Source organism: Lathyrus oleraceus, chromosome 7 (assembly GCF_024323335.1).
Source record: "Lathyrus oleraceus cultivar Zhongwan6 chromosome 7, CAAS_Psat_ZW6_1.0, whole genome shotgun sequence".
In the NCBI taxonomy this organism is placed as follows: Eukaryota; Viridiplantae; Streptophyta; class Magnoliopsida; order Fabales; family Fabaceae; genus Lathyrus; species Lathyrus oleraceus.
This window is the reverse complement of record NC_066585.1, coordinates 165,505,193-165,649,371: the sequence shown is the minus strand read 5'-3', so window position 1 is coordinate 165,649,371 and position 144,179 is coordinate 165,505,193.

Sequence of the window (144,179 nt, the reverse complement as noted above, 5' to 3'; positions counted from 1 at the left end):
GAATTCATCAACAAAGATAAGACAAATATCTTTGATGGAGTTTGTAGTAACTGATCCACAACATTATACTCACTCCTCTTGATGAGCCTTAGCATCTCATCACCATCCTCTCTTAACAGCCAGACTGGCCAACCAGGATAGGAGCTTTCACTGATTTATCAACAACAGGGTCAACACCCTTCACAACAAGAGTAGAATGATTTGAAGAAGAAGTCCCCACAGGTCACTCCACTAACATCAGAAATGCTTACCACAGAGGTTGAGGGAAACAACAGCTCCTTCCCATCTTCCAGCATAACAGCGTTATAATGGTACGGGACCGCTTTGTCTGATACATACAGGACAAGAACCGCTGGCTTGATCACAAGAGTTGGCGATACTTTCTTCTTGCTGCCATCATACTTGATAACAACAGGATCAGGAATTTTGAACACTGGAGTGATAACATCAACTTCATCCTCATTACGATTATGAAGTATCTCAATCATCCCTTGATCTAGCATCTCTTAGATGTCCCTCCTCACCTTACGGCATCCTCTCTCATTAATAGTGCACACCTGTCACCTATCATGATTATGCTCATAATGACTGTGTTCACACAACAGCTTATGCATCTCTACCAAGGACTGCCTTATTCTAAGACCCCAATTTTGACCCTAAGATCCCTCATGGCATCGTAACATTGCATTTGCATAGCCTCAAGGATCATGAGCATCTTGGCTCCCTTTGCCTTTGGGTGGGACTCCTTGTGATTGGTTCGAGATCACCAAACATGCTTGAATTATACATCATTGTTTCTCTTACTTTTGTTTACTAAAAAAAAAGAGAAAAAAAAGATATAACAAAAAAAAACTTTTGGACTTGGGCCTCTCTCATTTGAGCCCACGGGTCCACAAAAACCAGGTTATCAATTCAGAGTTTCAGTGAAACAAAAGGATTCCATTCCTATTACCCTGGCAGGAAAAAGAAAGTGAGAGAAGAGCTAACAGAGAACTCAGAGCAGCCTCCAAACCCTGAAGGGAACTCAACTGCACATAATCACCTCTGCCTCACATAAACCTTCAGATTGCTCTGCAAACTTCACGGGTGCAACTCAATTTCAATCAAGCTCTCCAATCAGGTTTGCCTTATTCCCATAATTTTATGCTCTTAATTTGAATCATCTGAGGGTATAAGGTATTATGGGTGAATTTGATACCCTTTTGATGCATGTGTTTGACAGGAGGTTTAGGCCTCCTACCCTTGGTTGCTTTTTGTGAGCTTTTTTTGTGAATTTTAATGGCATGATTCATGTGGTTACATTTGGATTTGGGGGGAACTCTTGATTACCCTATTTTTTTTCTTTTTTTCTTTTTTTTCTCTCTAACATGTTTGTTGAGTTTTTTTGTGAGGGCTCACATGACTCTTGCAGAGATGGTTTGGTGTTCCACTTTATTTGTGGGATACCACCTGGAGGTTTATTTCGATTACCTGTGCTTAATGGCTTGAGATATTTGTTTGTGACTGCTTATTCCAAAGGATGGGAGCTACTTGGATCATCAATATGATCTCAAGAGGGGAACTCCTAATGTGGTTTTATTTTCTTTTCCCTTATCTCTTGTATGTTTAGGAATTTAACCCTTCTTTTTTTTCTTTTTCTCCCCATTCTAACCCAAGCCAAAACTTTTTGTACAAACAATAACTTTTATTTTCAACATTAGAAACCTAAGCCTTATGCTTTTGATTTTAAAACTTATTTTTCATAACACTTATTTTGAATTGAACCTTTTAATCCACTTTAACCATATTTTTGTAAATACTTTTAATTGGTAAATATAATCCATTCAAATACTTTTTGTGGTTTCAATGGCCACCTTTTTAATCAAACCTTTTTTTATAACCATTAGCTATTAGGTTTGAGTTATCCTTGAGGTAGATATAATACTCATCTTTATCCTTAGTGATGGACAATGAGTCTTCCATGCTTATTATAGGGTTAACCCCTCACTAGCATGTTGAAGCTATCCTCACATGGTGGCTTTGTGGTTTTAGGTTGAGTTTTCTCCCTTTGATAACAAAAGACCTTAAGGTTTTTGGACCAATCAATTCACCAACTTTTTTTTGAATTTTTTTACCCCGAACTATGAGGTTTTGATCCTAATCTTTTTTTAAGATGGTACGAAGGCAATGGGTTCATCTATTCAAACACAAAATGTAAATAAATTTGTATATTCTTTTCTCATCCCTTCAATCATGTTTGCAGAAATAAATTTTCACAAAAAAAAAATAACAACCTTACAACAAATGTGAAAAGGGCTCCCTAGGAGTACCTAGGATGCTTTGGGTGCCTAACACCTTCCCATTGCATAACCAACCCCCTTACCCAGATCTCTGACATTTTTACTAGTTTTTGATTCGATAAAACTTTTAGGTTTTTCTTCGCTTTCTAACTATTCCTTTGGATAAATATAAGTGCGGTGGCGACTCGACTTGTATGATTTACCTTGGATTTAGTCAATATCTCTAATGGTAACGAATACCCCGCTACAGAAAAATGGCGACTCTGCTGGGGATAATAATTTTCCTAGTGGGTTTTGCCTACTTTTCATATTTGTTGTATTGTATATTTTTCTTTGGGTGACATATTTTTGTGCAATTTGGGATTACTGTATTGTATGTAATGATTGAATTGTTTGAATATTAATTCCTTGTATGCTTAGTGATCTTTGTGAGATGAGTTCTATACTCGAACTCGAGTGCACTTAGGGTAGGAGAATGGCATAGTCTTGTCGACTTGTGTGGAGTTATTCCTTAGCAAGTTGACTTGCAAGCCCATTCACTTGGTGGAGGTCATGTGAGGATCAATAATGTCACACAAGTAGTTGTGGTTAGACATTACTCTTTCCAATATAGACCTTAGAAGCCAAGGACCTTAGTTTACCAAACCCATCTTGGCCTATTTGTAGGATGTAGTGCGAAAGTTGTTCAAGTGTAAGATTTGATACGATTGTTACGCGATACTACACTCATAAGAGTCTCTCTTGAGAATATTTTTGGAATACGAGTAGTCGTTTCTCCGATAATATTCAAAAGATGGGATGATGACTATGGGAACCTTTTGTAGAACATGTTTGGCAGGTTTAAACCTTAGCACACTCCCTTTGGGTGGTTCTTAACCTAAACTCCATGCTCGTGACTTGCAAGAAACCCTTGATTCATGGTTGATCCGTTCAGGTATCCTTAATATCAATGGAACTTGGGTGTTGATAAGGTGTAAACCATAATCCACCAAAATGGATGGTTGATATTAGGGATAACATGATCCATCCCATGACCTTTGTTTGGTGTGCTTTGCTTGATCCTTGAGTGTGATTGTTGCATTCATGTATTCATGCACCCATTTGCATTCATATCATCAAAATAATTAGAAAATTTTCAAGGAACTTAAGAGGTTTATTTGCAAAATTTTCAGACATGGAAAGACAAAGAAGGAATACAAAGAAGTACAACTTCAGACAACCAGATTTGAAAGAGTTAAGGAATTTGACACCTTATGTATTAGATCCTTTGGGTTTTAAGGCTCGTTCCAGGAAGCTTCTTCCTCTTCTGACCACTCAGGTGGATGAAGGGTTGATGAGTGTATTGGTGCAGTTTTACGATCCTTTGTACCGTTGCTTCACGTTTCCGGATTTTCAGCTTTTTCCTACACTTGAGGAGTATGCTTATCTTGTGGGTATACCTGTTCTGGATCAGTTGCCGTTTAGTGGCTTGGAAAGAGTTCCTACTTCTCAAGAGATAGCAGACATGTTACACATAGATGAATCTCTGGTTGGTGCTCATATGACTACCAAAGGTGGAATTCAAGGTCTCCCTTCTGAGTTCCTCATTGCTCAAGCCACTATATATGGGAAGGCCATGAGTGAGGATGCCTTTGAGGCCATATTTGTACTTCTCATCTATGGATTGGTATTGTTCCCCAACATCGACAAGTTTGTGGATGTGAACGCTATTAGGATCTTCTCTACTCTTAATCCCGTTCCAACTCTGTTAGGCGATACCTACTTCTCTTTGCATATGAGGAATGCAAAGGGTGGTGGCGCCATTGTGTGTTGTTTGCCTCTGTTGTATAAGTGGTTTATTTCTCACTTACCTTAGACGGTCGCTTTCAAGGAGAACAAGGAATGTCTACGGTGGTCTACGAGACTTATGTCTCTCACTAATGATGATATTGTAGCGGTGTATTCGTCACTTTATGATTTATTGATTAAATCAAAATCAAAGTATACAAAGAATCGAGTCGCCACCGCACTTTTATTTATCCAAAGGACTGGCTAAAAAGCGAACAAAAGCCTAAGAAGTTTTACACTTAGAAAACTAATGAAAAGATCAGAGATCTGGGTAAGGGGTAAATTACGCAATGGGAAGGTGTTAGGCACCCAAAATGTCCTAGGTACTCCTAGGGAGCCCTTTTCACACTTGTTGAATGAAATGTTATTTGTTATGAAAGTATTTATTGTGCAAACATGATTGGGAAGATGAGAAAAGAATATACAAGTTATTATTTTTGTGTTTGAACGGATGAACCCGTTGCCTACGTACCTCTCCATGGAAGGTAAGGATCAAAATGCCGTAGTTCGGCTAAAAGATTTCCAAATTATGAGTGGGTTAATTTTAAAACAAAAGCCTTAAGGTCTTTCGTTATCCACAGGAGAAAACTCAACCTGAAGAATCCACAGGTCCACCATATGATGACAACTTCAACATGCTAGTGAGGGGTTAACCCTATAATAAGCATGGAAGACTCACAATCAAATCACTAAGGACAAGGATGAGATTAACATCAACCAACTAGGAGAACTCAAACCTATGGCTAATGTATGAAAGACTTAACAAGAATGGACAAAGCCACAAAACAATTGAATGAGTTGGATTAACCAGTTAGAGTTTATTCACAAAAGATGGTCAAGGTATGATTAAAGTCAATTCAAAAGAAGTATTATGAAAATGGAGTTTGAAAATCAAAGGCTTAAGGCATAGGTTTCTAATTTGAAAAGAAGTGAAGATGTTTGCACAAAGGTTTTCAAGTTTGGATTAGCATGAAAATGGATGGTTCAAAGGAAACAAAAAGGTGGAGGGAGGAAGTAAAACTTCTCAGATGTTCACCTCTTGAGATCATATATAGATGATCCAAGTGTGTCATTTGGAAAAGGCAATGAGCAATAACAAATGAACAAGGTAACAGAAGAAAGTCAACAAAAGCGGATACCGGATGCGAATCCATGGTCTTATACCAGTCTCCTAAAATAAACAAGGATATCAGATGCCACTATATGGACTTATATCAATCTCCACAGAATGATCATAGGAAAACAAATGCTAATAACATGGACTTACAATTGTATCCTCACATACAACAAGCAAACAAATGCAAAAGCAAAAAGGAAACAAGGTGCCAATAAATGGGCTTACCCTCGACTCCAAGGAATTAAGATTCCAATAAATAGTCTTATACCAATCCTTACACATCATAAGAAACAAATGCCACTCAATGGACTTATAATTGTCTCCTCCATGGACAAACAAGGATGTCACAGAGATATGAACAATAAAGAATATGCAATGATGAACAATTAATGATGATAAATGCACAAAGGCAAACTCAAGCAATCATGCCCAGATGAATCAAGTAGTCAAACCAACAAGGCAAATAGCACACACTATACACAAGCAATTAGGCTCAAACAAGGTTAGGCTTTGAAGCCAACTGGAATGGGGTAATTTGCGCTCTTAACCCTAACATTGAGAGTTAGGGTGAAGCAGATGAAATGGAGATGAGGGGTGTGCCTCATAGCTCTTATCTCTGGCCTGGGAGAGCTTTGAATAATAGAAGGTGTGGGAGTCCAGAAAGTTGGAACTCTCTCCACAAATGAATGACTCTATAGATCTTGGGTTAATATCCACAATGCATCAACATGTTATGTGAGCAAAGGGATGACACACTGACTAGCAGGAGATGGATTACACATCTCTTTTATCTGCCAATTGCCTTATCAAAGGACTTTTCCTGCTTGGCACAACAAGTAAACAAACACAAGCATTGCCTCCTAAGGAGGACTTCAGACAGTTGCCTACCAAGTAACAGTAGGTCTTCCAGACTACATGAAGAAGAGAGGTTATACCTAAGTGGTTAAGCAACCAAGCAAAAGCAAGTTCAAAATGAACTTAAGCAACTAATGTACCTGAAAAAATCTAACCCAATCAGTACACAGTTCAATCTATCAAACAGACAGTCAATAGTCAACAGTCAACAGTGCACAGTCAAACAAACAATGCAACAAGGTGCAAGGCACAAGCTCAAATAACTTGGCATCAACCTACAAAACCAAACAAGATTAGTCAACATCAATCAACCAAATCAACTCAAGAGAGTGAATCAATCCAACCATGACAAGGTACTTCTTTAACCTGAAATCAAAGCTCAACTGTGAGTCACAAACCACTAGGACAAGGCCTAGGGTCAAAGAGGGAGAAAAAATCCAAAACAGAACATGGAATTTAACATGAATCAACCTCAATCAATTAAGAACACAATCCAAAAGGTCCCACATCAATATCATGCACTAAATTCATTTTATGAACCAAACATGGCAAGGTATGCAAGTTGTAACCACATTGTGACATCAGAATGAACAAATGCACATTAAATCAAAAATGTTTCAAATAATCTTGACAAAATTCATGAGTAACCAAAACATACAACATGACCATCAAACAAAAAATTAGGAGCATTGGACATCATTAGGCATAATAATCAAATTGCATAAGTCAAGTCAATCACAGACAAGCACATATGTGACACCAAAGGACACAACAACTTAGCACAAGCCTAAAACAGAAATGGTAATTTATAAAAACCTCAAACCAAAGCCAAAACAACCTTTAGCATGTCTAAAAAGAGTGTGCAAAATTTCACATCCATAGGATAAACCACAAGCATTTCACAAATGAATGAAGTTCAAGACAATCCAAAAGCTCACAAATGATCATTCAGCATGAACAATCTCAACCAAATCAGAAATCAATCCAAAAATTCCACAAAAAATCATGATCAATAACAACATCCATATTAATCCTCACACAAAAAGTTAGAGCATTTGGAATTCATTTGGCATGGCAAACAAATTAATCAAGTTGGACAAGTAAAGGTGTGACACACATTGTCACACCTACATTCACATGATCATAAATCAGCAATGGCACATGATAAAAATGCAAACTCAACACCAAAATGTCCAGCATGAAGTCTAGTTTAAGCATGTAAAATTTCATGAGCATTGGATAAACAACCATCATTTCACAAGTGAAATAGTAAGTCAAGGTCAAGAAAACATGCATGTGCACAAACCCTAGGCCAAACAAATTTCCAGCTGGGCACAATTTATGGAAAAATAATGAAAAAAAACTAGAAACAGAATGTGACCTAATGCAAAAATTCTCATATTTTTTGAAGCATTATTTAATCATCTATGAATTTTGAAAGTGAAAGAAAAAAATAAAAAAAAATGCATGAGGAAGCATGTGGAGAAGGCATGGAGGGAAAACAAATAAAATGAAATGTCATTTGAAAACATCCACCAGCCGGATTCGAACCGAGGTAAAGTTCAAAAGTGGCGTGCCTTGGCCAAAACTCTGCGTTTCATTAAACGCAGGTGGCAAGTCCAAGCAACCCTGGCCAATCGTTTCGCCACGCATACGCCAACTGGACCAGTACATGTTGAGCTTTTCATAAACACATGCAAACTCTGAAAACTCATGCTAAACGGATCAAACGCGCGCCTGGGACTGTTCTTCATCATATTCAAACACATTCATCATGAACAGTACACTCTCAAGAACAATTTTCTCAAATTTTCAAAACAAGCATATCAATGGATAGATCTTTCAACGCTCATCACGAATCCATGCACGGCTTAACCTAATTCTCACTAACATGAACAAATCGAAGCAATCAAGTTTCACATGTGAATCTTCAAATCAGCATAACTAACTCAATTTGGCATGGATTTTCATGAAATAAAGCTCAGTTTACTCAGCAGTGCAAGATCTACAACAATCACATAATAGTTTCAAGAATTAGAGAGGTCGATTTGGAACCTTGCTGAAGTGCAGCTTTGGAATTCAGTAGATCCAGGCCTTGCAATGCTCAAACAGATACTCCAAATCACTTGTATGGATGAATGGATGAAGACTTGAGGTTTAGATGCGCACGATTCTTCAAGAATCTTCACTTGCCATGGATGAACTTAAGCTTTGAGCTGCTTCAATCTTGCACCAATTCTGTTGGTTCTTGCTTCAACAATGCTCAATAATGCCTCCAGATGATGAATGGATCAAGAAATATGCAATGTGTTTGAAGAAAATTGAAGAAAGTTTGAGAGAATTTTTTTCAAGAAATGGATCTAGATCTGAAAAAGTGATTATCGTCCATGAAAAACAGTTATGCTTTGCCTTATATACTTGCTCCTAATCACTCTCCTAATCACACTTAGCCACATGGTAATTGGATTAGCAAAAATGATGGTGTAAGTGCAAATTAGCAAATTCACCTTATGCATGGTGTGCATGATGAACAGTGCACGGGTTTATGATTCAATTTCACTTAAAACATCATTTTGGAGCTATTGGTAATGGTAGAATGTTCCAACAATTGGCCAATTTTAAACTTTGAAAATTCCCTCCAAAAATCAAGTGAATTGGCACATGTTCATATGATCATAATTCATGAAATGCAGTGCATGATTTGGATAGTAGAGGTCAAGAGAAGAATTTAGCAAAAAGAACCACTTGAATTGGAGCTTTGGTTTGAAAGTTATGCACATTTGAATCTTCAAGTACACTTGGCCAAGTTTTGATCATATCTCCTTATCCACACATGAGAAATTGATGATCTTGGACTTTTTGGAAATGGGAGAGAAAGATCTACAACTTTCATGTTCCACAAAATTTAATTTGAAACTTTCTTGATGATGTAATTTGAAGTTGAAGTTAGGTTAAAACCTTTCCATTTTTGGCAAATTTGAATTATAGGTCACTTTCTATTTTTGGAAAATTTTGACCTGACTTTATTTTCTTCAATGTTGATGTTTGAAATGTCAAATGAGACTTGTTTGAACATGAATGAGGTATTTCTAATCACTTCCCACCTCCAAATCCACAGTTGACTTAGCAGTTGACTTTTCTAGGTCTTCAGATGACCTGACAATGATCAGATGAAATTCAAGCCTCTACCACTTGGGATTTTGATTCAAAATGATATCATGGCTCATATGAGCTCTTGTGAATGATCATGGGGTCCAAATTCTCAAGAATGGCCACCATCTATTGCTCAATGACTGCCTTTGACTGCTTTGACCTGTGGTTGCTTCATCTGCAAGGCAAAGGTTAGATGGCATATTTTTGTACTTTTGGTTAGTGATAAAAAGAAAAGCAATGATATACAAATGCAAAACATGCTTGGTGATCAAGAATCAAACTCAAAAGATAACCCACCCATAGGGAAGGAAGCAAGGTGTACCATGATCCTTGAGGCAATGATATGATATGATATGATGCCATGAGGGACCTTAGGGACAAAATTGGGGTCTTACAGATGCCCCTATTTAAGGTCATTCTAGTCGGAGAAGTGAAGTTTAGAAATCTTCATCTCGACGCAGTAGAATGGGCTTAAATAACAGTAATGAGACAAATTTTGGTCCCTAAGAGACCTCATGATGCGAATGTATGCATGCAAAAGACACAAACTCTGTGGGGAATATAGTTCACACAAAAGAAAAGACGATCCATCGGAGTAATGCACTCACCAGGAACAAAGACTCTAACAAGACTCTCACGGGGATAAGAAAGAGAAAAAGAATGCGTGAGCAGGACACGACTCTGAATTAGGGGAAAACAAAACTAGCCACAGCGTGAACAGGACACGACTGGACTAGAAACCTCACTGGGGAGATGTCTAACGAAGAGACTCTTCTGAGGAAGCAACAAAGAGATGAGGTGTTACCAGTATAAGGGTAACCAACTCAGGAAGAATGAATATCTAAGACCGGTATAAGGGTGAGAGATATCAATCAACCAACAATCTGAGAAAGACTTGAAACAGGTACATCAACTCAGGAAAATCTGACTCCACAGGGGACCAAGGTCATAATCGGGAGTGGACAGGAAGGAACACCAGGGATACCGAGGTATATAATAGGTGGCCAACCGAAGCGTGAATTGGTATATATGCCAAGACACTCATCATCCGAAAGGAGGGCTTGAAAAAGCAAATCGACTTATAGGATGGACATTCGAATCCGCAACGGGGAAACGAATCTTACTCAGCTGGGGACACAAACCCAAAGAGCGCATGAGATATAATATCCATTACCGTCAGAACGTGGATAAGATACTCGCATGAGATATATCATCTATTACTGTCAGAACGTAGACAATATACTCGAATGGAAGGAAACACCAGAGATACCGAGGTATATAATAGGTGACCAACCGAAACGTGAATTGGTATATATGCAAAAGACTCATCATCCAAAACACAAACTGGTTAAAGGATGGATATTCGATTCTACAAAGAATACGAACCTTACTCTACTGGGGAAAATCAACAAAGGACTCCAACCAAAGAGCGCATGAGACATATTATTCATTACCGTCAGAACGTGAATAATATACTCGAAAGGAAGAGACACCAGAGTTACCAAAACTAGGTATATAATAGGTGACCTACCGAAAAGAGAGACAATCGTCACCAACAACAACAAGGTAAACAAAAGACAACTCACAAGGGATAAATTGCAAGCACCCTTCAATCATCCAGAAGACAAAGAATATTCGATTCTGCAAAAGGAATAACGAATCTTACTCGACTAGGGAAACGCAAAAGGCTTCGACTGAAGAGTGCATGAGATATATTATCCATTACCGTCAGAACGTGGATAGTATACTCGCATGGAAGATTATCCACAACCGGTTACTGGGTTAAAAAAGGATAAATCGACCGAAAAGAAAGGCATCGGGATACCAAAACTAGGTATATAATGATGACCAATCAAAGGGACAACAACATTACCAACAAAAGGGTAAATGAAAGATGACCCGCTGGGATGAATTGCATAAACAGCAATTATCCACAAAACTTGCTGACGACTTCAAAGGGGATAACATTGCGAGCAAACAGCAATTATCCAGAAGACGATTTGTTGGGGATACTAGTGCTTACTCAAGAGCAACTACCTAGAGGCAAGGAGGGAACATCATCATCAAATATTGAATGAAGATAACCACAAAGAGTAACCATCATCGGTTAGGATGAACAGCAAGGTTAACTCTGCAAAAGGGAGAAATTAGGGTTTACAACTACCGAATACGGGGTAGAATACCAAAGATCTGCTGAGGAAACAAGAGGTTTACCATTACCGACCACACGGGTAGAAAACCAAAGACTCAGCTGAGGATAAAATTGCTAGCATACGGCAATCATCCCACTATCCCACAAGGAAACAAACTTCGCTGGGGAGAAAATCACAGCAAAAGGATTTACAACTACCGAATACGGGGTAGAATACCACAAAATCCACCATTAACCAGAACGAACCACAAAGGTTACCTCTGCTAGGGGAAAATAGATAGGACTTACAATTACCGAACACGGGGTAGTAGCCATCAACTCTGAGGAGGATAAAAAGATAGGGTTTACATCTACCGAATACGGGGTAGTAGCCAACAACTCCGCGTGGTGAATGAAAGAATCACAAATCCGCATGGGAGACAAAATAAGGTTTATAACAAACCACAAACTGCTGGAGAGCGGGACAATAGGATTTACGACTACCGACTACTGGGTAGAAGACCAACAACTCTTGCCGAGGAATAAAAGGTATATAACCACAAATTCCTCCAAGAAGGCAAGAAACATAGGACTTACAACTACCGGTATAAGGGTAGAGGCCCAAACTCCGCTGGGGATAAGATGAACTATTACCGGTTACTGGGCAATTCATTCATTTATTCCATAGGGAAGCACAAGAAACAACCGACGAATAGCCAATTCGGGAATAATTCGAAAAGACAGACTGAATCAAGACTCGTCCTAATGAGGATATAACTCACATAGGAAGATCCATCCCAATATATGGGTTGGGAGGAAACGGAAGAAACCGTCATCCACGAGGACATATCTCAATGGGGAAATGCAAAAGAAAAGACAAACAATTTCTGCTTATGGGGCTGACTCTATATGGAGAGATTAAACACCCGACATCTGCTTGGGGAGATCTATAAAGAAGATCTTATATCACCAATAGCAGGAACAACAAACAAGGGATATATGGCAAAAAATGCAACATGAATATCTGAATGTTTTTATGATTATGCATGAATATGCGTGATTTATGTTTGATGAATGCTGACAAAACAAACATATCTAACACAAACAGTCCCAGGAATCGAACGCCCGGTACTACACTTCCAGGGGAAAAGAACCAACTGGAAAGCCAATCAGCTGAAGATCCATATGCTAAAAAGCAAAGATCTGCGGAGAGCAAACAAAACCAGAGATGTCCAAAAAACGCAAAATCTATGAGTGATGGATCAACAAACATCCCAACTAGGGCACAGAAAGTCACAACAGGCGGGAACAGCCACAAAGACAAATCTGTTGGGGAAAAGGAGAAATCCCGAGATTTCTGCAGGGGTCCTCGGTATCAACTGAGAAACAAAAGCTCAAAGCTCAAGCAAGAACTGCCACGAAAGCAACTCCAAACAACTCCGCTGGGGAACAACCCACTAAGGGAGAACATATCATCCAAGTAAAATCCAGTTGCACAAGCAACTCTACTTGGGGAAAACAAGCAGCCACTCCAAAGGGATACACCCACTGAGGGAACAACAGATCACATAGGTAGATTCTGCAACAAACCACTCTACTGAGGATCAAAAGCATCAGGAAATCAACCAAATCTCTGGATGATAGATCACCAAACGACCCTACTGGGGAAAACAGAGATTTCAACAGGCAAAAACTGCCACGACAACAACTCTGTCAAGGATACCAACTCTGGTGGGGACTCTGGAGAAATCACACAGATACAATCCACCATACCACAAATCTACTGGCGAATCCACCGGGGATCTACTGGGGATTCCACACGGGGAGGAGGAAGAGAACTGGGGATCAACCACCAGATACCGAACCTTCCAAGAGAAACCCACAACAACTGAGGAGGAAAAACTCACTGATCTGCTGAAGGGATAAGAGGTGAAAACCTCAACAAGCACTCTGATGGAGACATAGCACAAATGCAGCCAGCGACTGTGCTGAGGAAAGCAGATGAAGTATCGGGATATCAACCCACCAACCACTGAATCTTCCAAACAGGAAAACACCCATGCTGAAGAGGGACTACTACTGGAGAAGACTGCGAAGTCTCAAACAACACTCTGCTTGGGGAACAACCCCAACAAAACTCTGCTTGGGGAACAACCCCAACAGCAACAATCTGGTGAAAAAGGATACAGCCATGCCAGGAACATAAACAAATGTCTTACCTGTTGGAAGTTATGCCATCCTTGGGAGAGCACTGAGAAATTCTTAAATATCCTTTCATCATTGTGAATGTTCACTTTGTTTAAAACAACAGTTTGAAAAATTTTATTTGTTTAAAACAATGCCATTTTATCAATTAAAACATGCAAAACATTTGTTGAATTGAAACAAATAAGAGTGCAAATAATTGTATAAAAAGCTCAAATTGATTTGATGGAATGGTAGCCTGCAAATGGCAAGACTCCATAGATCTGTACAAGTTTGAAATCAGTGATATATATTGGAAGAGGGCTACATTGAACATAATGATCCTTTCTCTACCAATTTGAATCTCGATATATTCGAAGCCTCAGTTGACGACGAATCGGGAATCCCTGACGAAATGACGGCTGTGGAACAAAAAGTCTTAAGTTCCTTGAAAATTTTCTTTTTCTGATGACATGAATGCAGATGAATGCATGAATGCATGAATGCAACAATCACACTCAAGGATCAAGCAAATCACACCAGACAAAGGTCATGGGAAAGCTCATAGTATCCTTAATATCAATCATCCATTTTGGGTGGATTATGGTTTACACCTTATCAACACCCAAGTTCCATTGATATTAACGGTACATGAACCGGCTCAATCATCCTTAATATCAATCATCCGTTTTGGTGGATTTAGGTTTACACCTTATCAACACCCAGGTTCCATTGATATTAAGGTTGTCTGAACGACTCAACCATGAATCATGGGTTTGCTGAGAGTCACGAGCATGGAGTTTCGGTTAAGAACCACCCAAAGGGAGTGTACTAGGGTTTAAACTTGCCGAGCATGTTCTAACAGAGGTTCCCATAATCATCGTCCCATCTTTCGGATATTATCGGAGGAACGAATACTCGTATTCCAAAAATATTCTCAAGAGAGACTCTTATGAGTGTAGTATCGCGTAACAATCGTATCAGATCTTACATCTGAACGACCTCCGCACTACGTCCTAACAATAGGCCAAGATGGGCTTGGTAAACTAAGGTCCTTGGCTTCTAAGGAACATGATTGAAAGAATAATGCCTAACCACAAATAACTTGTGTGACATTATTAATCCAACATGACCTCCACCAAGTGAATGGACTCGCAAGTCAACTGGCTAAGGAATACTCCACACCAGTCAACAAGACTATGCCATTCTCCTATCCTAAGGTGCACTCGAGTTCGGGTATAGAACTCATCTCACAGAGATCACCAAGCAAACAGCAGTTGTATATCAAGCAATTCAAACATTACAATCAATACAGTAATCCCAAATTGTACAAATATATGTCACATAACAAATAACAATATCACACAACAAGGGTGAAAAGTAGGCAATACCACCAAGGATTCTGTTCCCCAGCAGAGTCGCCACTTTTCTGTAGCGGTGTATTCGTCACTTTATGATTTATTGATTAAATCAAAAGCAAAGTATACAAAGAATCGAGTCGCCACCGCACTTTTATTTATCCAAAGGACTGGCTAAAAAGCGAACAAAAGCCTAAGAAGTTTTACACTTAGAAAACTAATGAAAAGATCAGAGATCTGGGTAAGGGGTAAATTACGCAATGGGAAGGTGTTAGGAACCCAAAACGTCCTAGGTACTCCTAGGGAGCCCTTTTCACACTTGTTGAATGAAATGTTATTTGTTATGAAAGTATTTATTGTGCAAACATGATTGGGAAGATGAGAAAAGAATATACAAGTTATTATTTTTGTGTTTGAACGGATGAACCCGTTGCCTACGTACCTCTCCATGGAAGGTAAGGATCAAAACGCCGTAGTTCGGCTAAAAGATTTCCAAATTATGAGTGGGTTAATTTTAAAACAAAAGCCTTAAGGTCTTTCGTTATCCACGGGAGAAAACTCAACCTGAAGAATCCACAGGTCCACCATATGATGACAGCTTCAACATGCTAGTGAGGGGTTAACCCTATAATAAGCATGGAAGACTCACAATCAAATCACTAAGGACAAGGATGAGATTAACATCAACCAACTAGGAGAACTCAAACCTATGGCTAATGTATGAAAGACTTAACAAGAATGGACAAAGCCACAAAACATTTGAATGAGTTGGATTAACCAGTTAGAGTTTATTCACAAAAGATGGTCAAGGTATGATTAAAGTCAATTCAAAAGAAGTATTATGAAAATGGAGTTTGAAAATCAAAGGCTTAAGGCCTAGGTTTCTAATTTGAAAAGAAGTGAAGATGTTTGCACAAAGGTTTTCAAGTTTGGATTAGCATGAAAATGGATGGTTCAAAGGAAACAAAAAGGTGGAGGGAGGAAGTAAAACTTCTCAGATTTTCACCTCTTGAGATCATATATAGATGATCCAAGTGTGTCCTTTGGAAAAGGCAATGAGCAATAACAAATGAACAAGGTAACAAAAGAAAGTCAACAAAAGCGGATACCGGATGCCAATCCATGGTCTTATACCAGTCTCCTAAAATAAACAAGGATATCAGATGCCACTATATGGACTTATATCAATCTCCACAGAATGATCATAGGAAAACAAATGCCAATAACATGGACTTACAATTGTATCCTCACATACAACAAGCAAACAAATGCAAAAGAAAAAAGGAAACAAGGTGCCAATAAATGGGCTTACCCTCGACTCCAAGGAATTAGGATGCCAATAAATGGTCTTATACCAATCCTTCCACATCATAAGAAACAAATGCCACTCAATGGACTTATAATTGTCTCCTCCATGGACAAACAAGGATGTCACAAAGATATGAACAACAAAGAATATGCAATGATGAACAATTAATGATGATAAATGCACAAAGGCAAACTCAAGCAATCATGCACAGATGAATCAAGTAGTCAAACCAACAAGGCAAATAGCACACACTATACACAAGCAATTAGGCTCAAACAAGGTTAGGCTTTGAAGCCAACTGGAATGGGGTAATTTGCGCTCTTAACCCTAACATTGAGAGTTAGGGTGAAGCAGATGAAATGGAGATGAGGGGTGTGCCTCATAGCTCTTATCCCTGGCCTGGGAGAGCTTTGAATAATAGAAGGTGTGGGAGTCCAGAAAGTTGGAACTCTCTCCACAAATGAATGACTCTATAGATCTTGGGTTAATATCCACAATGCATCAACATGTTATGTGAGCAAAGGGATAACACACTGACTAGCAGGAGATGGATTACACATCTCTTTTATCTGCCAATTGCCTTACCAAAGGACTTTTCCTGCTTGGCACAACAAGTAAACAAACACAAGCATTGCCTCTTAAGGAGGACTTCAGACAGTTGCCTACCAAGTAACAGTAGGTCTTCCAGACTACATGAAGAAGAGAGGTTATACCTAAGTGGTTAAGAAACCAAGCAAAAGCAAGTTCAAAATGAACTTAAGCAACTAATGTACCTGAAAAAATCTAACCCAATCAGTACACAGTTCAATCAATCAAACAGACAGTCAATAGTCAACAGTCAACAGTGCACAGTCAAACAAACAATGCAACAAGGTGCAAGGTGTAGTGGTGTATTCGTCACTTTATGATTTATTGATTAAACCAAAAGCAAAGTATACAAAGAATCGAGTCGCCACCGCACTTTTATTTATCCAAAGGACTGGCTAAAAAGCGAACAAAAGCCTAAGAAGTTTTACATCAAGAAAACTAATGAAAAGATCAGAGATCGGGGTAAGGGGTAAGTTACACAATGGGAAGGTGTTAGGCACCCAAAACGTCCTAGGTACTCCTAGGGAGCCCTTTTCACACTTGTTGAATGAAAATGTTATTTGTTATGAAATATTTATTGTGCAAACAAGAATGGGATGATGAGAAAAGAATATACAAGTTATTATTTTTGTGTTTGAACGGATGAACCCGTTGCCTACGTACCTTTCCATGAAAAGGTAAAGGATCAAAACGCCGTAGTTCGGCTAAAAACTTCCAAAAGTTAGTGGATTCAATTTTAAAACACAAGCACTAAGGCTTTTCATTACCAATGGGAGAAAACTCGACTTGAATCAACAATCCACCATGCGAGGACAGCTTGAACATACTAGTGAGGGGTTAACCCTATAATAAGTATGGAAGACTTACAATCAACTCACTAAGGATAAGGTAGGATTTACATCAACCACTATGGTAATTGAAACCTATGGCTAATGTGTGGAAAACTTAACAAGAATGGACAAAGCCACAAAACATTTGAATGGGTGAAGTTAATTGATTATGATTATTCACAAAAGATGGTCAAGGTATGATTAAAGTCAATTCAAAAGAAGTATTTACAAAAGTGATGTTTGGAAAATCAAGGACTTAAGGTCCAGGTTTCTAGTTTGAAAAGAAGTGAGAACGTTTGCACAATATTTATCTCAAGTTTTGAAAGCAATGTGTGAAAAGGTTTAGGACACAATGGGGTGAATGGATGGATGATGGAATGTAAAACTTCTCAGAAGGTTTCACCTCTTGAAATCATATAGAAGATGATTCAAGTGTGTCCTTTGGAATCAGGCAACAAACGAGCAATAACAAATGAATGGGGTAATGAAAGAAAGTCAGCAAAAAGCGGATACCGGATGCCACTCAATGGTCTCATACCAGTCTCCTAAAACAAACAAAGATATCAGAGGCCACTCTATGGACTTATACCAATCTCCATCAAAACACAACAAAAACAAAGCATGGATGTCAGCTGCCAATCTATCTGGACTTATACTAACCTCCACAGATGATCATAGGAAAACAAATGCCAACAACATGGACTTACAATTGGATCCTCACATACAACAAACGAGCTCAAGCAAAGAGCAAAGAAGATATGAGTGACCAATGAAATGGTCTTACACTCTATCCCTTCCATATCATAGGAACACTGGCCAATGAATGGACTTACAGTTGTCCTCAATGGGCAAACCAAAGATATGTCACAAAGACAAATGAAATGATGATCATGCACTAATGAACAATTAATGATGATAAATGCACAATGGCAAACTCAAGTAATCATGTACAAGATGAATGAACCAATAAGCAATCAATGATTCAGTTAGCACACACTATATACAAGCAATTAGGCTCACACAAGGTTAGGCATTGAAGCCAACTGGAATGGGGTAAATGGTGCTCTTAACCTTGACATTGAGGGTCAAGGTGAAGCAGATGAAAGGATATGAGGGGTGTGCCTCATTTCTCTTATCCCTGGTCAGGGAGAGCATCAAATGATAGAAGATGTGGGAGTTCAGAAAGTTGGAACTCTCTCCACAAGTCAATGACTCTATAGATCTTGGGATGATATCCACAATGCTTCAACATGTAATGTGATCAAAGGGATGACACATAGAATAGTAGGAGATGGACTATACATCTCTTTTATCTACCAATTGCCTTATCAAAGGACTTTTTCTGCTTGGGGACAAAAGTAAACAATCACAAGCATTGCCTCTTAAGGAGGTTCAGACAGTTGCCTGGCCAAGTAACAAGCCAGGTCTTCCAGACTACATGAAGAAGAGGATGTTATACCTAAATGCTAATGCTATCAAGCAAAGCAAAAGCAAGTTCACAAAGGAACTAAAGCAACTAATGTACCTGAAATCAATCAAATGTAATCAGTACACCAATCACAAAGTCAAAACAGACAAGATAAGAACCAACAGTCAACACAATCAATCACATGTGCAAAGCATAAGCTCAAATCAAATGATCTAGAAGCTTCCTACAAAACAAATCAAGTTAGTCAAGATCAATCAAATAAACCAACTCAATCAAGTGAATCAATCTCCCTAAGGCATTGTGCTTCTTTAACCTGAAAATCACATTCAAACATGAGAAGTAGACCACTAGGACAAGGCCTAGGGTCAAAAGAGGTGCAATAAACCAAAACAGAAAGTGAAACTCAACAAGAATCAAGATTAATCAATCAAGAATAATGTCCAAGTGGTCCCATATCAAAAACTTCAACCAATTTCATTTCATACACAAATCATGTCAAAGTGTGCAAGTGTGAATCACATTGGAGCAAACAGAATGAACACAAGCATATCAATACCAAAAGGACTCAATAAATTCCAAGAAAATTCAAGTCTAAACAGAACATACCAAATGAGCAACACACCAAAATTCATTTCATTTGGACAAGCATAGGTATGGAAATTAAATTCATCAAGTCATGGTATGCACAAGCAAGCTCATACAAGGCACCAAATCATGCATCAACTTCAAGCAAGTACAAAACAGAATTGGCACAAGATAAATGAACCAAACCAAATCCAAAATGAACTTCAACATGTTAACAATCAATGCACAAAATTTCAAGTCCATAGCATAAGGTATGAGAATTTCACAAATCATGGAAGTTGAACACTCCACAAAAGTCCAATTATGACCAACCAACAAAGAAAATATCAAACAAATTGGAAATGGATCCAAAAATTCTATTAAAAATCATGCTCAAACCTAACATCTAGAAGTAACAACATGCAAAAATCCAGAGCAATTGGCATTCAAATGGTATGGTAACAAAAATCTAGAAGTTGGACAAAAATTGGTGTGACACACATTGTCACACCTATAATGATCACATCATATCTCAACATCCAGACATGCAAAAATAGAAAACTCAAAGCCATAATGTCACTTAAGGTGTCTAGATCACACATGTAAAATTTCAGCGCCATATGATCAAACATCATGATTTCACAAACAAAATGGTAGGCAATGTGCAAGGCATGGTATACAAGAACAAACCCTAGGCCATTAAAAAATCCAACCGTGCACAAATCTTGAAAAAATGTCCATAAAAAAGTAGACAACATGATGAACAATTCACAAAAAATTGCATGTGATTTGGATTATTATTTTAGGAGTTATCAATTTTTTAATGTGATGAAAAAAATAGAAAAAAAGTGTAACAAGTATGTGAACATGTGAAGCACAATTGGAAATAAATGCCAAAAAGCCAAATGAAGAAATGCTGTGGGGCGGAATCGAACAGAGGAGCGTTTCAAATTGTGGCAAACGCGCCCAGACCAAACGCTGCGTTTCATTTAAATGAAACGCCAGCCAACCACATACCAACACCTGGCCCAATGCATGAAGGATAAACAACAAAACACATGCATATGGCGCGCTAGAGGATCAAACAAGCCTGGAAACTAAAAACCTAGCAAGTTCATCATGCCTTCATCGTGTTCATCCATGTCAAGAACAAAACCTCACAGAAATTTATGAACCGCATACCAATCGAATTAGCCTTCATCATAGATCACTAATCTACCATTGATTTGTCCTAATTCTAACCATGGCAAGAGAATCGATCCAAATAAGTTTTCACAACCAAACTTAAAATCATCCTAACTTGCTCAAAACTTAATGAAAATTTAAGATCTAAATTGCAGAATGCTCTACATGCTAAGATCTACAAGAACCACATGATAATTGCAAGAATTGGCTTGATTGATTTCTCACCTCTATGAAGATGCAGCAGCTGGTTTGTTCGATTCAAAGCTTGGAAGGCCAAAACAGATGTTCACTGATGATGAGGAAGATGAATGAAGGCAAGGCTTTAGCTCAACAATGCTCAGATTCGAGGAAATCTCCAACTGCCACGTGAATGCTCAAAGTTCAACAGCTGCAATTCTTCAAGAATTCTCCAATACTTGCTTCAACAGATCTTCAATAATTCCTGCAGATGATGAATAAACCAAGAACAAAGCAAAAGAACTCAAGAAATTCGATGGAGAAAGTTGAAAAAATTTGAGAGAATTTGAGAGAATTTTGAGTGTGGATCTGAAATTGTGAAGTGTTCCTGTGATTTTCTGTTATGATTAGGGTTTTATACTCTATGTTAATGATGCTGATTAATCGTAATTAAGCAAGGCAATTAGTTTAAGTCAAATGGAAGTGTTACATGCAAATGGCCAAAACACCCTTATGATCAAGTGCCAATGGAATAGTGCAAATTCCCTTTGAAGGAAGTCTAAAAATCTGTTTTAAGGCAATTGGAATTGGTTTGAAGTGAAAATAATGCATACTTTTCAAATTCACCTTTTCACACCAAAATTCAAAATGAATTCACTTGAAAAATGCCATTTTGGTATGATGATTTTTTATGGAATGTGATGCATGATTATGATAGTAGAGATCAAAAGAAAATAGTTCCAAAAAGAACCATATGAGTTGGCCTTTTGGTGCAAAAGTTATGCCTTGTTGAAGTTCAAAATCCATGGACAATGATTTGATCATATCTTGCCAACCACACATGAGAAATGGATGTTCTTGGACTTTTAGAAAAGGTGAGAGCAAGATCTTTAACTTTCATGTTGGAAAAAATTTCATTTGAAGCTTTTATGATGATGTAAATTTGAGGAGAAGGACTTTCCATTTTTGGCAGTTTGAAATTACAGGTCACTTTCTATTTTTGGAAAGTTTTCATCTGACCTCAAATCCTTCAATGTTGATGTTTGAAATGTCAAATGAGACTTGTATGGACATGAATGAGGTCTTTCTAACCATCTCCCACCTTCAAATCCATGATTAAATGCATAGTTGACCTGGTTTGACTTTTCTAGGGTTTCAGTTGACCTAGCTGGGCTCTGATGAAATTCAAGCCTCTTCCACTTGAGATCTTGATTCAAAATGATGTCACAACTCATATGAACTTCTCATGAATGATCATGGTGCCCAAATTCTTCAAGAATGGCCACCATCTATTGCTCAATGAAAGCCTTTGACTGTTTTGACCTAGTTTGCTTCATCTGCAAGTAACAAGGTTAGATGACATATTTTTGTACTTTTGGTTAGTAAACAAATGAAAAGCAATGATATACAAATGCAACACATGCTTGGTGATCAAAAATCACTCTCAAAAGGTATCCCACCCATAGGGAAGGAGACAAGGTGTCCAATGATCCTTGAGGCAATGACATGATATGATATGAGCCATGAGGGATCTTAGGGACAAAATTGGGGTCTTACAGATGCCCCTATTTAAGGTCATTCTAGCCGGAGAAGTGAAGTATAGAAATCTTCATCTCGACGCGGTAGAATGGGCTTAAATAACAGTAATGAGACAAATTTTGGTCCCTAAGAGACCTCATGATGCAGATGTATGCATGCAAAAGACAAAACTCTGTGGGGAATATGTTTCACACAGAAGAAAAGACGATCCATCGGAGTAATGCACTCACCAGGAACAGAGACTCTAACAAGACTCTCATGGGGACTCTAATTGGGGATAAAAAAAAAGAAAAGAATGCGTGAGCAAGACACGACTCTGAATTGGGAAAAACAAAACTGACACAGCGTGAACAAGACACAACTGGACTGGAGACCTCACTGGGAAATGAAGGACTCACACTGGGGAATAGAAGAATTCCAAAGGAAAACATATCCATTGGAAAGACACAAGCTGACTCAAATTATCCACAAAGGATACTTCGGATAAAAATACGGACTCGGACCAGGAACAGATTCACAACGAACCCTCCCTGCCGGGAAATCTGCATATATCGGGAAAAACACCAATACCGCAAAGGGTAAAATCACCAAAGGAAACTCCGCAGGGGAATGCCTAACAAAGAGACTCTCCTGGGGAAAAGCAACAAGATGAGGTGTTACCAGTATAAGGGTAACAAACTCAGGAAGAATGAATATCTAAGACCAGTATAAGGGTGAGAGATATCAATCAACCAAACATCTGAGAAAGACCTGAAAAAGGTACATAAACTCAGGAAAATCTGACTCCACAGGGGACCAAGGTCATAATAGGGAGCAGAAAGGAAGGAACACCAGGGATACCGGGGTATATAATAGGTGACCGACCAAAGCGTGAATTGGTATATATGCCAAGACACTCATCATCCGAAAGGAGGGCTTGAAAAAGCAAATCGACTTACAGGATGGACATTCGAATCCACAACGGGAAAACGAATCTTACTCAACTGGGGACACAAACCCAAAGAACGCATGAGATATAATATCCATTACCGTCAGAACGTGGATAAAATACTCGCATGAGATATATTATCTATTACCGTCAGAACGTAGATAATACACTCACATGAGAGGAAACACCAGGGATACCGAGGCATATAATAGGTGATCTACCGAAAACGTGAATTGGTATATATGCCAAAACACACATCATCCATAACACAAACTGGTTTAAAGGATGGATATTCGATTCTACAAAGAATACGAATCTTACTCTACTGGAGAAGATCAACAAAGGACTACAACCAAAGAGCGCATGAGATATATTATTCATTACCGTCAGAACGTGAATAATATACTCGAAAGGAAAAGACACCAGAGATACCGAGGTATATAATAGGTGACTAACCAAAAAAAGACAATCGATACCAAGCATTCGGGTAAATGACAAACAACTCAAAGGGATAAATTGCAAGCATCCGGAAATTATCCAACAGGAAGAATATTCGAAAGGAAAAGACACCAGAGATACCGAAGTATATAATAGGTGACTAACCAAAGAGAGAGACAATCGATACCAAGCATCCGGGTAAATGAAAGACAGCTCAAAGAGGATAAATTGCAAGCATCCGGCAATTATCCAACAACAAAGAATATTCGAACTCCGCAAAGGGAATTAACGAATCTTACTCGACCAAAGAAACACAAAAGGCTTCGACTGAAGAGTGCATGAGATATATTATCCATTACCGTCAGAACATGGATAACACACTCGCATGGAAGATTATCCACAACCGGTATAAAGGTTAATAAAGGATAAATCGACCGAAAAGAAAGGCATCGGGATACCAAAACTAGGTATATAATGATGACCAATCAAAGGGAGCAACAACATTACCAACAAACGGGTAAATGAAAGAAGACTCACTGGGGATGCATTGAGACAAAATCAATGACCCGGGGATGAATTGCGTAAACAGCAATTATCCACAAGACTAGCTGGGGATTCATTGATAACAATCAATGATCCGGGGAACAAATCACTAGCAAACGGTGAAAAGACCCACTGGAGACTTCAAAAGGATAACATTGCAAGCATACGGCAATGATCCAGAAGATTTGCTGGGGAAACAATTGCTAGCAACCGGCAATTACCTATAAGCAAGGAGGAATATCAACATCGAATATTGAATAAAGATAACCACAAAGAGTAACCATCATCGGTTAGGATGAACAACAAGGTTAACTCTGCAAAGGGAGAGATTAGGGTTTACAACTACCGAATACGGGGCAGAATACCAAAAATCTGGCTGAGAAAACAAGAGGTTTAACAATACCGACTACTGGGTAGAAAACCAAAGACTCAGCTGAGGATAAAATTGCTAGCAACTGGCAATTATCCACATGTATCATAAGATACAACTCCGCTGGAGAGAAAATCACAGCGACAAGGATTTACAACTACCGGTATGAGGGTAGAAGACCACAAACTCCACTGGGGATAGAACTCACCACAGGGAAATACAAATTCTGTTGGGGAACACCACAACAACAGAAAAATCCACCACTAACCAGAACGAACCACAAAGGTTACCACTGCTAGGGGAAAAGAGATAGGACTTACGACTACCGAATACGGGGTAGTGGCCAAAAACTCTGACGAGGATAAAAGGATTAGGGTTTACCACAAACCACTAACTCTGCGTGGGGATGGAAATATATCACAAATCCGCACGGGAAACAAAATAGGGTTTATACAAACCAATAACACTTGCCGAGGAATAAAAGGTATATAACCACCAATTCCGTTAAAAGGGCAAGGAAAATAGGACTTACAACTACCGGTATAAGGGTAGAGGCCAACAAACTCCGCTGGGGATAAAAATCACCACAGGGAAGCACCAGAAACAGTTGACAAAGGCCAATTCGGGAATGATCCGAAAAGACAGACTGAATCAAGACTCATCCTAATGAGGATATAACTCAAATAGGAGATCCGTCCCAACGTATATGTTGGGAGGATACGGAACAAACCGTCATCCACGAGGGCATATCTCAGTGGGGAACTGCAGAAGGACAGACAGACACTTTCTGCTTATGGGGCTGACTCTACATGGAGAGATTTAAACACCCGACATCTGCTTGGGAAGATCCATAAAGAGATCTATATCACCATAGCAGGGAACAACAAACAAAGGATATATGGCAAAAATATGCAACATGAATATCTGAATGTTTTATGAATATACATGGATATGCGTGATTTATGTTTGATGAATGCTGACAAAACAGACATATCTAACACAAACAAGTCCAGGAATCAACGCCCGGTATTATAATTCCAGGGGAACACCAACTGGAAAGCCAATCTGCTAGAGATCCACATGCTAAAAAGCAAAGATCTGCGGGGAGGCAAAAGATAAGAGATATCAAGAAAATACCAAATCTCTGAGTGATGGATCAACAATCATCCCAACTAGACACAGAAAGTCACAACAGGCAGAAAGCCACCAAGACAGATCTGCTGGGGAACAAGAGAAATCTCAAAGTTCTGCAGGGGATCCTAGCAAACACTGCTACGAAAACGGATCCAACATAACTCTGTTGGGGAACAACCCACTGAGGGAGCAAAGATCACACAAATAGAATCTGGCTGCATAAGCAACTCTACTGAGGATACTGTCAATCACTGTCGGAGATACATCCACTGAGGGAGAAAAATAGATCACATAAGTAGATTCTGCAACATAAGCCACTCTACTGAGGATCAACAGCATCAGGATATCAACCAAATCTCTGGATGATAGGTCACCAACGACCCTGCTGGGGAAAGACAAAGAGTTCAACAGGCAAAAACTGCCATAACAGCAACTCTGTCGAGAATACCAACTCTGGCGAGGACCTCGGGGAAATCACAGATACAAACCGTCATACCACAAATCTACTGACGGCTCCACTGGGGATCTACTGAGGATTCCACATGGAGGAAGAGGAATAACTGCTCTGCTGAAGAGAACAAGCACTCTGATGGAGAGAAAACAACAACTCCACTTGCAACTGTGTTGAGGAAAGCGGATGAAGTACTGGGATATCAACCCAACAACCACCACTCTGCAGACTAAGCTGGGGGAAAAATGGATGAAATACTGGGATATCAACCCAATCAACCATCAAATCTTCAAATAAGAAATCACCCATGCTGAGGAGAGACCACTGCTGGAGAAGAAACTGAGTCTTCAACAAACACTCTACTCGCGACTGTACTGGGGAAAATGACGAGGTATTGGGATATCAACCCGCTAACCACGAATCTTCTGAAAAACCGAGCACCCATGCTGAGGGGAGACTACTGCTGGAGAAGAAACTGAGTCTTCAACAAACACTCTGCTCTGGGAATCAAACTCTCAACAGAAGCTCTGCTTAGGGAACAACCCTAACAACAAATCTTTGCTTGGGGAACAACCCCAACAACAAAATGGAGAAGAAAGATACAAACCATGCCAGGCATATGAACAAATGTCTTACCTGTTGGAAGTCATGCCACCCTTGGGAGAGCACTGAGAAATTCTTCGAGTATCCTTTCATCATTGTGAATGTTCACTTTGTTTAAAACAACAATTTTGAAAAATTTTATTTGTTTTAAAACAATGACATTTTATCAATTAAAACATGCAAAACATTTGTTGAATTGAAACAAATAAGAGTGCAAATAATTGGATAAAAAGCTCAAATTTATTTGATGGAATGGTAGTCTGCAAATGGCAAAACTCCATAGATCTGTACAAATATGAAATCAGTGATATATATTGGAAGAGGGCTACATTGAACATAATGATCCTTTCTCTACCAATTTTAATCTCGGTGTATTCGAAGCTTCAGTTGACGACGAATCGAGAATCTCTGACGAAAAGACGACTGTAGAACAGAAAGTCTTGTCAGGATGCAGTTACTTGCCAAATCCCTAATTTTTTGCGTAGATTTCCCCAGGGTGAGGTACTCAATCTAGCGGGATACAAATATTCTTTTTTCAAGTCTCTAATTTTTTGCCTGGATTACCCTTGCGGGTTCTCCACCGAGACGCTCATTTTTGCCTAAGCCGCCCTTTCAGGTTTTCAACTTAGCGAGCTATTCTGTTTTTATATACTTTTTTTTAGGCAAAGTATTTCTTGACTGCATCTAAATTCACAGGACGAGTGAAATACTCCCCATCCATTGTTGTAAGCATCAAAGCTCCGCCTGAAAAGGCTCTCTTAACAACATATGGACCCTCGTAGTTTGGGGTCCACTTGCCCCTGGAATCGGGCACGAAAGACAAGACTTTCTTGAGCACAAGGTCACCTTCTCTGAACACACGAGGCTTGACCTTCTTATCGAATGCTTTCTTCATTCTCTGCTGATATAACTGACCATGACACATGGCAGTTAATCTCTTCTCTTCAATCAAATTCAGTTGGTCATAACGACTCTGAACCCATTCAGCATCAGTCAACTTGGGACTTGAGGGTATCATTTTTCCTTTTGTTTTTCCTCATCATCTTCTTTTTTATCTTGATGATTTTGATTTTATTTTATTTTTCACCCTCTCTTTTTTCTTTTTTTCTTTTTTTACATTACATTTGTAATGCTCCAGTTTGACTGTTTTGCTGATTCTCATGATACAGCTGAATGAGCTTCTTTTCGTGCTCAAGAAGGCGGGTAATCTCATCAGGAATCCCCTTCAACATCATCTTCCTCTGCCTCGAATACAGGGAATTCAAAATTGGGAGATGGTGTTGGATCATTATGTTCAGTGGGTTTAGAAATCCCTGCATAATGATTTTGGTTAATGAAAAACTTTAGAATTTAAACAAGCAAACCATTATGCAGATGAAAAATGATTGCTTTTATTCTTGTTTTCATGGGTTTTTTGTGATCACTGATTTCATGCAAAAGCAAAAAGTGAAAACAAATGGAAAAACAAATGTTTAACAATGCATTAATTGAATGAAAACATCATTGTATATATGCTTTGCCAACAATGTCATCACTTCTCCTTTTGGCATGGGAGAAGGGTTTTAAACAAAGCGAACATATTACTCTGACTTATGGATGACTGTGGGAACATCTACAGCGACCCAATTGCGGCAGACACCGCCAGGGATAACAAAGTTGCTCAGATCCTCTGTATCCTCTTCCAAGATAGCAGCAGCTTCTTCAGGTTGCTCAGCATGGATGAATCATCCACTCTTGAATAGACCTTGCTCATTATATGCCCCAGAACAGTAGCCAATGCCAGCCCGGGATTTGTTATCTTCAAGCTCAATCATCTTCCCTAAACCAGCGACTGCACCACATTCAATGGCCAGTTTTGCATCACGATAGGAAGCAAATGAAGGAGACTTCTTCTCAATTGGTTCATCAATAGATAAAGCTTGGAACGGAGTTCCAACTTCATCCTCAGCGTCAATGTATGAGAAAGAAGACAAATGGCTAATCAGGAGAGCCCTTTCTCCCCCTACCACAACCAGTTTCTTGTTCTTAACGAATTTCAGCTTCTGGTGTAGGGTGGATGTCACGGTGCCAGCCTCGTGAATCCATGGTCTACCAAGGAGACAGCTATAAGATGGGTGGATATCCATAACCTGGAAGGTAACCTGGAAATCACTTGGTCCAATCTTGATTGGGAGATCAACTTCCCCAATCACAGTCTTACGCGACCCATCATACGCTTTCACAACGACACCACTCTGCCTCATAGGAGGCCCTTGATATGACAATCTGGAGAGTGTGGTTTTTGGCAATACATTTAATGATGATCCAGTGTCCACCAACACGTTGGACATGGCATCAAATTTGCAATTCATGGAAATATGTAAAGCCATGTTGTGGTCTCTTCCCTCCTCAGGGAGATCAGCATCACTGAAACTCAAAGTGTTGCAAGCAGTGATGTTTACAACTATACTGTCAAATTGTTCTATTGTGACGTCATGATCGACATATGCCAGATCCAATACCTTCTATAGAGCCTCCCTATGGGGTTCTGAATTCAACAGCAAGGATAAGACAGAAATTTTGGATGGCGTTTGTAGAAGCTGGTCTACAACATTGTACTCACTATTCTTGATGAGCCTCAGCATCTCATCAGATTCTTCATTCACAATGCCATTTGGGCCAACTGAAGAAGTATGAGTCTTTTGTACAGAGGAGGGTTTGGCAACAGCAAGTGCCGGATTCTGAATATTGACAGCCGTCCCGACCGGACGCTCAACGGAATCAGAAGCAACAGGAGCCTTGGCAGGTGCAGAAAATACACGATCGCTACGGGTCAACCCGCTCACATCAGTGATATTAGTCACAGAGGTAGAAGGCAAAGGCACTTCCTTCCCATCTTCTACAGCAACTGGGTTATATCTGAAAGGCACAGCTTTATCAGACGAATAAGGCACAGGGCCTGCAGGTTTGATCACCAATGAAGGAGAAACCTTCGGCTTGCTGCTATCATAACGAATAACAACAGGCTCAGGCAACTTGAACATGGGGGAGATAACATTGACTTCCGGTTCGTCTTCATCAACATTGCGATTCTGAAGGATCTCAATGGTACCCTCATCTAGCAGCTCTTGCAATTCTCTTCGTACCTGATTGCAACCCAGGCGATTAACCGAACAGATGCGACACTTGTCGTGGTCATGCTCCATGTAGCTGTACTGACACAGCAACCGATGTAATTCGACCAACGACCATCGAATATGGCTAACATATTTGACCTTGTACTTCCTAGGGCAACCCTGGACCATATTCACAGACTTCCCATGCGCGGGCAATGGGTTCTTGGTGACATTCGGGCCTGAATCTTCAAAGCTCAAAATTCCACATCTCATAAGGTCTTGAACCTTAGTCTTAAGTGGGTAGCAGCTTTCAATGTTGTGACCCGGAGCACCGGAATGATAAACGCAGTGTTGGTCTGGTTCATACCACCATTGAGGATTTGCAGGAATAGCAGGAGGATCCTTGGGAGTTACCAACTTCCTTTCCAACAAGGAAGGATACAGCTCGGCATACGACATCGGAATCGGATCGAAACTGATCTTCTTCCTATCATAGTTCAGATTGGCTTGGTTGGTTGTACTGCCACGAGGCTGATAAGCCTGTTGCTGTGGACGCTGTTGTTGTTGATATTGAGGCTGCTGATATTGTTGTTGCTGATGCTGAGAATTTTCTCTGAATACAGGTGCTATATGAGCCACCTGGTGCTGATGACCGGCACGACGTGCGGGCTTCCTCCGAACAGAGGGTTTCCTCGGTTTAGCATGGGACTGCACAGCATGTGCTTCCCCATCCTTCTTCTTAAACGCCCCATAACGTTTAGAAGAGCCTTCATCTTTAGCCAATCGTCCTTCACGGACACCTTCTTCCAACCGCATCCCCATGTTCACCATCTCGGTGAAATCAGAGGGAGCACTAGCGACCATCCGCTCGTAATAAAAAGAACTAAGAGTCTTCAAAAAGATCTTAGTCATCTCTTTCTCTTCCAGCGGTGGAGTAATCTGAGCTGCCAGCTCTCGCCATCTCTGGGCATACTCCTTAAATGTCTCCTTGTCCTTCTGAGACATGGACCTGAGCTGATCACGGTTAGGCGCCATATCAACATTATATTTGTACTGCTTGACGAAGGCTTCGCCAAGATCGTTGAAGGATCGGATATTAGCACTGTCCAAACTCATGTACCATCTGAGCGCAGCACCGGACAGACTGTCCTGAAAAATAGTGGATCAGAAGCTGATCATTATCTGTTTGGGTAGACATTTTCCTGGCATACATGACCAGGTGAGCAAGAGGGCAGGTGTTCCCCTTATACTTTTCAAAGTCAGGTACTTTGAATTTAATCGGTATCTTGAAACCGGGAACAAGGCAAAGCTCAGCAGCAGACTTGCCGAATAAATCTTTCCCTCTAAGAGTTTTCAATTCCTTCCTCAGCTCAAGGAATTGATCATTCATAGCCTCCATCTTCTCATTAACATCCGGGCCCTCAGAAGACTCGGAATGATAGATGGTGTCGTCTACCCTCGGCATGGTATGCACGACAGGAAGTGCAGCAGCAATGACCGGGCTAGATGCCGGCATGGGAGCAAAAGTTGGAGCAGGGATATCAGGCATGAAACCTGGAGGCATACCCCAAGGAAATCCGGCTGGAATAGCATAGGGCATAAAATGAGCACTGGCTGGCACAGCCGGAGCGGCGACCTCTGAAATGACCGTCCTCTGGGTAGGAGTTGCAGGAGGTTGAGAAGGTTGATTCTGAGCAGACAGAAACTGCTCCATCAAAGCGCTCAGGCGAGCGACCTCTTCCTTCAATTCACGGTTCTCTTGTTCTAGATGATCCATAAATCTTGCAGAATTGGCTCGAGTATAATACCGGTGACTCAGCTTGTCTTCAAAATAAATGAAGAGCACAGAGTTAGGACAAGAAGACCAGAAACAAGGTACCTGCTTATGCAACATGATGCATGAAATGCTTGTGCAAATGCTTTATTTATTTTCAAGGAACCCTGAGGGTATTATTTGCAATTTTCTGAATATTAATCATTTTAATTTCTCATGGAAAATATCTCATCAAATATATTCGAGACAAAGAAGTACAACGTTTTTGATCATTACAAAGAGAAAAGGAAAATGAATATCCTATGGATCCCTAGAAGCTCGGGATGCCGGAAGACGAGAAACACAAAGCTTCTTGATCTCTCTCTCATAGGCAGCTTCCATATCTGCCTTCGCCTTAGCAAGCTGATCATACTTCCTCTTCCAGAACTTGGAAGACTGAGGAAGCAGAGAAGTCCAAGCGTCGTTCGAATCATCGATCACCTGATGCTCGAGAAACTCAATTAGAGCGTCCTTCTCCTTAATCTGTTGAAGCAATTCTTCTCTTTCACGGATCCAAGCACGTGAAAGGTCTTCTTCTCTCAACTCCTCTACACGTTGGATAGGGAGGGTTGAAGGTCCAGCCACATCCAAAGGTGTAGGTCTCGGATGATCGTATGGCATAAGGTATTCGACAGCTCTCTGTCTGACCCAAGAAGTATATGGCTTCAAAGCAATGCAATTCTTCGGACCCAACTCATTCCTACTCTTCTTGTGAATACTGCGCCAAGCACGGACAAATCTGGCTTTCAGGCCTTGGGGATCTTTACCCTCCTGAAAGAATACACCTTCTAACAGAATGTTATGAGGTTTATCCTTTAGGGGGAACCCAAGCTGACGACGTGCAAGAATAGGACTGTAGCTGATCCCACCACATGTACCAAGAAGAGGCACATTAGGGAATTCACCACAATAATCGATGATCTGAACGGTATCATACACGCGATCATACCAAGAGATATCGTCATTAGTGAGAGACATAAGTCTCTGAGACCACCGTAGACATCCCTTGTTCTCCTTGAAAGCAACTGTCTGCGGCAAGTGCGAAATAAACCACTTGTACAGCAAAGGAAAACAGCAGACAATGACTCCTCCACCTTTTGCATTCCTCAGATGCAAAGAGACATAGGCATCACCCAACAAAGTCGGAACGGGATTAAGAACCGAGAAGATCCTAATAGCGTTCATGTCTACAAACTTGTCAAAGTTGGGAAACAACACCAAACCATAGATGAGCAGCACGAATAAAGCCTCAAAGGCATCCTCACTCCTGGCTTTCCCATAAAAGGTAGCTTGAGCGATGAGGAACTCGGAAGGAAAACCCTGAATTCCACCTTTGGTAGTCATATTGGCTTTGATCAAAGCTTCATTTATGTGCAACAAACTTGCAATCTCTCGAGCAGTCGGAATACCCTCTAAGCCGCTGAACGACACCTGATCATAAAACTGAGCCAGAGTACTCATCAGTCCCTCATCAACCTGAGTAGTCAGCAGAGGCAGAAGCTTCCCATAACGAGCTTTGAAACCCAAGGGATCTAATACATAGGATGTCAGATTCCTTAACTCTTTCACATCGGGCTGTCTAAAGCTGTACTTCTTTGTATGCCTTTTCGGTCTTTCCATGTCTGAAAATTTTGCAAATAAACCCTTTTAAGTTCCTTGAATTTTTTTTTTTGATGACATGAATGCGGATGAATGCATGAATGCATGAATGCAACAATCACACTCAAGGATCAAGCAAAGCACACCAGACAAAGGTCATGGGAAAGCTCATTGTATCCCTAATATCAATCATCCATTTTGGTGGATTTAGGTTTTCACCTTATCGACACCCAAGTTCCATTGATATTAACGGTACATGAACCGACTCGAACATCCTTAATATCAATCATCCGTTTTGGTGGATTTAGGTTTACACCTTATCAACACCCAGGTTCCATTGATATTAAGGTTGTCTGAACGACTCAACCATGAATCACGGGTTTGCTGAGAGTCACGAGCATGGAGTCTCGGTTAACAACCACCCAAAGGGAGTGTACTAGGGTTTAAACCTGCCAGACATGTTTTACCAGATGTTCCCATAATCCTCGTCCCATCTCTCGGATATTATCGAAGGAACGAATACTCGTATTCCAAAAATATTCTCAAGAGAGACTCTTATGAGTGTAGTATCGCGTAACAATCGCATCAGAACTTACATCTGAACGACCTCCGCACTACGTCCTAAAATAGGCCAAGATGGGCTTGGTAAACTAAGGTCCTTGGCTTCTATGGCACATGATTGAAAGAATAATGCCTAACCACAAATAACTTGTGTGACATTATTAATCCAACATGACCTCCACCAAGTGAATGGACTCGCAAGTTAACTGGCTAAGGAATACTCCACACCAGTCAACAAGACTATGCCATTCTCCTATCTTAAGGAGTACTCGAGTTCGGGTATAGAACTCATCTCACAGAGATCACCAAAGCAAACAGCAATTGTATATCAAGCAATTCAAACATTAAAATCAATACAGTTATCCTAAGTTGTACAAAAATATGTCAAATAACAAATAACAATATATCACAACAAGGGTGAAGAGTAGGCAATACCACCAAGGAGAGATGTACTCCCCAGCAGAGTCGCCACTTTTCTGTAGCGGTGTATTCGTCACTTTATGATTTATTGATTAAACCAAAAGCAAAGTATACAAAGAATCGAGTCGCCACCGCACTTTTATTTATCCAAAGGACTGGCTAAAAAGCGAACAAAAGCCTAAGAAGTTTTACATCTAGAAAACTAATGAAAAGATCAGAGATCGGGGTAAGGGGTAAGTTACGCAATGGGAAGGTGTTAGGCACCCAAAACGTCTTAGGTACTCCTAGGGAGCCCTTTTCACACTTGTTGAATGAAAATGTTATTTGTTATGAAATATTTATTGTGCAAACAAGAATGGGATGATGAGAAAAGAATATACAAGTTATTATTTTTGTGTTTGAACGGATGAACCCGTTGCCTACGTACCTTTCCATGAAAAGGTAAAGGATCAAAACGCCGTAGTTCGGCTAAAAACTTCCAAAAGTTAGTGGATTCAATTTTAAAACACAAGCACTAAGGCTTTTCATTACCAATGGGAGAAAACTCGACCTGAATCAACAATCCACCATGCGAGGACAGCTTCAACATACTAGTGAGGGGTTAACCCTATAATAAGTATGGAAGACTTACAATCAACTCACTAAGGATAAGGTAGGATTTACATCAACCACTATGGTAATTGAAACCTATGGCTAATGTGTGGGAAACTTAACAAGAATGGACAAAGCCATAAAACATTTCAATGGGTGAAGTTAATTGATTATGATTATTCACAAAAGATGGTCAAGGTATGATTAAAGTCAATTCAAAAGAAGTATTTACAAAAGTGAAGTTTGGAAAATCAAGGACTTAAGGTCCAGGTTTCTAGTTTGAAAAGAAGTGAGAACGTTTGCACAATATTTATCTCAAGTTTTGAAAGCAATGTGTGAAAAGGTTTAGGACACAATGGGGTGAATGGATGGATGATGGAATGTAAAACTTCTCAGAAGGTTTCACCTCTTGAAATCATATAGAAGATGATTCAAGTGTGTCCTTTGGAATCAGGCAACAAACGAGCAATAACAAATGAATGGGGTAATGAAAGAAAGTCAGCAAAAAGCGGATACCGGATGCCACTCAATGGTCTCATACCAGTCTCCTAAAACAAACAAAGATATCAGAGGCCACTCTATGGACTTATACCAATCTCCATCAAAACACAACAAAAACAAAGCATGGATGTCAGCTGCCAATCTATCTGGACTTATACTAACCTCCACAGATGATCATAGGAAAACAAATGCCAACAACATGGACTTACAATTGGATCCTCACATACAACAAACGAGCTCAAGCAAAGAGCAAAGAAGATATGAGTGACCAATGAAATGGTCTTACACTCTATCCCTTCCATATCATAGGAACACTGGCCAATGAATGGACTTACAATTGTCCTCAATGGGCAAACCAAAGATATGTCACAAAGACAAATGAAATGATGATCATGCACTAATGAACAATTAATGATGATAAATGCACAATGGCAAACTCAAGTAATCATGTACAAGATGAATGAACCAATAAGCAATCAATGATTCAGTTAGCACACACTATATACAAGCAATTAGGCTCACACAAGGTTAGGCATTGAAGCCAACTGGATAAGAACCAACAGTCAACACAATCAATCACATGTGCAAAGCACAAGCTCAAATCAAATGATCTAGAAGCTTCCTACAAAACAAATCAAGTTAGTCAAGATCAATCAAATAATCCAACTCAATCAAGTGAATCAATCTCCCTAAGGCATTGTGCTTCTTTAACCTGAAAATCACATTCAAACATGAGAAGTAGACCATTAGGACAAGGCCTAGGGTCAAAAGAGGTGCAATAAACCAAAACAGAAAGTGAAACTCAACAAGAATCAAGATTAATCAATCAAGAATAATGTCCAAGTGGTCCCATATCAAAAACTTCAACCAATTTCATTTCATACACAAATCATGTCAAAGTGTGCAAGTGTGAATCACATTGGAGCAAACAGAATGAACACAAGCATATCAATACCAAAAGGACTCAATAAATTCCAAGAAAATTCAAGTCAAAACAGAACATATCAAATGAGCAACACACCAAAATTCATTGCATTTGGACAAGCATAGGTATGGAAATTAAATTCATCAAGTCATGGTATGCACAAGCAAGCTCATACAAGGCACCAAATCATGCATCAACTTCAAGCAAGTACAAAACAGAATTGGCACAAGATAAATGAACCAAACCAAATCCAAAATGAACTTCAACATGTTAACAATCAATGCACAAAATTTCAAGTCCATAGCATAAGGTATGAGAATTTCACAAATCATGGAAGTTGAACACTCCACAAAAGTCCAATTATGACCAACCAGCAAAGAAAATATCAAACAAATTGGAAATGGATCCAAAAATTCTATTAAAAATCATGCTCAAACCGAACATCTAGAAGTAACAACATGCAAAAATCCAGAGCAATTGGCATTCAAATAGTATGGTAACAAAAATCAAGAAGTTGGACAAAAATTGGTGTGACACACATTGTCACACCTATAATGATCACATCATATCTCAACATCCAGACATGCAAAAATAGCAAACTCAAAGCCAAAATGTCAATTAAGGTGTCTAGATCACACATGTAAAATTTCAGCTCCATATGATCAAACATCATGATTTCACAAACAAAATGGTAGGCAAGGTGCAAGGCATGGTATACAAGAACAAACCCTAGGCCATTAAAAAATCCAACCGTGCACAAATCTTGAAAAAATGCCCATAAAAAAGTAGACAACATGTTGAACAATTCACAAAAAATTGCATGTGATTTGGATTATTATTTTAGGAGTTATCAATTTTTTAATGTGATGAAAAAAATAAAAAAAAAAGTATAACAAGTATGTGAATATGTGAAGCACAATTGGAAATAAATGCCAAAAAGCCAAATGAAGAAATGCTGTGGGGCGGAATCGAACAGAGGAGCATTTCAAATTGTGGAAAACGCGCCCAGACCAAACGCCGCGTTTCATTTAAATGAAACGCCAGCCAACCACATACCAACACCTGGCCCAATGCATGAAGGATAAACAACAAAACACATGCATATGGCGCGCTAGAGGATCAAACAAGCCTGGAAACTGAAAACCTAGCAAGTTCATCATGCCTTCATCATGTTCATCCATGTCAAGAACAAAACCTCACAGAAATTTATGAACCGCATACCAATCGAATCAGCCTTCATCATAGATCACTAATCTACCATTGATTTGTCCTAATTCTAACCATGGCAAGAGAATCGATCCAAATAAGTTTTCACAACCAAACTTAAAATCATCCTAACTTGCTCAAAACTTAATGAAAATTCAAGATCTAAATTGCAGAATGCTCTACATGCTAAGATCTACAAGAACCACATGATAATTGCAAGAATTGGCTCGATTGATTTCTCACCTCTATGAAGATGCAGCAGCTGGTTTGTTCGATTCAAAGCTTGGAAGGCCAAAACAGATGTTCACTGATGATGAGGAAGATGAATGAAGGCAAGGCTTTAGCTCAACAATGCTCAGATTTGAGGAAATCTCCAACTGTCATGTGAATGCTCAAAGTTCAACAGCTGCAATTCTTCAAGAATTCTCCAATACTTGCTTCAACAGATCTTCAATAATTCCTGCAGATGATGAATAAACCAAGAACAAAGCAAAAGAACTCAAGAAATTCGATGGAGAAAGTTGAAAAAATTTGAGAGAATTTGAGTGAATTTTGAGTGTGGATCTGAAATTGTGAAGTGTTCCTGTGATTTTCTGTTATGATTAGGGTTTTATACTCTATGTTAATGATGCTGATTAATCCTAATTAAGCAAGGCAATTATTTTAAGTGAAATGGAAGTGTTACATGCAAATGGCCAAAACACCCTTATGATCAAGTGCCAATGGAACAGTGCAAATTCCCTTTGAAGCAAGTCTAAAAATCTGTTTTAAGGCAATTGGAATTGGTTTGAAGTGAAAATAATACATACTTTTCAAATTCACCTTTTCCTACCAAAATTCAAAATGAATTCACTTGAAAAATGCCATTTTGGTATGATGATTTTTTTATGGAATGTGATGCATGATTATGATAGTAGAGATCAAAAGAAAATAGTTCCAAAAAGAACCACATGAATTGGCCTTTTGGTGCAAAAGTTATGCCTTGTTGAAGTTCAAAATCCATGGACAACGATTTGATCATATCTTGCCAACCACACATGAGAAATGGATGTTCTTGGACTTTTTGAAAAGGTGAGAGCAAGATCTTCAACTTTCATGTTGGACAAAATTTCATTTGGAGCTTGTATGATGATGTAAACTTGAGGAGAAGGACTTTCCATTTTCGGCAGTTTGAAATTACAGGTCACTTTCTATTTTTGGAAAGTTTTCATCTGACCTCAAATCCTTCAATGTTGATATTTGAAATGTCAAATGAGACTTGTATGGACATGAATGAGGTCTTTCTAACCATCTCCCACCTTCAAATCCATGATTAAATGCATAGTTGACCTGGTTTGACTTTTCTAGGGTTTCAGTTGACCTAGTTGGGCTCTGATGAAATTCAAGCCTCTTCCACTTGAGATCTTGATTCAAAATGATGTCACAACTCATATGAACTTCTCATGAATGATCATGGTGCCCAAATTCTTCAAGAATGGCCACCATCTATTGCTCAATGAAAGCCTTTGACTGTTTTGACCTAGTTTGCTTCATCTGCATGTAACAAGGTTAGATGACATATTTTTGTACTTTTGGTTAGTAAACAAATGAAAAGCAATGATATACAAATGCAACACATGCTTGGTGATCAAAAATCACTCTCAAAAGGTATCCCACCCATAGGGAAGGAGACAAGGTGTACAATGATCCTTGAGGCAATGACATGATATGATATGAGCCATGAGGGATCTTAGGGACAAAATTGGGGTCTTACACAAGGCACAAGTTCAAATAACTTGGCATCAACCTACAAAACCAATCAAGATTAGTCAACATCAATCAACCAAATCAACTCAAGAGAGTGAATCAATCCAACCATGACAAGGTACTTCTTTAACCTGAAATCAAAGCTCAATTGTGAGTCACAAACCACTAGGACAAGGCCTAGGGTCAAAGAGGGAGAAAATATCCAAAACAGAACATGGAATTTGACATGAATCAACCTCAATCAATTAAGAACACAATCCAAAAGGTCCCACATCAATATCATGCACCAAATTCATTTTATGAACCAAACATGGCAAGGTATGCAAGTTGTAACCACATTGTGACATCAGAATGAACAAATGCACATTAAATCAAAAATGATTCAAATAATCTTGACAAAATTCATGAGTAACCAAAACATACAACATGATCATCACACAAAAAATTAGGAGCATTGGACATCATTAGGCATAATAATCAAATTGCATAAGTCAAGTCAATCACAGACAAGCACATATGTGACACCAAAGGACACAACAGCTTAGCACAAGCCTAAAACAGAAATGGTAATTGATAAAAACCTAAAACCAAACCCAAAACAACCTTTAACATGTCTAGAAAGAGTGTGCAAAATTTCACATCCATATGATAAACCACAAGCATTTCACAAAAATGTCCAGCATGAAGTCCAGCATGAAGTCTAGTTTAAGCATGTAAAATTTCCAGCATGAAGTCTAGTTTAAGCATGTAAAATTTCATGAGCATTGGATAAACAACCATCATTTCACAAGTGAAATAGTAAGTCAAGGTCAAGAAAACATGCATGTGCACAAACCCTAGGCCAAACAAATTTCCAGCCAGGCACAATTTATGGAAAAATAATGAAAAAAAACTAGAAACAAAATGTGACCTAATGCAAAAATTCTCATATTTTTTGAAGCATTATTTAATCATCTATGAATTTTGAAAGTGAAAGAAAAAAATAAAAAAAATGCATGAGGAAGCATGTGGAGATGGCATGGAGGGAAAACAAATAAAATGAAATGCCATTTGAAAACATCCACCAGCCGGATTCGAACCGAGGTAAAGTTCAAAAGTGGCGCGCCTTGGCCAAAACTCTGCGTTTCATTAAACGCAGGTGGCAAGTCCAAGCAACCCTGGCCAATCGTTTCGCCACGCATACGCCAACTGGACCAGTACATGTTGAGCTTTTCATAAACACATGCAAACTCTGAAAACTCATGCTAAACGGATCAAACGCGCGCTTGGGAGTGTTCTTCATCATATTCGAACACATTCATCATGAACAGTACACTCTCAAGAACAATTTTCTCAGATTTTCAAAACAAGCATATCAATGGATAGTTCTTTCAACGCTCATCACGAATCCATGCACGGCTTAACCTAATTCTCACTAACATGAACAAATCGAAGCAATCAAGTTTCACATGTGAATCTTCAAATCAGCATAACTAACTCAATTTGGCATGGATTTTCATGAAATAAAGCTCAGTTTACTCAGCAATGCAAGATCTACAACAATCACATAATAGTTTCAAGAATTAGAGAGGTCGATTTGGAACCTTGCTGAAGTGCAGCTTTGGAATTCAGTAGATCCAGGCCTTACAATGCTCAAACAGATACTCCAAATCACTTGTATGGATGAATGGATGAAGACTTGAGGTTTAGATGCGCACGATTCTTCCAGAATCTTCACTTGCCATGGATGAACTCAAGCTTTGAGCTGCTTCAATCTTGCACCAATTCTGTTGGTTCTTGCTTCAACAATGCTCAATAATGCCTCCAAATGATGAATGGATCAAGAAATATGCAATGTGTTTGAAGAAAATTGAAGAAAGTTTGAGAGAATTTTTTTCAAGAAATGGATCTAGATCTGAAAAAGTGATTATCGTCCATGAAAAACAGTTATGCTTTGCCTTATATACTTGCTCCTAATCACTCTCCTAATCACACTTAGCCACATGGTAATTGGATTAGCAAAAATGATGGTGTAAGTGCAAATTAGCAAATTCACCTTATGCATGGTGTGCATGATGAACAGTGCACGGGTTTAGAATTCAATTTCACTTAAAACATCATTTTGGAGCTATTGGCAATGGTAGAATGTTCCAACAATTGGCCAATTTTAAACTTTGAAAATTCCCTCCAAAAATCAAGTGAATTGGCACATGTTCATATGATCATAATTCATGAAATGCAATGCATGATTTGGATATTAGAGGTCAAGAATAGAATTTAGCAAAAAGAACCACTTGAATTGGAGCTTTGGTTTGAAAGTTATGCACATTTGAATCTTCAAGTACACTTGGCCAAGTTTTGATCATATCTCCTTATCCACAAATGAGAAATTGATGATCTTGGACTTTTGGAAATGGGAGAGAAAGATCTACAACTTTCATGTTCAACAAAATTTCATTTGAAGCTTTCTTGATGATGTAATTTGAAGTTGAAGTTAGGTTAAAACCTTTCCATTTTTGGCAAATTTGAATTATAGGTCACTTTCTATTTTTGGAAAGTTTTGACCTGACTTTATTTTCTTCAATGTTGAAGTTTGAAATGTCAAATGAGACTTGTTTGAACATGAATGAGGTATTTCTAATCACTTCCCACCTCCAAATCCACAGTTGACTTGGCAGTTGACTTTTCTAGGTCTTTAGATGACCTGACAATGATCAGATGAAATTCAAGCCTCTACCACTTGGGGTTTTGATTCAAAATGATATCATGGCTCATATGAGCTCTTGTGAATGATCATGGGGTCCAAATTCTCAAGAATGGCCACCATTTATTGCTCAATGACTGCCTTTGACTACTTTGACCTGTGGTTGCTTCATCTGCAAGGCAAAGGTTATATGACATATTTTTGTACTTTTGGTTAGTGATAAAAAGAAAAGAAATGATATACAAATGCAAAACATGCTTGGTGATCAAGAATCACACTCAAAAGATAACCCACCCATAGGGAAGGAAGCAAGGTGTACCATGATCCTTGAGGCAATGATATGATATGATATGATGCCATGAGGGACCTTAGGGACAAAATTGGGGTCTTATAGATATCTCTTGGTATAACCGTGTGTATGATGGTGTGCAGATTATTGACTCTTGTGGCGAATTCTCCAATGTACCTCTTCTTGGTACATGTGGTTGGATTAACTACAATCCTGTTTTGGCACGTCGGCAGCTTGGGTTTCCCTTAAAGGATAAACCCAATAACATTCTGTTAGAGGGTGTATTCTTTCAGGATGGTAAAGATCCCCAAGGCTTGAAAGTTAGGATGGTCCGCGCTTGGCGTAAGATTCATAAGAAAGGAAGGAAGGAGTTAGGTCCTAAGAATTGCATCGCTTTGGAACCTTACACTGTTTGGGTTAGGAAGAGGGCATCTGAGTACCTCATGCCTTACGAGTATCCGAGACCTACACCTATGATTATGGCTGGGCCTTCAACCCTACCTAATCAAGGAGTAAAGGAGTTGAGAGACGAAGACCATTCATGTGCCTGGATCCGTGAACGTGAAGAGTTGCTTCAGCAGATTAAGGAGAAGGATACGTTGATTGAGTTTCTTGAGCATCAGGTTATTGATGACCCTGATGATGTATGGACTTCTCTACTTCCTCAATCTTCTAAGTTCTGGAAGAGGAAGTATGATCGACTCGCCAAAGAAAAGGCCAATATGGAGGCAGCCTACGAGAGGGAGGTGAAGAGGCTTCGCGCATCTTATCTTCCTGTGTCCCGAGCTTTAGATGATTATTTCTAGGGATCCATAGGATGATTATTTTCCTTTTCTCTTGTATATGATTGACGATGCTGCACTTCTTTTCCCTGATATTATTTGATGAGATATTTCCATATGTGATAAAATTCTTAATATTTCCAAAATTTGCAAATAAAACTCTAAAGCTCTGTGGTCTAACTTTGTGTCCTTCATTTATTTTGAAGACAAGCTGACTCACCGGTACTACACTAGAGCCAACATTTCAAGACTGATGGATCACTTAGAGCAAGAGAACCGCGAGCTGAAAGAGGAAGTGGCCAGATTGACTGCCCTAATGGAGTCATTCATGGCTGCCCAGAGCCAGTCTTCTCCGACACCTTCAACTCCTCCCCAGAGGACAGTTATCTCCGAGATTGTCTCCTCTACTGTGCCCCCTGCCAGTACGCACTTTGTTCCAACAGCCATCCCAACCGGGTCCCCGTGGGGGATGCCTCCCAATTTCATGCTTGAGGGTCTTGTTCCAGCCTTTGCTTCTATGCCGACATCTAGCCCGGTCCTTGCTGTTCCTCCTCCTGTCGTGCATACTTTGCCCAGGGTAGACGACACCATCTATCATTCTGAGCCGTCTGAGGGTCCAGATGTTTATGAGAAGATGGATGCTATGAACGATTTGTTTCTTGAGCTTCGCAAGGAATTGAAAACTCTCAGAGGGAAGGATCTTTTCGGAAAGTCTGTTGCCGAACTCTGCTTGGTTCCAAATGTGAAGATCCCTGTGAAATTCAAGGTCCCTGACTTTGAAAAGTACAAAGGAAATACTTGTCCTCTCAGCCACCTGGTCATGTATGCCAGGAAGATGTCAACTCAAACCGATAATGACCAACTACTTATTCACTACTTTCAGGACAGTCTGTCCGGTGCCGCTTTGCGTTGGTACATGGGTTTAAACAGCGCGAACATCCGATCCTTCAATGATCTTGGCGAGGCCTTCGTCAAGCAGTACAAGTACAACGTGGATATGGCCCCCGATAGAGATCAATTGAGAGCCATGTCCCAAAAGGATAAAGAAACATTTAAGGAGTATGCCCAGAGGTGGCGAGAGGTGGCAGCACAGATCGTGCCTCCACTAGAAGAGAAAGAGATGAGTAAGATCTTTCTGAAGACTTTAAGTTCTTTTTATTATGAGCGGATGATTGCTAGCGCTCCTTCTGACTTCACCGAGATGATAAATATGGGGACGCGTCTAGAAGAAGGGGTCCGTGAAGGACGGTTAACCAGAGAAGAAGGCTCTTCTGCCAAACGTTATGGGGCGTTTGCAAAGAAGAAAGATGGAGAGGCACATGCTGTGACCTCCCATGAGAGACCAAGAAGACCCTCTGTGATGAGGAAGACCGAGCGTCCCGCCGGTAACCAGCACCAGGTGGCTCATATAACACCTGTTTTCAGAGACAATCAACAATATCAACAACAACAGCTCCGTCCGCAACAGCATGCCTACCAGCCTCGAAACAGTAATCAGACCAATACAAGTTACGAGATGAAAAGGATCACCTTCAATTCTATTCCTATGACGTACGCAGAGTTATATCCCTCTTTGATAGAGAGGAAGCTGATTACTCCGAGAGACCCACCAGCTATACCTGCTAACCCCTAGTGGTGGTATAAGCCCGAGTTACATTGTGTTTACCATTCTGGTGCTCCCGGCCACGACGTGGAGAATTTCTACCCTTTGAAGACCAAGGTTCAGGACCTTATGAGGTGTGGAATTCTGTGTTTTGAGGATGTAGGTCCTAATGTGAAGAAGAACCCATTGCCCGAGCATGGGAAATCTGTTAACATGGTCCAGGGGTGCCCTGGCAAATACAAAGTCAAGTATGTCAGTCATATTCAACAGACTCTGGTCCAGATGCATCATTTGCTACGCGACTATAGTCATTACGAGCATGACCATGATAAATGCCGAGTCTGCTCTATTAACCGATTGGGTTGTTTCCAGGTGCGCAAGGATCTTCAGGAAATGCTGGATGAAGGAGTTATTGAGATCCTTCAAAACAGGAGTGTTGATGAAAATGAGCCTGAGGTCAATGTGATCTCCCCAGTGTTCCGGATACCCGAGCCTGTTATCATCAGGTATAATGGTAGCAAGCAGAAGGCTTCTCCCGCTCTAATCATTAAGCCTGCTGGTCCTGTGCCTTACTCCTCTGAAAATGCAGTTCCCTATCGCTACAATGTCGTAGCAGTAGAGAATGGGAAAGAGGTGTCCTTGCCCTCTTCTTCTGTTGTGAATATTGCCGATGTTAGCGGTTTGACCCGTAGTGGCCGTGTATTTTCAGCACCGCCGAAGCCTTAAATTAATGTTGATTTTGTTGAACGCCCGATTGGGAACGCTGTGAATTCTCCGAATCCGGCACTTGCTGTTAAGCCCTCATTCATACTGAAAACTTCTACTTCTGTTGGCCCGAGTGGCAATGTGAAAGAAGACTGTGACGAGATGCTGAGGCTCATCAAGAAAAGTGAGTACAATGTCGTAGACCAACTTCTACAAACGCCATCCAAAATATTTGTGTTATCCTTACTCTTAAATTCAGAACCACACCGAGAGGCTCTGCAGAAGATGTTGGATGTGGCATATGTGGATCACGATGTCACTTTGGAGCAATTCGATAGCATTGTTGCAAATATTACTTCTTGTAACAACCTGAGCTTTTGTGACTCTGATCTCCCTGAGGAGGGAAGAGACCACAACTTGGCTTTACACATATCTATGAATTGTAGAGACGACGCCATGTCCAATGTACTGGTGGACACTGGGTCATCATTGAACATATTGCCAAAGTCCACTCTCTCAAAGCTATCATATCAAGGGCCTCCCATGCGGCAGAGTGGAGTAGTTATGAAGGCTTTCGATGGGTCTCGCAAAATTGTGATTGGGGAAGTTGATCTCCCAATCAAGATCGGGCCAAGTGATTTTCAGGTTACCTTCCAGGTTATGGACATTCACGCATCGTATAGCTGTCTCTTAGGAAGACCATGGATTCACGAGGCAGGCGCCGTAACGTCCACCCTACACCAAAAATTGAAATTCGTGAAAAACAAGAAGCTTGTGGTGGTAGGGGGAGAAAGGGCTCTCCTGGTTAGCCATTTGTCTTCCTTCTCTTACATAGATGCCGAGGTTGAAGTTGGAACTCCTTTCCAAGCGTTATCTATTGTTGAGCCTATTGAGAAAAGAGCTTATTCATTTGCTTCCTACAAAGATGCAAAGTTGGCCATTGAGCGTGGTGCAATTGCTGGTCTAGGAAAAATGATTGAGTTAGAAGACAACGAATCCCGGGCTGGCATAGGCTTTTCTTCTGGTACTTTCAACAAGCAAGGGTTATTCAAGAGTGGAGGTTTCATCCACACTGGTCTAGATGAGGAGGCCGCTGCCGTTTTAGAAGAAGATACAAAGGATTCTGGCAATTTCATCATCCCTGGAGGGGTCTGCAACAATTGGGTCGCTGTGGATATTCCAACAGTTGTCCATAAGTCAACGTAATGATCACTTTGTTTAAAAACCCTTCTCCCATGCCAAAAGGAGGAGTGATAACATTGTTCGTAACATAAATACAATGATATTTTCATTCAATAAATTCATGTTAAATGTTTGTTTTCCAATTATTTTCCCTTTTTGTTTTTGCATGAAATTGGTGATCACATAAAACCCTAAAAAATAAGAATAAAATCAGTCTTCTCATCTGCATAATGATTGCCTTGTTTGAATTCTAAAACTTTTCATATCCAAAATCATTATGCAGGTTGATTTCTAAACCCATTGAACATAATGACCCAACACCATCTCCCAATTTTGAATTCCCTGTATTTGAGGCAGAGGAAGATGATGTTGAAGAGATTCCTGATGAGATTACCCGGCTACTTGAGCGTGAAGAGAAGATCATTCAGCCGCCTCTTGAGAATCTGGAAACAGTCAACTTGGGGTCTGAAGATTGTGTGCGAGAGGTAAAGATTGGGGCACTTCTGGAAGAATCTGTTAAGAAGGGGTTGATTAAGTTGCTACGAGAATATGTTGACGTCTTTGCCTGGTCATATGAAGACATGCCTGGTCTAGATACTGATATTGTGCAACATTTCCTACCTCTAAAGCCTGAGTGTGTGCCTGTAAAGCAGAAGCTCAGAAGAACTCATCCTGATATGGCAGTGAAGATCAAAGAGGAAGTTCAGAAGCAAATTGATGCGGGGTTCCTGGTGACTTCTATATATCCTCAATGGATGGCCAATATTGTGCCCGTGCCTAAGAAAGATGGAAAAGTCCGGATGTGTGTGGACTATAGAGACTTGAATAAAGCTAGTCCGAAAGATGATTTCCCTCTACCACATATTGATATGTTGGTAGACAATACAGCTAAATTCAAAGTCTTCTCGTTTATGGATGGATTTTCCGGATATAATCAGATTAAAATGGCACCTGAGGATATGGAGAAGACAACATTCATCACACCTTGGGGAACATTCTATTATCGAGTGATTCCCTTCGGTTTGAAGAACGTCGGAGCCATGTATCAACGAGATATGACCGCCTTGTTTCATGATATGATGCACAAGGAAATTGAGGTATATGTTGACGATATGATTGCTAAGTCAAGAACGGAAGTTGAACATGTAGAGCATTTGTTGAAGCTTTTCCAGCGTATGAGGAAATATAACCTTCGTCTGAATCCCAACAAGTGTACATTTGGAGTCCGTTCTGGAAAGTTATTGGGCTTCATTGTTAGTGAACGAGGTATTGAGGTTGATCCTGCAAAGGTCAAAGCAATACAAGAGATGCCTGCGCCTAAAATTGAGAAGCAAGTCCGAGGTTTTCTTGGTCGCTTGAATTATATATCCAGATTCATATCCCACATGACTGCCACATGTGCGCCAATATTCAAGCTCCTCCGGAAAGATCAGTCCCATGATTGGACCGAGGATTTCCAGAAAGCTTTCGACAGTATTAAATAATATCTGTCTGAGCCTCCGATTCTGTCTCCACCTGTAGAGGGAAGACCTTTGATCATGTATCTGACTGTTCTTGAAGACTCGATCGGTTGTGTCCTTGGTCAGCAAGATGAATCAGGGAAGAAGGAGTATGCTATTTACTACCTGAGTAAGAAGTTCACTGATTGTGCGTCTCGATACTCAATGCTTGAAAAGACATGCTGTGATTTGGCTTGGGCTGCTAAGCGCTTACACCAGTATATGATAAATCATACGACTTGGTTGATATCCAGAATGGATCCAATCAAGTACATCTTCGAGAAGCCTGCTTTAACAGGGAGAATTGCCCATTGGCAGATGTTGTTATCTGAGTATGATATTGAGTATCGAGCTCAGAAGGCTATTAAAGGTAGTATCTTGGCTGACCATTTGGCACATCAGCCTATTGAAGATTATCAGTCAGTTCAGTATGACTTCCCGGATGAGGAGATTCTGTATTTGAAGATGAAAGATTGTGATGAACCTACACTCGACGAAGGGCCAGAGCCTAGTTCCAGATGGAGTATGGTATTTGATGGCGCTGTAAATCAGTATGGAAATGGTATTGGGGTCGTGATTATTACTCCTCAGGACGCACATATTCCTTTTACAGCAAGGCTAACTTTCAAATGCACGAATAATATGGCTGAGTATGAGGCTTGTATTATGGGATTGGAAGAATGCATTGATCTAATGATCAAGCATCTTGATGTATATGGTGATTCGGCCCTCATTGTTAATCAGATTAAGGGTGAATGGGAAACGAATCAGCTTGGCCTCATTCCATATAGAGATTATGCGAGGAGGATTATAACGTTCTTCACTGAGGTCGACTTCCATCATATTCCTCGAGATGAGAATCAGATGGCAGATGCCCTTGCTACGCTAGCTTCAATGATTGTGGTTAAATATTGGAATGAAGTTCCCAATATCACCTTGATGCGCTTGGACAGACCAACTCATGTATTTGCAGTGGAAGAAGTAAAAGATGATAAGCCGTGGTATTATGATATCAAATGTTTCCTTCAGAGCCAGATTTACCCGCCTGGGGCGTCTGTAAAAGATAGGAAAACTTTGAGAAGATTATCTGGCAGTTTCTACCTCAATGGCGAAGTGCTTTACAAAAGAAATTTTGACATGGTTCTGTTGATGACTGAGGTCCATGAGGGTTCATTTGGTACTCATTCCAATGGACATGCCATGGCTAGAAAGATGTTGAGAGCAGGCTACTATTGGCTGACAATGGAGTCTGACTGCTGCAAATATGTGAAGAAATGCCATAAGTGTCAGATTTATGCGGATAAGATTCATATTCCCCCGACACTTCTGAATGTGATTTCATCACCATGGCCTTTCTCCATGTGGGGAATTGACATGATTGACATGATAGAGCCGAAAGCGTCCAATGGACACAGATTCATTCTCGTAGCAATTGATTACTTCACCAAGTGGGTTGAAGCGGCGTCATATGCAAATGTGACCAGGCAGGTGGTCGTGAAGTTTATCAAGAATCAACTCATATGCCGTTATGGTGTGCCGGATAAGATCATTACTGATAATGGATCTAACTTGAATAACAAGATGATGAAAGAGCTGTGTAGTGAATTCAAGATTGCATATCATAATTCTTCTCCGTACAGACCCAAGATGAATAGGGCTGTTGAAGCTGCTAACAAGAATATCAAGAAAATTATCCAGAAGATGGTTGTTACGTACAAAGATTGGCATGAGATGTTACCATTCGCTTTGCATGGCTATCGTACATCTGTCCGCACTTCAACAGGGGCAACCCCTTTCTCTCTTGTTTATGGCATGGGGGTTGTACTCCCAGTAGAGGTGGAGATCCCATCAATGAGAGTCTTGATGGAGGCCAAGTTGACTGATGCTGAATGGGTTCAGAGTCGTTATGACCAGCTGAACTTGAGATTGACTGCCATGTGCCACGGTCAGTTATATTAGCAGAGGATGAAGAAATCTTTTGATAAGAAGGTCAAGCCTTGTGTGTTCCGAGAAGGTGACCTTGTGCTCAATAAAGTTTTGTCTTTCGCGCCCGATTCCAGGGGCAAGTGGACTCCAAACTATGAAGGTCCATATGTTGTTAAGAGAGCCTTTTCAGGCGGTGCTTTGATACTTACAACTATGGATGGGGAGGATTTCACTCGTCCTGTGAATTCAGATGCAGTCAAGAAATACTTTGCCTAAAAAAATAAAAAAACTGAATAGCTCGCTGAGTTGAAAACTCGAAAGGGCGGCTTAGGCAAAAATGAGCGTCTCGGTGGATTGAAAACCCGAAAGGACGGTCCAGGCAAAAGTTAGAGACAAAAAAAAATATAATAATGATATATGTATCCCGCTAGATTGAGTACCTCATCCTGGGGCAATCTAGGCAAAAATTAGGGATTTGGCAAGTAACTGCATCCTGACAAGACCTTGTTCTGCAACTGTCGTCCGTCAGAGATCCTTGCTCATTATCAAACAAAGCTTCAAATACATCGGATTCAGAACTGGTGGAGAAATGATCATTATGTTCAATGTAGCCCTTTTCCAATATATATCACCAATTTCAAATTTGTAAAGATCTATGGAGTCTTGCCATTCGCAGACTACCAATCTATCAAATAAATTTGAGCCTTTTATCCAATTATTGGCACTCTTATCTGTTTTTATTCAACAAATGTTTTGCATGTTTTGATTAAGAAAATATCATTGTTTTAAACAATTAAATTTTTTATATAATTGTTTTTAAACAAAGTGAACATTCACAATGACGAAAGGATACTTAGGAGATCCTCAGTGCTCTCCCAAGGGTGGTACGATCCCTAACAGGGTAAGATTTTTGTCCATATTCCTGGCATGACTGTATCTCCTCCCTCCGGAATCCCTTATGGTTTATCCTACCAAGTGGATTGCTTGTTGAGAGTCACCTCTCTTCCCTTCAACAAAGTAGCAATCTTTCTTGCTCAGCAGCTTGGATCTCTTTGGGCAAGAGCGGTATTTGGTGGTTGATCCCGATAAATCCTTTATCTCCTCGGATAGATTCCCCATCAGAGTTGTTAGTGTGGTGGACCTTGTCTGTGATAACTCTCGTCCCCAGCTGGAATGATTGATGATTCATCCCCTGCAGAGTTCTTTGCTTCCTGGTATCTCTGATCCCCAGCAGATTGGATACTCTCCAATGATCCTGGCTCTTTCTTTTGAGATGTAGTACCGGGTGGTTGATTGTTGGACCTGTTTGTGTTAGATATGTCTGTTTGTCAGCATTCATCATACATAAATCACGCATATACATGCATAATTAAAACATTCATATATTCATGTTGCATTTTTGCCATATATCGTTGTTTGTTGTCTCCTGCTATTTGGTGATATACTTCCCCAAGAAGACGTGTGTGTCTGATTTCTCCATATAGAGTCAGCCCTATAGGCAGAAAGCGTCTATCCTTTCTTCTATAGTCCCCACCGGGTCATATCCTCGTGGATGTTGATTGTTTTTATTCCTTCCCGACACATATACTGGGATGGTTTTCCCCATTAAGTTATATCCTCACCGGGACAAGTCTTGATTTGGTGTGCCTATCTAGTTTGATCCTAGATCGGTCTCTTGAGACTCTTTTCCTGTTTCCCCGTGGTAAATGGATAATCGCTCAATAATTAGTAATTATTATCCCGACGGAGTCTGTGGTTCTCTACCCTCATACCGGTAGTTGTAAGTCATATTTCTGTGGTCTACTACCCAGTAACCGGTAGTTGTAAACCCCACTTTGTCCCCCGTGCAGAGTTAAACCTTGATTGTTGTTCATCCTAACCGATGACGGGTACTCTCTTTTGTGGTTCTCTACCCTCATACCGGTAGATGTAATTCCCTCCTTGTTTGTTATCTTAATACAAAATTCGATATTTACATTCCTTAATTTTTTAGTATACCACCTAGTAACCGATGATATATCTCTTGGATAATTGCTCTAATTACGCAATTTATCCCCAGCGGGTCATCTCTCGTCTATCTTGTTGTTGTTAGTAACGATTGTTCCTCCCCTGAATTGGTCATCATTATATACCTAGTTTCGATATCCCGATGCCTTTTCTTTTCGGTCGATTTATCCTTTATTAACCCAGTAACCGGTTGTGGATAATCGTCCATGCGAGTATATTATCTACGTTCTGACGGTAATAGATAGTATATCTCATGCACTCTTTGGTCGAAGCCTTTTATTCTTCCCCAGTTGAGTAAGATTCGTACCCCCTTTTCGGAGTCGAATGTCCATCCCATAATCGAGTTTGCTTTTTGCCCTCTTTGTGAATGATGAGTGTTTTGGGAATATTCCCCAATTCACGCCTTGATTGGTCATTATTATATACCTAGTTTCGGTATCCCGATGCCTTTTCTTTTCGGTCGATTTATCCTTTATTAACCCAGTAACCGGTTGTGGATAACCGTCCATGCGAGTATATTATCTACGTTCTGACGGTAATAGATAGTATATCTCATGCACTCTTTGGTTGAAGCTTTTGTTCTTCCCCAGTCGGGTAAGATTCGTACCCCCTTTACGGAGTCGAATATCCATCCTATCATCGGGTTTTGCTTTTAGCCCTTTTTTGGATGATGAGTGTTTTGAGAATATTCCCCAATTCACGCCTTGGTTGGTCACCTATTATATGCCCAGTAACCGGTATCCCTGGTGTTCCCTCCTCTCTGCTCCCTATTATGACTTTTTGTCCTCTGTGGAGTCAGATTTTCCTGAGTTGAGATATACCTTTTTAGATCTTCCTCAGATGATTTGGTTGATTGATATCTCTCACCCTTATACCGGTCTTAGATATTCATTCTTCCCGAGCATGTTGTATCTCACCCTCATACCGGCGATCAGATCACATGTCTCCTTGAGCTGATTACCCAGTAACCGGTAATACCTCGTCCCGCTGCTTCCCCAGGAGTGTCCTTTTAGGCATCCCTAGGAGTGTCCTTTTAGGCATCCCCAGCGAAGTCCCTTAGTGGATTGTTTTCATCCGGATTTTTATCCGAAGTATCCGTTGTGGATAGTTTTTGTTGTATTGGCATATTCCCCAATACATGCACCTTTGAGTCAGCTCGGGTCTTTCCATTGGATATTTTCCCTTTGGAATTCTGTTCCCCAAGCGTTGAGTCGTGACCTTCTCACGCATTTTATTCCCACTCCTATCCCCATAAGAGTCCCCAGAGTCTCTGTCCCATTGAGTGTATTTCTCATATGGATTGTCAGTTTCTCCGGATGTCTTTTCTTCTTTGTGGACACATATCCCCACAGAGTTCGTACTATTTGCATACATACATCTGCATCATGAGGTCTCTTAGGGACCAAAATTTGTCTCTTTGTTATTATTTAAGCCCATTCTACCTCGTCGAGATGAAGATTTTAACCTTCACTTCTCTGGCTAGAATGACCTTAAATAGGGGCATCTGTAAGACCCCAATTTTGACCCTAAGATCCCTCATGGCATCATAACATTGCATTTGCATAGCCTCAAGGATCATGAGCATCTTGGCTCCCTTTGCCTTTGGGTGGGACTCCTTGTGATTGGTTCGAGATCACCAAGCATGCTTGAATTATACATCATTGTTTCTCTTACTTTTGTTTACTAAAAAAAAATAAACAAAATAAATAAATAAATAAATAAATAAATAAATAAATAAATAAAATATAACAAAAAAAAATTGGACTTGGGCCTCTCTCATTTGAGCCCACAGGTCCACAAAAACCAGGTTATACATTCAGAGTTTCAGTGAAACAAAAGGATTCCATTCCTATTACCCTGGCAGGAAAAAGAAAGTGAGAGAAGAGCTAACAGAGAACTCAGAGCAACCTCCAAACCCTGAAGGGAACTCAACTGCACAGAATCACCTCTACCTCACATAAACCTTCAGATTGCTCTGCAAACCTCACGGGTGCAACTCAATTTCAATCAAGCTCTCCAATCAGGTTTGCCCTATTCCCAGAATATTATGCTCTTAATTTGAATCATCTGAGGGTATGAGGTATTATGGGTGAATTTGATACCCTTTTGATGCATGTGTTTGACAGGAGGTTCAGGCCTCCTACCATTGGTTGCTTTTTGTGAGCTTTTATTGTGAATTTTAATGGCATGATTCATGTGGTTACATTTGGATTTGGGGGGAACTCTTGATTACCCTTTTTTTTATTATTATTTTTTTTCTCTCTAACCTGTTTGTTGAGTTTTTTTTGTGAGGGCTCACATGACTCTTGTAGAGATGGCCTGGTGTTCCACTTTATTTGTGGGATACCACCTGGAGGTTTATTCTGATTACCTGTGCTTAATGACTTGAGATATTTGTTTGTGACTGCTTATTCCAAAGGATGGGAGCTACTTGGATCATCAATATGATCTCAAGAGGGGAACTCCTAATGTGGTTTTATTTTCTTTTCCCTTATCTCTTGTATGTTTAGGAATTTAACCCTTTTTTTTTCTTTTTCTCCCCATTCTAACCCAAGCCAAAACTTTTTGTGCAAACAATAACTTTTGTTTTCAACATTAGAAACCTAAGCCTTATGCTTTTGATTTTCAAACTTATTTTTCATAACACTTATTTTGAATTGAACCTTTTAATCCACTTTAACCATATTTTTGTAAATACTTTTAATTGGTAAATATAACCCATTCGAATACTTTTTGTGGTTTCAATGGCCACCTTCTTAATCAAACCTTTTTTTATAACCATTAGCTATTAGGTGTGAGTTATCCTTGAGGTAGATATAATACTCACCTTTATCCTTAGTGATGGACAATGAGTCTTCCATGCTTATTATAGGGTTAACCCCTCACTAGCATGTTGAAGTTATCCTCACATGGTGGATTTGTGGTTTTAGGTTGAGTTTTCTCCCTTTGATAACAAAAGACCTTAAGGTTTTTGGACCAATCAATTCACCAACTTTTTTTTGAATTTTTTTACCCCGAACTACGAGGTTTTGATCCTAATCTTTTTTTAAGATGGTACGTAGGCAATGGGTTCATCCATTCAAACACAAAATGTAAATAAATTTGTATATTCTTTTCTCATCTCTTCAATCATGTTTGCACAAATAAATTTTCACAAAAAAAAAACAACAACCTTACAACAAATGTGAAAAGGGATCCCTAGGAGTACCTAGGATGCTTTGGGTGCCTAACACCTTCCCATTGCATAACCAACCCCCTTACCCAGATCTCTGACATTTTTACTAATTTTTGATTCGATAAAACTTTTAGGTTTTTGTTCGCTTTCTAACCATTCCTTTGGATAAATAGAAGTGCGGTGGCGACTCGACTTGTATGATTTACCTTGGATTTAGTCAATATCTCTAATGGTAACGAATACCCTGCTACACTTATGTCATTCACATAAAGGACTTTGTATTTGCCAGGGCACCCCTGAACCATATTGACAGTTGCCTTCCCATGATCGGGCAATGGGTTCTTCTTCACATTTGGGCATACGTCCTCAAAGAACAGTATCCCACTCCTCACGAGGTCTTGCACCTTGTTCTTCAAAGGAAAACAGTTCTCCACGTCATGTCCGGGAGCACCAGAATGATATACACAGTGAAGTTCGGGCTTGTACCACCATTGGGGATTGGCTGGCACAACAGGAGGGTCACGAGGAGTTATCAACTTCCTATTGATTAAGGAAGGATAAAGTTCAGCATATGTCATCGGAATCTCGTCAAAAGTCACCATCTTCCTCTCATAGTTACTGGTGTTGGTGTTGTTATTGTTGCGAGGCTGGTAAGCCTGTTGTTGTTGACGATGTTGTTGTTGTGGTTATTGTTGAACTTCTCTAAAAGCAGGTGCTATATGAGCCACCTGGTGTTGGTTAACAGTTGGTCGGACTTCTCTCCTCTTCAAAGAGGGCCTTCTCTTGACACGGGAAGAAACAGTATGAGTCTCCCCTTCTTTCTTCCTAGCAAATCCCCGATACTTCTTTATCGAGGAACCATCATCAAGAGACAAGTGTCCTTGACGGAGCCCCTCTTCTAGCCTCATCCCCATATTCACCATTTCGGTAAATTCCGAGGGAGCACTAGCAATCATGCACTCGTAGTAGAAAGAGCTCAAAATCTTCAAGAAGATCTTTGTCATCTCATTCTCCTCCAAGGGTGGCACTATCTGAGCTGCCAATTCTCGCCACCTCTGGGCGTATTCCTTGAAGGTCTCCTTGTCCTTCTGGGACATTACCCACAGTTGATCCCTGTCTGGAGCCATGTCCATATTATATTTATACTGCTTCACAAAGGCCTCGCCTAGATTGTTGAAAGTGCGAATGCTTGCACTCTCCAGCCCCATATACCACCGGAGCGCAACACCTGTCAAGCTATCCTGAAAGTAGTGAATTAGCAGTTGATCGTTGTTTGTTTGGGTCGACATCTTGCGAGTATACATCACAAGATGGCTGAGTGGACATGTATTTCCCTTGTACTTCTCAAAGTCAGGCACTTTGAATTTAACTAGGATTTTAACGTTGGGCACCACGCACAACTCAGCAGCACTCTTCCCCAAAAGGTCCTTACCTCTCAAAGTCTTCAGTTCCTTGTGCAGCTCAAGGAAGTGATCTTTCATCTCATCCATTTTCTCATATACGTTCGGGCCCTCAGATGGATCGGAATGATAAATGATGTCTTCTACACGTGGGAGAGTGTGCACAACGGGAGGTGGCATAGACAGGACCGGGCTAGATGTCGGCACAGAAGCAAGAGTGGGAGAAAAACCCTCTGGCATGAAGTTAGATGGCATTCCCCAAGAGAATCCAGCTAGCATACTAGGAGCGAAGTGGGCGGTGGCAGCATGCACTATTGAAGTCACCACTTTAGAGATGATTGTCCTCGTGGGAGGAGTTGCAGGAGTTGGTGAAGCTTGACTTTGTGCAGCAAGGACTGACTCCATCATGGCAGTCAACCTAGCAATCTCTTCCTTCAAGTCTCTGTTCTCTTGTTCGAGGTGTTCCATGATCTTCTGATGATTTGCTCGGGTGTTATACCGGTGCGTCAGCTTGTCTTCAAAATAAATGAATGGCAAAGAGTTAGACCACTGATCAAGAGCTCGAAACAAAACCTGCTTATGCATATGATGCATGCAATGCTTATGCATATGATTTGTTTTTTATCAGAGGAACTTTATAGAGGTCTATTTTGCAAATATTTGAAAATATTGAACCTTTTTTTAAGACATATATGGAATACTCATAGCAATAATATTTGGAACTTTTTACACCAAAGAAGTAGTACAGTTTTGGTAACCAAATACAATACAAGCGAAAAGGAGAATAAACATCCTATGGAGCCCTAGAAGCAATCGTCCAAAGCCTTCGAGATCGGAAGATACGTCGCACAAAGCCTCTTTACCTCTCTCTCATAAGATGCTTCCATGTCGGCCTTCTCCTTGGCGAGCTGATCATACTTCCTCTTCTAAAACCTAGATGAGTGAGGAAGGAGATAAGTAACCACATCATCTGGTTCAACAATGACTTGATGCTCTAGAAACTCTATCATTGCATCCTTATCCTTGAGCTGCTGAAGAAGCTCCTCACGCTCACGATTAGGGAGGGTTGAAGGACCGACCATAACCATAGGGGTAGGTCTCGGATACTCGTACGACATGCAGTACTCAAGAGATCTCTTCCTCACCCAAGAGGTGTAAGGTTCGAAAGCAATATAATTCTTCGGACCAAGCTCATTCCTCCATTTCCTAAGAACTTTTGGCCAAGCGCGGACCATCCTATCCTTCAAGTTTTGGGGATCTTTACCCTCTTGAAAGAACAAGCCTTCCAATGAAATGTTGTTAGGTTTATCCTTTAAGGGGAACCCAAGCTGACGGCGAGCCAAAGCAGGGTTGTAGTTAATTCCACCACATGTACCAAGAAGAGGTACATTGGAGAATTCACCACAAGAGTCAATAATCCGAACGCTATCATAAACACGATTATACCAAGAGATATCATCATTAATGAGAGACATAAGTCTTGTGGACTACCGTAAACATCCCTTGTTCTCCTTGAAGGCAAGCGTCTGAGGCAAGTGCGAAATAAACCACTTGTACAACAGAGGCAGACAACACACAATGGAACTGTAACACCCCGATAAAATAAGATAATTATTTAATTTAAGTTAATAGTATATTTATTAATTTAATTAAATAATTGGAATATTATTGGATTATTATTATTGGAATATAAAGTTGGAATCAGTAAAAAGAATCCCATTTGGTAAAGAGGGTTTTTCACGTGAAAGCAGAGAAGCGACCAAAAGTGGAGAAAGGGAAAGAGGAAGAGAAAGAGCAGAAGGATTGAAGAAGGGAAAAGCTTGAAGCTTAAGGATTGCCGGATTAACTCAGGTAAGGGGGGTTTATCGTCGTTTGATGGGTATTATGGGTTAACATGTAATGGGTAGTAATAAGCCATTGATTTGACCCTAATTGGATTATGAATGTTGCAAAATTGTGATGAATAAATGATGTGAAAACTGTAATTGAATCTATATTTGGGTGAGTCGTGATTTTCCGAACGTATAGCTTTTTACGGAATCGGAATCGGAGGTCCGGAAGTCCTCCAACGGTGAAAAATGCGGAGAAATCTGCATTCTGTTTCGTGTTAGCGCAGGAACAGCTTTCTGTCTTGCGTTAACCGGTTAACCCAGGGTGTTAACCGGTTAACACTGTTATGAATTATGAAAAATTGCTGTTTGTCTTGCGTTAACCGGTTAACACTGTTAAATTTGCCAGGAAGCGTGTTTTGTTCTGCGTTAACCGGTTAACCCAAGGCGTTAACCAGTTAACACTGTTTGAAAAGTGAAAAATTGATATTTAAATATGGTGTACATATTTGATGATTGGCCTATATTGGTGTATGATATAGTAGGGATCATTTCCCGTTGTTTTGAGCAGTAGGGGTATTAGTAGAGTGTGCTAATACTGTGATTTATTAATTGACATGATATGATTCTGTGATGAATATGATGTTGATGTGTGATGGATTGCATAATACTGTGAATATATCTATTATGTATGCAATTGTGGATGGACTGTTTATGGCTTAGAGTGTGAGCATATGTCCATTGTGGATTGTTGTTGATGGTTGCGTGCTAGGTGATTTAGCGTGCATAGTATGGCCTTTATGGTGGTAGCTAATTCCCATGGTGAGGAATTAGTGAGTGAGTCATTGTGGATTGTTATTGATGTTTGCATGCTAGGTGATTTAGCGTGCATAGCATGGCCTTTAGGGTGGTAGCTAATTCCCATGGTGAGGAATTAGTGAGTGAGTCACTAGGTCTCAAATGAGTGGGACTAGTGAGCTTGGTAGCCGTATCTGGGTTTGACCGGTGAGGTTGAACTATGTGTTCACGAATAGTCGGTACCGCATGCATGGAGTCTCATTGCATAATGTATGTATGGCGTATAATATGAATGGATGTATTCCAATATTATACGTGTGTTTTGTGGTTGTGTTGAGTATGAGTATAGGTATGAGTATGATTATGAGTTGATGTTGCCGTTGCTGAATGTGTGATATGATTAGGGTGATGAAATGTGTTAATTTACTTAGCATTACATGATATTTTATAATGCTTATTATATCGATTGAGGAACTCACCCTTACAACTATATTTCAGGTAACGAGCAGTGATTGAGTAGAAGCTAGTGCTTGGAGTCTAGTGTAGTTCCTTAGTGGGTCATGCTCTGGTAGATGTAACATCGGGACGGGATGTTTTACTTGTTTTCATTGTTGGTTGTTGAACAAGTTTACATGTAATGTGTTACATGTTTTGCATGTTGATTTGATGCATATCCGCTGCGTATTGTGCAATATTTTATTTTGATAATAATTGAGCATGACCAGATATATTGGTGAATGGTGTGAAGTGAATTTTGGTTAGAAGAGGTTAGTTTTCTTGGTCATGTGATTTCAAGAGGTGGTGTTGCTGTTGATCCTTCTAAGATAGAAGCTGTATCTGAGTGGGAAGCTCCGAAGTCAGTTTCTGAGATAAGGAGTTTTCTTGGACTTGCAGGTTATTATAGGAAATTCATTGAGGTATTTTCTAAGTTTGCGTTACCGTTGACGATGTTGACTAGAAAGGGGCAAGCGTTTGTTTGGGACTCAAAATGTGAAGAAGGTTTCCAAGAGTTAAAGAGAAGGTTAACTACTGCTCCTATTCTGATATTACCAAGTCCGTCGGAACCATTTGAGGTTTACTGTGATGCTTCATTGTTGGGTTTGGGTGGCGTTTTGATGCAGAATAAGCAGGTTGTAGCTTATGCTTCGAGACAACTGAAGGTTCATGAGAGGAACTATCCGACACACGATTTAGAGTTGGCAGCTGTGGTGTTTGTTCTGAAGTTATGGAGGCATTACTTGTACGGGTCAAGATTTGAGGTTTTCAGTGACCATAAAAGTTTAAAGTATTTGTTTGATCAGAAAGAGCTGAATATGAGACAGAGGAGATGGTTAGAGTTTCTGAAGGATTATGACTTTTGTTTGAATTACCATCCGGGTAAAGCAAACGTAGTGGCTGATGCATTGAGTCGGAAATCATTGCATATGTCTATGTTAATGGTTAAGGAATTGGATTTAATTGAGCAGTTTAGAGACTTGAGTTTGGTGTGTGAGAGTACTCACAATAGTGTTAAATTGGGAATGTTGAAGTTAACGAGTGGTATTCTGGATGAGATTAGAGAGGGTCAGAAATCCGATGTGCTTTTGGTTGATAAGTTGACTCTAGTGAATCAAGGTCAAGGTGGTGAATTCAGAGTTGATGAGAATGGTGTTTTGAAATTTGGTAATCGGGTGTGTATTCCGGATGTTACCGAACTTAAGAAGAGTATTCTTGAGGAAGGACATCGTAGTGGCTTGAGTATTCATCCTGGGGCTACGAAGATGTATCATGATTTGAAAAAGTTATTTTGGTGGCCGGGAATGAAAAGAGAAATTGCGAGTTTTGTTTATTCTTGTTTGACTTGTCAGAAGTCAAAGATTGAGCATCAGAAGCCGTCTGGGCTAATGCAACCGTTGGCTATTCCAGAGTGAAAGTGGGATAGTATCAGTATGGATTTTGTTTCTGGTTTACCGAGGACGATTAAGAATTTTGAAGCTATTTGGGTGATTGTTGACAGATTGACAAAATCGGCTCATTTCATTCCGATCAGAATGGATTATCCGTTAGAGAGATTAGCTGAGTTGTATATTGAGAAGATTGTAAGTTTGCATGGTATTCCGTCGAGTATTGTTTCGGACAGAGATCCTAGATTTACATCGAAGTTCTGGGAAGGTTTGCAGAGGGCTTTGGGAACTAAGCTGAGATTGAGTTCTGCATATCATCCGCAGACTGATGGTCAGACTGAGAGGACGATTCAGTCACTGGAGGATCTTTTGAGGGCTTGTGTTTTGGAAAAGGGAGGTGCTTGGGATTGTTACTTACCTTTGATTGATTTTACCTACAACAATAGTTTTCATTCGAGCATTGGTATGGCACCGTTTGAAGCTTTGTATGGTAGGAGATGTCGGACACCTTTATGTTGGTATGAGTCCAGTGAGAGTGATGTGGTTGGACCGGAGATTGTTCAACAAACTACGGAAAAGATTAAGATGATTCAGGAGAAGATGAGGATTGCTCAGAGTCGTCAGAAGAGTTATCACGACAAGAGGAGGAAGTCACTTGAGTTTCAAGAGGGAGATCATGTGTTCCTTCGTGTTACTCCGATAACTGGGGTTGGTCGAGCTTTGAAGTCGAAGAAATTGACACCTCGATTTATTGGTCCTTATCAGATTTTGGAGAGGATAGGGGAGGTAGCCTATCGTGTCGCTTTACCGCCGTCACTTGCGAATTTGCATGAGGTTTTTCATGTGTCTCAGTTGAGGAGGTACATTCCTGATCCGTCGCATGTGGTCCAAGTAGATGATGTACAGGTGAGAGATAACCTGACTGTTGAAACATCACCTATGAGGATCGAGGATCGAGAGTTGAAGCGGTTGCGGGGTAAAGAGATTGCTTTGGTAAAGGTAGCTTGAGGAGGACCAGCAGGTGGCAATGTGACTTGGGAACTTGAGAGTCAGATGAAGGAGTCTTATCCGGAGTTATTCGCTTGAGGTATGTTTTCGAGGACGAAAACTCTTTTAGTGGGGGAGAGTTGTAACACCCCGATAAAATAAGATAATTATTTAATTTAAGTTAATAGTATATTTATTAATTTAATTAAATAATTGGAATATTATTGGATTATTATTATTGGAATATAAAGTTGGAATCAGTAAAAAGAATCCCATTTGGTAAAGAGGGTTTTTCACGTGAAAGCAGAGAAGCGACCAAAAGTGGAGAAAGGGTAAGAGGAAGAGAAAGAGCAGAAGGATTGAAGAAGGGAAAATCTTGAAGCTTAAGGATTGCCGGATTAACTCAGGTAAGGGGGGTTTATCGTCGTTTGATGGGTATTATGGGTTAACATGTAATGGGTAGTAATAAGCCATTGATTTGACCCAAATTGGATTATGAATGTTGCAAAATTGTGATGAATAGATGATGTGAAAACTGTAATTGAATCTATATTTGGGTGAGTCGTGATTTTCCGAACGTATAGCTTTTTACGGAATCGGAATCGGAGGTCCGGAAGTCCTCCAACGGTGAAAAATGCGGAGAAATCTGCATTCTGTTTCGTGTTAGCGCAGGAACAGCTTTCTGTCTTGCGTTAACCGGTTAACCCAGGGTGTTAACCGGTTAACACTGTTATGAATTATGAAAAATTGTTGTTTGTCTTGCGTTAACCGGTTAACCCAGGGCGTTAACCGGTTAACACTGTTAAATTTGCCAGGAAGTGTGTTTTGTTCTGCGTTAACCGGTTAACCCAGGGCGTTAACCGGTTAACACTGTTTGAAAAGTGAAAAATTGATATTTAAATATGGTGTACATATTTGATGATTGGCCTATATTGGTGTATGATATAGTAGGGATCATTTCCCGTTGTTTTGAGCAGTAGGGGTATTAGTAGAGTGTGCTAATACTGTGATTTATTAATTGACATGATATGATTCTGTGATGAATATGCTGTTGATGTGGGATGGATTGCATAATGCTGTGAATATATCTATTATGTATGCAATTGTGGATGGACTGTTCATGGCTTAGAGTGTGAGCATATGTCCATTGTGGATTGTTGTTGATGGTTGCGTGCTAGGTGATTTAGCGTGCATAGTATGGCCTTTATGGTGGTAGCTAATTCCCATGGTGAGGAATTAGTGAGTGAGTCATTGTGGATTGTTGTTGATGTTTGCATGCTAGGTGATTTAGCGTGCATAGCATGGCCTTTAGGGTGGTAGCTAATTCCCATGGTGAGGAATTAGTGAGTGAGTCACTAGGTCTCAAATGAGTGGGACTAGTGAGCTTGGTAGCCGTATCTGGGTTTGATCGGTGAGGTTGAACTATGTGTTCACGAATAGTCGGTACCGCATGCATGGAGTCTCATTGCATAATGTATGTATGGCGTATAATATGAATGGATGTATTCCAATATTATACGTGTGTTTTGTGGTTGTGTTGAGTATGAGTATGCGCATGAGTATGATTATGAGTTGATGTTGCCGTTTTTGAATGTGTGATATGATTAGGGTGATGAAATGTGTTAATTTACTTAGCATTACATGATATTTTATAATGCTTATTATATCGATTGAGGAACTCACCCTTACAACTATATTTCAGGTAACGAGCAGTGATTGAGTAGAAGCTAGTGCTTGGAGTCTAGTGTAGTTCCTTAGTGGGTCATGCTCTGGTAGATGTAACATCGGGACGGGATGTTTTACTGGTTTTCATTGTTGGTTGTTGAACAAGTTTACATGTAATGTGTTACATGTTTTGCATGTTGATTTGATGCATATCCGCTACGTATTGTGCAATATTTTATTTTGATAATAATTGAGCATGACCAGATATATTGGTGAATGGTGTGAAGTGAATGTGTGACACCCTTAATTGCATATCTACTCTGATTTAATTTGTTGTTTTAATTAATTATTGGGGTATTTTAGAAGGGTGTTACAGGAACCACCACCCTTTGCTTTCCTCATATGCAAAGAGAAATAAGTGTCACCCAACAAAGTCGGAACGAGATTAAGAGAAGAGAAAATCCTAATAGCGTTCACATCCACGAAGTTGTCGATGTTGGGAAATAACACTAGCCCATAAATGAGGAGTAAAAACATGGCTTCAAAAGCTTCCTTACTCATGGCCTATCCAAACAAAGTAGTTTTGGAAATTAGAAAATCAGAAAATCAGATGGGAGACCTTGAATTCCACCCTTGGTAGTCATATTGACAACAATGTCAGATACATCCATATAAAGCATATCAGCAATCTCTTGAGAAGACGGAATCTTCTCTAACCCACTGAACGACAACTGATCAAGAATAGGTATACACACATGATATGCATACTCCTCTAGTGTAGGCAAAAGCTAGAAATCCGGAAAAGTGAAGCATCGATACAAAGGATCGTAGAACTGCACCAACACACTCATCAGACCTTCATCCACCTTGGTAGAAAGAATAGACAGAAGCTTCCCATGGCGAGCTTTGAATTCCAAGGGATCTAATACATAAGATGTCAAACTCCTTAACTTTTTCAAGTCGGGTTGTCTGAAATTGTACTTCTTCGTATTCCTTCTTTTCTTATCCATGTCTGAAAATTTGCAAATAGACCTCTTAAGTTCCTTGAAAAATCTTTATTGTTGATAACATGAATGCGAATGAATGCATGAATGCATGGATGCAACAAACACACTCAAGGATCAAGCAAGTCACACCATACAAAGGTCACGGGATGACTTAAGTCATCATCAATATCAATCATCCATTTTGGTGGATTATGGTTTACACGTTATCAACACCCAAGTTCCATTGATATTGAGGATATTCGATAACGAATCGACCGCGAATCAAGGGTTTGTTGTAAGTCACGAGCATGGAGTCTCGGTTAAGAACCACCCAATGGGAGTGTACTACAGTTTAAACCTGACAATCATGTTCTAAAAAGGTTCCCATAGTCATCATCCCATCTTTCGGATATTATCGGATAAAACGACTACTCGTCCTCCAAAAATATTCTCAAGAGGAATTCTTATGAGTGTAGTATCACGTAACAATCGCCTCAAGTCTTACACTTGAACGACCTTCGCACTACGTCCTAAAATAGGCCAAGATGGGCTAGGTATCTAAGGTCCTTGGCTTCTAAGGTTCCTATTGGAAAGAGTAATGTGTAACCACGACTACTCGTATGACATTATTGATCCCAACACGGCCTCCACCCAGTGAATGGGCTTGCAAGTTAACTTGTCAAGGAATAACTCCACACAAGTCAACAAGACTATGCCATTCTCCCATCATAAGTGCACTCGAGTTCGGGTATAAAACTCATCTCTCAAGAAACCACCAAGCATACAAGCAATTAATATATCAAGCAATTCATACATTACAAACAATACATTCATCCCAAATTTGCACAAAAATATGCCACAAATAAATATAAACATACAACACATACAAGCAAAAAGTAGGCTAAACCCACTAGGTAGATTTCCCAAAGATCCCCAGCAGAGTCGCCACTTTTCTGTAACGGGGTTTTCGTTACCTTTAGGTTTATTGACTAAACCAAAAGTAAAGATACAATTCGAGTCGCCACCGCACTTTTATTTGTCCAAAGGAAAGGCTAAAAAGCGAACAAAAGCCAAGTAAGAAGTTTTTCAAATAAAAAACTAATAAAAATGGTCAGAGATCTAGGTAAGGGGTTGGTTATTAAATGGGAAGGTTTTACGTACCCAAAACATCCTTAGTACTCTAAGGGAACCCTTTTTGCAAATATGTGTTGTAGGTTGGTATTTGTGAAAAGATTTGTGCAAAAGATTCGAGGGATGAGAAGAGAATAGATTTTATTTACAAATTTTGTTGTTTGAATGGATGAACAAATTTGCCTACGCACCATCACAAAGGAGGATCAAAACCTCGTAGCTCGGGGTAAAAATCTCAAAGATTGGTGAATTGATTTTACCAAAAGCCTTAAAGTCTTTTGTTATCAAAGGGAGAAAACTCAACCTAAACCAACAATCCATCATGTGAGGAAGGCTTCAACATACTAGTGAGGGGGTTGACCATATAATAAGCATGGAAGACTTATAATCCAATCACTAAGGATGAGGTGATATTTACATCAACCACTATGATAACTCAAACCTATGACTAATGTTTATGAAAAGGTTTTAACAAGGTGGCCATTGGAACCACAAAACAACTTGAAATGGGTTATATTTACAAGTTAGATTTATTTACAAAATAAAATCAATGTTTGGATTAAAGTTTATTTACAATGAGTATTTATGAAAATGGTTTTGAAAAGTCAAAGGCTTAAGGCCTAGGTTTCTAATTTAAAACAAAGTCAAAGTTTGAAGGAAAAGTTTTTAGGCTTGGTTAGAGTGGAGAGAAGAAGAGTAGGGCTAGTCCTAAAGCATACAAAGATGAGAAGGAAAAGATAAACCCTTGGAGTTCTTTTTATTGAAGTTATATAGATGACTCAAGATGCTCATTTCCTTTGGACATAGCAAATAAACAAGCAATCACACAATTGAATTCAAGCTCCTAGGATCTCCATTTGGCTTGTCTCTTAACTTGGTTACTCATGACAATGATCCTCTTTTCACAATCTCAAGATGGGATCCCTATCACACAAGAGCAAACATCAAAAAGTTCATAACACAATAAGGGGAATGGACAAAGTATAAGTTTGGATGAGAAGTCCTTTGAGGTCAACTTGGAATTTTAGCATTCTAAAGGCATGAGGCCTAGTTGATCTTCAACAAGTTTTGCATTCTAAAGGCATGAGGCCTAGTTGCTCTTGAACTCCTTTAAGCATAGGTAAGTCCTAATTCTAAGTCCTTTCTCCTTTTGAATTTGGTTCACACAAAACAAGCACAAAGCAAACGCAAGATAACAATATATTTATATACAATAATGGACTCAAATGAGAAAAATAAAAATGACATAAACATAAAATATGTGCTCAAGTGAGAAAAGTGAAAATCAATATGAATAATGAGCAAGAAATAAATGACATTAAAAGTAAATGACAAAAAATTAAAAGCTCAAATTAAAGTTAGTAGTTAGTAAGGTTATGTTAGTTTGTCATAAGACAATGTAGCGCTATGTTAAGCAATCGTAAGTGGACTAATGTAGTAGTCACACCTATCTAAGGCCGGTCTATAAAAATATAGGCAAAGAACACAAGTTAGAGATCATGATTAGTAAGCCAAACTCCATAAACTTTCCATGCCAAAACAAAAGGGGAAGGACCTTGTATTGACTTTAGGTTATTTGCTTGACCAAGAAGCAACCTATCTTTGATACAAAACAAGTCACTTGATCATGGATCAAGTTGAGTTTGGTTTGGATCAAAGAAGGTTAAACTCCTCATTTGTCAAGACCAACCATAAGACTTTAACTCATTGGCCATTAATGGAAAGAAAGGGATGAAGATGAAAGGGAGGGGAAAATAAGACCACAACCAAATCCAATTGATCAAATGTGAATCAAATCAACATCAACCAACACCAAATAGAAAAGAAATGAAGATAACAAGTCAATGAGTCAATGGTATTTTTTGGTATTTTTTGAATTATAATAAAAGGGAAATAAAAAATAAACAAATAAGGTCAAACCTCAAATTCAATTCAAATCAACTTCAAAAAGTCCAATTAAATTCTCATAGGTTCAACATAGTCAAACAAACTTTGACTAATTTTCTCATCAATTTTTGAAACTAGAAAGTATTTAAAAACAATTTAAAACAATTAAAAATAGCACAATATGAATTAAAATCTCAAATAAATCTCAAATCAAATAAGAAATTGATGAGACTATTTTTCATTGACTTATCATGATCCATAGGTGCTATGAAAATATTTTTTGGATTTTTCAAAAGTCATAAAGTATTTTAAAATGAATTAAAACTATCAAAAATCAAATAATCCACGAAAAATATCAAATGAAATCACAAAAACAATAAAAAATCAAAATATGAAACTAGATTTTTCAAGAATTTTTTTGGAGTTGGTCTCATATTTTTATGACTTCAAATGAATTTTTGAAAATCAAATGAATTAACTGAAAATAAAAGAAAATAGAATAAATGGAAAAAACCAGCACCACAGGATGTAACTCATTAGTTGACGATGCATCAGTCAATGGTCCAGATGTGAGGGAACACACTACATAAGGTATTAAATGAAGTAAACACAATGGAGGATCAAGATTAAAATGTGGTATCTAGATCCAATGTCCAGAAGATAAGACACGTAGTGGTGGTGGTGGAAACCACCGTCTTCTCCGGCGAGTCAACAGAATCCGGCCACCAGTTGCAGAGAAAAAAAGTTTAATGAAAATGGAAAACAAGGACATAGAAATGAAGCTCGTGTGATGGATATCATCACTATCCATGGATCTTCCTCACTCTTCCTATATTGAGAGAAATGTGAAGGAGAAGATCATGGTGTTCAAACTGAAAGTTCAAGAAATGGAAAATTGAAAGCATCACAAGCTTGTCTCAAATGTGAGGACTTCAGAAAACCACACAAACACAAGAATGCTACATTGAAATGAGAGTTCTAGATCCAAAAAGTTTGAATGTATACCTCTGAATTGAAGCACCTCTGGCCATGAAACCTCCAAGTTCTTTGCTCCTCTTTGATCTATGGATGTAGTGGTAGTGAAAGGCTAAGGAATTAGGCTTTGAAGATTAACTAATGATGCTGAATTTCAAGCTCGAAAGTGAGAAAAATTTCTGAAAAATTTCTTTGGCATGGTTATGGTTTCAATGCTGTAGCAATTCAGATCTCGAAATGGTTACCAAATAAATGAGAGGGAACCTTTATTTATAGCTGAAAGTATCAGATGATCACACTTTTTTCATGTGCATGGCAAAGTGAAAATGCATTGCATGGGCCTGTATAGGCGTGTGGAAAGCCCAATATTGGTTGCAAAAGCTAACTGAGATCATGTAGAGAGCAAATGGTCATGTGCATTGAACTGAACAAGCTTGCATACTCAAGTTTCATCATAAAACACCAAAATGCACATAAATGAAGATAATTTCGAAACTCACAAATGGCAGGTCCAAATGAGTAATGTGAGTAATGGTTGGAAATCCCTTGAAATAAAGAACAAAAGTCATGTTGGGAAAAAATTCATTTGGCATGTGCACATTAATGAAAACTGGTATGGAAGATCCAAGTACAAAACATGTTTAAGTGACATTTGAAAAATTTCACCAAAAGCAAGCCTAGTCAAACCCCTCTGTTTTCATGATGCAAGCTTCAAATGGAAAAATCTCCAACATAAAAGTTGTATATATTTTCAAGGCGATCACATTAGACTCAAATTTTGCATCATTTGAATTTTCTATGACTACTTTATGCGCATTTGAAGTTGGGTACTTTTTCAAATTCAATGAATTAGGTCCAATATGACCTATAATGTTTTGCATTATTACATGTATTTATTTTAGGATTATGAAATTTTGTCTACCATAACATTTGAAGTAGACATCAAAATATTTCCAATTCATTTGGTCTCACCTCAAAATAATAAAAATTAAAGAAGTTATGCCTTTGATAAGTTGACCCAAAATTAGGGTTTCAGTCAAAATGACCTATAATGTTTTTAAATGAATGATGACCTTCCAAGTTTCAAATGGATTTTTTATAAACATGAAAGTTGTTCATATGGTTCTTAAGAACATTTTTACTCTTGGGGTCATCTTCATTTAACAAATACATAAAAAGTTATATCTCAATGGTGCTCAGCTTAGTTAGATGACTTGACTGGTCAAATTCTCAAGGCCAAACTTCCAATCTTGATGAATAAATGATTGAGGATTCTTAAATAGTGAAATTAGGGTTTCCTTGGGAAACAATCTTCAACCCCTTTGGGTTATCTTGATCAAATTGGCAAATTGAGATGCTTGGGAGACATATATGATGATTAGGAGCTTTGTGGACCATTGTCATGCCTTTTCTCTTCTTCATCTAACCATTGCATTGGGCTTAGGAGCCTCCTAGGAGCATTGTGGCACATGATCACTTGAGCTTCAAAACAAAAAGAGTTAGTGACATGTTTTTATGCTTTTGGTTAGTAATCAAATAAGAAAAGCAATAATATACAATACAAGCATGCTTGGTGGTCTCAAAACACTCACACAAGTCTCAACCCTAGGGTTAAGGAGCCAAACATGCTATGATACTTGAGGAAATGCACTTGTGAAATAACATGATGCCATGAGGGATCTTAGGGTCAAAATTAGGGTCTTACAATACCATTCTAATTGTTTATATTAATGCCATTTTCACTTTGTCCACTTGGACCATATTGTGTGATATATCTTATTTATGTATATTTTGTTTGCTTGTGTGGTCTTTGACTATTAATATACATAGTAAGAACAAAAACCCTAAAAAATATATTGTGTGGACTATTGGTTTGATTTGAGACAATTGGATTTATAATTTAGGTAACATTCCCTATGCAAAGGACTTGTCCAGTGTCAACTTTTATGAAACCAAGTGCTTGCAATTTAAAACTTCATCTGATACATCATTGAAGATCCCTTTAAGTTCATCTGCAACATGATCATTATGAAGCTCTTATTTTGAACCTGTGACTTGTGGAATTCATCTGCTACATAGGCAAATTTGAAGAAGATTATGGAGCTGCTAAGCTTGGATGTGGCTATCTTTATTTCATGCCATGCTCTTCAAGTTGATATATTATGCATTGTTTCTTGTTTGATTCTAATGTCCAAGGGAAGTTGGGTTTCTATATAACATTCTTGTCTATTAGATTGCAGCCCATTGGTCAGATATTTTCAACTCTCAACTTTTAAATTTGCTCTTAGGATTAGTCTCTTCGTCTTCTCTCCAATTCTTTAATTTCAAAATCTCTCCCCTCTTTTAAAAATCTTCTTTGCTTGTGTCTATTTTTCTAAACTTTGACCCTATTGCAAACTATAAACTTTGGCCTTAGGCCACTGCATTTTCAAACTTCTTTTTCTCAATCAAACTTGTAAATAAACTTAATTATACTTGACTTAAAACTGTTCAAAAGCTAAAAAGAACTAACCCATTCAAACGATTTTTAGGCCTGGTGCATTTCAAATTTAATTTTTGTTAAAATCAATACATCCACTTTGAAATTTATACCACGAACTACGAGGTTTTTGATCCCTCATTTTATGTTGGTAAGTAGGCACAAGTCCGAAGGTCTTGTCAAACACAAAAATATAATTAATGAATTATTTTCTCATCTCCCCATTCTATTTGTTTGTAAACATCATTTTGTACAAAATACATATGCACACAAAAAAGGGCTCCCTAGGAGTACCTAGGACACTTTGGGTGCTAACACCTTCCCTATGTGTAACCAACCCCCTTACTTGTAATCTATGGCATTTCATTAGTTTTGATTTGAAAACTTCTTACTTTTGGGTTTTATTCGTACTTTTCCCTTTTCCCTTGGAAACAATAAAAGCGCGGTGGCGACTCTGGTTTTAATGATGTCGTGCTTATCCATAGCTTGATGGTCATGAATTTGTCGCTATAGAAATTAAGTGGCGACTCTGCTGGGGAGTAGTCTCTAGTGGGTTTAGCCTACTTTTTTGTGTGTATATAATTGTATATAATTGATGTATGTATATTTCTTTGTATAATATAATCTGCTTGTTGTGCTTGGTAATCTCTGAGTGGTGAGATGAGTTCTAACCCGAACTTGAGTAAAATTAAGATAGGAGGACGGTATAGTCATGTTCGACTTGTGTGGAGTAGTCCTTAACAAGTTGGCTTGAGATCCATCTACTTATTGGAGACCCTTTTGGATTTGGAAATATCACACAAGTATTTGTGGTTAGGCATTACTATCTCTAATTTGGGGTCCGAGAAGCGGAGGACCATAGGACATTTAACCCCTCTTGGCCTATTTAGGACATAGTGCGGAGACTATTCAAGTGTAGACTTAATAATAGTTGTTACATGATACTACACTCAGACGAGTTTCTCTTGAGAATATTATGGGTCGATGAGTCAGTCATCCTAACCTGTAATACCCGATAGATGGAATTAAGACTTTGGGAACTTTTTAGAACATGATCTATAGGTTTTTATCCTTATTTCACTCCTTTGGGATGGTTCTTACCCAGACTCCATGCTCGTGACTTACAACAAACCTTTGATTCTTGGTTGATCCAATCAAGTCTTGTCAATATCAATGGAACTTGGGTGTTGATAAGGTGTAAACCATAATCTACCAAAATGGATGATTGATCTTGACAATGACTCGATTCATCCCTTGACCTTTGTTTGTTTTCCTTGTGTGTGATCCCTTATTTGGGATTGTTGCATTCATGCGCATCATAAGATTCATCACACGAAAATTTCAAGGAACTGAGATGTTATTTGCAAATATTTTTAGACCATGGATTATGGTTGAAGGAACACTAAGAAGTATAGTTTCAGATGTCCCGACTTGAAAGAGTTAAGGAAGCTAGCATCTTTTGTAATAGATCCCTTGGACTTCAAACAACGTCATGGGAAGCTTCTATCTATCTTGTCTACTGATGTAGTTAAAGGATTTTTTAGTGTATTGGTGCAATTCTATGATCCTCTCTACCGTTGCTTCACTTTTATAGATTATCATCTTGTCCTATGTTGTAGGAGTATGCTCATCTCTTGGGGATACCTATTTCTAGTAGAGTACCATTTAGTGGATTGGAAGAGATTCCCAGAACTCATCTTATTACTGAAGCTCTTCACCTGAAGAAGCCTGAGATAGAGGCTCATTGGGCGAAGAAAGGAGGATTATTTGGGTTGCCATCTGATTTCCTCATCAAGGAAGCTACTACATTTGCTCAAGCCGGTAGTGTGGATGCTTTTGAAGCTATCTTTGTATTGCTCATTTATGGATTAGCTTTTTTCCGTAACATTGACGGTTTTGTTGATGTTAATGCCATCAGAATCTTTTCGATTGGGAATCACGTGCCTACTTTGTTGGGTGATATGTACTTCTCTTTGCATCTAAGGAATTCTAAGGGTGGAGGAACTATTGTCTATTGCATTCCTACTTTTGTGGAGAACAAACAATGTCTACGGTGGTCTCAGAGACTTATGTCTCTCACTAATTATGATATAGTTTGGTATGATCCTTCTTTGGGCAGTTTTGAGTTTATTGATTGTTGTGGTGAATTCTCTAATGTGCCTCTCATTGGTACACAAGGAGGAATTAACTACAACCCTGCTTTGGCTCGTCGTCAACTTGGGTTACCCTTGAGAGACAGACCTAATAACACTTTGTTAGAAGGTCTTTCCTATCAAGAGGGTAAAGATCCCCAATATTTGAAGCAAAATATTATGCATGCTTGGCATAATGTGCACACAAAAGGAAGATTCGAGCTTGGTCCGTGCAATTGTGTAATTTTGGAGGCTTACACTCTTTGGGTGAAGAAGAGAGCTTTGGAGTTGAAGATGTCTTATCCTTGTGAAGGACCTATGTCTATGGTTGTGGTTGAGCCATTAACTCTCCCTAACCAAGATGTAGAGGATTTGGAAGATGCACTTGCCAAGATGAAGCAAGAGAAGGATATGTGGGAAGAGTGTTTCCATGCTTTGAGCAAAAAGCATGAGGAGTTGCAGCTTGAGTCTAAGGACAAAGATGCACTTATTGAGCTACTTGAGGACCAAGTGACAAAGAGATAGAGAGAGCCGGAGGTTTCATCTTCTAGCATGCCTCAACCTTTCATTTCTTGGAAGAAGATTGTTGATCAGCTCGTCCTCGAGAAGACTCAGATGAAGGCTTCTTTTGAGACCGAGATTCGACGCATTCGAAGGAAGTACGTGCCTACATCCAGATCTTCTAACGTTGTTGTTAGGGATCCTTAGGATGACTAGTCTCCTTTTCTCTTGTATTTTTTCATTTGGTTTCTGAAATTGTACTCAGTGTAATCCTTCCAATTATATAAATGAAAAGAGATTTTTTATGGTCATATCAAATTATTGAAATTATTGTTAAATATATATATTTTTTCAAATGATATATTAGGTTCCTTGAAAATAAAAATAAACAAGAATTGCATTTCATGCATCATTTGCATAAGCAGGTTCCTCTTTTTCCAGATGTCTCATTGGTGTTTCTTCTATGCTTCAACCAAGCTGACTCGTCGTTACAATACTCGCGCCAATCACTCCAGAATTATGGAACATCTTGGGCAAGAGAATAGAGACCTGAAAGAGGAGATCGCCCACCTGACTGCCATGATGGAGTCAGTTCTAGATACACAGAGCCAGTCGTATCCAACACCCGCAACTCCTCCTCCTCAGAGGACTATTATTTCAGAGGTGGCTACCTCTACCATGCCTGCTGCTACCGCTCATTTCACGCATGCCATGCCTACCGGATTCCCGTGGGGAATGCCGCCAAACTTCATGCCTGAAGGCTTTGCGCCTACTTTTGTTTCTATGTCAGCATCTAGCCGGTCATGTATGTGCCGCCGTCTGTAGTGCATACCTTACCTCGTATGGAAGATACCATTTATCATTCCAAGCCATCTGAGGGCCCGGATGTATATGAGAAAATGTATGAGATGAAAGATCAATTTCTTGAGTTGCATAAGGAGTTAAAGACTTTGAGAAGTAAGGACCTTTTTGGGAAGAGTGATACTGAGTTATGTCTGGTGCCAAATGTGAAGATTCCAGTGAAGTTCAAAGTGCCTGACTTTGAAAAATACAAAGGGAATACATGTCCGCTCAGTCATTTGGTGATGTATGCCCACAAAATGTCTACCCAAATAGACAATGATCAGTTGTTAATCCACTACTTTCAAGACAGTCTGACCGATGTTGTGTTGAGATGGTATATGGGGTTGGATAGTGCAAGCATCCGAACTTTCAACGACTTGGGTGAAGCATTTATTAAGCAGTATAAGTACAACGTTGATATGGCTCCGAACCGAGATCAGTTGAGATCACTGTCTCGGAAGGACAAGGAAACATTTAAGGAGTATACGCAGAGGTGGAGAGAACTAGCTGCTCAGATCACCCCTCCTTTAGAGGAAAAGGAGATTACCAAGATTTTTCTGAAGACCCTTAGCTCATTTTATTATGAGAAGATGATCGTCAGTACCCCCAGTGACTTTACCGAAATGGTAAATATGGGGATGAGGCTAGAAGAAGGCGTCCGAGAAGGACGGTTGTCAAAGGAGGAGGTATCGTCTAGCAAGCGATACAACAACAGTTTCGGTAAAAAGAAAGACAATGAAGCCAACACAATTATTAGTGGGAGGCAGAGGAGGCCTCAAATCAGAAGAAGTCAACCGCCCCGTCAACACCATCATCAAGTATCCTCAATAATTCTCGTTTTCTCAGCAAGTCAATCAGCACCAATTCAACAACAACAGCGTCAACAACAACCACAATAACGAACAAACACCTACAACAACAACAATACCAACAATCATCAATAACAAACTTTCAAGAGGAAGAAGGTCTCTTTCAACCCAATTCCCATGATATATGTAAAGTTATACCTGTCATTGGTTCTCAAGAACCTGTTACAACCCAAAAAACTGCCACAAATTCCTGAACCACTTCCATGGTGGTACAAGCCAGAAATCCGTTGTGCTTTTCATCAAGGAGCACCCGGAAGCTAGTGAAGAGTGGAATGGTGTCCTTTGAGGGCCGTGCACCCAACGTGAAAGCTAACCCATTGCCAGCCCATGGAAATTCATCTGTTAATATGGTAGACGACTGTCTTGGGGAGTTCAAAGTGTTTGATGTCCATTTCATAAGGAGATCCTTGGTGACTATGGACAAGGATATTTGCTTGGTGAGCGATTGTGAGCATGACCATGATGGTTGTTCCATCTACAATATTAATTCTCGAGGTTGTGAGATTGTGAAAAGAGTCATCCAGCGGTTGATGGATGAAGGTATGATTCAGATTGTTCAATCCCGTCATGTAGATGACGATGTGAATGTGATTGTTTTGGTGTTCAAGAATCCCGAGAGTGTGGTGATTCAATATAATAACAGCAACAGTAATACTATCACTCAAAGATCGGTATCATCGTTAGTTATACGGTTAGCCGGTCCAGTCCCGTATGCATCCGATAAGGTTGTTCCTTATCAGTATAATGCAACTATGGTGAAGGATGGTCAAGAGGTTCCATTACCTACAACCAATTCTATCGTGAGCATTATTGATATTACTAAGGTGACCCGTAGCGGTCGAGTGTTTGGGTCGGTATTCCCAAATGATGTAGAAGATTCAATAGTTGGAAAGAAGGTAGAAGTCCCTGCAGTAGATCCAGTTAGTGCTTCAAAGCGTTAGTCTGGTGAATCCAGCAATTTGAAGACTAATGATGATGATGAGGTACTTAGGCTAATAAAGAAAAGTGAGTTTAATGTGGTGAAGCAGCTGCTTTAAACACCCTTAAAGATTTCAATGTTGTCTCTGCTTATGAATTTAGAAGCGCATGGAGAAGCACTGTAAAGAGTTCTTGAGCAAGCTTTCATGGAACATGGGTGGATCAATTCGATCATATTGTGGATAACATCACTTCCTGCAACAATCTCAACTTCTGTGATGAAGAACTCCCGGAGGAGGGTAGGAATCATAATCTGCCTTTGCATATCTCCATGAACTACAAAGATGATGCCTTATCCAATGTTCTTGTTGACACCAGATCATCGTTGAATGTGTTTTTGAAGTCAACATTATCAAAGCTATCATATCAAGGAGTGCCCATGAGGTATAGTGGTGTAATCGTTAAAGCTTTTGACGGTTCATGCAAAACAGTGATAGGTGAAGTGGACCTTCCGGTGAAGATAGGTCCGAGTAATTTTCAGATTACTTTCCAAGTAATGGATATCCACCCGGCCTACAGTTGTCTGTTGGGAAGGCCATGGATCCATGAGGCGGGAGTTTTTACCTCCATTTTGCATCAGAAACTCAAATTTGTCAAGAGTGGGAAGCTTGTTATTGTTGGTGGGGAAAAGGCGTTGTTGGTTAGCCACCTGTCATCTTTCTCTTACGTTGAAGCTGAGAATGAGGTTGGAACTCCACTCTAAGATTTATCTATTGCTACTGAAAAGAGAGTTGGGGCACCTATGTCCTTATTGAAAGATGCAAGGAAGATTGTTGAAGAAGTTAATGTAGATCAGTGGGGGCGCGTGGTAGAGGTCTCCGACAACAAGAACAGAACTGGTATGGGTTTTCAGCAAGGTTTATCAACTGCTAGATCAGAGGATATGTAACTTAGCTTCCGTAGCAGAGGGTTCACTCATGGCAATGAACAACACTTAGCTGTTGTGCTAGAGGATGATGAAGAGGAAGACTGCACCAATTTTGTGACGCATGTAAAGGCTTGCAACAATTGGACTGCTGTTGATATTCCTGTTATTTTTCATGGGTCTAAGTAATTGCTTTTATTTGTTTTAAAAAATCCTTCTCCTATGCCTAAGGGAGAAGTGAGCATTGTTGGGAATTTCAAATTTGATCATCAATAAAATTATTTCTATTCATCCACATCTATGATGTTTGCTTTTACTTTTTGCTTTATTCTGAAAATGGTAATCACAAAAAACACAAATAAACAATATAACTGTCCATCTGCATAATATTTGGTCACAAATTCACTTCTCTAAAATCAAAATATCAAATCATTATGCAGGTTGGTTTCTAACCCCATTGAATACAATGATCCTTCTCCTTCTCCAAAATTTGAATTCCCTGTGTTTGAGGCCGAAGAGGAAAGTGATGAAGAAGTGAGTGATGAATTGTCTCGTCTTCTTGGCATGAAGGAAAAGTCATTCAGCCATTCAAAGAGCAGATTGAATTAGTCGACTTGGGTTCCGAAGATGATGTGAAGGAAGTCAAGATTGGGTCTCAATTATGCCCAGATGTTAAGAAGGGGTTGATTGATCTTCTTCAAGAGTATTTAGATGTGTTTGCTTGGTCCTATCAAGACATGCCTGGTCTGGATTCTGAGATTGTGGAGCATAGATTGCCGTTGAAGCCAGAATGCCCTCCAGTCAAGCAGAAATTGAGTAGAACGCATCTTGATATGGCAATGAAGATCAAAGAAGAGGTGCAAAAGCATATTGATGTCGGTTTCCTTGTGACCGCTGAGTATCCGCAATGGGTGACCAATATTGTGCCTGTGCTGAAGAAAGATAGAAAAGTCCGCATGTGTGTTGATTATGGAGATTTGAATAAATCCAGTCCGAAAGATGATTTCCCTCTGCCACACATTGATATGTTGGTAGACAATACTGCTAAGTTCAAAGTCTTTTCATTTATGGACAGATTTTACGGATATAATCAGATCAAGATGGCACCGAAAGATATGGAGAAGACCATATTCATTACACCTTAGGGAACATTCTGTTATAGAGTAATTCCTTTCGGATTGAAGAATGCTGGTGGAACTTACCAAAGAGCAATGACTACTCTTTTTCATGATATGATGCATAAAGAGATTGAAGTCTATGTGGATGATATGATTACTAAATTAATTAATGAAGAGGAACATGTTGAGCATTTGTTGAAGCTACTCCAGCGTTTGAGGAAGTATAAACTCCGCTTGAATCCCAAAAAGTGTACTTTTGGTGTTCGTTATGGTAAGTTGTTGGGCTTTATTGTCAGCGAGAAGGGTATTGAAGTTGATCCCGTCAAGGTCAAAGCAATACAAGAGATGCCTGCGCCCAAAACTGAGAAGCAAGTCAGAAGTTTTCTCGGCTGCTTGAATTATATCTCAAGATTCATTTCACACATGACTGCCACATATGCGCCTATATTCAAGCTTCTTCAAAAAGATCAGTCATGTGATTGGAGACCTTTGATCATGTATTTGACTGTGCTTGAAGATAGTATGGGTTGTGTTCTTGGTTGTAGCGGGGTATTCGTTACCATTAGAGATATTGACTAAATCCAACGTAAATCATACAAGTCGAGTCGCCACCGCACTTCTATTTATCCAAAGGAATGGTTAGAAAGCGAACAAAAACCTAATAGTTTTAACAAAAACTAGTAAAATAAACAGATATCTGGGTAAGGGGGTTGGTTATGCAATGGGAAAGTGTTAGGCACCCAAAACATCCTAGGTACTCCTAGGGAGCCCTTTTCATACTTGTGAAGGTTATTGTTTTGTGAAAAATTTTGTTTGTGCAAACATGATTGAAGAGATGAGAAAAGAATATACAAGTTTATTTACATTTTGTGGTTGGATGGATAAACCCATTGCCTACGTACCATCTTATGAAAAGATTAGGATAAAAACCTCGTAGTTCGGGGTAAAAATCTCAAAAAGGAATTGATGAATTGATTAGTCCAAAAGCCTTAAGGTCTTTTGTTATCAAAGGGAGAAAACTCAACCAAACCACAAATCCACCATGTGAGGATAGCTTCAACATGCTAGTGAGGGGTTAACCCTATAATAAGCATGGAAGACTCATTGTCCATCACTAAGGATATAGGTGAGTATTACATCTACCACAAAGATAACTCAAACCTAATAGCAAAGGTTATGGAAAATTTGATTAAAAGGGTGGCCATTGGAACCACAAGAGCACATTTGAATGGGTTATATTTACCAATTAGAAGTATGTACAAAAACGGTCAAAGTTGACTTAAAGATTCAATTTCAAAATAAGTGTTATAAGAAGGAAACTTTGAAAATCAAAAGCATAAGGCTTAGGTTTCTAATGTTGAAAACAATAGTTAAATGTTTGCACAAGAAGGTTTTGGCTTGGGTTAGAGTGGAGAGATGAAGAAGAATGGCTAAATCCTAAGCAAAACAAAAAGAGAAGGTATAAAGGGAACAAAACCACAATAGGAGTTCCTCTCTTGAGATCATATTGATGATCCAAGTAGCTCCCATCCTTTGGAATAAAGCAACCACAAAGCAAATATTTCAAGCAATCAAACACAAGGTCATGCTTCCAAGAATCCTCCAATGGCTTTTGTATCTCTCACTTTGGATGCTCATGGTAATGGTTCCTCAAAGTGACATCAAGGTTGGAATCCCCTAGCACAAGAAAACACACATAAAAAAGTTCTATAAACAATCAAAGAATGGACAAAAGGGAGTTTAGAATATGGTCCCCTTAATCCCACTTCAACATTAAGATCCTTTCACTCCAATTTTTGCATAAGGAAAGTCCTAGGATCTAAGTCCAATTCTCCATTTCTTTGCATAGGGAAAGTCCTAGAAACTAAGTCCATTTCTTTGCATTTGGTTCACCACAATCAAAATAAAACACAAGCAAAAATAATATATACACAATTATGTGCTCAAGTGAGCAAAAGGCAAATGGCATTAACATAAACATGTGCTCAAGTGAGCAAAGAGAAAAGCAAATGGATAATATGTGCAAGAATAGTAAATTGCATTAAAGTAAATTTCATAAAGTAAATGTTAATTGTCAATAGTTAGTGTTAGTAGTTAGTGTGCCATAAGGCAAATTTAGCGCTATGTTAAGCAATCGTAATTGGACTTATGTAGAAGTCACAACTATCTGAGGCCGGTCAATAATAATGTAGGCAACAAACACAAGTTAGGAGTCTTGATTAGTGAATTAAGTCCCAACAACTTGCCATGCCAAAAAGAATTAGAGAAATGATCTTGTATTGGTTTAAGCCTTTTGCATGATTTAAAAGACAACCTATCCTTAATGCAAAGCCATTCACTTGATCAATTGATCAAGATGAATTAGATTTGAATCAAGGAAGGTTAAATCCCTCTAATCAATGCTAACTTATCAATCTTCAACTCATTGATCAAGAAGAAGAAGAAGAAGAAGAAGAAGAAGAAGAAGAAGAAGGAGATGAATAAGAGGAAATGGAAATGGCAAAATGGTAAAAGAAATATAAGTGCATTAAATGGAGCATCATGTACCAATCCTCATATGTTGACCAATAACATTGAAAGTCAAGGTCAAACAATCAAAAACGGAAGTGAGATGAAGATTGGATGTCAAGAAATGAATAAACTATTTTTTGGCATTTTTTAATATTAAAAATAAACTTGTATTAAAATAAATGGAAAGGTCAAACTTCAAAACTACTTCAAATCAACCTTGAAAGGTCCAAGTAATTTATCCTAAGTTCAACAAGGTCAAACAAAGTTTGACAAAAAATTTCAGCATTTTTAAAAGTCAGAAACTATTTTTAATCAATTAAAAATGAATAAAAATAACCTAATTGAACTAAAATCTCAAATAAATCTCAAATCAATTCAAAAATTGATGAGAATATTTTTCATAGATCCATCATCATTCAAATAGGTTAGGAAAATATTTTTGTATTTTTTTAATATCGAAAACTATTTAAAATGAATTAAAAATAACCAGAAAAGAGAAAATTCACACAAAATATCAAATGACAAAATAAAAAATATTAAAAATCAGAAATAGAAAGTAGAATTTATTTGGGAAATAATGCAATTGGTCCCATATTTTTTGGATAAAAAATGAAAGAGATATTAATTTTTGAAAATAATGGAATTAAAGATAATAAAAACAGAAATTATAAAAATGCAAAAAAGGAGGAGCGTTGGATCTGAGCTCATTAATTGAGCTGACAGATCACACGCTCCTAAGGCGCGCGCCTATGGTGGTCTCTGGTCAATGCGTGCGCATGGGAAAGAATTAAAAGTCATAACAATGAATGATCCTGATTGAATCTGGAAAATGGATCAAACGGTCCAGATTTAAACTGGAGATGATGAAGCCACCGGAGCCACCGTATTCTCCGGTGAGCTTCCAGATTCCGACCAAAATGTAGAAATTCAAAAGGCAACCAAAACGTGCGATCTATACATCAATAAAAAGCTGGGATGATGTACATCATCCCTATACCATCCATTTTCATTCTAGATCTCTATGATTTGAGAAATCAGAAGTTGAAAAATCTGGTGTTCATCATGAACTCAATGAATTGCAAAAATTAAAAGCATAAACATGATGCCTCTATTGAGAGGACTTCAGCCAACACAAAATCACAGCCAATAGGTCAAAGGATTAGGAGAATCGAAGAAAATACCAGTTGGAGTGTAAGCTTGAGTTCTGGTGATTTGAGCTTGAAACCTTGCTTGCTTTATCAAAACAGAAGTTCAATGAAGTGTATGGTGAAGGTCTAGAAGCACTAGATCTAAGAATACAACCAAATGAAGCTGAATTCTAGATCTGAAAATTTTAAGAGAAATGAAATTTGCTTCTTTAGTGATGGTTAGAGAATGAATTCTGCAGCATTTCAGGTTGAAATTGGGCGTGCAAATGGAGGGAAAGAAGCCTCTATTTATAAAGAAATTGGCAAGGAAAGTGTGAGATGATCCGTGTGCATGAATTTGGATACCACTTGCATGATCATGCACAAGGCCCAAAAGCAATGCCAAATGCAAGCTCAGTTCAAATGCCAAGGGTTTGGACGTGTAATTTGCTCTGAATTGGCTTGTGCAACAAGGTTTCAACATGAATTCCACAATTGAACCTAATCATTCACCTCTTCGAAAATACCATTTAGAAAATCCAAGCATAGGCATATGGGTAATGGTTGGAAAGGTATTGATGTGAGGAACAATTGTTATGTTGGCCAAAAATCCATTTGGAATGTGGAAATTTATGAAATTTGAGTTTAAAATGTGGTATGCAAAACATGTCAAGGCAAAGTTTCTAAAATTAGCCAACTTTCAAGCCCTTCTATTTTGAAGATGCAAGCTTAAAATGAAAAAACCTCCACCATAAAAGTTGTAGATCTTTTCAAGACAATCAAAATGGACTTAAATTTTGCATCATTTGGATTTTTGAGGAAGGAATTATGGGCACTTGAAGTTGGACTTTTTTGACTTTTAATGCCTTTGGCCAAAAAGGACCTATAATGTCTTGCATTATCACATGTATTTCCTTTGAGATTTTGAAATTTTGTTCAACATAACATTTAAATTAGACATCTCAAGATTTCCAATGAATTTGATCCCACCTCAAAATCATAAAAAAATGAATGAGTTATGTCCTTGGGAAGTTGACCTAAAATTAGGGTTTCAGTCAAAATAACCTATAATGTATTGGAATGGAAGATGGTTTTCCAAGCTTCAAATAAACTTTTGATGAACATGAAAGTTGTTCATATTGTCCTTAATAACATTTTTTCTTTTGGAACCATCTCCGTTTGACCAATACATAAAAAGTTAGGTCTCAGTGCATTTCAAAATAGTCAGATGAATTGACTGATCAACTTCTCAAGTTCACAACTCATATCTTGATGAATTGATGATTGAGGATACTAAAATAATTTCAAATATGCATGAAATGAAGAGTTAAATAACTTCCCTTGATTGTATTTGACCATGGGCTAAGGTTGCTTCATGAGCAAGGCATTGTAGTGCACAGATGAATTAGGGCTTCTCTGGGGAACAAAACCTCAAATCCTTTGACTTGCTTTGATCAAAGATGATGCATTGGGATACTAGGGAGGCATATTTGATGGATGAGAGCTTTGGGGACCATTACCATGCTGGATATCATCTCTTCTTGACCATGTCTTTGTACCAATGATCTCCTAGAAGCTTTGGACTTTGTGATTGCTCAAACTACAAACAAAAGATGTTAGTGACATATTTTTGTGCTTTTGGTTAATAAACAAAATGAGAAAAGCAATGATATACAATTCAAGCATGCTTGGTGATCTCAAACCACTCACAAGGAGTCCCATCCAAAGGGAAAAGGAACCAAGATGCTCAATGATCCTTGAGGCTATGTAATGCAATGTTATGATGCCCTGATGGATCTTAGGGACAAAATTGGGGTCTTACAGATGCCCCTATTTAAGGTCATTCTAGCCGGAGAAGTGAAGGTTAAAATCTTCGTCTCAACGGGGTAGAATGGGCTTAAATAAAAACGAAGAGACGAATTTTGGTCCCTAAGAGACCTCATGATGCAAATGTAGGTATGTAAAAGGATAATACTTTGTTGGGATATGTGTCCACAAAGGAATAAAGACAATTAGGAGGAAGTTGAAATTCCATATGGGTAATATGCTCATAAAATGGAGTAGAGACTCTGGGGACTCTAATGGGGTTAAGAAAGAAACGTGTGAGCAGGGCACGACTCTAAGTTTGGGGAGCAGAATTCCAAAGGGAATAAACCAATGGAAAGACTCGAGCTGACTCGAAGACACTCGTATTGGGGAATATGCCAATATAGCAAAACTATCCACAACGGATACTTCGGATAGAAATCCGGACAAAAACCATCCACTAAGGGACCTCGCTGGGGATGTCTAAAAAGACTCTCCTGGGGAAGCATTGAGATGAGGTGTTACCGGTTACTAGGTAACAAGCTCAATGAGACATGTGATCTGAACACCGACATAAGGGTCAGAGATACGACATGCTCGGGAAGAAATGAATATCTAAGACCGGTATAAGGGTGAGAGATATCAAAACTCCAAAATCATCTGAGGAAGACCTAAAAAAAGGTATATTTCAACTCAGGAAAATCTAACTCCACGGGGGACAAAAGTCATAATAGGGAGCAGAAAGGAAGGAACACCAGGGATACCGGTTACTGGGCATATAATAGGTGACCAACCAATGCGTGAATTGGGGAATATTCCCAAGACACTTATCATCCAAAAGAGGGCTATAAGCAAACTCGATTATAGGATGGATATTCGACTCCGCAAAGAGGAAACGAATCTTACTCTATTGGGGAAGAACAGAAGGCTTCGACCGAAGAGTGCATGAGATATACTATCTATTACCGTCAGAACATAGATAATATACTCGCATGGAAGATTATCCACAACCGGTTATTGGGTTAATAAAGGATAAATCGACCGAAAAGAGAAGGCATCGGGATATCGAAACTAGGTATATAATGATGACCAATCCAGGGGAGAAACAATCGTCATTAACAACAAAGGGTAGACGAGTGATGTTTCGCTGGGGATAAATTGCGTGATCAGAGCAATTATCCAGACAAAAGAGGGAATATCAACACCGAATATTGAATGAAGATAACCACCAAGGAGGGGATTACACCTACCGGATACTGGGTAAGAGACCACGGAAAAGTAACCGTCATCGATTACGATGAACACAAGGTTAACTTTGCAAAGGGGAGAAAAATAGGGTTTACAACTACCGGTATAAGGGTAGTAAACCACAGACTCCACCGGGGATAAGATGAATGATTACTGGTTACTGAGCAATTATTCATTTATACCACGGGGAAGCACAAGAAATAGTCACAAGAGGCCAATTTAGGATCAAACTAAAAAGGCAAACTGAATCAAGACTCGTCCTAATGAGGATATAACTCAATAGGGAAGCCCGTTCCAATATTTGTATTGGGGAAACAGAAACAACCATCATCCACGAGGACATAGCTCGGTGGGGAATATGGAAGAAAGGATAGACGTTTTCTGCCTACGGAGTTGACTCTATAGGGAGAGATCAGACACACACCTCTGCTTGGGGAGATCCATATCACCAAATAGCAGGAGACAACAAACAACGATATATGGCAAAGAATGCAACATGAATATCCGAATGTTATGATTATGCGTGCATATGCATGGTTTATGTTTGATGAATGCTGACAAACAGACATATCTAACACACACAGGTCCAGGAATCAACCACCCGGTACTACATCACAAGGGGGAAAGCCAGAATCACCAGAGAGTATCCAATCTGCTGTGGATCAGGGATGCCAGGAAACAACAATATCTCTGCAGGGGATGAATTGTCAGTCACCGCTGGGGAAGGGAGTTTAACGCACAAGTAGAATCTGCCTCATAAGCCACTCTACTGGGGAATCTATCCGAGCTGAGGAGGAATACTCTCAGCTGAGAAGGAAAGAAACACTGCTCTACTGAATGGAAGATAGGTGAATAACCTCAACAAACAAATCCACTTGGTCCTTTCGTCCTTATGAATGTTCACTTTGTTTTAAAACAATTTATGAAAAAGATTTGTTTGTTTAAAACAATGATATTTTCTCAAATAAAACATGTGAAACATTTGTTGAATAGAAATAAATAAGAGTGCAAATAATTGGATAAAAGGCTCAAATTTATTTGATGGAATGGTAGTCTGCAAATGGCAAGACTCCATAGATCTTTACAAATTTGAAATTGGTGATATATGTTGGAAAAGGGCTACATTGAACATAATGACCATTTCTCCACCAATTCTGAATTCGATGTATTCGAAGCTTCCAGTTGATAACGAATGAACAAGAATCTCTGACGGATGACAATTGTAGAACAAAGTCTTGTCAGGATGCAGTTACTTGCCAAATCCCTAATTTTTGTCTAGATTTCCCCAGGGTGAGGTACTCAATCTAGCGGGATACAAATATTCATTTTTTCCTTGTCTCTAACTTTTGCCTGGACCGCCCTTTCGGGTTTTCAATCCACCGAGACGCTCATTTTTGCCTAAGCCGCCCCTTTGGGTTTTCAACTTAGCGAGCTATTCTGTTTTTTTTTAGGCGAAGTATTTCTTGACTGCATCTGAATTCACAGGACGAGTGAAGTCCTCCCCATCCATAGTTGTAAGTATCAACGCATCGCCTGAAAAGGCTCTCTTAACAACATATGGACCTTCATAGTTCGGAGTCCACTTGCCCCTGGAATCGGGAGCGAAAGACAAGACTTTCTTGAGCACAAGGTCACTTTGTCGTAACACACGAGGCTTGACCTTCTTATCAAAAGCTTTCTTCATTCTCTGCTGATACAACTGACCATGGCACATGGCAGTCAATCTCTTCTCTTCTATCAGATTCAACTGGTCATAACGACTTTGAACCCATTCAGCATCAGTCAACTTGGCCTCCATCAAGACTCTCATTGATGGGATCTCCACCTCTACTGGGAGTACAACCTCCATGCCATAAACAAGAGAAAAAGGGGTTGCCCCTGTTGAAGTGCGAACAGATGTACGATATCCATGCAAAGCAAAAGGCAGCATCTCATGCCAATCTTTGTACGTAACAACCATCTTCTGGATAATTTTCTTGATATTCTTGTTAGCAGCTTCAACAGCCCCATTCATCTTAGGTCTGTAAGGAGAAGAATTATGATGTGCTATCTTGAACTCACTACACAACTCTTTCATCATCTTGTTGTTCAAGTTAGATCCATTATCAGTAATGATCTTGTTTGGCACACCATATCGGCATATAAGCTGATTCTTGATAAACTTTACTACCTGCCTGGTCACATTGGTGTATGACGCCGCTTCAACCCACTTGGTGAAGTAATCAATTGCTACGAGAATAAATCTGTGTCCATTGGACGCTTTCGGCTCAATCATGCCAATCATGTCAATTCCCCACATGGAGAAAGGCCATGGTGATGAAATGACATTCAGGAGTGTCGGAGGAATATGACTTTTATCCGCATAAATCTGACACTTATGGCATTCCTTCACGTACCTGCAGCAGTCAGACTCTATTGTCAGCCAATAGTAGCCTGCTCTCAACATCTTTCTAGCCATGGCATGTCCATTGGAATGAGTACCAAATGAACCCTCATGAACTTCAGTCATCAACAGGTCTTCTTCGTGTCTATCCACGCATCTGAGCAGAACCATGTCAAAATTTCTCTTATAAAGCACATCGCCGTTGAGGTAGAAACTGCCTGAAATTCTCCTCAAAGTCTTCCTATGTTTCGCAGATGCCCCAGGCGGGTAAACCTGGTTCTGAAGGAAACATTTAATGTCATAATACCATGGCTTATCATCTTTTACTTCCTCAACTGCAAATACATGAGTTGGTCTGTCCAACCGCATCACAGTGATATTGGGAACTTCATTCCACAATTTTACCACAATCATGGAAGCAAGTGTAGCAAGAGCATCTGCCATTCGATTTTCATCTCGAGGAATATGGTGGAAGTCAACCTCAGTAAAGAATGTTGAAATCCTCCTCGCATAATCTCTATATGGAATGAGACCAGGCTGATTCGTTTCCCACTCACCCTTAATCTGATTAACAATAAGAGCCGAATCACCATAAACATTAAGATGCTTGATCCTGAGATCAAGGCATTCCTCCAATCCCATAATACAGGCCTCATACTCAGCTATATTATTCGTTCATTTGAAAGTTAGCCTCGCCGTAAAAGGAATGTGTGTGCCCTGAGGAGTAATGATTACTGCCCCAATACCATTTCCATACTGATTTACAGCGCCATCAAACACCATACTCCATCTGGAACCAGGCTCTGGCCCTTCATCGAGTGTAGGCTCATCATAATATTTCATTTTCAAATACAAAATTTCCTCATCCGGGAAGTCATACTGAACTGACTGATAATCCTCGATCGGCTGGTGTGCCAAGTGATCAGCCAAGATACTACCTTTAATAGCCTTTTGAGCTTGATACTGAATAGCATACTCAGATAACAACATCTGCCAATGGGAAATCCTCCCAGTTAAAGCAGGCTTCTCAAATATATACTTGATTGGATCCATTCTGGATATCAACCAAGTCATATGATTTATCATATACTGGCGTAAGCGCTTAGCAGCCCAAGCCAAAGCACATCATGTCTTCTCAAGCATTGAGTATCGAGACTCACAATCAGTGAACTTCTTACTTAGGTAGTATATAGCATATTCTTTCTTTCCTGATTCGTCCTGCTGACGAAGGACACAACCCATTGAGTCTTCAAGAACCGTCAGATACATAATCAATGGTCTTCCTTCCACGGGTGGGGACAGAATCAGAGGCTCAGACAGATACTCTTTAATACTGTCGAAAGCTTTCTGGAAATCGTCGGTCCAATCATGAGACTGATCTTTCCGGAGGAGCTTGAATATTGGCGCACATGTGGCAGTCATGTGGGATATGAACCTAGAAATATAATTCAAGTGGCCAAGAAAACCTTGGACTTTCTTCTCAATTTTGGGCGCAGGCATCTCTTGTATTGCTTTGACCTTTGCAGGATCAACCTCAATACCTCTTTCGCTGACAATAAAGCCCAATAACTTGCCAGAACGGACTCCAAATGTACACTTGTTGGGATTCAGATGAAACTTATACTTCCTCAAACACTGAAAAAGCTATAACAGATGCTCAACATGTTCAACTTCCGTTCTTGACTTTGCAATCATATCATCAACATATACCTCAATCTCCTTGTGCATCATGTCATGAAACAAGGTGGTCATAGCTCGTTGATACGTGGCTCCGGCGTTCTTCAAACCGAAAGGCATCACTCAATAACAGAATGTTCCCCAAGGTGTGATGAATGTTGTCTTCTCCATATCCTCGGGTGCCATCTTAATCTGATTATATCCGGAAAATCCATCCATAAATGAGAAGACTTTGAATTTAGCTGTATTGTCTACCAACATATCAATATGTGGTATGTGAGAGAATTCTTTACCTTGAATTAATTTTTAATGATAGCAAATTGTGTGATCATCATCCAAATGTTGGTTGTGCATTGCATTACATGATACATGTGTGTTTTATTATGTTTTTCATCCCACTCTAATGTTGCATAACTGTACATATAAACCTACATTGATACTTCCCTTTAAATAACAATTAAAATGCATTTTTTGTCAGTAAGCATCGATACATAAAGCCTCTGCATCGATACATATAGCATGTGATAAATCACAAAACCTTTCTGTTCAGTATGCATCGATGCATACGAGTCATGCATCAATACATGGAAGACAAAATACTCTATGCATCGATACACACGATCCCTGCATCGATACATGACAAATTGAAACAGCCTGTGTATCAACACATACGCACCAGGCATCGATACATACTAGTGTAATAAGCACTTGCATCGATACACACGACTTTTGCATCGATACATGAATAATAAATTTCACCAAAATTTACATTACTTACAGTATGCATCGATGCACACTATTATGTATCAATACATAAAGCTGTTTTGTGGTATAACAGAAACTGTTTTGCAGCATATAAAAGACAGGTTACAACAGCAGTGCAAATATACGAATTCATTGAGGGAAAACAATTGAACACAGATCAAAAGCAGTGTTGGAGCAATTGTTTGTGAGCACATAGAAACCTGAAAGAGACTTCATCTTCTTCATCTTCTCAATCACTTTTCTTCAAGAACTTTTACACATAACCATTCTTGTTCTTTGGATTAAAGAAGCATCGAGATAACGTTCAGTGGTACGATCAAGGGTCTAGCTGTGGTTTGCAGTGGAACGATCGAGGATCTAGCTGAGTCGAAGATTGAAGGGGGTTTCTAGGAAAAACCTACTGGTTTGTCCTTCAAGAACTGGAGTGTTCTTGAGGGTTTGGGAGTCACATTTGCAGAACATATTCAGCCGCAGCGTTGCGTTTGGAGATCGGGGGATTTCGCAAGCAGGTCGTGGAACCGGTGAATTGTTTGCAACTTTGTGCAGGAAAATCTTGATCGTGCTCAGATCAAGTGAAGGTTTATACAAGAAGAGGTTCTTAGAGTTTAGAATTCTGTCTTTGTATCAAAACCTTGTATCAACGGATTCGGCAATAATTGATAATCAAAGTTCTCAATTTCATTTGAAATTGAGAGGGAGACGTACCCACACGCGAGGACGACGTGGGGAACTTCCTTACCAAATCTCTGCGTATCGTATTCTTACCTTACTCCTCTTTACGTTTTTCAAACTGTTTTCGCAATATCAGTTAGTGTGTGGTGATTGTTTCTTTTTCAAGACAGCAGTGGCAAGAAAACTTTAATCAAACTCCATTGCTGTTCATTAACGATCACATACACACCAACTGTTTGATAAAACGGTTAGCTAGATTTTATTCATTGGAAATAGACTTTAAGGATAAGTGCATTCAATTTGTTAAAATTCTGGTGTGAATTGTTTCTGTCATTCTCATTAAAATCCAGCAATTATACTTGTGTGTCCGGCTTTCTAGTAGCGGTTCAGAATAGACGGAAGTCGATTCGGGACTGATTTTTCCGCCAACTTTGAAAACTCTGATAAAACTTTAAATCTGTTAAATTTTAAAGAGGTGATCTATTCACCCCCCCCCCTCTCGATCACTAGCCACACCGTCTAACAAGTGGTATCAGAGCCCGGTTCGCTGGTGCTCTGTGGCTGCCTGTAACAGTATGGATTCTGAACCAAAGGGGGCGTATAATAGAGCGCCTATTTTCAACGGTGAAAATTATGGCTACTGGAAAGACTGCATGCGAGTTCATATAAATTCTGTGGATAGGTTAGTATGGGCTGCCATTGAAAACGGTCCGTTTCAAATCACTATGACAAATGCGGCTGGCGCCATAGTACCTAAACCAGAAGATGATTGGAATGAGAAAGATGAGAAAAAGTGGTCGTGTGATTGGAGAGCTCGAAACATGTTAATTTCAGCACTTGGTGTTGATGAGTATTATCGAGTATCCCATTGCACGACAGCTAAAGAAATGTGGGACGCTTTAGAAGTTGCCCATGAGGGTACTACTGAAGTAAAACAGTCCCGCATTAACACACTCAATCAAGAGTTTGAGCTCTTTCGCATGAAACAAGGAGAATCCATCTCCGACATGCAAAAGAGATTCACCCATCTAACTAACCGATTGAATGCTCTTGGAAAACCTATTTCCAATGAAATTGCTACTAATAAAATTCTCAGGTGTCTTAGCAGGGAGTGGCAACCTAAAGTTACAGCAATCAAGGAAGCCAACGATCTTACAAGACTTACGATTACAACTCTGTTTGGAAAGCTGGAAGAACATCAGCAAGCTTTGGAAAGTCTTGAAAAATATGAGAATAAAAGTAAGAAGGAAAAGGAGAAGAAAAGAGACAAAGAGGGAGAGAAGAAACCAATAGCTCTTGTGGCCTCTAGCTCTAAGTCCTCACGAAAAGAGCAAAGCGACAATGATTCAAGTAGTGACAAAGACTCGGATGATGAGGAAATGGGACTGTTTGTAAGGAGATACAATAGATTCATTCGAAAGAATGGAGTCAAGCATTCCGAAAAAAATCTCATGAAGTTTCGAAGACAATCTATAAGTTCGAAACAAGAAGAGAACAAGAAGAGTAAAGGAAGAGGATCCTGTTTTAATTGTGGTAAATTTGGACACTACAAAACGGACTTCCCTATGAAGTATAAGGATCAAAGAAAAGATTCGCCAAAAGGGTACAGCAAACAAAGAAGAGCGTATATTGCATGGGAAAGTGATAGTGATTCATCAAGCACACAGAGCTCAAGTGATGGTGATGAAGCTGCAAATCTGTGCCTTATGGCTCACACAAAAAATCAGTCCTACCACAAGAAGAAAAACAATGACAAAAAGGTAAAACAAGCCTACTACAATAATTTCTCCTCTATGTCTTTTTCGGAACTAAAAATAGCTTTTGAAAAACTGCATAACGAAGCTGTAGATGCTTTTAAAAGACTATCTTCCGACAAACATATCTTCTCTTTTTTGGAAGGTAAAGTAAATAAAGCTGAAATTGATTTAGAAGCATTGAAAACTAGTATTGCAGAAAATTCAAAAACTATTGACATTGACGGATGTAGTAGAGTTAGGTACTGTGACGCTTGTTATATTTGGCAAAAAGAGGTAAACACTCTTAAGGTCAAATTAGAGAAAGCGCTACAACCTAAAGTTACTTATGCCGTTGACCCCAAGTTGTTTAAAAAGTCATTGAATCCTCCATATGCAAAATACTCTTTTATTCTAAAGGATTCAATGAACAAGAAACAACAAACACATCATCATGGTTTATGTCATTATTGTTGTCGTGCTGGCCATACCATTGAGAAATGCAAATTTAGGAGATTTCTTGTCCCTAAAGGTATGTATCAATGGAAGCCAAAAGGCAACCATGTTAACACTTACCCACTTGGACCCAATGAAAATTGGGGACCAACTTCTCTCTTTTGATGTTGTAGGATGAGTGCCTTGCCTCCGTAGATAGAAGGTGGTTTCTTGACAGCGGCTGCTCAAGGCACATGACCGGTGACATATCGCTTTTTATAGACTTCAAGGCGAAGAAAAAGGGATATGTTACTTATGGAGACAACAACAAAGGAGCTATACTCGGCAAAGGTAGTGTAGGTAATCCCTCCACCACTACTATTTCAAATGTCCATTTAGTTGAGGGACTTAAACACAATTTGTTAAGCATAAGTCAACTATGCGACATGGGCTACAAAGTTTCGTTTACAAAAACTTGCTGCATAATTGAACATGCTGAACAAAACATTGTGTTTAAGGGTGTAAGAGTAAACAATATCTATATGCTTGACTTGTTTGATGTACCGTTAACAAATACTAAATGCCTAGTCACCTTGAATGATGATTCTTGGCTTTGGCATAGACGTTTAGCTCATGTTAACTTCGATTTGCTAAATAAGGTTGTATCTAAGGATCTAGTAGTCGGTCTACCAAAAATAAAATTTTCAAAAGACCACCTATGTGACGCGTGCCAAATGGGAAAGCAAACAAGGGTGTCTTTTAAATCTAAAAATGTAATTTCAACCTCACGACCCCTTGAGCTTCTCCATATGGACCTCTTTGGACCTTCTAGGACAAAGAGCCTAGGTGGAAATTACTATGGCTTTGTAATAGTTGATGACTACTCTAGATTCACTTGGACTATATTCCTTCATAGCAAAGATGAAACTTTTTCTGCTTTTAAATTTTTTGCAAATCTGTCCCAAAACAAAATGAATTCCAAAATAGTTACAATTCGTAGCGATCATGGTGGTGAGTTTCAAAATTATCACTTTGAGAAGTTTTGTGACAAGTATGGCATTGAGCATAACTTTTCAGCCCCTCGCACTCCACAACAAAATGGCGTTGTGGAGCGTAAAAATCGTGTTTTAGAGGAGTTGGCAAAAACAATGCTTAATGAGGGTGGATTACCAAAATACTTTTGGGCTGATGCTGTTAGCACAGCCTGTTATGTTCTAAACAGAATCTTAATTTGCCCTATTTTAAACAAAACTCCTTATGAACTTTTAAAAGGAAGAAAACCAAACTTGTCACATCTTCACGTATTCGGTTGTAAATGTTTTGTTTTGAATAACGGTAAGGAAAACATTGGGAAGTTTGATGCAAAAGCGGATGAAGGTATTTTTCTTGGTTACTCAATGTCAAGTAAAGCATATAGAGTGTATAATAAGCGTTTACTTACTGTTGAAGAATCTGTTCATGTTTCTTTTGATGAGTCTTATCCGAAAAATGTCGGAAAAGGTATTTCTTTTGATGACGCAGGTGTATCCACAGAAGACATACTCAAGGAAGCTGTTGAGGAAACTGATCAGTCCAAAACAGCTGCCCATGAGAAGGAGGAAGATACTAGTCATGAAGAAATTGAGGAAGAAAAGACAGCTGAAGTGAATGATCTTCCAACAGCTTGGAGATCCTCAAAAGACCATCCCATTGACAACATATTGGGAGACATTTCAAAGGGAGTAATGACCCGTTCTAAGATAAGTAATTTTTGTTCTCACTTCGCGTTTGTTTCACAAGTAGAACCTAAAAATGCCAAAGAGGCCTTGATTGATGAATTTTGGCTAATGGCCATGCAAGAAGAGCTTAATCAATTTAAAAGAAATGACGTTTGGGAACTTGTCCCTCGTCCGCGAGATCATCATATCATAGGCACTAAGTGGGTTTTTAGAAACAAGCTTGATGAAAACGGAGTGATTACTAGGAACAAGGCACGTTTAGTAGCACAAGGATATAACCAAGAGGAGGGCATAGACTATGAGGAAACTTATGCTCCAGTTGCTCGCCTCGAAGCTATACGTCTTTTGCTTGCCTATGCGTGTTCTAAGGATTTTAAGCTTTACCAAATGGACGTAAAGAGTGCCTTTCTTAATGGTGTCATAAATGAAGAAGTATATGTTTCACAACCTCCCGGTTTTGAAAATGCTGAAAATCCAGATCATGTTTACAAATTAAAACGAGCTTTGTATGGTCTTAAACAAGCCCCTCGGGTTTGGTATGAAAGGCTTAGCAAATTCCTAATTGATCATGGATATTCAAGAGGTAAAGTGGACAATACACTCTTTATTAAACACAAAGGGAAGCACATTCTTTTAGTTCAAGTTTATGTCGACGATATCATATTTGGTTCAACTAACATACACTTGGTCGAAGAATTTTCTAAGGTTATGCAGGGTGAATTTGAGATGAGCCTAATGGGGGAGCTGAACTACTTCCTAGGACTGCAAATAAAGCAACTTGATGAGGGTACAGCAGTATGTCAAACAAAATACTGCAGAGAACTACTCAAGCGCTTTGGAATGAATGACTCAAAATCGATTGACACCCCAATGCCTACCAACGGAAATCTAGACAAGGATGAGCATGGTAAGTGTGTAGATGTCAAAAGGTTCAGAGGTATGATTGGATCTCTCTTGTATCTTTCTGCTTCTAGACCTGACATCATGTTTAGTGTTTGTATGTGTGCACGCTATCAATCAAATCCTAAGGAATCGCACCTTAAAGCGGTAAAGCGCATATTTAGATACCTTCACGGAACACCTAAATATGGGCTTTGGTATTCCAAAGGAAGTGATTGTAGCTTAGTAGGGTACTCCGATTCTGATTTTGCTGGCTGCAAATCAGATAGGAAAAGCACAAGTGGTACATGTCACCTGTTTTCAAACTCCTTGGTCAGTTGGCATAGCAAAAAGCAAGTCTCTGTGGCTTCGTCAACTGCAGAGGCAGAATACGTTGCAGCCGGTAGTTGTTGCGCTCAGATTTTATGGCTGAAGCAGCAACTACAAGACTTCAACATTCAACTCAAACGTATTCCTATCAAATGTGACAACACTAGTGCCATAAACCTTACTAAAAACCCCGTTTTACACTCACGCACTAAACACATAGAGATTAGACATCATTTCCTTCGTGACCATGTTGAAAAAGAAGACGTTGTCTTTGAGCACGTTGATTCCAAAAATCAGCTTGCTGATATTTTCACCAAACCATTGGCAACGGAACCTTTCTTCAACATTCGTCACGAATTGGGAATCTTAGATCTTTCTCAATTGATGTCATAAGCTTGTTACCTCTTAATTATATTATGCCTCACTATGGTTGATAAGAGCTGTTTTAGATGTCAATTATCCATCACAAGAGTTCTCCAACAGAGGTAATATCAATCCTTTCTACAATTTTCTTATTGCCAAGTGATTGTGTATGTTAAAACAAATGCTCTTACTCTAGTTGATATAAAATTTGATTGCATATACTCCTTGTCCATATTGTGTGCACATTAACAATCTGACTTCTGAATCTCTCTTGAGCATAATCATCATGACATAGTGCATAATGCATATTCATACTGCATTAAAATTCAGTAAAAGCTAGCTCAGCATCAGTATGCATCGACACCAACGAAGCATGCATCGATCCAAACACTCTAAAATTCAAATTTTTGAAAAATTGCTTCAGGATGCATCGATGCATCCATCGCATGTATCGGTACACATGGCAATTATAACTATTTGGCATCGACGCATGACCTTCTGCATCGATACATACTGATGCTATCTGAATTAAATGCAAATTCTTTCTCTCTCATGCATCGACACATCAGCCAATCATATCACTTCCTATCTCATTACTTCATCTCATCTGCCCTCAAAAACCCCAAAACCAGTGGCTAACCCTAATCCTCCTCATCTTCACTCTCTCTCACAAACTTGGTAAAACCCTAAATCTCACATCACCATGCCTCCACACACTATTCCAGCCAGAGCCAAAGGAAAAGGAAAGGGAAAGGAAGCAGCCGGTACTTCTCAGCAACCACCAGATGTTCCTTCAAATGCCTTAGACATTCTTCATCCTGCCATTACTGCTGAATTTGAGGAATCTTTCAAGGCCAGGTTGGTAATGAAACCTCATATCTTTGATAAAACAGATGCTGTTCATCTGCACCTAAATGAAGTAGTTGAACTGTTACATGCACAAAGACTTGGGTCCTTTCTATCTACAAAAGATGAGTATCATGAGGATTTCATCCGGGCCTTTTATGCTGGTTTACAAACTGGTAGAGGCTATATGTTCCGGTGTTCTATCGGAGTCAGAACATATACCTTTGAAGCCTCTGATTGGGAAACGGTATTTCAAATGCCGCCTCCGTCGATGGTTTTCAAGTGCTGGCATGACCTGCATTTTGATCCTGAATTTGACCTGAAGGACTTTACAACTTCTATCCTAAAGATTGATAGACCGTTGAGTGAGGACGAACACGTCACGTCAGGTATGATCAAGCAAACTCCGCGTATTCTTCACTGGATTATCACACATATTCTGCGTCCAACAAACAGTGGACACTCTCGGTTGGATAGGCCTAGCATACATCTTCTCTACATTCTGCAAAATAAGGTTCTCCTAAATTGGGCGAACTACTTTGTTAAACGTCTATTTTTTGTGCGAGACAGCTCCAAGAATGTGGCTCTAGGTTATGCATCTCAAATAATGAAAATTCTTAAGTATTGGAAAGTTGCAATACCTATTGTTCCTCTCCTATCTCCATCGGCAGCTCAAGAGTTTGACTCTGCCACTCTATCGCATATGGGATATAGGTGGGACAAAGACCGCAAATGCTTCTATTTCTTCGAAAGAAAATCCAAAACCAGAATTTACAACTTCGACGTGCCTTCGGAACGCATCCATGTTGCTGAAGAACAGCCTGATGAAGAAATGCAGGATGCGCCTGAAACAGATGTGCCTCAAGCTGAGGCCAATACTGGTTGGGGTGAGTGGGTGCCACGAAGGTGGTCTCCCACCAACTACGTACCTGAACCTACAGCCCCTCCTTTCTCCGGTGGTACTTCAGCCTCAACACCAAATGCGGACATCACTCATATGCTTCAACAGATGGAAATTGTCAACAAAGAACGCCATGAAGAAGCACGGTACTGGCATGTTCAACAATCTGAATGGCACAACGAGCATCGGGACTGGCATGATGAGCATACACGGATGTATCACAATCAACACGCTTGGCACCAAGACTTGGTTAAATGGCATCAGGTTTTCTACAACGAAATGTCCGGCTTTATGGATGACTGCCGTGAAAATCCTGGGATTATGGACAGCTTTAGAAGCATTGAAGTTCAGAACCGATTTCGGCAATACTCCTTCATGGGCCAAAATCCAGACATAATGCCTCCTCCTCCGCCTCCGCCAAGCTACCGAGATCCTGACAGACATGATGAGGAGTCCTGTGGTGGCAACAATCCAAATTAATCCACCATCCTTGCATCTCACTGCATTTCATTTCATATTGCTCAAGTTTCATTTTGTTGCACAATATATGGTTTAGCTTATGTAACTCTTAAACTCGTCCGTACCATTAAAATGCTTTTCAATTTCTGTTTATCTCTTTTGTTATTGCCTTTATTCGTCATTCTTTGTGAATGATTCTTTACCTTGACGCTTCATTCTTTGTGATTGATAGCCTGTTATCCATTTTTGCCATGTCTTGCTTCACTTTGCTACCTTGATAAATTTGTCTCTTCCTCTTTTTGATGTTGACAAAGGGGGAGAAAATGCAGATATGCACAAACTCAGGGGGAGTATCACACATCTTGCCAAGAATTTGCCATCATCAAAAAGGGGGAGTTTGTGAGAGAATTCTTTACCTTGAATTAATTTTTAATGATAGAAAATTGTGTGATCATCATCCAAATGTTGGTTGTGCATTGCATTACATGATACATGTGTGTTTTATTATGTTTTTCATCCCACTCTAATGTTGCATAACTGTACATATAAACCTACATTGATACTTCCCTTTAAATAACAATTAAAATGCATTTTATGTCAGTAAGCATCGATACATAAAGCCTCTGCATCGATACATATAGCATGTGATAAATCACAAAACCTTTCTGTTCAGTATGCATCGATGCATACGAGTCATGCATCAATACATGGAAGACAAAATACTCTATGCATCGATACACACGATCCCTGCATCGATACATGACAAATTGAAATAGCCAATGTATCAACACATACGCACCAGGCATCGATACATACTAGTGTAATAAGCACTTGCATCGATACACACGACTTTTGCATCGATACATGAATAATAAATTTCACCAAAATTTACATTACTTACAGTATGCATCGATGCACACTATTATGTATCAATACATAAAGCTGTTTTGTGGTATAACAGAAACTGTTTTGCAGCATATAAAAGACAGGTTACAACAGCAGTGCAAATATACGAATTCATTGAGGGAAAACAATTGAACACAGATCAAAAGCAGTGTTGGAGCAATTGTTTGTGAGCACATAGAAACCTGAAAGAGACTTCATCTTCTTCATCTTCTCAATCACTTTTCTTCAAGAACTTTTACACATAACCATTCTTGTTCTTTGGATTAAAGAAGCATCGAGATAACGTTCAGTGGTACGATCAAGGGTCTAGCTGTGGTTTGCAGTGGAACGATCGAGGATCTAGCTGAGTCGAAGATTGAAGGGGGTTTCTAGGAAAAACCTACTGGTTTGTCCTTCAAGAACTGGAGTGTTCTTGAGGGTTTGGGAGTCACATTTGCAGAACATATTCAGCCGCAGCGTTGCGTTTGGAGATCGGGGGATTTCGCAAGCAGGTCGTGGAACCGGTGAATTGTTTGCAACTTTGTGCAGGAAAATCTTGATCGTGCTCAGATCAAGTGAAGGTTTATACAAGAAGAGGTTCTTAGAGTTTAGAATTCTGTCTTTGTATCAAAACCTTGTATCAACGGATTCGGCAATAATTGATAATCAAAGTTCTCAATTTCATTTGAAATTGAGAGGGAGACGTACCCACACGCGAGGACGACGTGGGGAACTTCCTTACCAAATCTCTGCGTATCGTATTCTTACCTTACTCCTCTTTACGTTTTTCAAACTGTTTTCGCAATATCAGTTAGTGTGTGGTGATTGTTTCTTTTTCAAGACAGCAGTGGCAAGAAAACTTTAATCAAACTCCATTGCTGTTCATTAACGATCACATACACACCAACTGTTTGATAAAACGGTTAGCTAGATTTTATTCATTGGAAATAGACTTTAAGGATAAGTGCATTCAATTTGTTAAAATTCTGGTGTGAATTGTTTCTGTCATTCTCATTAAAATCCAGCAATTATACTTGTGTGTCCGGCTTTCTAGTAGCGGTTCAGAATAGACGGAAGTCGATTCGGGACTGATTTTTCCGCCAACTTTGAAAACTCTGATAAAACTTTAAATCTGTTAAATTTTAAAGAGGTGATCTATTCACCCCCCCTCTCGATCACTAGCCACACCGTCTAACATGGTAGTGGGAAATCATCTTTCGGACTAGCTTTATTCAAGTCTCTATAATCCACACACATCCGGACTTTTCCATCTTTCTTAGGCACGGGCACAATATTGGCTACCCATTGAGGATAAGTAGAAGTCACCAGAAACCCCGCATCAATTTGCTTCTGAACCTCCTCTTTGATCTTCACTGCCATATCAGGATGAGTTCTTCTGAGCTTCTGCTTCACAGGCACGCACTCAGGTTTTAAAGGCAGGAAATGTTGCACAATATCAGTATCTAGACCGGGCATGTCTTCATATGACCAGGCGAAGACATCAACATATTCTCGCAGCAATTCAATCAACCCCTTCTTAACAGATTCTTCCAGGAGTGCCCCAATCTTCACCTCTCGCACACAATCCTCAGACCCCAAGTTGGCTGTTTCCAGATTCTCAAGATGTGGCTGAATGATCTTCTCTTCATGCTCAAGTAAACGGGTAATCTCATCAGGAATCTCTTCAACATCATCTTCTTTCGCCTTAAATAGAGGGAATTCAAAATTGGGAGATGGTGTTGGATCATTATGTTCAATGGGTTTGATCAACCTGCATAATGATTTTGGATATGAAAAGCTTTAGAATTCAAACAAGGAAATCATTATGCAGATGAGAAGATTGATTTTATTATGTTTTTAGGGTTTTATGTGATCACCAATTTCATGCAAAAAGTGAAAAGGGAAAATAATTGGAAAAACAAACATTTAACATGAATTTATTGAATGAAAATATCATTGTATTTATGTTACCAAAAATGTCATCACTCCTCCTTTTGGCATGGGAGAAGGGTTTTTTAAACAAAGTGATCATTACGTTGACTTGTGGATAACTGTAGGAACATCCACAGCGACCCAATTGTTGCAGATCCCCCCAGGGATGATGAAATTGTCCGAGTCCTCTGCATCCTCTTCCAAGATAGTAGCAGCTTCTTCATCCTGACCTGTGTGGATAGAACCTCCACTCTTGAACAACCCTTTCGCGTTGAAGACCCCAAAAGAAAAGCCTATGCCAGCCCGAGACTTGTTGTCTTCCAACTCAATCATTTTTCCTAAACCAGCAGTTGCACCACACTCGATGGCCAACTTTGCATCTTTGTAGGAAATAAATGAAGGAGTTCTTTTCTTAATAGGCTTAGCTATAGATAAAGCTTGGAAAGGAGTTCCAACTTCATCCTCAACATCTATATATGAGAAGGAAGACAAGTGGCTAACCAGGAGAGCCTTTTCTCCCCTACCACTACCAGTTTCTTGTTCTTCACAAATTTTAGCTTCTGGTGTAGGGTGGATGTCACGGCGCCCGCCTCGTGAATCCATGGTTTGCCTAAGAGACAGCTATACGATGGGTGGATATCCATAACCTGGAAGGTAATCTGGAAATCACTTGGTCCAATCTTGATTGGGAGATCAACTTCCCCAATCACAGTTTTACGCGACCCATCGAAGGCCTTCACAACAACTCCACTCTGCCTCATGGGAGGCCCTTGATATGACAATTTCGAGAGAGTGGACTTCAGCAATACGTTCAGGGATGACCCAGTGTCCACCAGCACATTGGACATGGCGTCGTCTCTACAGTTCATGGAGATGTGTAATGCTAAGTTGTGGTCTCTTCCCTCCTCAGGAAGATCAGAGTCACAAAAACTCAAATTGTTACAAGCAGTAATGTTTGCAACAATGCTATCGAATTGCTCTATTGTGACATCATGATCTACATATGCCACATCCAAGACTTTCTGCAGAGCCTCTCTATGTGGTTATGAATTCAGAAGTAATGATAACACGGATATCTTGGATGGCGTTTGTAGAAGCTGGTCTACAACGTTGTACTCACTCTTTTTGATGAGCCTCAGCATCTCATCACAGTCTTCTTTCTCATTGCCACTAGGGCCAACAGAAGTAGGAGTTTTTAGTGCAGATGAGGGTTTAACAACAAGTGCCGGATTCGGAGGTTTCACCGCATTCCCAATCGGGCGTTCAACAAAATCAGCATTAGCTTGAGGTTTCGGTGGTGCTGAAAATACACGACCGTTGTGGGTCAAACCACTTACATCAGCGATGTTCACCACAGATGAGGAAGGCAAAGGCATTTCTTTCCCATCTTCTACAGCAACAGTGTTGTAACGAAAGGGAATCGCTTTTTCAGAAGAATATGACACTGGACTGGCATGCTTAATGATCAGAGAAGGATAAACCTTCTGATTGCTACCATCATACTTAATGGTAACAGGCTCGGGCACCCGGAACACTGGGGAAATTACGTTGACCTCTGGCTCATCTTCGTCAACATTCCTATTCTGAAGAATCTCAATGACCCCTTCATCCAGCATTTCTTGGAGATCCTTACGCACCTGGCGACAACCCAATCGGTTAACAGAGCAGACTCGGCATCTATCATGGTCGTGCTCATAGTGACTATAATCACATAGCAAACGATGCATCTCGACCAAAGACTGTCGAATATGACTGACATATTTGACTTTGTATTTTCCAGGGCAGCCCTGGACCATGTTAACATATTTCCCATGCTCGAGCAATGGGTTCTTCTTCACATTAGGACCTACGTCCTCGAAACACAGAATGCCACACCTTACAAGGTCTTGAACCTTGGTCTTCAAAGGATATCAATTCTCCACGTCGTGGCCGGGAGCACCAGAATGGTAAACACAATACAATTCGGGCTTATACCACCACTAAGGGTTAGCAGGTATAGCCGGTGGGTCTCTCGGAGTAATCAGCTTCCTCTCTATCAAAGAGGGATATAGCTCTGCGTACGTCATCGGAATAGGATCAAAGGTGACCCTTTTCCTCTCGTAACTCGTGCTTGTTTGATTACTGTTTCGAGGCTGGTAGGCCTGCTGTTGCGATCGGTGCTGCTGTTGCTGATATTGCTGATGTGGTTGCTGATTGCCGTTATGTTGGTGATAATGTTGATTATCTCTAAAGATAGGTGCTATATGAGCCACCTGGTGCTGGTTACCGGCGGGACGCACAGTCTTCCTCCTCACAAAGGGTCTTCTCGGTTTCACATGGGAGGTCACAACATGTGCCTCTCCATCTTTCTTCTTTGCAAACGCCCCATAACGTTTGGCAGAAGAGCCTTCTTCTCTGGTTAGACGTCCTTCTCTAACCCCTTGTTCTAAACGCATCCCCATATTCACCATCTCGGTGAAGTCAGAAGGAGCACTAGCAATCATCCGCTCATAGTAGAATGAACTCAAGGTCTTCAGAAAGATCTTGGTCATTTCCTTCTCTTCTAGCGGAGGCACGATCTGTGTTGCCACTTCTCGCCACCTCTGGGCATACTCTTTGATTGTTTCTTTGTCCTTCTGGGACATGGCCCTCAATTGATCCCTATCGGGAGCCATATCCACATTATACTTGTATTGCTTGACGAAGACCTCGCCAAGGTCGTTGAAGGATCAGATGTTCGCACTGTCTAACCCCATGTACCACCTCAGGGTGGCACCGGACAAACTGTCCTGAAAGTAGTGGATGAGTAATTGGTCATTATCAATCTGAGTAGACATCTTCCTGGCAGACATGACCAGGTGGCTAAGAGGACAAGTGTTTCCCTTGTATTTTTCAAAGTCGGGGACCTTGAATTTCACAGGAATCTTCACATTGGGAACCAAGCACAGTTCGGCTGCAGACTTGCCGAAAAGATCCTTTCCTCTAAGAAACTTCAATTCCTTGCGAAGCTCAAGAAATTGATCGTTCATAGCATCCATCTTCTCATAGACATCTGGGCCTTCAAATGGCTCAGAATGATAGATGGTGTCGTCTACCCTAGGCATGGTATGCACGACAGGAGGAGGAACAGCAAGGACCGGGCTAGATGCCGGCATAGAAGCAAAAGTTGGAGCAGGACCCTCGGGCATGAAATTAGGAGGCATCCCCCACGGGAATCCGGCTGGCATAGTCGCTGGAGCAAAATGTGCACTGGCTGCAGGCACAATTGAGGAGACAATCTCAGAGATGACTGTCCTCTAGGGAGGAGTTGAAGGTGTTGGAGAAGACTGGCTCTGGGCAGCCAGGAACGATTCCATCAAAGCACTTAGTCTGGCCACTTCCTCCTTGAGTTCACGGTTCTCTTGCTCTAGTTGATCCATCAGTCTTGCAGAGTTGGCTCTAGTGTAATACCGGTGAGTCAGCTTGTCTTCAAAATAAATGAAGAGCACAGAGTTAGACCACAGGACAAGAAGCCGGGAACAAAACCTGCTTATGCACATGATGCATGCAATGCTTGTGCATATGATTTGTTTTTATATTTCAAAGGAACTCTAGGGTTTTACTTGCAAATTTTTGGAATCATTAAGCATTTTATCTCATATGGAAATATCTCATCAAATAACATCAAGGGAAAGAAGTACATCACTGTCAATCATGTACAAGAGGAAGGGAAAATAATCATCATATGGATCCCTAGAAACAATCATCTAATGCTCGGGACACAGGAAGATAAGTTGCACGAAGCCTCTTTACTTCCTCCTCATAAGCTGCCTCCATATCCGCCTTCTCTTTGGCGAGTCGATCGTACTTCCTCTTCCAAAACTAGGAAGACTGAGGAAGTAGAGAAGTCCATGCATCATTAGGATCATCAATAACCTGATGCTCAAGGAACTCTATCAAAGCGTCCTTCTCCTTAATGTGCTGAAGCAACTCTTCACGTTCACGGATCCAGGCACGTGATAGGTCTTCGTCTCTCAACTCCTCTACTCCTTTATTAGGGAGGGTTGAAGGCCCAGCCAAAATCATAGGTGTAGGTCTCGGATACTCATAAGGCATGAGATACTCAGACGCTCTCTTCCTTACCCAAATAGTGTAAGGCTCCAAAGCGATGCAATTCTTAGGACCCAACTCCTTCCTTCCTTTCTTATGAATCTTGCGCCAAGCGCGAACCATCCTAGTTTTCAAGCCTTTGGCATCTTTACCCTCCTGAAAGAACACGCCTTCTAACAGAATGTTACTAGGTTTATCCTTTAGGGGGAACCCAAGCTGACGACGTGCCAAAACAGGGTGGTAGTTAATCCCACCACATGTACCAAGAAGAGGAACATTGGAGAATTCACCATAAGAGTCGATAATCTACACACCATCATACACACGGTTATACCAAGAGATATCATCATTAGTGAGAGACATAAGTCTCGTGGACCACCGTAGACATCCTTTGTTCTCCTTGAAAGCGACCGTCTGAGGTAAGTGAGAAATAAACCACTTATACAATAGAGGCAAACAGTACACAATGGCGCCACCACCCTTTGCATTCCTCATATGCAAAGAGAAATAGGTATCACCCAACAGAGTCGGAACGGGATTAAGAGTAGAAAAGATCCTAATAGCGTTCACATCCACAAACTTGTCGATGTTGGGAAACAATACCAACCATAGATGAGAAGTACAAATATGGCTTCAAAGGCATCCTCACTCATAGCCTTCCCATAGACAGTAGCTTGAGCAATAAGGAATTCAGAAGGGAGACCTTGAATTCCACCTTTGGTAGTCATATGAGCACCAACCAGAGATTCATCTATGTGCAACATGTCTGCTATCTCTTGAGAAGTAGGAATACTCTCCAAGCCACTGAACGACAACTGATCCAGGATAGGTATATCCACAAGATAAGCATACTCCTCAAGGGTAGGCAAAAGCTGAAAGTCCGGAAACGTGAAGCAACAGTACAAGGGATCATAAAACTGTACCAATACACTCATCAATCCTTCGTCCACCTGAGTAGTCAGAAGAGGAAGAAGCTTCCCAAAACGAGCTTTGAAACCCAAGGGATCTAGTACATAGGATGTCAAATTCCTTAACTCTTTCAAATCTGGTTGTCTGAAGCTGTACTTCTTTGTGTTCCTTCTTTGTCTTTCCATGTCTGAAAATTTTGCAAATAAACCCCTTAAGTTCCTTGAAAATTTTCTTCTTTATTGATGATATGGATGCAAATGAGTGCATGAATACATGGATGCAACAATCACACTCAAGGATCAAGCAAAGCACGCCAAACAAAGGTCATGGGATGGATCATATCATCCTTAATATCAATCATCCATTTTGGTGGATTATGGTTTACACCTTATCAACACCCAAGTTCCATTGATATTAAGGATATATGAACGGATCAACCATGAATCAAGGGTTTGTTGCAAGTCACGAGCATGGGGTTTAGGTTAAGAACCACCCAAAGGGAATGTACTAGGGTTTAAACCTGCCAAACATGTTCTACAAGAGGTTCCCATAGTCATCATCCCATCTTTCGGATATTATCGGAGAAACGACTACTCGTATTCCAAAAATATTCTCAAGAGAGACTCTTATGAGTGTAGTATCGCGTAACAATCGTATCAAATCTTACACTTGAACGACTTTCGCACTACATCCTAAAAATAGGCCAAGATGGGCATGGTAAACTAAGGTCCTTGGCTTCTTAGGTCTATATTGGAAAGAGTAATGTCTAACCACAACTTACTCGTGTGACATTATTGATCCCAACATGACCTCCACCAAGTGAATGGACTTGCAAGTCAACTTGCTAAGGAATAACTCCACACAAGTCAACAAGACTATGCCATTCTCCTATCCTAAGTGCACTCGAGTCCGGGTATAGAACTCATCTCACAAAGATCACCAAGCATACAAGGAATTAATATCAAGTAAATCAATCATTACATACAATACAGTAATCCCAAATTACACAAAAATATGTCACCAAACAATACAATATAACAAGCATGAAAAGTAGGCTAAACCCACTAGGCAAGAGTCCCCAGCAGAGTCGCCACTTTTCTGTAGCAGGGTATTCATTACCATTAGAGATATTGACTAAATCCAAGGTAAATCATACAAGTCGAGTCACCACCGCACTTCTATTTATCCAAAGGAATGGTTAGAAAGCGAACAAAAACCTAATAGTTTTAACAAAAACTAGTAAAATAAACAGAGATCTGGGTAAGGGGGTTGGTTATGCAATAGGAAGGTGTTAGGCACCCAAAACATCCTAGGTACTCCTAGGGAGCCCTTTTCATACTTGTGAAGGTTATTGTCTTGTGAAAAATTTTGTTTGTGCAAACATGATTGAAGAGATGAGAAAAGAATATACAAGTTTATTTACATTTTGTGTTTGGATGGATAAACCCATTGCCTACGTACCATCTTATGAAACGATTAGGATCAAAACCTCGTAGTTCGGGGTAAAAATCTCAAAAAGGAATTGGTGAATTGATTAGTCCAAAAGCCTTAAGGTCTTTTGTTATCAAAGGGAGAAAACTCAACCAAACCACGAATCCACCATGTGAGGATAGCTTCAACATGCTAGTGAGGGGTTAACCCTATAATAAGCATGGAAGACTCATTGTCCATCACTAAGGATATAGGTGAGTATTACATCTACCACAAAGATAACTCAAACCTAATAGCTAAAGGTTATGGAAAATTTGATTAAAAGGGTGGCCATTGGAACCACAAAAGCACATTTGAATGTGTTATATTTACCAATTAGAAGTATGTACAAAAATGGTCAAAGTTGACTTAAAGATTCAATTTCAAAATAAGTGTTATAAGAAGGAAAGTTTGAAAATCAAAAGCATAAGGCTTAGGTTTCTAATGTTGAAAACAATAATTAAATGTTTGCACAAGAAGGTTTTGGCTTGGGTTAGAGTGGAGAGATGAAGAAGAATGTCTAAATCCTAAGCAAAACAAAAAGAGAAGGGATAAAGGGAACAAAAACACAATAGGAGTTCCTCTCTTGAGATCATATTGATGATCCAAGTAGCTCCCATCCTTTGGAATAAAGCAACCACAAAGCAGATATTTCAAGCAATCAAACACAAGGTCATGCTTCCAAGAATCCTCCAATGGCTTTTGTATCTCTCACTTTGGATGCTCATGGTAATGGTTCCTCAAAGTGACATCAAGGTTGGAATCCCCTAGCACAAGAAAACACACATCAAAAAGTTCTATAAACAATCAAAGAATGGACAAGATGGAGTTTAGAATATGGTCCCCTTAATCCCACTTCAACATTAAGATCCTTTCACTCCAATTTTTGCATAAGGAAAGTCCTAGGATCTAAGTCCAATTCTCCATTTCTTTGCATAGGGAAAGTCCTAGAAACTAAGTCCATTTCTTTGCATTTGGTTCACCACAATCAAAACAAAACACAAGCAAAAATAATATATACACAATTATGTGCTCAAGTGAGCAAAAGGCAAATGGCATTAACATAAACATGTTCTCAAGTGAGCAGAGAGAAAAGCAAATGGATAATATGTGCAAGAATAGTAAATTGCATTAAAGTAAATTTCATAAAGTAAATGTTAATTGTCAATAGTTAGTGTTAGTAGTTAGTGTGCCATAAGGCAAATTTAGCGCTATGTTAAGCAATCGTAATTGGACTTATGTAGAAGTCACAACTATCTGAGGCCGGTCAATAATAATGTAGGCAACAAACACAAGCTAGGAGTCTTGATTAGTGAATTAAGTCCTAACAACTTGCCATGCCAAAAAGAATTAGAGAAATGATCTTGTATTGGTTTAAGCCTTTTGCATGATTTAAAAGACAACCTATCCTTAATGCAAAGCCATTCACTTGATCAATTGATCAAGATGAATTAGATTTGAATCAAGAAAGGTTAAATCCCTCTAATCAATGCTAACTTATCAACCTTCAACTCATTGATCAAGAAGAAGAAGAAGAAGAAGAAGAAGAAGGAGATGAATAAGAGGAAATGGAAATGGCAAAATGGTAAAAGAAATATAAGTGCATTAAATGGAGCATCATGTACCAATCCTCATATGTTGACCAATAACATTGAAAGTCAAGGTCAAACAATCAAAAACAGAAGTGAGATGAAGATTGGATGTCAAGAAATGAATAAACTATTTTTTGGCATTTTTTAATATTAAAAATAAACTTGTATTAAAATAAATGGAAAGGTCAAACTTCAAAACTACTTCAAATCAACCTTGAAAGGTCCAAGTAATTTATCCTAAGTTCAACAAGGTCAAACAAAGTTTGACAAAAAATTTCAGCATTTTTAAAAGTCAGAAACTATTTTTAATCAATTAAAAATGAATAACAATAACCTAATTGAACTAAAATCTCAAATAAATCTCAAATCAATTCAAAAATTGATGAGAATATTTTTCATAGATCCATCATCATTAAAATAGGTTAGGAAAATATTTTTGTATTTTTTGAATATAAAAAACTATTTAAAATGAATTAAAAATAACCAGAAAAGAGAAAATTCACAAAAAATACCAAATGACAAAATAAAAAATATTAAAAATCAGAAATAGAAACTAGAATTTGTTTGGAAAATAATGCAATTGGTGCCATATTTTTTGGATAAAAAATGAAAGAGATATTAATTTTTGAAAATAATGGAATTAAAGAAAATAAAAACAGAAATTATAAAAATGCAAAAAAGGAAGAGTGTTGATCTCAGCTCATTAATTGAGCTGGCCGATCACACGCTCCTAAGGTGCGCGCCTATGGTGGTCTCTGGTCAATGTGTGCGCATGGGAAAGAATTAAAAGTCATAACAATGAATGATCCTGATAGAATCTGGAAAATGGATCAAACGGTCCAGATTTAAATTGGAGATGATGAAGCCACCGGAGCCACCGTCTTCTCCGGTGAGCTTCCAGATTCCGGCCAAAATGCAGAAATTCAAAAGGCAACCAAAACGTGCAATCTACACATCAATAGAAAGCTGGGATGACGTACATCATCCCTATACCATCCATTTTCATTCTAGATCTCTATGATTGGAGAAATCAGAAGTTGAAAAATCTGGTGTTCATCATGAACTCAATGAATTGCAAAAATTAAAAGCATAAACATGATGCCTCTATTGAGAGGACTTCAGCCAACACAAAATCACAGCCAAAAGGTCAAAGGATTAGGAGAATCGAAGAAAATACCAGTTGAAGTGTAAGCTTGAGTTCTGGTGATTTGAGCTTGAAACCTTGCTTGCTTTATCAAAACAGAAGTTCAATGAAGTGTATGGTGAAGGTCTAGAAGCACTAGATCTAAGAATACAACCAAATGAAGCTGAATTCTAGATCTGAAAATTTTAAGAGAAATGAAACTTGCTTCTTTAGTGATGGTTAGGGAATGAATTCTGCATCATTTCAGGTTGAAATTGGGCGTGCAAATGGAGGGAAAGAAGCCTCTATTTATAGAGAAATTGGCAAGGAAAGTGTGAGATGATCCATGTGCATGAATTTGGATACCACTTGCATGGGCTTGCATGATCATGGACAAGGCCCAAAAGAAATGCCAAATGCAAGCTCAGTTCAAATGCCAAGGGTTTGGACGTGTAATTTGCTCTGAATTGGCTTGTGCAACAAGGTTTTAACATGAATTCCACAATTGAACCTAATCATTCACCTCTTCGAAAATACCATTTAGAAAATCCAAGCATAGGCATATAGGTAATGGTTGGAAAGGTCTTGATGTGAGGAACAATTGTTATGTTGGTCAAAAATCCATTTGGAATGTGGAAATTTATGAAATTTGAGTTTAAAGTGTGATATGCAAAACATGTCAAGGCAAAGTTTCTAAAATTGGCCAACTTTCAAGCCCTTCTGTTTTGAAGATGCAAGCTTAAAATGAAAAAACCTCCACCATCAAAGTTGTAGATATTTTCAAGACAATCAAAATGGACTTAAATTTTGAATCATTTGGATTTTTTAGGAAGGAGTTATGGGCACTTGAAGTTGGACTTCTTTTACTTTTAATGCCTTTGGCCAAAAAGGACCTATAATGTCTTGCATTATCACATGTATTTCCTTTGAGATTTTGAAATTTTGTTCAACATAACATTTTAAGTAGACATATCAATATTTCCAATGCATTTGATCCCACCTCAAAATCATAAAAAAATGAATGAGTTATGTCCTTGGGAAGTTGACCCAAAATTAGGGTTTCAGTCAAAATGATCTATAATGTATTGGAATGGAAGATGGTTTTCCAAGCTTCAAATAAAATTTTGATGAACATGAAAGTTGTTCATATTGTCCATTAGAACATTGTTACTTTTGGAACCATCTCCATTTGACCAACACATGAAAAGTTAGGTCTCAATGCATTTCAAAATAGTCAGATGAATTGACTTATCAACTTCTCAAGTTCACAACTCATATCTTGATGAATTGATGATTGAGGATACTAAAATAAGTTCAAATATACATGAAATGAAGAGTTAAATAACTTCCCTTGATTGTATTTGACCATGGGCTAAGGTTGCTTCATGAGCAAGGTATTGTAGTGCACAGATGAATTAGGGCTTCTCTAGGGAACAAAACCTCAAATCCTTTGACTTGATTTGATCAAAGATGATGCATTAGGATACTAGGGAGGCATATTTGATGGATGAGAACTTTGGGGACCATTACCATGCTGGATATCATCTCTTCTTTACCATGTCTTTGTACCAATGATCTCCTAGAAGCTTTGGACTTTCTGATTGCTCAAACTACAAACAAAAGATGTTAGTGACATATTTTTGTGCTTTTGGTTAATAAACAAAATGAGAAAAGCAATGATATACAATTCAAGCATGCTTGGTGATCTCAAACCACTCACAAGGAGTCCCACCCAAAGGGAAAAGGAACCAAGATGCTCAATGATCCTTGAGGTTGGGACTTGTTTAAGTGTTTTGAGACCACCAAGCATGCTTGTATTATATGTTATTGCATTTATTATTTGATTACTAACCAAAAGCACAAAAATATGTCACTAACTCTTTTTGTTTTGAAGCTCCAGTGATCATGTGCTCCACAATGCTCCTAGGAGGCCCCTAAGCCCAATGAAATGGCTAGATGAAGATGAGAAAAAGCATGACAATGGTCCACAAGGTTCCTAATCATCATATATGCCTCCCAAGTATCTCAATTTTCCAATTTGATCAAGATAACCCAAAGCGCTTGAAGATTGTTTCCCAATGAAACCCTAATATCACTGTGCTTTGACTATGCCTTGCCCATGAAGCAATCTCAACCTCTGATCAAATTTAATCAAGGGAATTTATTTCATTTACCATTTTATTCATATATGAGCCTATTTGAGGCCCCTCAATCATTTATTCATCAAGAGTGGAAGTTTGACCTTGAGGCCCCTCAACTTCAAATGCCCATAACTTTGTCATAGAAAATCCAAATGATGCAAACTTTGAGTCTAGATTTACCATATTTAAACTATCTACAACTCTGATGTTGAAGATGTTTTATTTGAAGCTTGTATAATAAAGACAAAGTAGTTTGATTAAGCTTAGTTTTGGTGAACTTTTTCAAAATGATTTGAGCATGTTTTGTACTTGAATTTTCCCAACCAGTTTTGATCAATTTGCACATGCCAAATGATTTTTTTTCCCAACATGACTTTTGTTCCTTATTTCAAGAGCTTTCCAAACATTACTCACAATAGTCCTTGGGGTCTACCATTTGGGAGTTTTGAATTTATTTTCATGTATGTTTATTTTGGATATTTTATGTTATAACTTGGTATGCAAGCATTTCCCACTTCATGTGCACGTCCAAATGCCTTCTATGTGAACTCAGTAAATTGCTTAAGCCATCCATGGGCCTCTCACACGCCCACAAAGGCCCATGCATTCAAATTCCAATTTCCATGCACATAAACAAAGTGGGATGATATGATACCTTCAGCTATAAATAAAGGCTTCATGAGCTTCATTTCACAACCTTTTGGAGATCTCATATGCTGCTGCACTGAAACCATAACCCTCACTAAAGAAATCAATCACTTTCTTCAATATTTTCGAGCTTGAAATTCAGTAACATTAGCTAAGTTTTAAAGCCAGATTCCTTAGCCAATCATTTCCACTACATTCATAGATCAAGAAGGAGCAAAGATCTTGGAGAATTCGTGGCCAAAAGTTCACCAATTCAAAGGTATAAACTCAAACTTTTTGGATCTGAAACTCCTAATTCAATGTAGTATCCATTTCATGAACAATCCATATGGATACCATGATTTTCTCCTTCATCTTTCTCTCAATATAGGAAGATTGAAGGAAATTCATTGGTACAGTGATGATCTACATCACACGAGCTTCATTTCCATGTCCTTGTTTTCCATTTTTATTGAGATTTGTTTTCTGCAACTTTTGGCCGGAGTTTGTGTGTCTGGCCGGAGAAGACGGTGGTTTCCAGCACACAAGAGCAAACATCAAAAAGTTCACAACACCATAAGAGAAATGGACAAAGAATGAGTTTAGATTAGGGGTCCTTTGAAGTCAACTTTAAGATTTAGCATTCTAAAGGCATGAGGCCTAGTTGCTCTTCAACAAGTTTAGCATTCTAAAGGCATGAGACCTAGTTGCTCATGAACTCCTTTAAGCACAGGTAATGTCCTAATTCTAAGTCCTTTCTCCTTTTTGCATTGGGTTCACACAAACAAAGACAAACCCAAGACAAGACAACAATATATTTATACACAATAATGGCATAAACATAAAGTATGTGCTCAAGTGAGCAAAGGGAAAAGCAATATGAATAAATGAACAAGAAAGTAAATTGAATTAAAGTAAATTGCAAGAAATTAAATGCTCAAATTAAAGTTAGTAATTAGTATGGTTAATGTTAGTGTGTCATAAGACAATTTAGCGCTATGTTAGGCAATCGTAAGTGGACTAATGTAGTAGTCACACCTATCTGAGGCCGGTCAATAAAACTATAGGTAAATAAACACAAGTTAGAGATCATGACTAGTAAGCCAAGCTCCTACAACTTGCCATTCCAAAAGAAAAGAAGAAAGGCCTTGTATGGACTTTAGGTTTTTTGCTTGACCAAGAAGCAACCTATCTTGGACACAAAGCAACTCACTTGATCATGGATCAAGTTGAGTTTGATTTGGATCAAAGAAGGTTAAACCTCTCATATGTCAAGACCAACCATAAGACATTAACTCATTGGCCAAAATAAAAAGAAGTGAGATGAAGATGAAATGAGTAAAAGGAGAATTCAAATGAAATATCAAAACACAATGATCAAATGTGAATCAAATCATCATCAATTAATGTAAAACAGAAGAGAAATGGAGATTAGAAGTCAACAAATCAAACATATTTTTTTGGTATTTTTGGAATTAAAATAAATGCAAAATTAAAATGGACAAAATATGGTCAAACCTCAAATTCAATTCAAATCAACTTAAACAAGTCTAATTAAATTCTCATAGGTTTAACATGGTCAAACAAGGTTTGACAAATTTTCTCAACAATTTTTGAAAACAAAAACTATTTAAAATCAATTAAAAACAAAGAAAAATAACACAAATAAATTAAAATCTCAAATCAATTAAGAAATTCATGAGACTATTTTTCATTGACTTATCATGATTCATATGTGTTAAGAAAATATTTTTGGAATTTTCAGATATCAAAAAGTATTTAAAATGAATTAAAAACTATTAAAAACAAAATAATCCACAAAAAATATTAAATAAAGTCACAAAAATAATTAAAAATCATATTATGAAACTAGATTTTTCAAGAATTTTTTTGCCATTGGTCTCATATTTTTGTGACTTCAAATAAAATAGTTATGAATTTTTGAAATTAAAAGGAATTAAAAGAAATTAAAACAAAAAAAATAGAAAATAGGAAAATCAGGAGCGCTTGGATGAGTTTCATTAATTGACGTGACATCATCCAAGGGTTCAGAGGCGCGGGTGTACCATGTTTCAAAGTCAAGCGTGCAACATAAGCATTTAAAACAAGTTAACAAGAACAATGGACAGGATTATAACATTTCAAACAGATCCAAGGACGCTGGAAGCATCCACGTGGGGATGGTGGTGGAAACCACCACCTTCTCCGGCCAGAGAACAAACTCCGGCCACCACGCGCAGGTTTTTCAACCTCAATTAAAATGAACAAGCCATGTACCAAAATGAAGCTGGGGTGATGTACATCACCCCTGTAACCTTGGATTTTCCTCAAAGTTTCTATTGAATGAGAAATCTGAGCTTGAAGATCAAGGTGCACAAACTGAAATGTCTCAAATCATGAAATCAAGACCACCACTGGCCTGCCTCTTGCTCGAGGACTTCAGAAAACAGTTCAAATGCCAGTAATTCACATTGTAGAACAATATCTAGATCAAAACAGTTGAGTGATATACCTTTGAAGTGCAACTTTAAACAACACGATCTCTTCAAGCTTTTGATTCCAATTTGATCTTGAGGTAATGAGGATGCAAGCCTAATGAATTAAGACTTGAAGATCAACTAAGGATGTTAAAATTTAAGCATGAAATTGAGAAATGAAAATGGAAATTCCCTTGAGTGAGGTTGGGTTTCCAATTCAGCAGGGTTTCAGATCACCTTGAGGTTGAATTTTGAATGAGGAAGCACATGTATTTATAGCTGGAGATGAAGCAATGAGGTGATTTGCTCGTGTGCATGAGTTTTGGATCCTCCATGCATGGGCCTATACAGGCGCATGTGAGGCCCAAAACTGAATGGAATTGCAAGCTGAGATTATTTGCATATGGTTTCGACGGGCACAAGGCCTGGTATTTGCTTGCACATCAAGTTACAAAGTGAATTGCATAATTGAACCTAAACATTGAGCTCTTCGAAAGTCCCACATGGAAAATCCAAACATGGTGGTGTGAGTAATGGTTGGAAAGCTATTAACATAAGGAACAAAAGCTATGTTGGTAAAAAATCCATTTGGAGTTTGGAAAATTATGAAAACTGGTCTTGAAGTTTGGGGTATAAAACATGTTTAGGTCCCCTTTAAATTTTTTTGCCAAAAGTGATCAACTTCAAGCCCTTCTGTTTAAATGATGTAAGCCTCAAATGGAAAAACCTCCAACATAAAAGTTGTATATATTTTCAAGATGATCAATTTAGACTTAAATTTTGCATCATTTGAATTTTTAATGAGAAAGTTATGGGCACTTGAAGTTGGACAATTTTCAAATTCAATGGCTTTGGTCCAAAGTGGCCTATAATGTTTTGTATTATCACATGTGTTTCTTTTAGGAATATGAAATTTTGTAAAACATAACATTTTAATTAGACATCTTAAGCTTTCCAACGAAAGTGGTCTCACCTCAAAATAATAAAAAATGAAGAAGTTAGGTCCTTGGGAAGTTGACCCAAAATTAGGGTTTTAGTCAAAATGACCTATAATATTTTGAAATGAATGATGACCTTCCAAGTTTCAAATGTATTTTGGATGAACATGAAAGTTGTTCATATGGTTCTTAAGAACATTTTTCATCTTGGGGTCATCTTCATTTCACAAACAAATCAAAAGTTGTGTCTCAGTGATCCTCAGTTTAGTTAGATGACTTGACTAGTCAACTTCTCAAGGCCAAAACTCAAATCTTGATGAATGAATGATTGAGGATACTCACATAGGCTCATATATGCATAAAATAATTAATTAAAGAACTTACCTTGATTAAAATTGATCATAGGTTGAGGTTGCTTCATGAGCAAGGCACAGTCAATGCACAACTGAATTAGGGTTTCCTTGAGAAACAATCCTTAAGCCCTTTGGTTTATCTTGATCAAATTGGAAAATTGAGATACTTGGGAGACATATATGATTATTAGGAACTTTGTGGACCATTGTCATGCTTGTTCTCATCCTCATCTGGCCATTTCATTGAGCTTAGGAGCCTCCTAGGGGCATGGGGCACATGACCACTTGAGCTTTAAAACAAAAAGAGTTAGTGACATATTTTTGTGCTTTTGGTTAGTAAACAAGATAATAAAAGCAATAATATACAATACAAGCATGATTGGTGGTCTCAAACCACTCTCACAAGTCCCAACCCTAGGGTTAAGGAGCCAAACATGCTATAATCCTTGAGGCAATGCAATGAGCAAAGATATGATGCCATGAGGGATCTTAGCGTCAAAATTAGGGTCTTACACTAACACGAAAATTAAGAAGATTATTCAGAAGATGGTTGTAATGTACAAAGATTGGCATGAGATGCTGCCATTTGCTTTACATGTCTATCGTACATTCGTCTGCACTTCAATAAGGGCAACCCCTTTCTCCCTTGTATATGGCATGGAGGTTGTGCTCCATGTAGAGGTCGAGATCCCATCAATGAGAGTCTTGATGGAAGTCAAGTTACCTGAGGCTGAATGGGTTCAGAGTCGTTATGACCAGCTGAATTTAATTGAAGAGAAAAGATTAACTGCCATGTGTCATGGTCAGTTATATCAATAAAGAATGAAGAAAGCATTTGATAAGAAGGTCAAGCCTCGTGTGTTCCGAGAAGGTGACCTCGTACTCAAGAAAGTCTTGTCTTTTGTGCTCGATTCCAGGGGCAAGTGGACTCCAAACTATGAAGGTCCATACATTGTTAAGAGAGCCTTTTCAGGCGGTGCTCTGTTGCTCACAACTATGGATGGGGACGATTTTGCTCGTCCTGTGAATTCAGATGCAGTCAAGAAATACTTTGTCTAAAAATAAAAACAGAATAGCTCGCTAAGTTGAAAACCCGAAAGGGAGACTTAGGCAAAAATGAGTGTCTCGGTGGATTAAAAACCCAAAAGGGATTTTGCAAAAAATGAATATATATATCCCTCTAGATTGAGTACCTCACCCCGAGGCAATCTAGGCAAAAATTAGGGATTTTGCAAGTAACTGCATCCTGACAAGACTTTGTTCTACAACTTTCATCTATCAAAGATTCTCACTCAGTCATCATCAATTGAAGTTTCGAATACAGTGGATTCAGAGTTAGTGGAGAAATGGTCATTATGTTCAATGTAGCCCTTTTCCATGTATATCACCAATTTCAAACTTGTAAAGATCCATGGAGTCTCACCATTTGCGGACTACCATTCTCTTAAATAAATTTGAGCCTATATCGAATTCTTTGCACTCTTATTTGTTTCTATTTAACAAACATTTGCATGTTTTAATTGATGAATATCATTGTTTTAAACAAATAAAGTTTTCATGAATAAACTGTTTTTAAACAAAGTGAACATTCACAATGACTGAAAGGATAAGTGGAGTGTCCTCAGTGCTTTCCCAAGGATAGTATGATCACCAAAAGGTAAGACATTTGTTCATATTCTGGCATTTTGATATCCTCTTCATCAGTATTCAAGTTGTCTCCCCAGCGAGCGTAAAAAGAATATTACATCATCAGCTTCCCAGAGAGTCTGGTATGAGAAGTTCTCCTTAATGGCAGTGGTTTGATTCGTCTTATGGATTGCTTTCCCCTAGTTGGATTTCCATCCAATGCATTCCCGGTAGTTCGTTTTTGTATACATATTTGCTTCTCCCGTGGAGTTTTAGCAATCCATGTTCGATATATGATTGATCTGTGAATGATCTCTTTTGTTCCAATTTTTGCCTTGATATTTTAGAGATGTGTATCCCTCTATATCAGGCACTAGCATTTGTGTTTTATCATTCGTATGGTTGTCATCCCTTGTGTGGACTGACCTAAAATCCCTTATAGATTGATAAAATTTGATATGCTTTGAGTTGAGAATATTGCTTGGCTCACTGCCTACTCACGAGGAAGGTTGTCTTTCCCAGCATGAGTAAGAATCTCCAGCGGAGTAGGCATGTGTTCCCTGCAGAGCTACCTTTCCAGATAATTGTCTCCTCAGCGGAAGTTGCCTAGTGCAATTGATGAAGGGTGTCTTTCACATTTCATTTATATTTAAAAGAGGTATCCCTGGTATGTCGCTTGTGGATGAAGGATTCATTTCCAACTTCTCCAGCAAGGGTAGTTTCCTCAAGAGCATTTGCAGCTTGTCCCCAGTAGGGTTTCCAGATCAGAGTTTGATGTTTGTATCTCCTCTGAGTCTGAAGATTTCTTCTAGAATGAAGAGCTGGTGGTGAAGATGTCCATTCCCTTCCCCAGTGGAGCAAAATGCTATTATTTCCCTTTTGCAGAGTTTCCTCTCCGGCAGATAGAAGGGAGTTTTTTTATTTATGTACATCTAGTTGGTGGTTGTTCCCCACGGATTTTGACATCATTCCTTGCTAAGATTCTCCAATAGAGTTTCTTCTCCGGTGGATCTTATTGTTATTTAACCACCTGTCCCCGAGAGAGTTGATGGAAACTCCCCGACAGATGTTCTGCGTCTTCCTTATGTCAGGAGTATTTGCTCCTGGAAGACTTCTCCTGTGCAGAGTATTATCTCATGTAGATGGAAGTTTTAACTTTGCCTATTCCCAGCTATGGTTAAAGTCTTCCCTTGTTTATTGTTATTCCAGAGATAATCCCCATCATAGTTGAGTCCTCTGTTTGATTCTCTTCTTTCGCTGCTCCTGAATACATCTTCTTTGTATCCTCACCGAGTGTAGCTTTGGGATAGGGTTTGATATCCTCGATGATTTATTTTCATCCTTCTCGGGTTATTCCCAAGCTGAGTTCTCCAGTAGGCTTCGCCCTTCTTGGCGAGACGTTGTGTCGAGTGTCTGTTCGGGATTCTCGGACTTGTTTGTGTTAGATATGTCTGTTTGTCAGCATTAATCATACACAAATCATGCATATACATGCATAATCATAGCATTCAGATATTCATGATTGCATTCTTTTCCATATATTTTTGTTTGTCATCTCCTGCCAATGGTGGAATGTTCTTCCCCAAGCAGATGTTTGTGTCTGATCTCTCCATAAAGAGTCAGCCCCATAGGTAGAAAGTGTTTATCTTTCCTTCTTTCTTCCCCACTGAGTTATGTCCTCGTGGATGATTATTGTTTCAGTTTCCTCCCCAGTTGTGTATCGGGATGGAATTACTCCCCTGAGTTATATCCTCATCGGGTTGAGTCTGGTTTGATCGCGTCTTTCTAGTTTGTTCCTAGATTGATTCCTTTCTTGTTATCCCCTGCAGTTCCCTGTGGTTCAGTTGTCCAATTGCTCAGTAACCAGTAATTGTTCATCCTTACCCCAACGGATTTTGTGGCTTTCTACCCACTAACCGATAGTTGTAAGTCCTATTTCTGTGGTTTTCTACCCAGTAACCGGTAGATGTAATCCCCTCTTTGTTGGTTGTCTTTACCCAATATCGGTATTGATATTCCTTCGTTTTTTAGTATACCACCCAATAACCGGTGATATATCTCCTAGATAATTGCTTTTGTCAGGCTATTTGTCCCTAGCGAGTCATCTTTCATTTACCCTTGTTTGGTAATGATTGTTTCTCCTTCTGATTGGTCATCATTTTATACCCAGTAACCGGTATCCCGATGTCCTTTCTTTGCTGTTGATTTTTCCTTTATTAACCCAGTAACCGGTTGTGGATAATCTTCCATGCGAGTATGTTATTTACGTTTTTACCCATATAAGGGTAGTAGATAATATATCTCATGCGCTCTTCAGTCGAAGTCTTTTTCTTCCCCAGTCGAGTAAGATTGTATTTCCTTGTGAAATCGAATGTCCATCTTGTAAGTCGAGTTTGCTTTTTTCAGCCCTCCTTTCGGATGATGAGTGTCTTGGATATATTTTCAATTCACGCCTGGTTGGTAACATATTATATACCCAGTAACCCGTATCCCTGGTGTTACTTCCTTCTGCTCCCTATTATGACTTTTTGTCCCCTATGGAGTCAGATTTTCCTGAGTTGGGATGTGCCTTTTGGGTCCTCCTCAGATGTTTCGGATGATTGATATCTTTCACCCTTATACCGGTCTTAGATATTCTTTCTCCCTGAGCGTGTTGTTCTCTCACCCAGTAACCGGTGTTTTGATAACATGTCTCTTGAGTTTGTTACCCAATAACCGATAATATCTCGTTATTTCTTTCTCAACTGAGTCCTGTGTGGACATCCCCGTCTGAGTCCGGATGTTTTATCCGATGTATCCTTTGTGGATAGTTTTACGGTATTGGCATATTCCCCAATACATGCGTCTTTCTGTCAGCTCGAGTCTTTTCATCGATTTATTTTCGTGGAATCCCTTCGTGTCTCCCAGCAAGTTTTCAAGTCGTGACCTGCTCACGCATTTTTACCTAACTACCCCTAGAGTCTCTGTCTCCCAAGTGAGTGTGTTACTCCTATGGATCTCCAGTTTCATCCGATTTCTTTTCCTTTGTGGCAATTATTCACCATGAAGATTTTATTTTACACGCATACATTTGCATCATGAGGTCTCTTAGGGACCAAAATTCGTCTCTTTGTTATTATTTAAGCCCATTCTATCTCGTCGAGATGACGATTTTAACCTTCATATCTCCGGATAGAATGACCTTAAATAGGGGCATCTGTAAGATTCTAATTTTGACCCTAAGATCCCTCATGGCGTCATGTTATTGCACAAGTGCATTGCCTCAAGAATCATAGCATGTTTAGCTCCTTAACCCTAGGGTTGGGACTTGTTTGAGTGTTTTGAGACCACCAAGCATGCTTGTATTATATGTTATTGCATTTCTTATTTGATTACTAACCAAAAGCACAAAAATATGTCACTAACTTTTTTTGTTTTAAAGCTCAAGTGATCATGTGCTCCACAATGCTCCTAGGAGGCCCCTAAGCCCAATGAAATGGCTAAATAAAGATGACAAAAAGAATGAAAATGGTCCACAAAGTTCCTAATCATCATATATGTCTCCCAAGTATCTCAATTTGCCAATTTGATCAAGATAACCCAAAGGGCTTGAAGATTGTTTCCCAAGGAAACCCTAATTTCACTGTGCTTTGACTGTGCCTTGCCCATGAAGCAATCTCAACCTCTGATCAAATTTAATCAAGGTAATTTATTTCATTTACCATTTTATGTATATATGAGCCTATTTGAGGCCCCTCAATCATTTATTCATCAAGAGTGGAAGTTTGACCTTGAGAAGTTGACCAGTCAAGTCATCTGACTAAGTTGAGGATCAATGAAATATAATGTTTGATGTGTTTGTCAAATGAAGATGACCCTAAGAGAACAAATGTTTGTAAGAACTATATCAATAACTTTCATGTTCATCCAAAATCCATTTGAATCTTGGAAGGGCTTCATTCAATTCAAAACATTATAGGTCATTGTGACTGAAACCCTAATTTTGGGTAAACTTAGCAAGGGTATAACTTACTAAATTTTTATGATTTTGAGGTGAGACCAAAGGCATTGGAAATATTGATATGTCTAATTCAAATGTTATGTTGGACAAAACCTCATAATCATAAAATAAATACATGTGATAATGCAGAACATTATAGGTCATCTTGGACCTAATTCATTGAATTTGAAAAAGTACCCAACTTCAAATGCCCATAACTTTGTCATAGAAAATCCAAATGATTCAAACTTTGAGTCTAGATTGACAATATTGAAAATATATACAACTTTTATGTTTAAGATGTTTTTATTTGAAGCTTGTATCTTAAAGACATAGGGTTTGATTAAGCTTACTTTTGGTGAACTTTTTCAAAATGATTTGGACATGTTTTGTACTAGAATTTTCCCAGCCAGTTTTGATCAATTTGCACATGCCAAATGATTTTTTTCCTAACATGACTTTTGTTCCTTATTTCAATAGCTTTCCAACCATTACTCACAATAGTCCTTAGGGTTTACCATTTGGGAGTTTCAAATTTATTTTCATGTATGTGCATTTTAGATATTTTATGTTATAACTTGGTATGCAAGCATTTCCCACTTCATGTGCACGTCGAAATTCCTTCTATGTGAACTCAATAAATTGCTTAAGCCATCCATGGGCCTCTCACACCCCCATAAAGGCCCATGCATTCAAATTCCAATGTCCATGCACATAAACAAAGTGTGATGATCTGATACCTTCAGCTATAAATAAAGGCTTCATGAGCTTCATTTCACAACCTTTTGGAGATCCCATATGTTGCTGCATTGAAACCATAGCCCTCACTAAAGGAATCAATCACTTTCTTCAATATTTTTGAGCTTGAAATTCAGTAACATTAGCTGAGTTTTAAAGCCAGATTCCTTAGCCAATCATTTCCACTACATTCATAGATCAAGAAGGAGCAAAGATCTTGGAGAATTCGTGGCAAGAAGGTCACCAATTCAAAGGTATAAACTCAAACTTTTTGGATCTGAAACTCCTAATTCAATGTAGTATCCATTTCATGAACAATCCATATGGATACCATGATTTTCTCCTTCATCTTTCTCTCAATATAGGAAGATTGAAGGAAATCCATTGGTACAATGATGATCTACATCACACGAGCTTCATTTCCATGTCCTTGTTTTCCATTTTTATTGAGATTTGTTTTCTGCAACTTTTGGCCGGAGTTTGTGTGTCTGGCCGGAGAAGACGGTGGTTTCCACCACCACTACCACATGTGCTTGCTTATGGCCATAGGATCTCCCTTCCACGATCTAATCTTGATCGTCCGTTTTAATTACTTATTTTAATGCATCATGTGGCGCGTTTGACTTGAGAGCACCATGTATCTCCAGATCTAAGCCGTACCTTGTGCCACGTCAATTAATGAAGTGGATCTAATGTCTCAGGCTTTTTCGCTTATTTCATTTTCTTTTTATTTTCTGTTAATTCATTTTATTTTCATTAATTCATTAAAAATTCATTTGAAGTCAGAAAAATATGAGACCAACTCTAAATTTTTTCTTGAAAAATCTAGTTTCATATTATCATTTTTAATTATTTTTGTGATTTCATTTGATATTTTTTATGAATTACTTGGTTTTTAATGATTTTAATTCATTTTAAAATACTTTCTGACCTTAAAAAAATACAAAAATATTTTTATACCATCTATGGATCATGATAAGTCAATGAAAATAGTCTCAACAATTTTTTGTTTGTTTTGAGATTATTTGAGATTTTAATTCATATTATGCTATTTTTTGTTGTTTTTAATTGATTTTAATTACTTTCTGATTTCAAAAATTGGTGAGAAAATTGGTCAAAGTTTGTTTGACTATGTTGAACCTATGAGAATTTAATTGGACTCATTGAAGTTACTTTGAATTGAATATGAGGTTCAACCTTGTTTGTTTATTTTTTATTTGTATTTTCTTTTAATTCAAAAAATACCAAAAAAATATCATTAACTTCCTGACTTGTTATCTTCATTCCTCTTCTGTTTGGTGTTTATCAAGGTTGATTTGATTCAACTTTGATCAATTGGGATTGGTTGTTGACTTCTTACCCCCTCCATTTCATCTTCATCCTTTTCTTTCCCTTAATGTCCAATGAGTTAAAGTCTTGAGGTTGGTCTTGACAAATAGAAGTTTAATCTTCTTTGATCCAAACCAAATTCAACTTGATCCATGATCAAGTGAGTTATTTTGTGTCAAAGATAGGTTACTTCTTGGTCAAGCAAATAACCAAAAGTCAATACAAGGCCCTTCCCCTTTTGTTTGGAATGGCAAGTTTATGGAGGTTGTCTTATTAGTCATGACCTCTAACTTGTGTTCTTTGCCTATATTCTTATTGACCGGCCTCAGATAGGTGTGACTACTACATTAGTCCACTTACGATTGCTTAACATAGAGCTACATTGTCTCATGACAAGCTAATATAACTCTACTAACTACTAACTTTAATTTGAGCTTTTAAATTCTTGTCATTTACTTTTAATGTCATTTATTTCTTGCTCATTATTCATCTTGATTTTCATCTTTGCTCACTTGAGCACATATTTTATGTTTATGTCATTTTTCTTTTGCTCATTTGAGCCCATTATTGTATATAAATATATTGTCGTTTTGTGTTGTTTTGTGTTTGTTTTGATGTGAACCAAAAATGCAAAAGAAGAAAGGACTTAGAATTAGGATTTACCCATACTTAAAGGAGTTCAAGAGCAACTAGGCCCCATGCCTTTAGAATGAAAAATTTGTTGAAGAGCAACTAGGCCTCATGCCTTTAGAATGCTAAAACTCAAAGTTGACTTTAAAGGACTTCTCCTCAAACTTATTCTTTGTCCATTCCCTTTATTATGCTGTGAGCTTTTTGATGTGTGCTTTGGTGTGATAGGAACCTCATTTTAAGATTGTGAAAAGAGGATCATTGTCATGAGTAGCCAAGTTAAGAGCCAAGCCAAATGGAGATCCTAGGAGCTTGAATTCAAATTATTGATTGCTTATTTATGTTCTAATTCCAAAGGAAAGGAGCATCTTGAGTCATCTCTATATGACTCCAAGAAAAGGAACTCCAAGGGTTATATTTCCCCTCTTATCTTTGTATACTTTAGGAATAACCCTTCTCTCTTCTCCCCACTCTAACCAAGCCAAAAATCATTTTCAAAACTTTGACTTTATTTAAAATTAGAAACCTAGGCCTTAGGCCTTTGACTTTTCAAAACTCTTTTCAAAAATACTCATTGTAAATAAATGTTAATCCAACTTTGACCTCATTTTGTAAATAAATCTAACTTGTAAATGTAACCCATTTCAAGTTGTTTTGTGGTTCCAATGGCCACCTGTTAAAACTTTTTCCAAAACATTAGTCATAGGGTTGAGTTATCATAGTGGTTGATGTAAATCTCACCTCATCCTTAGTGTTGGATTATAAGTCTTCCATGCTTATTATAGGGTTAACCCCTCACTAGCATGTTGAAGCCTTCCTCACATGGTGGATTGTTGATTTTGGTTGATTTTTCTCCCTTTGATAACAAAATACCTTAAGGCTTTTTATCAAATCAATTCACCAATCTTTGAGATTTTTACCCCGAACTACGAGGTTTTGATCCTCCTTTGTGATGGTTGTAACACCTCAAAATTTGCCCTCCTCTTCTTGGGACTAGTTCAGCACATTGCATTTCATTTTTTAGGACATTAGGCATTTGCATTTTGCATATCATATGAAAATAAGAAGGTCATCCTCCAAAGTCTTGGCAGAAGATGGAGAGGTTAAGTGATTCATGCCTGAGGGTCTTTATGAAGTGGTGGTCAACCATCTGAGGGTTTGCAGTGCATTAGGGTTTCCTGATCCTTCAGAGGTCTTGAGCATTATCTTGTTGGCAAGGATGTATTACCATCATCATGGTTCTATCATCATCCAGGGTTTCATGGCATTCTCAAGTTCCTTTGGATTAGGGTTTTGACCTCTGGTCAACCCTAATCAATGACTTCTATTCCAACTGGGGTTTCTCAAGGAGAAGAGGTATTCTATTGAGATGGAAATCACATGATCATTATATTGAGCTTATTTGAGCTAGGGTTTCATTTCTGAGCCATTTCCCCAAGTGGTTGAGGCTCAAGCTGATCAGGGCATGTCAAGGTCATCTGAGGACCTATACAGTCAACTGTGCAAGAATTGAGACACCTCATTCATGTTCAAAGGAAGTTCATTTGTCATTTCAAGCATCTATCTTGAAGATTTTGAAGTCAGATCAAAAGTTTCCAAAAATGGAAAGTGACCCATAATTGAAGGTTTCCAAAAATGGCAAGTTTTTGGTCCACATTCATCTTGACTTTCCAACATCAAATAAGCTTCAAATGGATTTTTGGTTAACATGAAAGTTGAAGATCTTTCTCTCCTCTTTTCAAAAAGTCTAAGATCATGATCATCTGATGAATGGTTGAGGAGTTATGCTCAAATGATCATAAAGTGTACATGGAAGTTCAACATGCCATAACTTTTGATTCAAAACTCCAAATTGGTCCACTCTTTTTGCAAAATGTTTGTCTTGACCAAGAGTTTCCAAATCAACCATTGCCTTGCATGGAAAAAGCTCATGTGATAACTTGTTCATTCATGTGCATTTTGGAGGGAAATTCAAGAATTCAAATTTGGTTGATGCTACAAATAAATTAACACTTCCATCATGTTTGTGGGATGATTTTGAGTGAAATTGGACCATTGCATGGCACTGTTCACGTAGGAATTGTACATGCTACCTCACACTTGCCATTTTTGCAAAACACCTCTCATCTCATTAATCTCATTTAACTAAGCCTAATTGTGATTAGCATGGTGATTAACACATGATATAAAAGCTAAATCCTAACAGAATTTGCCATAACCACAATTCTAGATCTCAAATTCATTTTTCCCTCCAAAACTCTCTCTCCTTGAATTTCAAATTTCTTCACACAACTCTTCAAGATTGTTATAGATCCTTGATCCTCATGGAATTTGGAGCAAGATTCATCCATCATCCGTAGCAATTGAGCAAGATTGGAGCAAGTTCATGAACATTCACATATCAATGGAAGTTTGGAATTAAGCTGGATCTGGTTGGTTTCAAGAGATGATTTGTGCTCAAAGCTTCTAATCAAGCATATTGGAGCAGATCTGGATCATTTGGAGGCTTGAAACACACGGTTTCCATCACTGCCATTCCAAGTAGGTGGATTTTCGACTCTCTCTTTTTGCCAATTCATGTACATGATTAGGTAGATCTTGTTGTGGTGAGGATGCTGATGTAATTAGAATTGAAAATGAGCAAAAAATGAGGAAGTTATGTTGAATTCAAGTCTCGATGTTAGAAATGTTTTTGCTCGATTTGTAAAATACATGAGGAATTAGGCTTAGAAAATATGATATTTGTGATCCTCATTGAAAGACGGTTCGAACCATATATAGTTTGCCAAATTCTGCAAAAATCCATGGTGGCGCTCCGCCTGGCTGGCCAGAGAAGACAGTGGAAACCACCGTCCGCCACTGTCTGGTGTTGAAGCTAGGGTTTCAGGGCAAAACGATGTGTTTTGCCTATTAGCGCGCTTGAACCTTTGAAGCCTGCGTTTGAATCCTGGCGAATGTTGTTTCATGATTTCCATTGAGCGCATTTTTTTGACCTTAGGAACGTGTGTTCGATCCTAGCACATAGCACTTTGCCAATTTATTTTCCTGAGCGCTCCATTTACCTTCATGGCCTGTGTTCAAGTCCTGCTGATTGCATTGTGATTTTCATTTTTTGAATTGTTATTCCACATTATTTTCACTTTATTTCATTTTATTTCATGCAATTTCCAAAAATCATAAAAAATAGAAAACATGTCCAAATTAATTCAAACTTTTTTCCACATGCTTGTGTTGATGTCTATTATTTTGTTATGTTTATTTCATGATTTTTGTGCTTCTGGATTTTTAATTGGGAATTGTTGTTTGAACATGATGCCAAATTGACATGTTGTGCTATATGCTTTGTGAAATGCTCATGTTTAATCCAATTGCTTTGAAATTTGACATGCTTAATCCCAACATATAATGTGATTTTTGAGATTTGGTTTGGCATTTTTAGCATTTGTTATCACTGTTTTGTACACATGAACATGTGGTGTGACAATTTGTGTCACAATTTGTATGATGCATTTGTACATTTTCATTTACATACCATGTGATCTCTTCTGGACTTGATTTTTTGTATGATGTTTGTTCATAACATGTTAAACTCACATAAAAAATTTCATGATCATTAGATTCATTTCTATTTTAATTTGGGTTTTCTCATTTGGATGTCCAATTGTGTGCTCATTTGATTGCCCTTGCTTTACTTTGATCATTTGATGGTTTGGCCTTATGAATTAGCTTTGGTCCTTTTTAGGACATGTTCTTGTTTGATTGAATGTGCTTCATGTGAAGTATTGACTTCTGTTTTGGTTGTTTGACTTGCCTTTGACCCTAGTCTTTGTACTAGTGGTTTGTACTCACCAATTGTGTTTTGTATTTCAAGTATTGAGCACTTAGCACTAATGTTTGGTTTGATCTTATTATTTGAGATTGCAAGTTGCTTGGATCACTAACTCTTGTTGTGTTGCAGGTCCATTGATGTGGTGGACTCACTTGAGTGCTTGCATTTGTAACTTGAATTGTGTACATTTGCATTGGTTTCACTGTGTGTTTTCTGATTGGTTGTCTAAGACTGACTGGTTAGCTTTTGTACAGGTACATTAGCCGTTTTTAGCTCTTTCTTGAGCTTTGCTTTGGAGTGTGGTTGGTACACCACTGAGGTAGCTTAGCCTTCTAACTCCATGTAGTCTAGAAGCCCTGTCACTTTTTTGGCAGGCGTTTTGGCTGAAGTCCTCCTTAAGAGGCAATGACTGTGATTGTTTATATTTGTGCTAAAGATCTCCTTGTTGAGGCATGTTACTTGTTAAGTCCTCCTAAGTGAAGAGGCAATTGACAGATAGAAGGGACTAGTAGCCAGTCCCCTGTTAGTCGTTGAGTCGTTCATTATGCTCGCACTACATGCTGATGCTCTTGAACCTAACCCCAAGATCTTGTACGGTGTCAGCCAAGTGGAATAGGGTCCCTCTTTCTGGACCCCCACGCTTTCTTTGATTTGAGCTCACCCAGGCCAGGGTTAAGAGCTATGAGGTCTAATCCTCGTTACCTTTCATTTGCTCACCCTGACGATCAATGTCAGTGGTTAAGAGCTTCAGCATACCCCTACAATTTTGGCTTGTTTGTCGAGGTTGATATGACCCCTTGACTAAAGCCCAACCGTTTGTATGAGCCTCTTGTTTGTATATAGAGTGTGATGATTGCTTGTGTGTTTTCTTTTCATACATGTTGATTTGCTGTTCATTTTGACTTGCTGCCTGTGCGAGTTAGGTTCTGTTTAGATACCTCAACCTAGGGCTATTGTGGATTGCATGACAACTATTAGGCTCGAGTCAGTCTCCCTTTTAGTTTGTTGTTTCCCCGGTCTCTGGTTAGGAGAGAGTTTCTCCCCTGTTAAGGGGAACTACGTCGCCCTGATTCTCATACCAGATGAGATACGTAGGCAGGAGATCGAGCGAGATCTCTCGGGGCAACCTTTTTTTTCTTTTTGTGTGTGTTTGCTTGACATCTATTAGGCTCGAGTTCCAGACTCCCTATTAGCTTGTTTGTTCAACCTTTTTTTTCTTTTTGTGTGTGTTTGCTTGACAGCTATTAGGCTCGAGTTCCAGACTCCCTATTAGCTTGTTTGTTCAACCTTTTTTCTTTTTGTGTGTGTTTGCTTGACATCTTTTAGGCTCGAGTTCCAGACTCCCTATTAGCTTGTTTGTTCAACCTTTGTGTTTCTTTTGACGTCTTAGCGTCTCTTTTATGTGCGTTTGCTTGACAGCTATTAGGCTCGAGTGCCATACTCCCTATTAGCTTGTCAATTTGATAACCTTTTGGCGTGTGTTTGGAGTTGGATGTAAGACCAGCTATTGGCAGTCCGTTTCCGTTTGTGTGTTTCTTTTAACGTCTCAGCGTCTCTTTTCAGTGTTTTGTTTCGGCGTGCGTTAGCCGAGCTACGAGTGCTCTGATTCTTACTCTGGATAGAGAAGATACGTAGGCATAGGACGCGATGTCCTAGCGAGCATGTTTCCCATTTCCCCGAACTACGTCGACTCTGATGTTTGTTTCTGACAAACTACGTAGGCCCAGGATGTGACATCCTTCCGAGTCCCCTTCCTCCATTTTCTTTCACCTGTTATTCCATTCCAGTTTGTGCAGATTCTTTGAGCAGTTTATTAGCAACCTTTTCCTATTCTTTTGAGCGTGGATCCCGTCGAGTACGGCGGACGTGAGGGGTGCTAATACCTTCCCCTTGCGTAACCGACTCCCGTACCTTGCAATCTCTGGTCGTAAGACCGTTCCTTTCCCCTTCTTAGGTTAGTCCTGCGCTTCCTTTCCGTCATAGGATGAAAAGCGTCGGTGGCGGCTCTGTATTTTCCCGCCGGTTGTTTTTCGCGTTGCGACAATGGTACGTAGGCAATAGGTTCATCCATCCAAACAACAAAACTTGTAAATATAATCTATTCTCTTCTCATCCCTCTAATCTTTTGTTCAAATCTTTTCACAAATACCAACCTACAACACATATTTGCAAAGAGGGTTCCCTTAGAGTATTAAGGATGTTTTGGATGCGAAAAAACCTTCCCATTTCATAACCAACCCCCTTGCCTAGATCTCTGACATTTTTATTAGTTTTTGATTTGAAAAACTTCTTACTTGGCTTTTGTTCGCTTTTTAGCCTTTCCTTTGGACAAATAAAAGTACGGTGGCGACTCGAATTGTATGTTGACTTTTGGTTTAGTCAATAAACCTAAAGGTAAAGAAAACCCCGCTACACTACCTCAGTAAGAAGTTCATCGACTGTGAGACTCGGTATTCTATGCTAGAAAAGACTTGTTACACATTGGCTTGGGCTGCTAAGTGTCTGCGTCAGTATATGTTGAATCATACCACTTGGTTGATATCCAAAATGGATCCAATCAAGTATATATTTGAGAAGCATGCTTTAACTGGAGAATTACCCATGGGTAGATGTTGTTATCAGAGTATGATATTGAATACCGGTCTTAGAAAGAAATCAAAGGTAGTATCTCGGCTGATCATTTGGGTCACCAACCAATCGAAGATTACCAGTCGGTGTAATATGATTTTCTTGATAAAGAGATCTTGTACCTAAAAATGAAAGATTATGATGAACCATTGCTTGAAGAAGGGCCAAAACCTGGTTCCTGTTGGAAAATGGTATTTGACGGAGCTGTTAATCAGTATGGTAATGGTATCGGAGCAGTGATCATTACTCCTCAATGCACACATTTTCGATTTACAGCTAGATTGACTTTCAAGTGTACAAACAATATGGAAGAATATGAAGCTTGCATTATGGGGCTTGAAGAGGCCATTGATATCAAAATTAAGCATTTAGATGTCTTTGGAGATTCAGCTTTGGTGGTGAATCAAATCAAAGTTGAATAGGAGACGAATCAACCCAGTTTGATACCGTATAGAGATTATGCGAGGAGGATTTTGACTTTCTTTACAAAGGTTGAGTTTCATCACATCCCTCGAGATGAAAACCGGGTGGCAGATGCTCTCGCAACATTGGCGTCAATGATTGTAGTGAAGTAATGGAATGAGCTTGTAGTACCTCAAATTTTCACCCCCCATTCATACATTCATTTCATCTTTTAGGTCATATATCATTACATATTGCATTACATCATATTCAACTAGCATTGGCATCAAGAGATCCATCAGTGCAAGAAAACAAGCATTTCCTTGAGATGAAGGCCACATGATTATTTTGAAGAGCTTATATGAGCCAAGGTTCATTTTGAAGCAAATTTGCCAAGTGTTGGAGGCTCAAAGTCATCAGTGCATGTTCAGGTCATCTAAGGTCCATAAAAGTCAACTGAAAGTCAACTGAGGGCTATGAGGTGGAGAAATGGTTTGAGACACTTCATTCATGTCCAAAAGAGGTTTATTCATCATGTCAAACTCATACCTTGAAGAATTTGAAGCAAAATCAAAAGTTTCCAAAAATGGAAAGTGACATGTAATTTCAAGTTTCCAAAAATGGCAAGTTTTTGGACCACATTCAACTTGACTTTCCAACATCAAAGAAGCTTCAAATGAAATTTTGGTCAACATGAAAGTTGAAGATCTTTCTCTCCCATTTCCAAAAAGTCCAAGATCATGAGCATCTGACGAATGGTTGAGAAATTATGAGCAAATGATCACCAAGTGTACACGAAACTTCAAAGTGCCATAACTTTTGATCCAAAACTCCAATTTGGTCCATTCTTTTTGCAAATTGCATGTCATGACCAATATTTTCCAAATCCATCATTGCATTGCATGAAATAATATCATATGATCATTTGGCCATGCATGTACTTTTTGGAGGGAAAATGAAGAATTTGAAATTGGTTGATGCTACAAGCTTTTTGATCATTCCATCATGTTCATAAGTTAATTTTAAGTGGATTGGAACCATGCATGTGTACTGTTCACGTCCATTTTTCCATGCATAAGGTGAATTTACCAATTTTGCATTACACTCCATATTTTGTTAACTTTTCATTAGCCATGCCTAATTACCATTAGCAAAGTGATTAACCTGTCATATAAAAGCCTAACCATAACAGAATTGTTCATTCTTACACATTCTAGATCTAGATTTTTCATTTCCCTCCAATTTTTCTCTCAATCCAAATTTGAAAATTCTTCACACAACACATGAATTTTATTGCATAATTGTGTTCCTTGAGTGTCACTTAGTAGGGATCAAGCATTGATTTGAAGAATTCCATCAAGAATCAAGCAAGTTGAGCTCATGAACATGAAAATGGAGGTTTGAAGTTCAGCTAGATCCAAGCCAATTCAAAAGCCAATTCGTGTACAAAGCTTCATCACAAGGTTCATAGAAGAGATTTGGACACTTTTGAGGCCTTGAATCCACAGAATCAACTCACTGTTCTTCAAGAGGTTGGAAATTCGATCACCTTAATTCTTCATTTTATTGCCATAATTGTGTAGAGCTTTGAACATTGATGATTCTGATATAAATTTTAGTGAAAATGGATAAGTATTGATTGAGTTATGAGGAATTAAAGTTTGATGCATGATTTTTCTTTCCTTCGATTCGCGTATATTATTGAGAATTAGGCTTAGATGCTGTTAGATCCGTGCTCCTCATTGAACAAGCTTTCCAATGATATATGTTATGCGAAATTCTGCAAAAAGAAATATGATGTTCATGAAGCCTCGCCGGAAAATTGATCGGGGAAGATGACCGGAAACACTGTTCCGGTCATCGGTTCAGGCGTTAGGGTTAGCGCGCTCAACATCATGGTCTCGTGTTCGAATCCAGGCGAAAACAAATTTTAATTCCACTTGATTTATTGAATGTTGCGTTTAAGGCAAATGCGCTTCAACCTCCATGTCCACAGCTCGATTCCAGCGCTATCCATATTTTCCAAATGGCAATTGATTTTTACTAAGCGTTGGTTGTAGCCTAAAGGACCTGGGTTCAATCCCTGACCGTGGCATTGTCCATCTTGATTCACAATATCATTTCCATATAATCTTCAACATTATTCCATTTTTTTGTTCATTAATTCATAAAATCATAAAAAATTGAAAACAAGCCCAATTTAATCCATTCTTTTTTCCACATGTTCATCTTGATGTCTATTATTTTTGGATGTCATTTGTGTGATTTTATCATTGTTGGATTTTCAATTGTGAGTTGATGTTTGAACATGGTGCAAAAGGTGACATGTGATACCAATTAATTTGTGAAATGCTCATACTTTCTCCAATTGCTTTGAAATTTGACATGCTCATTCTATACATGTAACATGATTTTTGAGAATTGGTTTGACATTTTTATCTTGTTCCATTTCTGTTTTGGACACATGAATGTATGGTGTGACAATGTGTGTCACACATTTTGATGTTGATCTTGTTCATTTTCATATACATGTCAATTGAGCTTTTCTGATTCTAATTTTTTGCATGAGGCTTTTGTTTAATATGTTGAGTTCACACAAAAAAAATCATGATCATTGGATTCATTTCTGATTTAATGTGCATTTTCTCATTTGAATGTCCAATTGTTGATCACCTTGTATGCCTTTGCCTTATCATGATCATTTGATGACCTTGCCTTATGATTTGAGTTTGGTCCTTTTTAGGACATGTTCTTATTTGAATAAATGTGACTCATGTTGAAAATCAACTTCTGTTTTGACTTTTTGCTTTGCCTTTGACCCTAGTCTTTGCACTAGTGGTTTGCACTCACCTTTTGAGCTTTGTATTTCAGGTTCAAGCAATTAACTCTAATGATGGATGTTAATCTCATTACTTGAGATGCAAATTACATTGTCCACTAACCTTGATTGTGTTGTAGGCTCATTGGTGTTGAACTCACTTGAGTTTTTGACTTGTATTGTGTAGATGTTGAAGCACCACTGTTGACTGACTGTTTGATTTGTCTGAATGTGAATATTGACTTGTTTGACTTTTGTACAGGTACATTAGTCGCTATTAGCTCATTGCTTGAGCTTTGCTTTGCTTGTGGTTGGTATACCACCTAGGTAATCATCCTCTAACTCCATGTAGTCTGGAAGCCCTGTTGTTTCTTTTGGCAGGCATTTGGCTGAAGTCCTCCTTAAGAGGCAATGACTGTGATTGTTTATATTTGTGCCATGTACTTGTTAAGTCCTCCTAAGTGAAGAGGCAATCGACGGATAGAAGGGATTAGCAATCAATCCCCTGTTAATCGTTGTGTCGTTCATTATGCTCGCACTACGTGTTGATGCTCTTGAACCTAACCCAAGATCTTGTATATAGAGTCAGTCAAGTGGAGTAGGGTCCCTCATTCTGGATCCCCACGTTTTCATTGATTCAAGCTCACCCAGGCCCGGGTTAAGAGCTATGAGGTCTTATCCTAATTACCTTTCATCTGCTCACCCTGATGGTCAATGTCAGTAGTTAAGAGCTTCCCTCAGATACCCTACAGTGTTGGCTTGTTTGTCGAGGTTGATATGACCCCTTGACTAAAGCCCAGCCTTGTATGAGCCACTTGTTTGCATATAGTGTGTGATACTTGTTCACCTTTGATTGCTTACTTGCTGTTTAGGCTAGCTTGCTTCCTGTGCGAGTTAGGTTCTGATTAGAGACCTCAACTTTTGGATCGTTTGCATGACAACTTCTAGGCTTGAGTCGTAGTCTCCCTATTAGTTTGTTATCTCCCTAGTCTCTGGTTAGGAAAGTTTTTTCCCTGTTAAGGGGAACTACGTCGCCCTGATTCTCATACCAGATGAGATACGTAGGCAGGAGATTGAGTTGATCTCTCCGGGCATCCTTTTTCTTTTTTTCCACCCTCTTGTGTGTGTGTTTGGAGTCGGATGTAAGTCCAACTTTTAGCATTCGGTTTCCTGTTGGTGCTTTGTTCGTTTGGAGTTGGACGTAAGTCCATTGATTGGTACTCCGATTCCTGTTGTGTGTTTCACTTGACGTCTCAGCGTCTCCTTTCAGTGTTTTGTTTCGGCGTGTGTTAGCTGAGCTACGAGTGATTTGATTCTTCCTCTGGTTAGAGAAGATACGTATGCATAGGATGCGAGGTCCTAGCGAGCACGTTCCCCGTTTCCCCGAACTACGTTGACTCTGATGTTTGTTTATGACAAACTACGTAGGCCTAGGATGCGACATCCTGCCGAGTCACCTTCCTCCGTTTTCCCAGCTTGTTTTATTCCAGTGTGTGCAGTTTTGAGCAGTTTGTTAGCAACCTTACAAACTACCATTTTATTAAATAAAGTTGAGCTTTTATCCAATTGTTTTCATTCTTGTTTATTTTAGCCAAATAGTTTAAATTTTATTGTGACCATTTTCGAAGTTTAAAATTTTAAAATCAAAATAATTTTTCTTAAACATATAAAAGCATGAATTTTAAAGCAATTAAAAGGAATGTCAATAACAGTTCGAAAGTAGTAAGCCTTAAGTGTGGAGCACTATTGGTCATCCCTAAGAAGTAGGCGCAATTTTTCTTCCATCCTCGATGGTATTCTTCAGCACTCGGTTTTTGTTCGCCATTCCCCGGTATAAGAGTCAGCTAAGTTGGTTGATTCAGTTCCCCCAACGGATCTTGTGGTTATTCCCCAGTGAAGTTGGTGATTATTACCCGACCATTTTATCTCTAGAAGAGTAAGGATGGTGTCCTCAGCAGTTCGTGTGGTTGCGGTAGAACTTTGGTTTCCCCACGAATCACCATCAGATTCGCTCCCAGTCAGAGTTTCCTCCTGGTTTTTGAGCGCTTTTCGCGCTTGTTCCCCTGCAGGGTTGTCTCCCATTTGATATGGTGTTGACCTAAAATTCCTCGTAAACTCGATAACATTTTTCTCAGTAGATCTCTTATTTCCCCTATACCCGGCAAAAGTAACCTTGTTTTCTCCCCAGTGGATTCATTTTCTGTTCCCCCAGGAAGTATATCCTTGATATGTTCATCCTAACCGATGACGAATATTTTCTTCCCTCGTTTTGAGTTTATCCTTGATATGTTCATCATAACCGAAGACGGATATTCTCATCTTTGGTATTCTACCCAGTTAAAAGGTAGTTGTAATCCCTATTTTCCCAAAGAGTTAATCCTTGATATGTTCATCCTAATCGATGACGGATTTCCTTCTCTTTGCGGTCTTCTGCTCAGTAACAGGTAGTTGTAAATCCTGCTTTTCTCCCCCAGAGAGTATATCCTTGTTATGTTCACTTTAACTGGTGACGGATATTCTCTTTGTTGGTATTCTATCCAATAACTGATAGATGTAATTCCTATTTTCTTCCTCGCATAGTCTATCCTTGATATGTTCACTTTAACGAGTGACAAATTTTCTCTTTGATGGTATTCTATCCAGCATTCGATAGATGTAATTCCTACTTTTTGTTCAGTTGGTTTATTCTTGATATGTTCATCTTAACCGATGACGGATATCCTCCTTAACATCCCCAGGAAAGTTAATCCTTGATATGATCATCCTATCCAATGACAGATTTTCTTTCCTTTGAGTTTATCCTTGATATGTTCACCTTAACCGGTGACGGATATTCTCATCTTCGGTCTTCTTCCCAGTAACTGGTAGTTGTAAATCCTATTCCCGTAGTTCTCCCCAGCAAGGCTATTCTTACCCAATGACCGGTAATGAATACTCCCTCCTGGCGGTTCCCAGCGAGTCATCCTTGATATGTTCATCCTAACCGATGATGGGTGTCCTCTCTGTCAGATCTTTATTATCTCCTTACCCAGTAACATGTAGTGGATAATAGATTTTTGCTCCTCTTGTGTTGAAATTTATTTCATTCCCAGTTGAGTTAAGTGCGCATTTTTCCTTAGTGAAATCGCTTTTCCTGCATGATTCAAGTATGTCAGTTTTATCCGGATCTACTCGTTTCCCCTGCAGATGTTTTTGTTTCCCCGACAAAGTCTTTCCATGTTTTATGGAATTCCTCTAGTCTCCCAGCAGTTGTAAGTCGTAGCCTGGCCTACGCACACCCTTTCTATCCCCTCAGAGCCTCTGTCTCCCTAGTGAGTTTTCCTTACGAAATGCATTATACTCCTGCGGATATTCGGTCTCTTTGATTTATTTTCCTTTGTGGCAATGTTTCCCCACGGAGAATTGGCTTTTACATCCATATCATATGCATCATGAGGTCTCTTAGGGACCAAAATTTGTTTCTATATGTTGTTATTTAAGCCCATTCTACTGAGTCGATACGAAGATTTTAGCCTTCACCTCCTCAGTTAGAATGTCCTTAAATAGGGGCAGCTGTAAGACCCCAATTTTGACACTTAGATCCCTCATGCAACCTCATCATATGCATTAGCATTGGGATCACACTTTGGCATCCTCCTTACCCCTTTTTCATTGGGTTTGTTTTGTGAAAGATCAGCAAACACCATGTGATTGTATCATACTTGTATATTATCATTTTACTAACCAAATACCAAAAACATATCTTTGTATTTGCCTAACTCTTTTGTAGGTAGGGCATGATCCCCATTGATCTATCAAGTTCATATCTAGGGTTTAAGACCCTCATGGCTTAGAGCACATCCAAGCATTAATCCACAATGTCTCAAAGCATCATAGATGAGTCCCAATGATCTTTACATGTTATTTTTATTACACATTCTTCAAGAGTCTGGAATTGGTTTGCCTTGGAAACCCTAGTTTGTCTGGGTATGCTGAGTAACTTCTTCAATAATCTACCTCACCAATTTGATCAAATTTCTCAAGGAACACTTCAGAATTCATCATCTTATGAATATATGATATACCATGAGCCTGAAAAATCAAAAGAATTGGAAGTTAGCAAGTTGGTTGATGGTGGTTGGCCAGATGAATTCATCTACTCAAAATTGGGTCCCCTTAGACCCTATATCCTAAAATTTTCATCATATGAAAATGATCCCAAGAGAAACATAACTATAAATGACATTCCAAACAACTTTCATGTTTAAGTCTAGAGCTAATTTTTCATGGAAAGTCATTTTCTATGTTGAAAAATTATAGGTGATTTTGTCTAAACCCTAATTTGAAAGTCAACTTCCCAAGGCCATAAATTGCTCAAGTTTTATGAGATGAAAGATTTCAAAGTTGCACAATCAAATTACAGATGTCTAATTAAACTTTGATGTTTTGAGTGAAATCTAAATCAACTTTTATGAGCATGTGATATGAGGATACATTATAGGTCATTTTGGACCTATACCATTGAACAAGTGATTTTCCTCAACTTCAAAAATGCATAACTCTCTCATTCTAAATCCAAATGACATGGGATTGGTGACCACTTTTAAGGTATTTGAAAGAGCTACAACTTTGATGAATACACTTTTCTCATTTGGAGCTCACATGGAAAGTTAGGTAAGGTGGAATATTGAGGTATATGACTTAACACTTAGAAATATTTTCAACATGTTGAAATTTCCAAACTTCCACCTCAAAATTCACCATGATCCAAGTTCCAAATGGAAAAGTGTCCAACATAAGAGTTGTTCCCCTTGATCTAAGTTTACCAAAGAGTCCTATTTTTCATCCATTTTGGACAATGTTTGCTAGGGATGTGCATGGTCTTAACATGTTTGTATCATGTGGAAAGATCAAATGTTCAAAACATCACATAACATTGCCTTGCCATTCAAGATTCATTTTAATCTAATTTCAGATGAATTTGGACCTAAATGGAATGCTTCATGGGCCTGTATACGGCCATGCAAGCTTGTGCATGACACTGCCAAATTTGGAAGCAAATTCAAGTGTGCAAATATCACTCCCTATTGCTATAAATACAAGCCCTCTGAGCTCATTTGAGAAGACCTTTACGCGCCAGCTTTTCCCCCTTTTTTCAAACCCTCACAATTCAAAGGGAAACCTGATAATTTTCATTTGAAAATTGAGTTTGAATCTCACTGTTTGGAGATTTAAAAACTCCAGGATCCAAAGCTTTGTTCCATTCTCAAACTACTTCTGCAAGTTTCCTAAGTGTGATCAAGCAAGGATTGAAGTAAGCAAGATCAAGTTCTGCACAACATTGAAGGTATTTTCCAGAAATTTTCTTCTCTTCGATTCTCACTCAACTCTCATAAATTCTCTTGGATATTTTGTTGTCTGAAGTCCTACCAATATAGGCAAGAAGATTGAGTTGCTTTGAGGTTAAATCGAAGCAACTCAGTTGATACACCTCAAAGTTCAACTCCTCATATCTTTCTATATGTATGGAGTTAGTTAAAATTGAGGTCAGATTCGTGCTTTACACCATTTTTTTCTTTTAGATCATGTCCTCCTTTTTTATTTATGTGATGGTGATGACTAAACCAGTCCGGTGAGGCTCGCCTGAGAAAGTGACCGGAGTTTCAGCGTCGGTGATGTGCTGGATAGGTTCAGAGCCATTGATCTTGTTCAAAATGTTTCAATCACACACGTTGCTTGAAATTACCACTTGTGTTATGCGTTGACTAGTGACTATGGTGGAAAGGCGTTGATGGCCACTTGATCTGCCACCTCAATTAATGAGGGAGATCAAGTGGTCCACATTTTTTTGTATTTTCTAAATTTATTTTTATTCCTTTGATTTTCATAAATTCATATTAATTTTAATATTGATCCAAAAAATATGAGAGTTTCACCAAAAAAATTTAAATAAAATCCTCTTTCATATTTTGAATTAAAATTACTTTTTGGATCATTATTAATATTTTTCATGATTTAATTTATTTTGTGAATATTTTTAATTGTTTAAAAAATACTTTTAAGTTTCCAAACATTCTGATATTTTTTCTCCAAGGTCCTTTGACCTTGTTTGACCTATGATAAATCTCATGGTCATTTCTTTGGTGTTTTGATGAGGTTTTAGGAATTTGAAAAACCATATTTAATTTAATGCATTATTTTTAGTATTTTTAAATTGAATAAATGCCAAATAATTGTGTTGAGCCATTTTGATTGCTTGTATGAGTTTGAATTGTGTTGTTGGGCCTTGGTCAAGATGGATTTGACTTTGCTAGGTTAAGATCATTGGATTTAGGGGATTAATGGAATGTATATTCCATCTCCCAAAATGAATGAATGATCTTAATTTGATGAAAGTTCTCCCTTCTCCAATTTGAGTTTTGATCCATTCCCCCCCCCCCCCCCTCTTCATCTAATTCCTCTTCTTTATGCATCCATTTCATTTAACCTATGATATCTCTATATCCTTAGGCTAGTTGATTGCAAAATAAACATAAGTATGGATGAGATTAGGCCACCTCCTTTGCATATTCTTTTTGTGTGTGGTATGTTTCATGAGTATAGTCCATTATACTATGTCTCTAACATGCATTAACACCAAAATTCTATTGTCCGGCCTCAAATAGTTGTGACTTCTACATAAGTCCAATTATGATTGCTTAACATAACGCTAAATTTTTGACACAAAAGGCATAGCATTCTAGTTAGTGAGATTGTAAGTTTCCCCTCTTTCATGGTATTGTATGGAAACTTGGCCTTTCTTCCTTTGGAAGATGTCTTGGCTCAAGGATCCATGCTTGTGATAAGTGGGTTGAATGTTCTCCAAAGAATGACTTAAAATAAAAAGCAAAAGCAAAAGCAATACTAACTTCTAACTCATTAACAACTAACATTTAATTTCAAGTCATATAACTTAATGCAATTTAAATTCAAGCGTTATTCATTTGCCATTATTCATACCATTATAATTGTTTATATTAATGCCATTTTTACTTTGTCCACTTGGACCATATTGTGTGATATATCTTGTTTGTGTATGTTTTGTTTGCTTGTGTGGTCTTTGACCAATAATGTACATAATAAGAACAAAAACCCTAAATAATTTCTTGTGTGGACTGTTGGTTTGATATGAGACAATTGGACTTAGAATTTAGACAACATTCCCTATGCAAAGGACTTGTCCAATGTCAACTTTTATGAAACCAAGTGCTTACAATTTGAAACTTCATCTGATACATCATTGAAGATCCCTTTGAGTTCATCTGCAACATGATCATTGTGAAGATGTTATTTTGAACCTGTGACTTATGGAATTCATCTGCTACATAGGCAAATTTGAAGAAGATCATGGAGTTGCTAAGCTTGGATGAGGCTATCTTTATTTTATGCCTTGCTTTTCAAATTGATATTTTGTGCATTGTTTGTTGCTTGATTCTAATGTCCAAGGGAAGTTGGATTTCTATATGACATTCTTGTCTATTGGATTGCAGCCCATTGGTTAGATCTTTTTCAACTCTCAACTTTTAAATTTGTGCATAGGAGTTGTCTCTTCATCTTCTCTCCACTTCTTTAATTTCAAAATCTCTCCCCCCTTTTAAAAATCTTCTTTGCTTATGTCTGTTTTTCTAAACTTTGACCCTATTGTAAACTAGAAACTTTGGCCTTAGGCCATTGCATTTTCAAACTTCTTTTCTCAATCAAACTTGTAAATAAACTTAATTATACTTGACTTAAAACTGTTCAAAAGCCAAAAAGAACTAACCCATTCAAACCATTTTTAGGCCTTGGTGCCTTTCAAATTTAACTTTTGTTAGAATCAATGCATCCACTTTGAAATTTATACCACGAACTACGACGTTTTGATCCCTCATTTTATGTTGGTACGTAGGCACAAGTCCGAAGGTCTTGTCAAACACAAAAATATAATTAATGAATTATTTTCTCATCTCCCAATTCTATTTGTTTGTAAACATCATTTTTTACAAAATACATATGCACACAAAAAAGGGCTCCCTAGGAGTACCTAAGACACTTTGGGTGCTAACACCTTCCCTATGTATAACCAACCCCCTTACCTGTAATCTCTGGCATTTTATTAGTTTTGATTTAAAAACTTCGTACTTTTGGGTTTTGTTCGTACTTTTCCCTTTTCCCTTGGAAACAATAAAAGCGCGGTGACGACTCTAGTTTTATTGATGTCTTGCTTATCCATAGCTTGATGGTCATGAATTTACCACTATAGGTCTTAAGAAAAATCTCAGTCATCTCTTTTTCCTCTAAAGGAGGGGTAATCTGAGCAGCAAGTTCCCTCCATTTCTGAGCATACTCTTTGAATGTCTCTTTATCTTTCTAAGACAATGACCTCAACTGGTCCATATCTAGAGCCATATCATCATTATACTTATACTGCTTCACGAATGCCTCGCCCAAATCATTGAACATGCGGATGCTCGCACTATCCGATCCCATGTACAACCTCAGAGCGGCACCGGTCAAGCTGTCTTGAAAATAATGCATCAAAAGCTGATCATTATTTGTTCGAGTAGACATCTTTTTGGCGTACATTACCAAATGACTGAGTGAACAAGTATTCCCTTTGTACTTTTCAAAGTCATGCACTTTGAATTTCACCAGAATCTTGACATTTGGAACCAAACAAAGTTCCGCAGCACTCTTCCCAAACAAGTCCTTACCCCTCAAAGTTTTCAATTCCTAACGCAGCTCAAGGAATTGGTCTTTCATCTCATCATTCTTTTCATACACATCCGGGCCCTCTGACGGCTAAGAATGATAAATGATGTCTTCTACACGGGGCAGGGTATGCACAACTAACGGTGGCATAGACATGACCGGGCTAGATGTCAGCATGGAAGCAAAGGTAGGCACAAAGCCTTCAAGCACAAAGTTTGGTGGCATTCCCCACGGGAATCCGACAGGCATGTTGGGTGCAAAAATGAGCAGCAGGTGCAGGAATGGTAGAGGTAGCCACCTAATAAATGACAGTTCTCTGAGGAGGAGGAGTTGCGGGCGTTGGAGAAGACTAGCTCTGAGCAGCTAAGACTGACTCCATCATGGCAGTCAGATGGGAAATCTCATCCTTCAGGTCTCTATTCTCTTGTTCAAGATGCTCCATAATCTTCAGATGATTGGCGCGGGTATTGTATCGATGAGTCAGCTTGGCTGAAGCA